This window comes from Hyaena hyaena, unplaced genomic scaffold (assembly GCF_003009895.1).
Source record: "Hyaena hyaena isolate Hyena2069 unplaced genomic scaffold, ASM300989v1 scaffold_14, whole genome shotgun sequence".
NCBI lineage: Eukaryota > Metazoa > Chordata > Mammalia > Carnivora > Hyaenidae > Hyaena > Hyaena hyaena.
The window spans coordinates 4,065,566-4,209,744 of record NW_024080646.1 but is presented as its reverse complement, the minus strand read 5'-3'; the positions used below and the strand labels follow the sequence as shown (position 1 = coordinate 4,209,744).

General features: G+C 36.5%; 1 protein-coding gene across 8 annotated transcripts; it reads left to right on the top strand.

Moving 5' to 3' along the window:
- Positions 1 to 45,968: 45,968 nt before the first annotated feature.
- Positions 45,969 to 143,859, top strand: RBBP8 (RB binding protein 8, endonuclease). 8 transcript variants are annotated; one of them, XM_039218094.1, is made up of 22 exons: positions 45,969 to 46,139; positions 47,108 to 47,181; positions 62,405 to 62,490; positions 64,778 to 64,917; positions 66,519 to 66,720; positions 81,268 to 81,310; positions 86,052 to 86,147; positions 94,173 to 94,285; positions 101,409 to 101,475; positions 112,320 to 112,495; positions 115,177 to 115,281; positions 119,705 to 119,802; positions 121,624 to 121,733; positions 123,316 to 124,207; positions 124,290 to 124,413; positions 127,225 to 127,313; positions 128,361 to 128,478; positions 129,861 to 130,004; positions 133,963 to 134,032; positions 138,612 to 138,708; positions 142,085 to 142,226; positions 143,677 to 143,859. In XM_039218094.1, the coding sequence occupies exons 5-22, from the start codon at positions 66,612 to 66,614 to the stop codon at positions 143,772 to 143,774; spliced, it is 2,691 nt and encodes an 896-aa protein (XP_039074025.1). In that variant the 5' UTR covers positions 45,969 to 46,139; positions 47,108 to 47,181; positions 62,405 to 62,490; positions 64,778 to 64,917; positions 66,519 to 66,611; the 3' UTR covers positions 143,775 to 143,859. The 8 variants fall into 8 exon arrangements, with proteins under 8 accessions (XP_039074025.1, XP_039074034.1, XP_039074064.1 ...); XM_039218103.1 differs by lacking the exon at positions 47,108 to 47,181; XM_039218133.1 differs by lacking the exon at positions 64,778 to 64,917.
- Positions 143,860 to 144,179: the final 320 nt, after the last annotated feature.

Here is a 144,179-nt window from a genome sequence, read left to right as displayed (position 1 = left end):
AAAACCTGACCCCAACCAATTTACTATTCAGTCCAAATTCCTACATCTCTCAATTTATTTCATTTATAATTATTATTATTTTATTACTGCTTCCATTTCATCTTAAAGAGTCTATTGTTGCCTGAAGTCCTTTAACATATATACAGGCAGATTGTGGATTGACTCCACATGATCCTCTCTGCTGGGGTTCATACTTTGTCTAATACTTTCCCCCTTGTGTGTGGATTTCTAACCAATACAATATAACAAAGATAATGGAATGTCCTGTGATTATGTTATGCTATGTACCACTCTGTCTTACTAGCAGACTCACTCTAAAGACTCTCCCTACTAGCTTTATGAATTAAATAAGTATGTTGGGAAAGCCTGTGTGGTAAGAAGCCTTAAGAACCTATAGAGAAGGACAAATATCATATGTTTGCACGTATAGGAGGATTAGGAGGAACTTGACGGAGGAACAAGGGGGAGAAGAAGGGCGGAAATGGTGGGGGAAAGGGAGAGAGGCAAACCATGAGAGACTCTTGAATGCTGACAAAAACTGAGGACTGATGGATGTGGGGGGGAGGGGGGGATGGGCATGGAGGAGGGCACTTTGGGGATGAGCACTGAGTGTTATGTGGAAACTAATTTGACAATAAACTATTTGTAAAAAAAAAAAAAAAAAAAAAAAAAGAACCTATAGACAGCTGCTGAGAGCTAAGAGTGGCTTCCATTTGACAGTCTACAATATGCCAGAGACCTTAGTCCTACAGTTACAAAGAAATTAATCCAGTCAACAACTTGATCAACTTGAAAACAGATTCTTCCCCAGTCAAGCCTCCAGATAAGAATGTAGCCCAGCCAACACCTTGGTGGGATACTGAGCAGAGAACTCAGCTAAGCCATGCCTGAATTCCTGACTACAGATACTGTGAGATGATAAATGTATGCTATTTTAAGCCAATAAGTTGGTGGTAATTTTACAAAGCAATAGAAAACTATTACGGAAGAATTTTTTTTTTTAATGTGTGTATTTATTATTGAGAGACAGAAAGACAGAGCATGAACATGGGAGGGGCAGAAAGAGGGTGAGACAAAGAGTCCGAAGGAGACTCCAGGCTCTGAGCTATCAGTTCTGAGCCCAACACAGGGCTCGAACTCACAAACCACGAGATCATGACCTGAGCCAAAGTCAGATGCTTACCGGACTGAGTCACCCAGGCGCCCCAACAGAAGAAATTTTAAGAGTTCACTTGAAACCTGCCATGCCTTGTTTAAAAAAAAAAATACAAAGCCAGATTTGCCTGACTAAACTGAGAATGTCTTTAAAAAGGACTTCTAGGAGCACCTGGGTGCCTCAGTCGGTTAAGCATCAGACCTCAGTTCAGGTCATGATCTTATGGTCTGTGGGTTTGAGTCCCACTTCGGGCTCTGTGCTGACAGCTCAGAGCCTGGAGCCTGCTTCATATTCTGTGTGTGTGTGACTCTCTCTGTTCCTCCCTGCTCCAACTCTGTCTCTCTCTCTCTTTTAAAAATAAATATTAAAAAACTTTTTAATAATAAAAAATAAATAAAAAGGACTTCTATTCTACCTTAAGAAGAACAGTTTTTTTCTGGTTTAGTCAGATTTTTAGGAAGACACAGTTATTCCAGAGGAAGCAATCTAGGAAAATTGGTGTGCGCTATATCAGAGTACAAAAGGAAAATGGACAGTATATATCCATTAATCTCAAATTTGAAAGCAACATTGTACTCCTGGGATACATAATCATTATTTATTAACCTTTTTATATATTATTGGATTCAATATGCTAAATCTTTGACAATTTTAGAATCTATGTCTATGAGGATTATTGGTCTACAGTTTTTTTAATAATGTCTTTGTGTGACTTTTGTATCTGATTAATTCTGGCCTCATATAATAAACTGGAAAATATTCCCTCTGCTTCAATTTTCAATTTTTCTATACTGTTACTGATATTTTTCTACCTTTTCCATCAATATGGAGAGACTGTTGAAATTTCTGGCTAAAATTATGGACTTGTCAGTTCTATCAGTTCTATCAGCTTTTGTTTCATGTGCTTTCAAGTGTTGTTAAATGTTTAAATATTTAGGATTTTTATCTATCCTTGGTAATAGCTCCCTTTATCTCTATGAAATGGCCCTCTTTATCCCTGGTAATATTCTCTTCTCTGAGATCTACTTTGATACCATTATAGCCGCTATATCTTGTTTCTGATTAGTGCTAGTATGTTACATCTTTTTCCATTCTCTCATTTTTTTTATCTAAAGTAGGCTTCTTGTTGACCATTTACATTTAATGTGACTATTAATTTGGTTGGGTTTAACTATTCGTTAACAAATACTTGTTTTATTTATATTTGCCCCACCTGCTATCAGTACCCCTTTTCTTCTTTTTCTGCCTTTTATAATTTTTGAATTGATTTTTATGATTTCACTATATCTCCTTGATGTCATATGTTATAACTCTTGTTCGTGTGTGTGTGTGTGTGTGTGTGTGTGTGTGTGAATTAATTACTTGGGATTTACTTATCACAGCCTACCATCAAGTAATATTATATCACTTCATATTAGTACAACACTGTTACAACAGTATCCTTCCATTTCTTCCCTCCTGGTCTTCATGCTATTGTTTTCATACATCTTATTTCTACAAATGTTATAAACCCCACAATATGTTATTATTATGTTTTAATAGTCAGTTATCGTTTAAAGAGATTTTTAAATTGGAAAAAAATGTCTTTAGCAGCACCTGGGTGGCTCAGTCTGTAAACATCCAACTCTTGATTTCAGCTTAGGTCATGGTTTCATGGTTCGTGAGTTCTAGCCCTGCATCAGGCTCTGCACTGATAGTGCAGAGCTTGCTTGGGATTCTGTCTCCCTCTCTCTCCTCCCCTCCCCTGCTCACTCTCTATCTCTCTCTCTTTCAAAATAAATAAATAAACATTAGAAAAAGTTTTTGAAAAAGAAAAAAAAGTCTTTAAAAATGTCTTTTTTTTAAATGTTTATTTATTTTTGAGAGAGAGTGTGTGAGCAGGGGAGAGTCAGAAAGAAGGGACAGAGAATCCCAAGCAGGCTCCACACTGACAGCAGTGATCTCAATGTGGGGCTTGAACTCACAAACTGTGAGATCATGACCTGAGCCAAAGTTGGACACTCAACCAATTAAGCCACACAGGCCCATCTTTAAAAATGTCTTCTATATTTACTCCTTTGTGTATATCCAGATTTCCATCTGGTATTATTATTATTTTTTTAACATTTTTTATAATGTAGGTCTGTCACTGATGAATTAATTATTTCAGCTTTTGTGTTTCTAAAATGTATTTTGCTTTCATTTCTGAAAACTTTTTTCACTTGGTATAGAATTATAAATTGACAGGACTTTTTCCAGCACTGCTGTGCAGTGCTGCTCCACTATGCTCTGGCTTACAATATTTCCAACAAGACGTCCTGTGTCACTTTCACAGGGACATAAAATGTCATTGACATTCCTTATGTCAATAAAGAATGACTTTTTTCTTCTGGACATAATGTGTCTTTTTTACTGGATGTTTTTATTATTTTTATCACATTTTAATATTTCCTCCTTATTACTGTGTTTTAAAACTTTCTTTTTCTTACTGTTTTTATTATGGTGAACATTTTTCATAATTCTTATGCTTAAAGTTTATTGAATTCTTGAATCTATAGGTTTATTATTTTCAGCTATTACTTCTTCAAATAGCTTTTTTTTTTTTTTAATTCCTCTCTCTTACTACTCTTCTTGGAGATTTCAAATACATATATATTCGGTTGCTTGAGATTTCTCACAGTTCACTGATGCACTGTTGTTTCTTTCCCCAGTCTTTTTTCTTGTGTGTATTCGTTTCCTAGGACTACCATAACAAACTACCACAAACTGGTGCTTAAACAACAAAAGTGTATCCTCTCATCATTCAAAAGGTCAGAAGTCCAAAATCAAGGTACTGGCATTATTGGTTCCATTTGGACACTTTGAGGGAGAAAGAAATCATGCCAATTGATTTTGGACTTCTGGCCTAGCTCTCCTAGCTTCCGGTGGTTTCTAGCAATCCTTGGCATTTCTTGGCTTGTAGATGCATCACTCCACTCTGCTTCAATCTTCACATGGCCTTCTTCCCTTCTTAGGGCTTTCCTCATTTGTTGCCTTTCTCTCAGGGATCACTGTGTTTCACTACTGGATGTCCATTGTCTGAAAACTATCTTTTCATATATTTTGTTGTTGTTGTTTTCATTGTGTCAGTCAGGAGAGTAAATACAGTCTCCTCTCAATCTTGTCCAGAGGCAGAAGTCTCCCACTAATCATAACTGGCATACTGTCTCCATGAAATTTGGCATTTCTCATTCTGAAAATTACATTTATGTCTCACAACTGCAATATCTCTCATAGAATTAAATCACTAAATAAATACCCAGGGTTGTTTATTTAATCTTTAATTAATAAATAACTATTGATTATAAATTCTAATATTAATAGATTATTGTTAATAATAATTAATGTGACACATACTTTGTATAATTATAGACTTACTCCTATTTTGAAGAGCTGAATGTTCAAGTCACTGAGCTGTGCATTTCAGAGTGTTGGGATGCACATCAACCTTGTTTAGGGATAGATACCTTCCTGTAGGACCCAACATATGTGACTTTTTAGGCCCTTTAAAAGATAGGAGAAACTGAGTTCAAACTGTTAAGTATATTTTATCTGAATTCTTCCATTATGGAAAAAAAATCATGTGTGGTTTGTTTAGTTTCTCAAAAGCCCTTATGCCAGAACAATGTGGAATCTAAATAGTAATAATACTATAAAGTCTATAAAGTAGGTATAGATTTCTGCTAATGCACATGGGCAATTGCTTACAAGACCCTTTAAAGTCTAGTAAATGACAGAAAATCATCTATTTAGGGTATACCCAAAGCCCATTTAATATAGTCTGTGTGCTCTCAAAGAGTACCACCCAAATGATCCTCTTCAGTGATTTATGAGGAAGGAATGGTATACCATTCACTTACCCTGATTTTTTCCCCTCAAAATACTTGTTAGGTGGTTTACCCAATGAGAAAGTAGATAATAAGTTTAAATGTTATGTTTCCTGTAGTGGAGCCCTGTCAAGGAATACAAGGAGAAAAGTTCTAGGTATAAGAAAGCAGATGATGTAACCAAGCACCAGCAACAGAGGGCTCACAAGTCTACCCACACATTGTAAGCCTCCTGAATATCTGTCCCTGCAAGCCCGGACTTTCCTTTAGCCTACAGCTGCTTTGGGTAGTGAGATTGCTTCACTTGCCATGGCAAGGTTCCGTCTATTATGAATATACAGTGATGAAAATTATTTGAATGGACCCAATTGTATATTATGCCATGTCCTGTTGGACTGGGCAGAATAAAGACAGGGACAAAGCCTGCAGTGCAGTCCATAACTGAATAGATTCTCTTCACTATGCTGGGAAAAGACTGTTAATTGGGACATGTAGCCTCTTCTAAGATTGGTGAGTTGGATGCCAAAAATGGAAATAGTGACATTCTGAGTCATCCTTATGTCAGGCATTAGATATTTATTCCTTCAGGAAATACATTTTTAACCAGAAATTACTTATAATTTCATAGCTATGTTTTAATCCTGTAGAAAAAGTTTCTTTTCAAACCCAGGATAATTCTACTTCCAGAAACAATTCTAGGTTATTCAAGGAAGAGAGACTCTGACTTTTTGTTGTTGTTTAGATGATATTTACCTGTTGCTGAGCTACAAATGACATACCCTATTTCTTATTTTGTTCTCAAGAAAAAAACTTTCCAAAGAAAGACATTTTTGATTTGTGTCTCTAGCTTTGGTCTTATGGCTTTAGTTGCCTCATGAAATAGAACAGCAACTCCTGCTAGACCCTGAAGTCTGCCTCTCAGTGTTTTCAACATAATCTTGAAGACTTTGTGTACTGGATCTCATTTGTTTCCTTATATGTCACATTTGATTAGAAATAGTAATACCGGTGATACTATTTTTCAGACTTTAAGAGAGACATACATGTTTAATACTGTGAGAGCAGGGGTTTAGCACCTTGCATGTAGAAACTACTATGAACAAAGCAATTATTAGTAGGTATAATAACACTAAGAATCAATACTACTTTTTCATACTACTCATACTTACGTGGTCATCTTGAACAAACATAATTATGGTAAAGGAAGAACCAACTTTCACAAAAGAGCACTGAACCAAGCACAAGCCCTTTTGAGGGCAGGGCCCTCTGTGACCGAATAAATTGTACACACATTGAGACAAAGTCATGGTTAAGACCCATTCACACTCTTCTGCTAAATTTTTTACCTTATTTGGGCAACTGAAGACATCATCTTGTGATGTCCTGATATCAGTGCAAAGTTCACAATAGTGCCATAGGAAGAAGAAAAATGCTATTTGTGACAAGGAAATTAAAGCACTCCACATTCTGGGGGGCAAATGAGTGGCTCAGTAGGTTAAGTGTTCGACTCTTGATTTCAGCTCACATCATGATCTCACAGTTCGTGGGATCAAGCCCCATGTTGGGCTCTATGCTGACAGCACAGAGCCTGCTTGAGATTCTCTTTCTCCCTCTCCTGCTTGATCTCTCACCCTCTCTCTCTCAAAAGAAATAAATAAACTTTTTTGAAAAGTACTACATTTTTGGGGGCACCTGGATGGCTTAGTTGGTTAAGCATCCAACTTCAGCTCAGGTCATGATCGTATGATTTGTGAGTTTGAGCCCTGTATCAGGCTCTGGGCTGACAGCTCAGCTTGGGATTCTGGAGCTACTGAAGCCTGCTTCAGATTCTGTGTCTCCCTTTCTCACTTCCCCTCCCCGGCTCATTCTCTCTCTCTCTCTCTCTCTCTCTCTCTCTCTCTTTCTCTCTCAAAAATAAACACTAAAAAAATTTTAAAGTTCTACATTTTTTAAAAGTCTACATTTTATAAATTAGATAATCATTATTTAACTATTGAGTTTAATGATATTTTGTGTCAAACCATTTAAAATGACTTTTGATGTTGAAATAGTAAGTGAATCCCAAACTTTTAAACTTCTCTCTATGATTCTGATAATTCCTCCATCTGAAATCAGTTAATCAATATAGAAATCAACTTTAATACTGGGAAGCCAAGGGGCAGAGGTAGAAAAGGTGAGGAAAAAAAAAAAAAGAAAAGAAAAGGTGAGAGAAAGCAATGGTGCTGAGGACATTAACATTTTTATATCTCAAGACTGCCTACAGTAAAGACACTGTAACACCTTTTGTCTTAGTCAATTCTGACTGCTATAACAAAATACCATAGACTGGGCTGCTTATAAGCAACAGAAATTTATTTCTCACAATTCTGAAGTCTGGAAGTCCAAGATCAAAGTGACAGCAAATTTGGTGTATGGTGAGGAAGGCTTCTTTCTGGTTTATGAATGACCATCTCATTGTGTCCTCACATGGCAGAAAGAGTAAGAAAGCTCTCTGGGGTCACTATTATAAGGGCACTGATCTCATTGTGGGAACTTCATCATCATCTAGTCACCTCCCAGAGGTTCCACCTCCAAATACCCTCACATTGGGGGATGAGGTTTCAACAAATGAATTGGGGAGGGGGGAGTATTCAGTCTATGGCATCTTTACAAAAAAAAACAACTACCATATATTGAAGGCCTATGAGCCAGGCACTGTGACTGCCAAGCACATTAATTTGTTAGCCCACCTAACAGCCTTATGAAGCAAATAAGGGAAGAGAAGGCATTCATGAATGTAAAGTGAGTCATTTAAATGTATGGCACACAAAAATTTGGCATTAGGAACTGTATCAGTCATGGTCCAGGAACCCTCAAACATTAAATAGGGTAATTGAAAAGAGTTTATTCAAAGGACTGTTTTTGAAAGCATGAGCAGATTTTAGAGAAGCTAATGAGGGATAAAGTAGCACCCTGTGAGGTTAGCAACACCAGAGCCCAAAGGGGAGGAGAGGTCACTATGATTTGCAAAAAAGGTAACACTCCAGAAGGCCTGGTGACAGGAACTGTGGCCTCCATGAGAGGAACATAGTCAGCTGGTAGTGAATTCACAGGGAGGGAGCTGGGAAAATAAATGCCCAGACCTCACTCTTCTTTCTTCCTTCCTCAGATTTCCTGCTGATGCTCCCCACAGACCAAACTCAACCAGCAGCCACAAGATATGAGAGCTTAACAGCAGTCTACTGGTTCTTAAACTTTAGTGGGCATTAGCATCACCTACAGGGCTGCCTTGTTAAGACAGATTTCTAGACCCACCTCAGGGTTTCTGATTCAGTAGGTCTGGGTAGGGACTGAAAATCTCCATTTCTATTAAGTCCAGAGGCAGTGTTAATGCTGCTGGACCTTAGGCCACACTTGGAAAACCACTAATTTCACCTAAACACGTCAACCTCTTCAAGCAGAAAGCAGGGTAGAGAAGAAGGATAGAGTGTGCAATTGGAAGATATCCAGTACAGGAACAGTGAAAGCTGGTTTGAAGACAACAGGCTTATTTGTTATCATGAAAACAGCTGCCTCTGATGTTAGTTATTTTTCCATTTTTTTTTCCTCTGAGTGAATACTAAAGATTTATTTTGCTGCCTTGCTGCAAGCAAAGACAAGCTTCTTTTGTTTTCAACGTACCTCCCTAATAGCCTCTTTAAAGCCCCCCAAAACTTCAGGCAATGTCTAGACTGCCTCTCACTGGCCCGAATTAGTGCCTACAAGGAGGGTGTTAACAAGCAGAATAGTAAGGAGCTTTAATTTTCCTTATACCAGTGTTCAAGAGCCTAGGATGCTCTCTGGAAATGAAAATCTAGAAAATTCACAGCTTTAATGCTAAATCTGTAACAGATGCTTCTGAATTTCCTATGTTTCCTATAAGAAAATATTAAGGGGCACCTGGGTGACTCAGTCAATTATGCATCTGACTTTTGATTTTAGCTCAGGTCATGATCTCACAGTCTGTGTGGTCGAGTCCTGTGTCAGGCTCCACACTGACATCACAGAGCCTGCTTGGGATTCCATATCTCTCTCCCTCCTTCCCTCCCTCTCTGTCTCTCTTTTTCTCTCTCTCTCACCCACACACACACACTCTCTCTCTCTCAAAATAAACTTTTAAAAATATATTAAATTTTGGTGAGTGGGATAATCAATCAAGACTTGTAGTAACTGCCATGTTGGGTACAAAGATTACTTTTTTAAAAAATGGGGGGGGGCTGGCTTGTTCATTTAGTAGAGTGTGCAACTCTCGATCTCGGGATTGTGAGTTTGAGTCCCACATGAGGTGTAGAGATTACTTAAAAATAGCTGAAGTGGATGGCCCAGTTTTAATACGGAATTGGCTATTACTAGTCCTTAATGTGTTTCCATTAAAGGCCAACAATGACATTATGCTGAAGACAATGTACTCTTTCCTAGCAAAGAGGAAACAATGTAAAACTAAGAGCTAAAATTTTACCCTCTATTATGTAAACAAAGTAGAGCATGTCAGATTAATGAATGACTTACTTAGGGAAATCTTATAGAAAATGGTTTAATCTGTATTTGATACTGAAAACCTTGTGTCCATTTCCAATAGAAATCTAATTTATATAAAAAATGAAAAGCTTTCCAGAAACCTGTCAAGCCATAGTTATCTTACATATCCTCTCAGGATATGTAACTTAACATTGGTTGTCTACTCAATAAACACAGTATTTGGGGTTTTTTTGAATTTTTATTAATTTAAAATTTTGATAATGTGTGCTTTTTTTTCTTTTTTTGATAACCTGGGGAAAAAACTGATGAGATGTCAGAAATAGGTTGAGAACAGTTATTGATATCAGAATCCTAGTTGCTGCATTACTAGGGGAAAAGGAAGTTGGAGTTGTTAACCTACATGTTCTCCTTTTATTTACTTATCATAGACAACTTTATAAATATGTTAATTCCAAATACTAGTTTAAGAATCAACCCAAAGAATTATTCTGCTCAGAATGTCATCAAGTTCATCAGCTTTCTTAATGGCCACAGTGTTCATCTATGAAATTTAGCTTAATACTGTATTCCTCAAAAGTGAGATTATGATACAGAGAAAATGATGCTGTATAAAAAGGGGAAAGAATGGATACACCAATAACCACTAAACAGCACACTAAGTTGGGTTATTTGGCCAAATAACAGGAATTAAGTCAGTCCAAAAATAACAATTATAATCTGTTCTGCCCACAACTTTATTTGCATATTCCTCAGAAAGTAACAGTTTTGCACTAACTGCACAGAAAGAGCACAGCCTTAGCCATTGCTTGGTCCACCATGATTCCTAGATATACTGGAGCTCCACAGAGGGATGGAATCCAAGACAGAACTGAGGCTAAGTGAATGCTGCGAGTCTAGTCAAGAGTCTATCTAAATCACAGCCTGGGATCAGGGGGCCAGCTTTGGATTATTATTTTTTTCTAAGAAGGCTGAATAAGTAGATTAGGTGTGAAATGAAAGCAAAACATCTGGAGGAAAATGGTGATCAGTTGGTTGAATAGCAGTATCATTTTTAAAAATAAAACTAATACCAATTGCCACAAAATTTTCAAACAGCAGAAAATGAAATGAACTGAAAAGTAGAAGTACTTTTATCCTTTATGAAAGGTAATTTTATCTATCAACCTCACTAGGTCACAGGGTGCCCAGATATTTGATTAAAATTATGGGTGCATCTGTGAAACTGTTTCTGGATAAGATTAACATTTGAAACAGAAGGTTGAGTAAAGCAGATTGCCCTCCCCATGTAGGTGGGCATCTTTACTCCACTGAGGGCCTAAATAGAATTGAAAGGCAGAGGAAGGGAGAAGTCTCCCTTTCTGCCAGAGAATTTGAGCTGGGATATCAGTCTCCTTTTGTCCTTGGACTGGGATTTACACATGGCTCCCCTGGTTCTCAGGTCTTCAAAATCGGACTGAATTATACCACTGGCTTTCCTGAATCTCCACCTTGAGGACAGCAAATCATGGGACTTCTCAGCCTCCATAACTACCTGGATGAATTCCTTATACCAAATATATATGCATATTTATATATATATGTGTGTGTGTATGTATGTATGTATGTGCATATATATAGTATATATATATACACACACACACATACATACACACACAATGAGATTATACTATATATGTCAATCTGCAAATTGTTTTTCATTTAATGTATCTATATGTTATATATGTTATGCATGTTATATATGTTGCTATAGTGGTACATACAGATCTACCTCATGGAATGTATTATCACATAAAATATAGTTACCATAATCAATTAACCAGTTACCTATTGATGGATATTCAGTTGTTTCTAGGTTTTTGCTATTAAAAATAATTTATAATTAAAACTATGCTGAAATACCATTTCTCAGTTATCACAGTGACAAACCAAAAGTTTGAAGGTATACTCCTATCAGCAAGGCAGAGGAAAAAATGGGCATTCTTATATATGGCTGGTAGGGATGCAAAATAATACAACTTCCATGGAGAAGAATCTGGCAATACCTAGCAAAATGATAAACATTTTCCCATTAACCCAGTGATTCCATTTTTAGGAATTTATTTCAAATATATAGTTGCAAAAATACTATAGTGGATGCTGTGGTAGATTATCCAGATGCCTTCTTTATGATATAAGCTATGGGTGATCCCATTCTTGTGAGTTTGGCAGCAGATGGTTCTCAGCTGAGATTCTCTCTAAAAATTATCTTTTGCTGAAGAGAGCCTCCTCCCTATTCTTATCCACTAAATAAGGACCCTGCCCCCTTGCTTCAAGGAAGAACACTTTTAAACAGTCATCTAGCCCCAGAGCTCCCCATGGGATTGGCTAAGGCCCTTTGTGCAACTCTATTGCAGTTCAACTCTTCCCAGTGCCCAATGCTACTTACTTAACTCCTTCAAAGGTTATGATCTCAAAAGCACTCACCAATAACTTCCTGTGTATAAATCTCTGTTTAGGATCTGTTTCCCAGGGAACTCAATTGGCTGGTGCCAGAAAGGTCCAAGGAAGCAGACTCAAAAATGGGAATTTAGAGTTGAGGGTCATATCACTGCTGGTAAATGGAGCACAGATAGTAATTAGCATGCTGTAGCAGTGCAATCGTTAAAACTGGTACACGTGGTAAACTGGAATAGGACAATAGTGGAAGGGAATTTACTAACAGTTGTAATAACTCAAGTTTTCGTGAAAGTATTAATTATAAGGACAATTGAATCAAATCACTGTTGTTGAGTGCAACTGATAAACTGCTAAAGGACAATCAAAGGCTAAGGATAAGTATTAATTTAAAGAGAAATGCAAAACTCAAAAGTCAGAAATCCTCCTGGGTAGCAGACAAAGAGACTCTTATCCTCTGCAGGCAAAGGACAGAAGAATTTGAGGCTCAGACTCAGCATTTAATTATGAGTTGCAGAATTCCAGAGAAAGGTGAATTCTCAGCTCTGCAAAGTCTGACATGTCAAAGTCCCTGGTGGAGAAAGATGGTACAGTCAGAGCCCTATTGAGGTCTGAGAATATGAGTTGATTCACGCAAAAACCTTGAAACCTCAAAATCCCCTTGAAGCCCCTGGGCCTAGATAAATGGCCTATTCCTCTAACTTAAAAGCTAATTACACCCCACCACCCTTGCTGGGGGACAAAGCATACCCTCCCTTCTCTTATCAAACCCCTCTTCTCTTCATAACCATCACCAAAAGGTAGGGTCAGCCTTGATATAACCCAGAAGAGGAAGTGTTAGGTCTGCCAAGGGAAAAATGGACCACATGATGAAGGAAGTGGAGGGTTTAGCTTGTTTGTACCAGTAGAAGTTGGGAAAGTATACCTAGGACTGGATTCTGAGGGTATTGGGTCAGTGGAAATGGAACATTAGGTTAGACAAGGGTCAGTTTCTCTACATAGGAGCACTCTCCTGGGATAAAGGATTTAGGAGCTTGGCTAAAACCCCAGGAGACACTCTTAGAGGCAGAAAATCAGGAACCTATACTAAGTGAAGTAGAAATGCCAGAACTGCTTTGCGAAATGTTGTAAGAAGTGGTCAAAAGATTCAGAAATAGGCCAGAATAGATATACTCTATAAAACCAGAAACTCAGAGCTAAGTATGTTCCATGTGAGAGCCTACAGGACACCTTGTTTTCCAAAGTGATAAAGAATGAGCACCAGAATCACTGACAAGCTCAGCATTGACTATCCTCTATAGGCCAAGGCTGAGAGCAAAAGAGAAAGTGTTATAGAACTAGTCTTATTGATGGCAATTGAGTCTTATTGATAGGCTTCCAAATTACAGAGGCTAGGTGGTGAAGCTAAGCTACTAGAAGCAAGGTGGGCACAATTACCACAAAGAACAAGTTCATTATGGAAGTTGGTGAGGAAGGGATGGTGGGGACATCTGAACCACAGAAAGATACATTTAATAGAGCAAAATACCCTTGGGGCTGGTTAAATAGGCAGCCAACAAAAGTACTGCTCAATTTAAATGATGAAAAGAGATCAAAGATGGATGCAACAAGAGGCTGTGGGTAACTACATACACCAATAAGAAGATACAAATTCCTTGCTTGTTTCCAAGACCTGAGCCAGGTCTCAGACCTAGAACTCTCTGACTGAAGAAGAAATCATTCCCAAGAAGGAATGATTCTAAAATACCACAGGAAGTATATGCAGGAATGATTCTCCTGTTCTTTACCAAAGAATAGAAACATCAAAAATAGTCATCAGTATGGAACTGGTTGGCTAAGCTGTGGTCCATCCAAACATGGAACACTATGCAGCTGTGAAAAGGAATGAGACATTTCTCTATATGCTTATATGTGGGAATCTCCAGAAGACATTATTAACTAAAAAAACAAAGCCTAGATCATTATACATAGTATGTTAGCTTTTATGTAAAAGGAAGGAATACTAAAATACACACACATTTCCTTTCATTTCCAATATGAATTAATGAAAAGCTAAACTGAAAACAAATATAAATCATATTCTGGGGGAAAGAGTGGGGACAGAGCAGAAGGAAAAGGCAAGAGAACCAAAGTACCTTATTTATAGAATCAAAAGAAATGGGAATTACCTTGGTTCTTCACTCGCAAAGGAGAACAATTTGAGCATGAAAAAGAATTGTCTTCAACTGCAAATAAATAGCAAATAAAACAACAAAACAAAACTCAATGAAATACATATAAATCCATAATTTTGTAATTAAATTTATTTAAAAAATTTTAACATTTATTTATTATTGAGAAACAGAAACAAAGCATGAGCAGGGGAGGGGCAGAGAGAAGGAGAGACACAGAATCCAAAGCAGGCTCCAGGCTCTGATCTGTCAGCACAGAGCCTGATACGGGGTTCGAACTCACAAACTGTGAGATCATGACCTGAGCCAAAATAGGATGCTTAACCAACTGAGCCACCCAGGCATCCTTGTAATTACATTTTTAAAAACTTCATCCATCACCATTAGAGGTTTGTTAAGGCATACAAACTTACTGTTCTGAAAAATTAACAAGTGAAGAGAAAGAATCAAGCATTTACCCTGCTTTTATATACAAAATATATTTGAAAGTAACCAAATACGTGATGAAGGCAAGTTCTTCCTTATAGAATTCCAGCTAATAATACATCACCATTTTGGAAACCCTAGTGAAATAAGAGATATAAGCAACAATCAATTGGTACTAAAACCTTAGATATAAGTTTAATGGAAGATTTCCAGTGGGTAGATCAGGCTAGCAGTACTAACTATGAGACAGACAACTGTAGTTATCTCCTGATGTGATATAATAGGAAGTATAAGGCATTGTCTATGAAATATCCCGTACCCCCAAATCAAATCTGATTATAAACAAGCTTGTATAACTTAATACCAATTTTTAGGAAACACGGGGTATAGAAGAACAAGTTAAATGACACCATGAGGTAAAAATGAGCCCAAGTTCAGAATGCAAAGATTCTATGCATGAATGAGCCAGTTTCTTCAACAAATCAGGAGAAAAAAAAAAAAAAAGTAGATTACAGATTGAAAAGAATTTAACATAGCAACCTAATTCAATATATACACTTTGGATCATGTATTTTCTAATTGCTACTATAACAAATTACCACAAACTTAGTGGTTTAAAACAACACAAATCTTAAAAATTTATTATCTTCTGAAGGTCAGAAGTCTAAAAATGGGCCTTACAGGGATAGAATCAAGGCATTCGGCCTGCATTTCTTCTGGAAGCTATTGGAGAGAATCAGTTCCTTGCCTTTTCCAGTTTCTGGAGGCTGTCTGCATTTCTTGGCTGGCAGCCCCCTTCCAGCAATGACATCACCCCAACATCTGCTTCTGCTATCGTCTTCTCTGACTCTGACTTTCCTACCTCTCTCATATAAGAACTCTTGTCATTACATTGAACATACCCAGATAATCCAGGATAACACTTCCATCTCAGGATTTTTAAGTTAATCATATCTTCAAAATCACTGTTGCCATGTAAGAGGATTTATGCATAGGTTCCAGGGATTAGGATATGGATGTTTAATGAAGGGAGAAGGCTGGTATTCTGTCTACCAAAGATACTGATTCAAACAAAGCAACTATAAAAGACATTCTTCACAGAACTGGGAAAATTTGATCATAGATTAGTTATCATATATAGGAATTGTCATTAATTTTTTAAGGTATGATCATGAAATTGTGGTTGTTTTCACTGTAGGCCACTGTTGGAGATGTTTACTAAGTTGTTTATAGGCTAAATCATATGATATCTGGTACTTACATTAAAATTTGTTTTAAAAGAGTAAGGGAAATAAATGAAAGGCAAAACACTAAAAACTGTTAAGAGCTGGACTATGGTCACATAAGGTTCAAATTAATTTTTCCTCTACTATTGTATACACTTGAAAATGTCTACAGTAAAAAGTTTTAAAAAATCAAAGATAATTTGTTTTCTTTAAAAAAAAAAAAATAGAGAGACTCTTGAGTGGCCAACTTCAGCTCAGGTCATGATCTTATGGTTTGTGAGTTTGAGCCACGCATCAGGCTCTGTGCTGACAGCTCAGAGCCTGAAGCCTGCTTCAGATTCTGTGTCTCCCTCTCTCACTGTCCATACCCCACTCACGTTCTGTCTGTCTCTCCTGGAAAAATAAACATTTAAAAAAATTTTTTAAGAATGGAAAGGAAAGAGAATTGTCCACATATCTTTGTATACCACTGTGAATGTATGATAGTAAAAATCTTAGACACAAAATTGTATCTGAAACATTATATATAACTGCTTTACACATATACTAAGGTTGGACGATTAAATGAACAGATGGTGGATGAGCCAAGTTTCTCACTATTGGAGATGAAAGTTGCAGATAAACAAGAGGAAGGATAGAATGAGCCCTGTGGTAATAGATTAGAGTTGGAGACATCAGTGTGAACTCATATTTAATATTTATACAAATAGATACTGATCAATTATAGATGTATGTGCATAAATATATACACATATATATTTATCTCACTCTGAACACTGAGAGGAAACTACACTCCAGCAGTAAAGAACAACCCCAGCACCCCCATCTTCGTTTCTAAATACCATTTTTCAATAAAAGAAACCAGGAATACCTGTGAAAATGGATAATCCTAGGATTGGGGAAGGGAAAGAAAATAAAAGATGTAGAGTATCTTGTAATATCATAAAGGAAGCTCACACAAACAACAACAACAAAAAAAGATGGAGCATATCGAGGAGACACAGAAACCAAACTGAAAGTATTCCCAATGGCCAAAGCTAGAACAATTTGAGCATGAAAATAAATAACATTGTATTGAATTATAGTCTCAAATTATAAAAGAAATATACATGAGTTCATTCTGACATGAATAAATGGTTGAATAAATTGGAAGAGACAAATTTTCCTTACTGTATGTAGATTATTCCTTAATAAAATTGAAAAGGAAAAAAAACTGGTAAGTCAATTTATCAGTGGTGCTTACAGTTTAAGTACACTCTTTAGAAATTTTTAATAACTTGTATTTGCAAAATGTAACTCTAGGATGCTGAGCAAATAAAGTTTTTACCTTTCTCAGTCTCAAGAATTTTCAGAGTACCATTTACTATTTCCCATATTTCTACTAGAAAGACCTTTCTTTAGCTGTCCCAAAGGGATAAGAATTAAGAGTTCTGAAATCAGCTGGCTCAAGTATAAATCATAGACTTATGTTCAAGCATAACTGTAAAAGGAGAGATTATACTTGAGTGTAGTTTCCATATTATGATCATGTTTTGCAAATTCGCTTCAGCCATTAATATAATATAAAAATCTGAAAACACTGAAATGTCTTAATACTTTCTTTAAGGACAGAAGCATAGCACCTCCTCATAAGTAAAATCATAGTATCTTCACATAATGTTGACTTCCATTCTATAGTCCATATTAACTCTAGACCACAATGTTTCAGAGAATCACTATATGTAATGTGAATACCAAACTGATCTAAAAATTTTCTACTGTATTATCAATCCCAAAATATAAAGAAAAATTGATTTTGAGATTGACTGCTAATTTCTACAAAACAGCTTTTTAAGATAACTGAAGAAATGTGTACTTTTAAAATGAAGTTGCAACCTTATACAAGAACTCTGCAGATACTTAGAAGAGAATAATGTATTTCACACTTAAATTCAGATCAGTTACATTTGATAAATTGGACAAAGCAGCAGTAATACACACTATAAGTGTGTTACAGTCTTCTCTTTAATCAACAAAGTAACCAGCACATTGTGTTAAGCAAAATACCACAATTAGTAAAAGCAAAGGAGATAGATTCTTTACTTATTATTCACTATGAAAATGAATAATTGTTCATTATTTTCATATAAACTTTCCAACATTTACAATGGAAGATGAAATTTTAAAAACTGTTAGCCATGAAAGCAATAGGAATAATGAACTGTTAAAATATGAACTATAGTTCATAGCAGCACTCTCAACAATAGCTAAAACATGGAAAGAGCCTAAATGTCCATCAACGGACGAATGGATCAAGAAGATGTGGTTTATCTATACCATGGAATACTACATGGCAATGAGAAACAATGAAATCTGGCCATGTGTAGCAACATGGATAGACCTTGAGGGTGTTATGCTGAACGAAATAAGTCAGGCAGACAAGGATACCATATGTTTGCATGTATAGGAGGATTAGGAGGAACTTAATGGAGGACCATGGGGGAGAAGAAGGGGGGAAATCATGGGGGAGAGGGAGAGAGGCAAACCGTGAGAGACTCTTGAATGCTGAGAAACAAACTGAGGACTGATGGATGTGGGGGGGAGGGAGAAGATGGGCATGGAGGAGGGCACTTCTGGGGATGAGCACTGGGTGTTATATGGAAACTAATCTGACAATAAACTATTTGTAAAATAAATAAATAAATAAAAATAAAAGAAAAAATAAATAAAATAAAATAAAATATGAACTATATTTTATTGAAGCACACTTGAGTTACAGAAAATGAGGATTATGCAAAAAATCTAGAGACCTGAATGAATGACAACAATAAATTGCTTAAAACTCCACGTCACACAGTTAGAAAATAGAAACTTTGATAAGTAATATCAATTACTATCTTTTGCACTGAAGAGATGAAGTCTTTAAGTAATTCTGTCTCCCATTTTCCCTTCTCAGCTATAGTTTATCCAGTGATCTGAGATTCATACCATCCTAATTCTCTAGGGAATAACATGAAAGTGATTGTTTGAAAATAAAAGGAGGGATTGAAATCCTATACTTCAGAAAACAGAACCAGTTAACTGACATTCAATACCAATCCTCGTCGTGTTAAGAATGTCAGTGTTTCACATGCCCCACTCAGGAAAAGAGTTGTTTCAATACACGCTTCTGTGGCTTTATTCAGTTTGGTTACATCTCAGGGAGTTTAATTTCATGCAAAGCTTTCAGATAGTTCTTTCCAGTGACAGGAACAAACCTGTACCATAAGGCAGCAGTCGGAAGTTCAGGGAAAATGAAAGCGACCTGAACTGATCAGAACTTTGGCCTTGCCCTGGAGTTAGCCTTTAAGAATTGAGCAAGATGTAGTTCTGGCAACTCCTGAGATAATTTTTAAAATGTAAACATAATGGAATAGAAGATGATCTGTTTGTATTTGGGGCTTATATTATGGCTATAAAGGGAAATGGCAATAAGAAGTGAATGTCAGAGGTTTAACTAAACTGAACTGATTTCATGAAAGGCTTAAGAATCAGCCTGACTGGGGAAAGAGAAGTAAAACACCTGCACAACTAGTCCACACATGAACAATGCATTTATTTTCAAACAAAGAGCAGATAATGCTCAAGCTTTGGAAGGGGAGATCTATTTTTCAGAGAAAGTATGGACACCTGAAAGAAACACAGGGGGCATTGTGTTTAGGAATGAAACATGTGATCTAGGGAAATGCCAGTTTATCCAAGCTTTGGCTGGGTTACTGCTTTGTTAACAGAGAGGACATATTTTTGAAACAACTGTGATTAACTGAGGTTTAATGTGTCTTCTTGTAATTACCTATAATTTTAAAAGATTACATTGTAGCTTGTAAGCCTGGTTAAAGAACAAATCAGGTGATTTTTAATAAAATACAACACCCACATGTGTTTTATTGTTTAGAATACAGAGGAACTCTATGTTTTGCTATTTACAAAGAGTCATTTTGTTGATTCATTTCAGCTTCTCTCTCCACCTTTTTTTAAGTTTATATATTTAAGTAATCTCTGCACCCAACATGGGGCTTCAACTCACCACATCAAGATCAAGAGTCACATGCTCTTCCAACTGAGCCAGCCAGGTATCCCTCCACCTTTGTTTCTTAACATGGTCATACTGTCGTCAATTATTTAGTATTTCTCAAAGTATGAAATCATGCAAAGTGACTGAAAAATCATTCTGTACAACTGCGCTTTCAAGTAAGATAAACTTTCACAATTTATCTTTAGTGGGTCTTTTTGCTCCGTGTTCTCCTTAATTCAAAGGATAGTACCTAAGTGAATTTTTCTTACACATTCTAGAACTCGTAGACACAAGAACTCTCTGAGTCACAAGCTAGCTCAAAGAATGAACACGGATTGCTAGTATTGCTTTTTTAGTCTCATAGCATTTCTGACAAAAGGGCATTCTCCTAGCACTAGTCTTGGTTAGCTGTGTGACTTCATGCAAGTTTGATACTTTGCTTCTCCACCCTTCTTTTCTCCATCTGTAAAAATGGGGAGCCAACTACAGATTATTCAGAGTATGAAATCTCATATTTAGGGCTTATAAAAATTTATCAATACATTTACCAGTCACTTTGATCAGCATTGTTTCTTACACCCTACTCCTTTCTTCTGCATAACTTTTCTTTTGACTAAAGTACATAACTTAGTGTTCTTTCATAAAGGATCTGTGAGTTTTGCTCCTGATATTTCAGGTGTTAGTGACCTGTAAATAAACAGTTTACCTTAGGCCTCAGAAGATATTATTTCATAGCTGTATTCCAATGCTGATAAGTCTTCCATCATACTGTCATTTATATATAAGCAATCTATTCTTTCTCTAAGATTGGAGGGGGATAACTGGAATTGAATTAATTTAAGGTTCCTATGTTGCTTACCCAGAGAGTAGATACTTAGTAGTTTTAGATTTGTTAAGATAATGTATACATTTTAAGAAAACCACTGAAATTATAGAACAAATAGTTATTAAACCAGTAGAGGGGCAGAGTATAAACAAAACTGATCACATCAACTAAAGGAAAGTGAGAAAGGGGAAAGTCAGGGGGAAAATGAAGCAAATGTAATTATAAAATAAAATGATAAAAATAAACCTAAATATGTCAATAATCACTAAGTGATTTGTACAAAATACAAAACAGACACTCCAAATCTGTGATTTCTTAAATCCAGCTATATGCTGTTAACAAGATATTTAAAACATTAGAGCACAGAAATGTTGTAAGTAATCTCATAGAAAAAAGATATAACAAAGGTTTTTGAAAAGATGGTAGAATAGAAAGCACCGGGAATCTGATTTCTCAACCTAGACAATAATTACACCGGCAGAATCTGTCTGGTATAACTATTTTGGAATTCTTAAGTCTATTGAAGGTTTGCAACTTCTAGGGAAAGATTTGGTAAACTGCAGTTAACATTGGCCACTCTCAATTCCCGGCATAGTAGTAGTTACCTATCTCACATGCCCAGCCATAGGATAGGCACTGTGCACATGTTCTTGGAGCAGTTTGCACACAGCTTATGCAAGCTATAGTGAGCAAAAATGACCCTGTTCTCCAAACATTGGAAATCTATGCTGTAATCACTGATTGCTACTTCTAAGCATGGAAGTGCAAAAGGTAGGAAGCCATTGTTCTGTACCTCCCCACATTGATGCAAGCCTTTTCACTTCTAGCTACAGTGACTTTCAGAGGACTTAAAAAGGGGCCTCCACCCTTCATTTTTCTCTTTCCCCTTTTGGAGTCAGATATTGAAGACTAAGACATGCAAAAACAACAGAAAACCCAAAGGAAGGGAAAAATCTGATTTCCAGAGTTGCCACAATATTAGATTCAAATGTCTAGTATTCAACAACAAAATAATTACAAAGCATAAAAAAACAGGAACATGTAACCTATTCAAAGGAAAACAAATTAATTAACAGAAACTGTCCCTGAAAAAAACCTGATGGCAGACATGACAAAGACATTAAAACAATTCTTTGGGGGTGCCTGGGTGGTTCAATCAGTCAGGCGTCCAACTCTTGATGTCAGCTCAGGACATGATTTCATGGTTTGTGAGATCAAGCCCTCTGTCAGCACAGAGTCTGCTTGGGATTCTCTCTCCTTCTCTCTCTGTCCCTCCCCTGCTTGCATGCATGCTCTCTCTCACTCAAATAAATAAATACACATTAAAAAATAAAAATAAAATAATTGTTTTAAAGCTGCTCAAAAAACTAAAGGAAAAGGATAAAGTCAAGAAAAATATTTATGGAAAAAAATCAGAATATCAAAAGATAGAAAGCCTAAAAAAGAGAGAGAGAGAGAGAGAGAGAGAGAGAGAGAAAATCTAGACCTGTAAAGTACAATAGTGAAGTTAAAAAAAATCACTAGAGGGATTCAAATACAAATCTGATCAGGCAGAAATAAGAATCAGTCAACTTGAAGATGGGACAATGAAACTATCAAGCCTGAGGAACAGAAACAAGTAAGATAAGAAAAGTGAGCAGAGCCTGAGGGACTTCTGTTACAAATCAAACAGACTAACATACACATTTTGGAAGTCCCAGAAGGAGAAGAGAGAGAGAGAGAAAGGGGCAAAGAGAATATCATGAAAAACATGAACATAAACATCCAAGAACCTCAACAACCTCCAAGGAAGATGAACTCAAAGATATACACACTGGGACACATTATAGTCAAACTTTCAAGGGGTACCTGGGTGGCTCAGTAGGTTAAGTGTCTGACGTTGGTCATAATCTCACAGTTCATGGGTTTGAGCCCCACATCAGGCTCTGTACTGACATCTCAGAGCCTGGAGCCTGCTTCAGATTCTGTGTCTCCCTCTCTCTCTTTCCCCTCCCCCGCTGGCACTCTGTCTCTGTCTCTCTCTCAAAAATGAATAAACATTTTAAAAAACCTTCAAAAGATAAAAATGAAGAGAGAATCATGAAAGCAGCAAAAGAGAAGTGAATCATCTCATATAAGGAATCCTCAAAAAGGTAATCAATCAGCTGATTTCTCATCAGAAACTTTGGAGGCCAGGAGATGGCAGGCTGCTATATTTAAAGTGCTAAAAGAAAAAACACTTGCCAACCAAAAATCCTATAACTGGCAAAACTGCCCTTCAAAAATGAGGGAGAAATTGGAGCACCTGGGTGGCTCAGCCGGTTAAGCACCTAACCCTTGGTTTTGGCTTAGGTCAGGTTTTAGCTCAGGTCATGATCTCCCGGTTTGCACGTTCAAGCCCTGTATTGGGCTCTGTGCCATCAGCACAGAGATTGGGATTCTCACTCTCCCTGTCTCTCTGCTCCTCCCCTGTTCACTCTCTCTCTCACTCAAAATAAATAAATAAGCTTAAAATTTTTTTTCAATTAAAAAAAAAAACCATAGGGAGAAATTAAGATATCTCCAGACAAACAAAAAATGAAGGAGTCAGTAAACTACTAGTCCTGCCCTGAAAGAAATGCTTAAGGGAATCCTGCAAGAAGAAATAAAAGGACACTAGACAGTAACTTGAAGCCACATGGAAAAATAAAGATTTCAATAAAGGTAAATGCATGAGCAAATATAAAAGGTAGTATTAGCTGTGCTGGCAGCACAGAGCCAGCCTGGGATTCTCTGTCTCCCTATCTCTCTACCCCTCCCTCCTTCCCTCCTTCTCTCTCTCTCTCTGTCAAAATTAAATAAATAAAATTTAAAGCAATTTTTTGAGTTATATGTGGAATTTAAAAATAAAACAGAAGAGCAAAGGAAACAGAGAGAGACAAACCAAGAAACAGAGTATTAACTATAGAGAACAAAGTGATGATTACCAGGTGGGGAATGAGTTAAATAGGTTATGGAGAATAATGAGGGCACTTGCTGTGATGAGCATCAGGTAATGTATGAAAATGTTTAATCACTATATAGTACACCTGAAACTAATATTATACTGTATGATAACTAATTGGAATTTAAATAAAAACTTAAAAGGGGGGGGTACCTGGGTGACTAAGAAGTTCAAGCTCTGCATCAGGCTCTGTGCTGACAGCTCAGAGCCTGGAGCCTGCTTCAGATTCTGTGTGTGTGTCTCTCCCACTGTCCCTCCCCTGCTCACTCTCTGTCTCTCTTTTTCTCTCTCTCAACAATAAATATTTTTTTTAAAAAAACCCACAATGAGATACCACTTCACACACACTAGGATGGCTCAAACCAAAAAGTCAGGTAATAAGAAATGTGAGTAAAAATGTGGAAACCCTCATACACTGCTAGTGGGAATGTAAAATGCCACTTCAGAAAACAATTAAACATAGAGTTACCATATGACCCAGTAGTTCCACTCCTAGGTATCTACCCAATAGAAATGAAAATGTATGTTTACACAAAAACTTGTACACAAATGTTTATAGCAGCAGTATTCAGAAGAGCCAAAAAGTAGAAACACCTCAAATGTCCATCCACAGACAAATGGGTACACAAAATGTAGTATATCCATGCAATGGAATGTTATTTGGTGATATAAAGAAATGGTACATACTACAACATGGATGAAACTTGATAACATTATACTAAGTAAAAAAATGCCAAAAACAAACAAAACCATACTATATGATTCCATTTATATAAAATATACAGAATAGGAAAACCTATAGAAACAGAAAATAGATTAGTGGCCTACAGTTTGGGGGATTGGTAATTAGGAGTGATAGCTAAAGGGTATAAGGGTTCTTTTTAAGAGGATGAAAATGTTCTAAAAATAAGTGTGGTTATTCTAAAAATAATTGTTGCACATATCTGTGAATATACTAAAATTCATTGAGTTGTACACTTTAAATAGGTGAGTTATTTTTATGTGAATTATTTCTCAGTAAAACTATTTTTTAATGTTTATTTATTTTTGAGAGAGAAAGAGAGCATGGGAGAGGGAGAGAGAGATATGAAGACAGAGGATCTAAAGCAGGTTCTGTGCTGACAGCAGAGACCCCGATGCAGAACTCAAACTCATGAACCATGGGATTATGACCTGAGCTGAAGTCAGCCACTTAACAATTGAGCCACCCAGGCACCCCTAAAGCTATTATTTAAAAAAAATGAATTAAATGAAAATCCCAAACTGAAAAGTATACAACTGAAATGAAAAATTACTAGATGAGCATAACAGCATATTGGAGATGGCAACTGAAAGAATCAGCGAACATGAAGACAGATCAATAAAAATCTATAAACTATGAAGAAAAAAGATATAAATATAAAAAAGATGTAAAGACACAAAATTATTGCAAGTGAAAGAACAGAAATATATATGCCAAGAAAACAGGAAATATAACAAAGCTGGTAGGGCTATATTAATATTTTGACAGTGAAGGATGCATGATAAATAATATTACAAAGGGTAAAGTGGGGAATTTCATAATGATAGAAGATGATAGTTCATCAGGAAGACCTAACAATTTAAACATATATGTATTTAGTAAGAACTTCAAAATTCAGTAAGCAAAAATTGGCAAACATAAAGAAATAGACAAATCCACAAATAATACTGGATGTTTTTAATAACCCTATCTCAGTAACTAATAAGACAAGTAGGTAAAAATTCATCAACGAAGTAGATGGTAAACCATCTTGACCTAATTAGTATTCATAAAACACTCTAGCAACAACTGCAGGATGCACATTCTACTCAAGTGTACATGGAAAGTTCACTAAAGCAAGATATATACAAGACTATAAATTCTCAATTTTTTTGAAAGTTTAAAATCTTACACAATGGAATTAATTAGAAATTAATTACAGGGGCACCTGGGTGGCTCAGTCAGTTAAGCATCCGACTTCAGTTCAGGTCATGATCTCACAGTTCATGGGTTCGAGTCCCACGTCGGGCTCTGTGCTGACAGCTAGCTCAGAGCCTGGAGCCTGTTTCAGATTCTGTATCTCCCTCTCTCTCTGACCCTCCCCTGCTCATGCTGTCTCTCTCTCTCTCAGAAATAATAAAACATTAAAAATTTTTTTAAGAAATTAATTACAATAAGGGGTATATGGGTGGTTCAGTAGGTTAAGCATCCAACTCTTGATTTCAGCTCAGGTCATGATCTCACAGTTTGTGAGTTTGAGCCCTATGTTGGGCTCACAGTGACAGCACAGAGTCTGTTTGGGATTCTTTCTCTCCCTCTATCTTTCTGTCCTACTCCCACTCATGTGCGCACTCACTCTCTCTCAAAAATAAATAAGTAAAAAAAAAAAAATAGAAACTAATTACAATAAGATATCTAGAAGTCAAATTATTTCTGGACATTTGTAAATTAAATAACACAACTCTACATAATTCTGAAATCAAAGAAAAAATCCATAAGATAAATTATAAAATATTCCTGGTGTGTACCTCTTAATATCCCACTGGTAGCCTTTTCAGGGTCAAGGAAAGAATGGAGACAAAGGCTGATGATGATCTAATCTAAATGTAGTCTCTTTCATTCTTTAAATTTTATATTTTGAAATAATTATAAATTCACAAAAAGTACAGAGATATCTTACATACTTCACTTCAGTTTCCTCCACCTTTAGTTACATCTCAGTAACTATCATTACTCAGAATCAGAAATCTCAGGGTGCCTGGCTGGCTCAGTTGGAAGAGCACACAATGCTTGATCTTAGGGTTGTGAGTTTGAGCCCCGTATTAGGTGTGGAGATTAAACAAAAACTTTTTTAAAAATCAAGAAATCTCAAAATCAAGATATTGACGTTGCCATTTTCTGTCCCTTTGGCCACATTTGTACATTCATGGAACCATCATCACAATTAAGATACAGAACCATCACCACAAAGATCTCCCTTGTGCTACTCTTCCCCCACCATCCCTAAACTCAGGCAACAACTAATTTGTCTCCATATCTATAATTCTGTCATTTCAGGAATATTATATAAATGAAATCATACAGTATTTGGCCTTTTAAGATAGATGTTTTTCCCCTTCCTCCCTCACCACTCCACGTGCATCCCTCCCGAAGCTGCGTCCTCGGTTGAAGAGGACAACCTTCCCTGATAGATGAGGACCGTTCTTCAGTCAAGGGTATATGAGTAGCTGTGCTCCCCTGCTAGAACCTCCAAACAAGCTCCCAAGATAATGTTTTTCACTCAGCATAATGTCCTTGAAATTTAACCAAATTAATATACGTATCAATAGTCAATTCCTTTTTATAGTTTAGTAGTACTCCCTGTATGGATATGCACCATTTGTTTAGCTAATCACCTATTGTAGGACATTTTGGTTGTTTATAGTTTGAAACTATTATAAAGCTATGAACATTTGTGTAAAGGTTTTTTGGTGAACATAAATTTTCTTTTCTCCAGGATAAATGCCAGGAGTCACTGTTGGATTATATGTTAAATATATGCTTAGTTTTTTAAGAAATTGCCAAACTATTTTCCAGAGTGGCCATACAATTTTATACTCCTACCTGCACTGTATGAGAGATACAGTTTCTCCCTCTCCTCACCAGAATTTGGTACTGGCACTATTTTTTTTAATTTTAGCTATTTTACTAGGTGTGTTAGGAATATCTCATTACAGTATTCATTTGCATTTCTCTAATGGCTAATGATGTTGAACATTTTTAATGCACTTACGCCATTTATATAACTTCTTCAGTGAATGAAGGGTGTCAAGGTCACCTTAGAAACAGATCTCATGAGATGGGAAATACTGTTGCCACCATTTTACAAAATAGAGTCTAGTACAGGGTAATGGAAAAAGTGGATCTTGAGCTGAGTAGGATTTGGATAGGCAAGTAGCAAAGGAAAAACATGTTGAGTGTGTAGTGTTATGTACATTCTGTAACTGCAAAATTACATTTCCCATATCTTTCTAACCTCTATTTTTCCTCTTCTTCTCTGCAGCCCTGCACATCAAACTATCTCCTTTCTCCTTTAAGAGGCAAAGTGTTACTTCCTTAATTTTTCCCAGTCTCTTCCAACATTAGTTCAGAAAAAAAAAAAAAAAGAATTATATTGTGACTGTTCATTCTTTGAATGTGGGGAGGATGTAAGTTCCATGTGATGTGCAAGGTTATATGAAGGAAAAGGAGTTTTACAAATCAGAAGAGATAAGAAAGGGGACCCTAATTTTTTAATGGATTTCAATATATAGAAATTTATTTCTGACTTTGCCCAAGTAAGTGTATTTATGAATTACTAACCTAACTTAGACATGATGGCTACAAAATGCAAAGAGGGGGTGCCTGGGTGACTCAGTTAAGTATCTGACTTCAGCCCAGATCATCTTACAGTTCATGAGTTTGAGCCCCGCATGGGGGTCTCTGGTGACAGTACAGAACCTGCTTCAGATTCTCTGTCCCCTTTTTGTTCTGCCCCAACCCTGTTCTCTCTCTCTCAAAAGTAAACATTTTCAAAAATTTGTCTTTAAATAAAATATAATAAAATGCAAAGAAAAGGCAAAACGAAGATAACACTGACAAAGCAAATGCAACACCAAACACTAAGCAAGCAGCCCAATCTTTTCATCAGACTATCTTCATTTAAAAACACTAACAGTATAATCAAACCTGCCAAGAAGCCAGTCAAAATAACTTTAAATTACTTCTTAAATTATTTAAAGTAATTGCAATTATCAATAATAATAAACGTTACTATGTGCTAATATGCTACTAGTAATAGAGATATACATAACTGATAAATACATAAAGATCAACAGTCAGAAAGGTTTGGACACTATTGGGCAAAAGCATTGTTAGCACAGTGCTCTGCACCTCTCTCCCCTTACCTAATCTCCAGGTTAGATGGCTGCTGGTCTGAGCTCCTACCCAGACTTCCTGAATTCCTAGTTTCTCTGTTCCATCTTTCCCCCAGGTACAGGTGCCTGAAGGACATATGGCCCTGAGTACCAACTGAATGACTTGAGCCTGTTTTTCTTTGCCTCAATTCTGGATAGACTGCTTAGGTTTACATCTAGTCCCTCATCTCCATCTCTAAAACTGGTACTAGAGCCAATCTTCTAAATTGAATATGCCTTTTTTTTTTAATCTTGATCTCTCCCTGGTACCTAAGAATGAGGCTGGCAGCCTGTGTGACTAGGACAGAACAAGGCAAAGAATGGCAACACCTACAGTTCTAGTGAGTCATTTACAACAATTTGCTCTGAGTATAATGTTCTTAAAATCCAAAGTTAAGAATAAACTTTATAGGTTATTAAAAAAATAATATAGTGCTTAATGAAAATATCAAGAACCAACTATCAAATACCAAGTGCCTCCCCAACATAAACATACATATACAATGATACTTTTTGAGTTCCATACTCTGTTGGTCTATGAGTTCCTTCAAGACAAGGACCATGCTTCAATGCACTGTTGTTTCCCCAGGCCTAGCACTGAAGATAATAATTAGTATTATTTTTAACCACTGCTACTACTTTTTAAACATATACTATGTGCCAAATTCTTGCTAAGCACATTGCAAATATTATCCCATTTAATCCTTGTAATGTTATTATACCTCTTTACAGATGAAGAAACTAAGCTCAGGAACCTATTAGCTTACCCAACTTAAAACTAGTACATGGTTGAACAGGGTTTTGAGTTCAGTCCTTTTGAAATCATTTTGAAATCCAAACTCCTAACAACTATACTATAATGCCAAGGAGGAAAGAACTGGAAAGAGAGGAAGAGAAGCTTGCCACTGTGCTCCAAGCCAAAAGTAAAGGCATGTTGCTACTTAGAAATTGTGACCTCCAGCCATGTTTCCAGCTAATTACACCTTCTCTGACATTAAAGACACTGGTCATGACACTCTCAGACACAGGAAATCTCCTTCTTAACATGGGTCGCAGAAAAAAAATAAATTGTAGTAACACAGGTATAAAGTGAAAAAAATGAATGTGAAATGAGTTTTTGTAAAGGTGGCTGAGGTTACTTTTCCTTGGTGAGTCTAGTTATTATTGCAGCACATAAAATGAAGCTATTTGCAAATTCATATCTCTTAATATCTCTTAATTTGGCACAAGGTAGCAATTTAAAGGAAAAAAGTATGGGTGGAAAAAAAAAATCACTGCTTACAGCAGCCCTCAGAACCAAAGAGTGATGCAATTTTCATTGCATGTCTCCTCAAGTTGGAGAATTCATTAGCACCTATATAGTACTTAGGTAATTTCAGACAAAGCAAGTTGTAATATTTAACCATAAGTTCATTTTGCTTTATAGTTCTATGACTTCATATTGGAAGTTTAAGCACACCAATTACTTCAACTTTAAATACAGATATAAAATACTCATTTCAAGTTCTTTTTCTTTTAAGTCTTTTTCAATCATAACATCTTCTAAGTAATAAACTTATTCTAAGTAATAAGCTCCCATGGGCTTATTTTGCCATTGAAGTTAGTTTTACACATAAAAATTGGAAAATATACTACATTGCTCTTTTCTGTTCAATTCTTTATAGTTTTTACACCAATATTCTAATGGTAAATAATGTTTGAGACAACTGACCAACTCCCATTCTCACTTCACTGGAAACTGTCTCTGGTCAACAACGATGGGCTCCATCAGCCTGATATGCACTAAATAACCTGACCATGGCCAAAACGGAGTACTCAAGTATGGATATATAATCTAACCTCTGGATATCTGATTCTCCCTCCTGGGCGGGGGGGGGGGGGGGGGGGGGGGGGGGGGGGGGGGGGGGGGGGAGGAGAAGGGGGAGGAATGGAAAATTCTACCACTGAACTACCAATGCTCCCTCTTGGGGATTAGAATTGAAACCCACTTCTAATCAGCCTAAAGCCGCATGCTTAAACTGAGTTGCTGCAGGGACTTTTTTTCTCCCCCATAAACACAAAGAAGCAAAAGTAACAAAGGTAAAAATTACATTATCTTAACAACAAATGTCAATGTTATAGGCTGAATTATAGGTATACCTCACAGATACTGGATGTTCAACTCCAGACCACCACAATAAAGCCAGTGTCACAATCAAGCTAGACAAATGAATTTTTTGGTTTCCCAGTGCATATAAAAGTTATGTTTACACTATACTGTAGTCTAAGTGTGCTACAGTATTCTATTTAAAAAAACAATATACATACCTTAATTTAAAAATACTTTATTAGGGGTGCCTGGGTGACTCAGTCGGTTAAGCATCCAACTTCAACTCAGGTCATGATCCCATGGCTTGTAAGTCTGAGCCCTACTTTGGGCTCTGTGCTGACAGCTCAGAGCCTGGAGTTGCTTTGGATTCTGGGTCTCCCTCTCATCTGCCCCTCCCCTGCTCACACTCTGTCTCTTTCTCAAAAGTAAATAAACATTTTAAAAAATTAATAAAAATAAAAATACTTTATTAACAAAAAAGCTAACCATCATCTGAGCTTTCACCAAGTTAACTTTTTGCTGATGGAGGGTCTTGCCTTCATGTTGATGGCTGCTGTGGTAGTTGCTGAAGGTTGGGATGGCTGTGGTAATTTCTTAAAATAAGACAACAATGAAGTTTGCCTCATTGATTGACTCTTCCTCTCATCACTAATATCTCCATAGCATGAATGTTGTTTGATAGCATTCTACCCACTGCAGAACTTTTCAGACTTTATTCCTCTTATAACTGAAAGTTTGTATTCTTTTACCAGCCTCTTCTATTTCCCTAATCACTGAGTTCCCCAGGAACTAACATTCTACTCTTTTTATGTGTTCAGTGTTTTCTGAGTCCACATATAAGTGATACCATGCAGTATTTGTCTTTGCCTGGCTTATTTCACTTAGCATACTGTTCTCCAAGTTCAACCATGCTGTCACAAATGGCAGAGTTTTCTTCTTTCTCATGGCTGAATAATACGTGTATACATAAACAATATATAATACATATATAATGGAATATTATATATATCTATCATTTATATGTTTATTAATAATATATATCACATTTATATATAATCCATCCATGTACACTTTGTTGTATCCATCCATGGACACTTTGGTTGTTGCCCTATCTTGGCTATGTGAATATGTTGCAATGAACACAGCAATACTGATATCTCTTTAAGATATGATCTCCTTTCCTTTGAATGCATACACAGAAGTGAGATTGCTGGATCATACAGTAGTTCTAATTCAAGTTTCTTGAGGAACTTCCATACTATTTTTCATAGTGGTTGTACCAGTTTACATTCCCACTAACAGTGTACAAGGGTTTCCTGTCGGAGGCCAGCTCTGGCCGGGGTCCAGGGGTCCCTGAAGGATGGACGGTGTTGGCTAAGGAGGGATGAGAGGGCCGCGAGAATCTTTCTGATCACCAGGCAGGCATCTCCACTCTAACTGGGGCTCAACTTTATTTTATAAGTAAGTGTTTGGGGGCCAGCACAGAAGTGGCATTTGCCTTAGACAATGATTTCTAATGACAAACTTCTTTGATATGTAAGAATTTCCTGGAACATAGATTTGTAGAAGATTCCTGCATAACCTTTATCAAGTGATTGAGGTAGATGATTTAGATGCTTTTCACATGGGGAAGGAAGGTATCTTTAGCCTACAAGACAATGTTTTTAGCATAAAAAGGGTGAAGTTAGTTCTTTGTGAGCAGGGGTCAAACAAGTCTTTTAGGAAACACCTCTGCTCCCATAATCACAAAAGAAGTTCCTCAATAGGTTCCTTCACAGGGAGCAATCAGCATATTCAAGGCCAGAATAAGTCACTGCCTTGGGGGGCTGGTGCTCCAAGCAAAAACAATTGGGTGGGAGTAGATATCTGTCCTTAACTCTAAATTAGGCTCTTTGTCTTAGGGCCAGACTCAATTGTAACTCATGTTCTTAGCCCCCTTTATTATGTAAGTCTTGGATCTGAAAGGCCCATAGGAAGAGCCTTTTAACAATCATCCACAATGTTTTCATCTTTTCAAAAGTCTCTTTTGAAAAGGCAGGGAAATGCTTTTCCTTATGAGCAATCTGTGTAGGGAATATCGGTGTGATATGGAATACTGTGAGGCCTGGTCAATACCAGCAGCCTCATTTCCAACACGAGCCAGTAGTAGCAGAAGAAGATACCAGTTTTCGTTTCTCACTCCAGGAGCTGTACAAACGCTACCATTTCCTCGCTGTAACTGTCATCCAGCAAGGCCAGTGCGGCTCCCAACAGTTTCCTTTTCTCTATATCCACGTAAGTTTTCATTATCTCTTGTCTTTTTTTACCTTAATAAGTTGTGATGTGAAATGACATCATGGTTTTGATTTGTATTACCCTGATAATTAGTGATGATGAGCACCCTTTCATGTATTTACCATTTGTATCTTCTTTGGGGAAAATGTCTATTCAGGCCCTTTGTCCCTATTATATTTGGGTTTTATATTTTTGGTTTTGCTGCAAGTTGTATGAAATCCTTGTATATTTTGGATATTAATCACTTATCAGATACATGGTTTGCAAATATTTTCTCTCATTTAGTAGGTTGCCTTTTCATTTTGTTGATGGTTTCCTTTGCTGCACAGAAGCTTTTTAGTTTGATGTAGTCCCACTTGTTTATTTTTGCTTTTGTTTCAGTTGTTTTTGTTGTCAAATCCAGAAAAATCATTGTCAAGACCAATGTCCATGAGCTTATCCTCTATTTTTATATCCAGGAACTCTACAGTTTCAGACCTTACATTCTCCAATCCATTTCGAGTTAATTTTTGTGTTTGGTGTAAGATAGTGGTCCAGTTCCATTCTTTTGCATGGGGCTGTCCAGTTTTCCCAACACCATTTATTGAAAAGACTGTGCTTTTCCCATTGTATGTTCTTGGCTCCTATGTCATAAATTAATTGACCATATATGTATAGATTTATTTCTGGGCTTTCTAATCTGTTCTATTGATCTATGTGACTGTTTTTATGCCAATACCATACTGTTTTGATTACTATAGTTCGTACTATTGTTTGAAATCTGGGAGCATGATGTCTCCACTATCAGAGATAGTGGCTTATAATCTTTTCTTGTAGTGTCTTTTCTGTTTGGGTATCAGGGTAATTTTGGCCTCAGAAAATGAGTTTGGAAGTATTCCTTCCACTTCAATCTTTTAGAAGAGTTGAAGAAGAATTGATACTAATTTTCTTTCAATGTTTGGTGAAATCATTTGGTCATGGGTTTTTTTTATTGTTGTTGAGAGGTTCAATTTTCTTACTATTGATTAGTCTGTTTGATTTTCTTTTTCTTTGTCCTTCAATATATATAGGTTGTATAAGAACCTACCCATTTCTTCTAGGTTATCTGTCATTTAGATTTTAATTGTTCACGTTAGCTTCTTATGATCCTTAGTATTTGTGTTATTAGTTTTAGTGTCTCTTTTATCTTGATTTTCTTAATTTGAGTCTTCTCTTTTTTTCTTTGTCCAACTAAAGGTTTGTCAATATTTTTTTATCTTAAAAAAAAAAACTGGCTCATAGTTTCATTGATATCTTCTACTGTCTTTTCAGTTTCTATTTCATTTATTTCTGCTCCAATTATTATTTCTTTCCTTCTATTAATTGTGGACATAGTTTGTTCTTTTTCTAGTTGCTTAAGATGTAAAGTTATGTTATTTACTTTTTTAATTTTTTAAATTTACATCCAAGTTAATTAGCATACAGTGCAACAATGATTTCAAGAACAGATTGCTTAATGCTCCTTCCAAATTTAGCCCATCCCTCCTCCCACAATCTCTCCAGTAACCCTCTGTTTGCTTTCCATATTTAAGAGTCTCTTATGTTTTTGTCCCCCTCCCTGTTTTTATATTATTTTTGCTTCCCTTCCCTTATGTTCATCTGTTTTGTATCTTAAAGTCCTCATATGAATGAAGTCATATGATATTTGTCTTTCTCTGACTGATTAATTTCACTTTGCATGATACCCTCTAGTTCCACCCATGTAGTTGCAAATGGCAATATTTCATTCTTTTTGATTGTCGAGTAATACTCCATTATATATATATATACCACATCTTCTTGATCCATTCATCCATTGATGGACATTTGGGCTCTTTACATACTCTGGCTATTGTTGATAGTGCTGCTATAAACATTGGGTTACATGTGCCCCTTCAAAACAGCATACCTGTATCCCTTCAATAAATACCTGTTGTTTATTTAACATCTTTCTTTTTCTTGGGGTGCCTTGCTGGCTCAGTCAGTAAAGCATCTGACTCTTGATCTCAGGGTCCAAGCCTCTCTTTGCATGTGGAGCCTACTTAAAAAAAAAAAAAAAAATCTTTCTTTTTTTTTTTTTTTACAAATAGTTTATTGTCAAATTAGTTTCCACATAACACCCAGTGCTCATCCCCACAAATGTCCTCCTCCATGCCCATCCCCCCCCTTTCTTTTTTTCTTAATGTAGGCATTTATCATTGTACTTTCCCCCTTAGAACTGCTTTTGCTGCATCCTATAAGTTTTGATATTCTGTGCTTCTGTTTTCATTTGTTTCATGACTTTTGAATTTCCCTTTTGATTTCCTTTTTGACACACTGTTCAGGAGTGTGTTATTAAATTTCCACGTATTTGTGAATTATTTAGTTTTCCTCTTGTTATTGGTAATTAGTGGCACACCATACTCATCAGAAAAAATACTTGGTATGAAATCAGTCTTACATTTGCTAAGGCTTCTTGTAGAATGTTCTATGTGCACTTAAGAATAAAGTATACTCTGCTGCTCAGTGGAATGTCCTATGTATGTCTGCTAGGTCCATCTAGTCTATGTGGATTGAATGTTCTGTATATGTCTGTTATTTCCATCTGTATAGCTTTAGCCCAATGTTCCTTATTAATTTTCTGTCCAGATGACCATTGTTAAATGCAAGGCATAGAAGTCCCCCTATTTTTTTTCAACAATGAGAAATGTTGCTAGGAGTGGGACTGAGGTTTAAGGAAAGTAAACCATAAAATGACAAATCTCGAAAGAACCTTAGACAGTGTCGAGCCCATAGCACTCATTTTACAGACAGGGAAAATAATGCTTAGAGAAAAGAAGAAATTTTTTCAGATCACCAAGTCAAAAAGAGTTTGGCTCAAATTCATGTAACATGTATTTATTGAATGCCCACTCTATGTCCATCAGACCCTATGTTAGGTATTGGAGATACAAGGTAAAAGAAGGGAAACATAGCCTCTGATTCGCTGAGTTTGTTTTTTTAATTGAAATATGTGACATATTATATCTTATGAGTTTCAGGTTAAAAAAACATAATGGTTTGATATATGTAAATATTGCAAAGCGATCATTACAATAAGTCTAGATAACATCCATCACTACACATAGTTACAATTTTCTTTTCTTTTTTTTCTTTTTACTTATTTCTGAGAGAGAGAGAGAGAGAGAGAGAGAGAGAGGGAGAGGGAGAGACAGTGTAAGCAGGGGAGGATCAGAGAGAGAGGGAGACACAGAATCTGAAATAGTTTCCAGGCTCTGAGCTAGCTGTCAGCACAGAGCCTGACACAGGGCTTAAACCCACAAACTGTGAGATCTTGACCGAAGCCAGATGAGCCCAAGTCAGATGCTTAACCTACTGAGCCACCCAGGGGCCCCACAATTTTCTTTTCTTGAGATGAGAACTTTTTTTTTTTTTTTAAAGAATGGCAGGTCTTTTTTTTATGTTTATTTATTTATTTATTTTTAATTTAATTTTCTTTTTATTTATTTCTAGGAGAGAGAGAGAGAGAGAGAGAGAGAGAGACAGCGTGAGCAGGGGAGGGTCAGAGACAGAGAGGGAATCACAGACTGAAACAGGCTCCAGGCTCTGAGCTGGCAGTCAGCACAGAGCCGACGCGGGGCTTGAACTCACGAACCGCGAGGTCATGACCCAAGAGAAAGTCGGACGCTTAACCGACTAAGCCACCCAGGCGCCCCATATGTTTATTTATTTTTGAGAGAGAGACAGACCAAGCACATGCAGGTGGAGGGGGGCAGAGAGAGGGAAACACAGAATCCTAAGCAGGCTCCAGGCTCTGAGCTGTCAGCACAGAGCCTGATGAGGAACTCAAACTCACAGACCCAAGATCATGACCTGAGCTGAAGCTAGACGCCTAACCAACCAAACTACCCAGATGTCCCAAGATGAGATGAGACTTTTAAGATCTACTCTCTAACACTTTTTTTTTAATGTTTTATTTATTTCTGAGAGAGAGAGAGAGAGAGACAGCATGAGCAGGAAGGGTCAGAGAGAGAAGGAGGCACAGAATCTGAAACAGTCACCAGGCTCTGAGCTAGCTGTCAACACAGAGACCGATGTGGGGCTTGAACCCACGAACCATGAGATTATGACCTGAGCCGAAGTCGGATGCTTAACTGACTGAGCCACCCAGGCACCCCTCTAACATTTTTTTTTAATGTTTATTTTTGAGAGGGAGAGAGACAGAGAACAAGGGAGGGGCAGACAGAAGAGAACAGAGGATCTGAAGAAGGCTCTGCACTGACATCAGAGAGCCTGATGAGGGGCTTGAACTTATGAACCATCAGATCATGACCTGAGCTGAAGCTGGACGCTTAATAAACTGAGCCACCCAGGCGCCCCGACTAACACTTTTAAACTTTCAAATATATAATACAGCATACAGTATATAGCTTGTAAATAAACATTCAAAAATAAAGTAATTATTGATAAAAGTAGACTCATTTTGCCATTTTGTTCATTGTTTCCTGGCTGTCTTGTAATTCCTCTGTTCCTTTCTTCTTTTCTTGCTCCCTTCCTTTGTATTTTGGTGAATAACTGTAACGTTATGCTTAGATTCCTTTATCTTTTGTGTATGTATGTATCATAGGTCTTTTGCTTTGTGGTTACCACAAGGCTTACATAAAACATGTTATAGGGGCACCTGAGTGCCTCAGTCAGTTAAGTGCCAGACTATGGCCCAGGTCATGATCTCACAGTTTTTGAGTTCGAGCCCCACATAGGGCTCTGCTGACAGCTCAGAGCCTGGAGCCTGCTTTGGGTTCTGTGTCTCCCTTTCTCTCTGCTCCTCCCCTGCCCCCGCTTTTGCTCTCTCTCAAAAATAAACATTTTTTAAAAATTAAAAAAAAACATATTATAGATATAACAGTCTATATTAACTTGGTAACAATCTGACTAAAACATACTAAACACATACTAAAGCTCTGCATTTTTACTCTATCTCCCACCAACATTGTTTTTGATGTCACGATTTACATCCTTTCTCTTTCTGAATCCAGTAACAGGTTACTATAATTATAGTTATCTTTATTTTTTTTATTTTTTTACAAATAGTTTATTGTCAAATTAGTTTCCACATAACACTCAGTGCTCATCCCCACAAGTGTCCTCCTCCATGCCCATCCCTCCTCCCCCCCACATCCATCAGTCCTCAGTTTTTGTCAGCATTCAAGAGTCTCTCATGGTTTGCCTCTCTCCCTTTCCCCCACCATTTCCCCCCTTCTTCTCCCCCTTGTTCCTCCGTCAAGTTCCTCCTAATCCTCCTATACGTGCAAACATATGATATTTGTCCTTCTCTGCCTGACTTATTTCGCTCAGCATAACACCCTCAAGGTCCATCCATGTTGCCACACATGGCCAGATTTCATTGTTTCTCATTGCCATGTAGTATTCCATGGTATAGATAAACCACATCTTCTTGATCCATTCATCTGTTGATGGACACTTAGGCTCTTTCCATGTTTTAGCTATTGTGGAGAGTGCTGCTATGAACATTGGGGTACATGTGCTCCTATGCATCAGCATTTCTGTATCCCTTGGGTAAATTCCTAGCAGTGCTATTGCTGGGTCATAGGGGAGTTCTATTGTTAGTTTCCTGAGGAACCTCCACACTGTTTTCCAGAGGGGCTGTACCAGTTTACATTCCCACCAACAGTGTAGGAGGGTGCCCGTTTCTCCACATCCTCGCCAGCATCTAGAGTTCTCTGATTTGCTCATTTTAGCCACTCTGACTGGCGTGAGGTGGTATCTCAGTGTGGTTTTGATTTGTATTTCCCTGATGAGGAGGGATGCTGAGCATCGTTATAGTTATCTTTAATACTTTTTTGTATTTTAATCTTTTTACTAGATGTAAAGTGATTTACATACCACCATTACAGTATTAGAGCATTCTGCAGTCAAATGCTCTTCCACTGAGCTACACCCCCAACAGTATTAGAGCATTCTGAATTTAAATATATATTTACCTCACAGACTTTAATATTTTGCATTTTTAGTATCATTTATTTCAAAATACTTCTGAATTTCTTATTTTATTTCATCAGGGACCCATGGTTATTTAGGAGTGTGTTATTTAGTTTACAAATATTTGGGGATTTACTACACATCATTCCTTTATTGACTTTTTAAGTTTATTTTTTGAGAGAGAATATGTATGATCATGATCAGGGAAAGAGCAGAGAGAGAGGAGGAGAGAGAATCTCAAGGAGGCTCCACTGCCAAAGCAGAGCCCAACACAAGGCTCAATCTCATTAACTTGTGAGATCATGACCTCAGCCTAAACCAAGAGTTGGACACTAAACCAATTGCTACCCAGGCACCCCTCTTTTATTGATTTCTAATTTAGTTCCACTGTGGACAGAAAACATACTTTGTATGACTCTAATCTGTTTAAATTTAAGACTTATTTTAGGAACTAGAATATGATCTAACTTGGTAAATGTTCCATATACCCTTGAAGATAATGGGTATTCAGTTGTTTTTAGGCTGAGTGATTTATATATAAACATATATGTCAACTATATCAAATAGGTTGGTAGTGTTAAGTCTGATTTCCTTTCTTATTCTATCAATTAATGATAAATGGAATGAAATGCAATCTCCAGATACAATTAAATATAATTATGAATTTGTGATCTATGTAGATTATTTCCTTGATGAACTAACCCCTTTATTTTGAAATGATCCTTTTCTTATCCTTGATAATATTCTCTGACTTATTTTTAAGTAATCTCTACATCTAATGGGGAGCTCAAATTTACAACCCCAAGATTAGAGTCACACACTCTGAGCCAGCCAGGCACCCAGTAATACGCTCTGATCTAAAACTTATTTTGTCTGATACTAATTTAACCACTCCAGATGTCATTTGACTAATATTAGCATGGTATATCTTTTTCAGTCCATTTATTTTTAACCTATCTGGGTTTCCAGACCTAAAGTATGCTTACTGAGGGCAGTAGGACGTTGGGCTTTCCATTTTTCATCCAACTTGACAGAACTCGACTTGTTCATTTACTCTCTCTTAGAGATAACTATTCTTTGTTGATTGGCATACGATGTTTTGAAAACCTTTGTTTTATACATTTTGTCCTCTTTTTTTTTTTCAGGTAGTAGGATAAATATGATTCCTATAACTACCATAGTGGGTGGAAGCAGTAGTCTTAATGCTTTACTCTTAACGTAACAGTACCTGCAACTTTCTTCAAAGGAATGTTCTTGGGTTACTAGAGACACTTCTCATTGAGAGGTGGAAGTACCTGGGAGTTTACAAATCAGTTTACTGGGGTAGACAGTAGATGGTAACTTGTTCAGGGTATGAAAACCTAATTCCTTTGCCTCCAAGTGGGATACTCTTTCTTTGTAATTTATGCTTTGAAGCTCCCTGAAATCAGGCTGATGCTGAAATAATATCCTTGCTTTTTTATTCTCCTTTCTTGTCTTGCCTTCCTGACTCCCTTACTGACTTCATATTAGAGTACATTTCTAATTACTTACTTGCACCTGAATCCATATCTCAGTGCCACCTTTTGGAGAACACAACCTAAAATTAGCTTGCATTTTAAAATTGCTTTTCTGTAAAATGTCTCTTTGATTGGCTTATTTTGCTTTCGCTCCCACATTTTTTTGAACTGTTCATTTGCTCAAAAGAACTTTAGAATAAAAGTGTTGAGCTGAATAGATATTTAGAATATACCCAATCTAACTCCTTTATTTAATAAATGAAGCAACCAAGGTTCCAGATGGTAACTAACTAACTAACTCATGTTTACATAAGAGTAACTAACAGGATCTGAGAGTAACTGAGGCAAGCTTAAAATCAGGTTTCCTAATTTGGGCTTATTCAGGTAAAACATGCTTTTAACTTTACAGTGATCAGGTTTTACTAGGTCTTGGATAGTATGTTGCAAACCCTTACTTATGAACACTGCCAGATATAAATGTTTGTGCAAACTTTTTCTGCAGGTGCAAGTTTGTACTTGTACAGTTTGATTGCCTTCCTCATTTTATGATCTTTGAACATTAACCCTTGGTTAATTGTGAGACAAGTGAATATGTATATTAAAAAAAATCTTTTAAATTTCAATCTTATACCAAAAAGTCAGTCATATTCATATCTTCTCCCTCCCTCCTTCCCTCTTATCCTCTTTCTCATTCTCTCCCCACTCCCATCCTCCCCCTTCCAGTAAAAAACAGAGTCTTCAATACCTTATTACTATGTAGCAACTTTACATGGTGCTGTGGCCTTGGAACTGGTATCTCCATTTCCATACTTCTAGATTCCGTGTTTTCATCTTTATTAATTACTCTTATTTACAGGACATCTCTCAGTAGCTTCTCAATTTTCCTTTCTGGTAGGATGCCTCAACATGATCTTTTAACTCCTATAGACTTTATTTCTGCTATCAAATTTTTACTTTGCAATATCTCTTTTTTATTCTCCCAGAGTTCTATTCTTAGATAGCCTTCTGTTCTTATTTTATGTAATCAGTATCTTCTCATTTCCTTGAAGACATTAATATAATAGTTTTCAAAAAATTATTCTGCTTCCTACGTTAACTATTTTTCGTAAGTTTATTTTATCTATTGGTTTCTTTTTGTCTCTTTCATGCTACATGCTCGCTATATCTTAGAATGAGAAATAAAAATGCTGATTTGCAACTCTGTGTGCCTAGGTGGGGTTTATTTATTTCTATTAGAATGATGTTGACTGGTTTCTCATCTTTGGCACTATTGACATTTTGGATCAAATCGTTATTTGGGGGGGTAGGTACAAGGAAGGATGTATTACAGTGGACTGTTAGATAGTATCCTTAGCACCTGTGGCCCCTACTCACTAGATGCTAGAAGCACACCTCCTCCCCACTTCACCCAGTTGTTTACAACAGGAAATTTCTCCAGACATTGCCAAATGTCCTCTGGGAGCAAAATCATCCCTAGTTAATAACCACTGTATTATAGTAATGAGAGTTTTGAGAGTTTCTTGAGATAAACTCTCCCGTTTTCTGCTTTCTGAGTGAGAAGTATAAACCTGGTTACTAGCACTCAAAAGCCTAGCAAAGGAATGGACCTCAGTATCTTACCACTCAATATAGAGACCTTGACTTAATCTCTGCCATAGGCAGAATAATGATCTCTCAAAGACATCCACATCCTAATCCCAGGAACCTGTGAATATTTTATGTTACATAGCAGAAGAAAATTAAAGTTGCAGATGAAATTAAAGTTGATAATCAGCTGACCTTAAAATGGGGAGATTACCCTGGATTATATAGTTGAATTTAAAGGTAGAAGAGGAAGGGAGCAGAGTCAGTGTCAGAATGATGCAACATGAGTAACTAGCCATTTGCTGGCTTTAAAGAGGAAGGGGGCCAGAAGCCAAGATATGCAAGTAGCCTCTTGAAGCTAGAAAAGACAAGAAAACAGGTTCTTCCCTATAGCCTGCAAAATGGAGACTGACATTAGTCCATTGAGATCTATTTTGGACTTCCCACCTCCAGAACCATAAGATAATAAATCTGTGTACTTTTAAACCACTAACTTTGTGGTAATTTGTTATAGCAACCACAGGAAACTAATACAATCTAACTGTTTACCACTCACCCACACCTCTGCTTGATATCCTTGAGATCAGAACCAGCCTGGGATAATCTCTTCGGCATGAATCAATAACTCCTACCCTGATCTTCTCTCAAGGTTGAAGAAGGGGCTGTCTCCAGGCATTTAGATTGGGGGAGGGATCTAGGGAGCAAACTGCTCCTTAAGAAGATTTTAAAGTGGTTTGTTGTTGTTGCTGTTTTTGTTGTTTTATTTTTTTAAATTTTTTTTAACGTTTATTTATTTTTGAGACAGAGAGAGACAGAGCACGAGCTGGGGAGGGGCAGAAAGAGAGGGAGACACAGAATCTGAAACAGGATCCAGGCTCTGAGCTGTCAGCACAGAGACTGATGCAGGGCTCAAACCCACTGATGGCAAGATCATGACCTGAGCCGAAGTTGGACGCTTAACCAACTGAGCCATCTAGGTGCCCCTGTTTTTGTCGTTTTAGAGAAAGAGCATGAATAGAGGAAAGGAAAAGAGAGAGTATCTCAAACAGGCTCCATTCTCAGCAGGGAGCACACACAGGACTTGATCCCATGACCCTGGGATCATGACCTGAGCTGAAATCAATGTCAGACACTCACCCAACTTAACCACCAAGACACCATCTTTAAGCAGATTTTTAACTAATCCTCTTATGTCAAGCTCGGCCCCCAGATTCCCATTTAGAGGTATCTCCTACTTCCAGTTTCCAATGTTTCCTAGAATTCTGCAGTGGAGATATACTTGTTGTTATTATTGTAACAACATTTCCTCTTTCTCTACTCCACTAAATCAATCACCACTCATCTTCAATCTTTCTTCCAAAATTTATGGACACCTCTTGCCTGCTATCTCTCATTCTTTTCGATCCTTAAGAGTTCATGCTATTAGTTCTTCAATGCCATCTGAGTATGATTTTATTTTATTAATGTTTTTTTGAGAGAGAGCATGAGCAGGGAGGGGTAACATGAGAGGGAGAGAGAATCCCAAGCAGGCTTTGCACAGATTCCAAAAACCGTGAGATCATGACCTGAGCTGAAATCAAGAGTCAGACACTTAACTGACTGAGCCACTGGGAGTGCCCCTTGAGTAGGACTTTAAAAAATAAAAATTATGTAAATGAACACCCATATGTTTAACTATCATATTTAAGGAGGTTGTTTTTAGCTGACATGTTACGGGGTCCTTACTGATTTTTGGATAAAACCTCATGTGAATTACAGTATTTGAAATTTATAATAACATTAACAATAAGTACTATTATTTTCATCTATATTTTATAAATAAAACAGATGCAGGGGTGCCTGGGTGCCTCAGTCAGTTAAAAGTCTGACTTCAGCTCAGATCATGATCTCGCAGTTTGTGAGTTCGAGCCCCACATTGGGCTTTGTGCTGACAGTTCAGAGCCTGGAGCTTGCTTCAGATTCTGTGTGTTTCTCTCTCTGCCTCTCCCCTGCTTATGCTGTCTCTCTCTCTCAAAAATAAAAAATAAATATTTAAAAAATAATAATAAAATATAAATAAAACAGATGCTTAATTCAGGTGAAAAAGCTAATATGGAACAAAACTGTGATGGAACTCAAATGTTTTAGACTACCAAAGCCCATTTTTCCTAAGCAATTATGCAATCTTATTAATTTCTACATTTCACTCTAGAGCACGGGTTAGGAAACTGTAGCCCATTCATCAAATCCAGCCTGTCACTTGTTTTTATAAAGTTTTATTGGAATATAACCACACCCATTCTTTGACTACAGCTTATGTCTGCTCTTGAGCACAAAGTTAGAGGTAAATAGTTGAAACAGAGATAATCTGGTCCACAAACCCTAAAATATTTACTCTTTGATCATTTGTAGAAAATTCTGCTAACCCCTGCTCTAGAAAATAACTTTATTACTAAGTTTTGAGGTCGTGGTATACTCAAGTACTTTTAAAGCTTTTATTACTGAGTCAAATCAAAGACATTCTTTTTATTGTTCCTTCAAATTTTTGTTACCCTGCAGATAGCAATCTTTGGTCATGGTTTAAAAAAAAGTCTTTAAACAATCTCCTTTGTGAAGTCTTTCCCATACTCAATCATACTTGCTCCCTTTTCTGTGCTCCTACCTCAATAATTATAATTACAGTACTTATTGCCGCTTGATTCTCATAATAGTTACTAGTTGTGATTCCCCTAGGATCTAACAAGTGCTAGGCCTGAGTAGATATTTACTTAATAAGCATTTACTGAATACTTTCTAAGTGTCAGTGTTCTAGACACTGGAGCTGTAAAAGTAAATATGGCAACTTTTAATTAATATGTATTGTATATAATTAGGTACAAATATAGAAGAGAAACTGAGTGTGAAGTCTGGGCCTACAGTCCCTGCAGCAGCTGCAGCAGATTCACCAGAAGAGCTGGGGTACATCCAGATTTACCGAATCAGAATCTATGGAGGTGAGGCCTAGTAATTTGTTTATAATCAGCACTTCAGATGATGCTTCAGCAGTGAAGTTTGAGAATCACTGCATCAGCAGACAGGAAAGGCTGTTTCTAAATGTGCAAATATTATGAGAAGATATAATCTCTTAATAAAAGCAATTTCTGTCAAAATATGATCTTCTGTTGTTTACTTCTTTTTTCCAAAACATTATTAGACATATTTAACTGGGAACTTGGACATTGCTCCCATCTCTTACTAAACTTTTATACCATTGCAACCCTGTACCTGGCATAGTTCCTGACACATAGTAGGTGTCAATAATTTGTGTTCAACTGTTGGATATCCAACATAAAACCCTTCATGTTGTCCTAGTATGTAGAAATAGGGGCTTTTCCAACTTTAGAGTGGAATGGTATGAGGATCATTTGAGTACAAAGAAGATCAACACATCCAGGCAAAAGTTTGGTCAAACTACACCTTGTTTTCCTCCCTCTAAGAATGCTTCCTTCAGCTCTCAAGGCCACTATCCTTGTAGGGAATATCAACCTCCCTCTCAAGGCTTAGTTAAACCAAGCAGAGCCAAGTGGCCTAGTGGAAAAGGTCAGGCATTATGGATTCTTCTTCATTGTAGATAATCTCTTTCTAGAGGCTTTAATCTGCAGAAAGCCCTGGAGTACATTTTTAAAAGGATTACCTACCTAGAGGATGATAGATACTCAAGTATCTACAATGAGAGGTTTATAACAATAGACTCTTGCTATGCCTGACATAGATCTATCCCTCCCACTAGAACTCTGAATTATTTTGCTGGAGGCTACAACATTCTGAGCAGTTTGTTGGGAGTGGATGGGAGGTGGGGATAACTCACCCATACAAGCTTAGCAGAGGTGAGCTGCAACTTGTTGGGCTAGCCTTTGATGCAGACTGGTTGGACAGGTTCTGGATCTACAGAAGAACCGGTCTGACTGGACTGTTATGCCAACATATTCTGGTTTGATTCCATGTTCCACAGACGGTAGAAACCTGCCCAGCCAGTTAAATGAAAGGCATATTAGGTTATCCATTGCACACTGTATATAGCTTAGATGCAGCAGGACTCTTCCACATAGCAGTGGTGTCTAGCAAACTCTAGCATGGTCCAGAGTGGTGGCTTCCTCTCATCTACAGTTTAAGTTTATAGCTTCAGAAGCAGAAGTGAAATACCTTGTGCTTTTGACCCAGAGCAGAGGTTTTCTAAATAAATTGAAGGGTAAGTTAATATATTTTTTCTATTTCTCAATTTTCTATGCATCTTAATTTAAGGTTAAATTAAGAAATGATGTTTAAACAGGTATCTATTTTTTAACATGGTAATACCTAGATTATACCATTTATGTAAAGTTGGTTAGATATTATTTTATAATACTTATATATATTAATTGATTTGTTTAGATAAAAGGTATTTAGTATATAATACACTATACTTTTGCTATACTTTTTTGTAGGTTGGGCATGGCTATAGTCATGAAGAAAGCTGGATTGAAAAATTTTGCTAAATCTATTTCACCTATTAATGATTCATCTTAAGCCATCTACTTCTTTGATAATATACTATTATGTTTTATAGGCTGTTGCTATATGGTAACAATTTTACATGGTAAATCTAATTGTGGATACAACAATAATTGCCTTTTTAAGGCATAAAAAATTAGTGTTGGCCTGCTTGGTGATCCTAAGTACATTAGAGGAACAATTCACAGGAGGAATTGAGGAGTGTGGAAAACAAAGATTGTGGAATCTGGTAACTGATTAACTATTGGAGCTCAAAAGCACTTGCTGAGCTGAATAGAAAGGAATGAAGACAGGTTTTGTCATGCCTATTGGGTCTGAAAAACTTAAGTTAAAGAATATTTTGATCTTCCTTTATATTATATTATAAAATAATTCTTCTACCTCTCTCTTTTGATGTAATTAATTTATTTTAAGTTGTTTGTGTCATCTAAAATTAAAGTTACCAATCCCTTTATATTTATTTTGGCATACCAAACTACCCCCTTAGTTATTAATATTGGATTGAATTGAATGCACATATCTTCTGGGCATTCAGTTAACATAGCAGCTGATACATGAATTTATCTAGGAATTAAAACTGAATACTTTCCTGTCAAGAGCTGTCTGTAGGTCACTTTAATATAAACTGAGCAAGACTGATGCATCTTTTTTTTTCATTGTTCCTAGGATCCTCACTGTGTCATTATATCAAACTCAAAGACTCTAAGAGTTTCTTTAGGATATTAATAAAGAATTTTAAGGTGAGAAATAATGTTCAGATGAGATATCATTTTTTGCAGGGAAAGTCTTGGATGCTTTTCAGTCCTACTCCAAGGCAATTCTGCATAATACTTCTGCAAGGCAATTTTGCATAATACTTCTGCAAATTCAGCTAAACTTCTAAAAACCTATGCAATGTTGAATCTGCATAAGGAATATGCTGATTCAGCAAACCCAAATTAATTTTATTCATTATAAACTGTATTCTGACAATTTTTTGTGGGGGAGAATATGGATCAAAATTTTTAGTTCGTTGAATGTTTCTCTTTTCAATCAGTTTTCAGGCAAGATATACATACATGTCAATAGAGTTATACTTTTAGTGTTTCTGGTAAGTATATTCTATATAGTGATTTAAAATTCTTAAACTATACTGTGTTTAAAATACAGGGCTTACTGCTTTTTGTTTTGTTTTTTGTGTTTTTAAGTAATCTTTGTACCCAATTTGGGGCTGGAACTCAAGACCCTTGAGATTAAGAGTCACATGCTCTACTGACTGAGCCAGCCAGGTGCCCCCAGGGCTTACTGTTTAAAGATAAGCTTAAGTGGGGATTCCAATTTATTTAGTGAGCATTTTTTATGTTTATGGTTTTGAGAAAAGCTATTCAGAAACTAGATATATATTTCATATAAAATCTATGGGTAAAATTTCAAGCCTAACTACACTTTGGAAAAGGATTCTACAGCTTTCATACAATGGAATTTACAGTTTCAAATATATGAAAGTCCTATGACCTTTATGTATTTCTGTAAATTGATTCCTTTAAAATACTGATACAGTGTGATGTTTTGGTTAAAATTAAGGACATATGGATTCATAAATCAAATTAGGGAACTGTGTATGTGTGTGTGTGTGTATTCTATACAGTCCTACATTATTTCAGGGCCTACATCAAAAAGTGTTCTACTCCTTTAAAAACATCTATTCTTTAAATTTAGTCAGGGATGCATTCCTTTGTCCTTATTTCTAGCTGCTCAGTTTCACACAATGGCTCTTTTTGTCAATACTAGCTATTCTTAACAACTGCAACCTCTTTCCTTCTTGAATATCTTCATATGTTTCTTACCAAAACCACTTAGAATCATGACATTTTTAAGTTTGAAGAACTTTTAAAGAATAACCAATGCATCCAAATCCTCATTTTTCAGTTGAATGAAAAGCCCAAAAATGTAGCTAAATCACTACTACAAAATCTAAAGGTAGAGCTGGGACCAGAACATCCCAGTTTTCTGAATACCAGCCCAGACTAATATTTTTCACTATCTTTCACTGACTCATCTGAATACTACATGAAATCTAATCTGTTTTCTAAAAGAATTATAAGAAGGTAAAATTGTGTTGTATAGTTACACTAATGAGTCTTTGCTGATTCATTTTATAAATGATAAAAATGTTAATTTTCTTAGTACATATGCATATATACATATATATTTTGTGTTGTTTTAAGAACTCTCATATAGATATAATTTAAGATTTATCTAAGAAGTTAGTATGTCTAAAATTTGATTTGAACTGATGGGAAAATTTCAATAAACTTATAAAGATCAGAATTGCAGAATTCAAAACCCATTTAGAGGTGACAGAATCTGCTTTTGTAAAGGGTGAGTTCTTAAGACAGTGTTTTGTATGCAAGTGCTCAAAAACTGTTTTAAATGTTTTTAACTTGAGGAATTCCAAGGAAATGGGGCCAGAGAAAGCTTTAGAACCAAAGGCTCAAAAATTCCAATTCTGATTTCTAGAACTAAATGTTAATTCTCCTAATCCCCTTGTTTTTTCACAGGTAAAATCTTACCTGAGGGATGCTTCTCAACTTTGGTAAATTTAGTTTAGTCCAAGTGAACTCTGAAAAATATTCACTTCCATTTGTTTCTCTTTTTTACAATCAGGAGATAAGGTAGTATACCAAAAAACATGTGGGCTTCTGAGCCAAACTAAGATGGATTTGAATACTGGCTGCTACAAACGCATTTACACTTGGTAATTATTTAACTCTGACTTCCCTTTTCTCCCTCTGTAAGTTAAGGAAGTAATACCATTCTCTCAGTTGTTGGGAGGATTAAATGAGATATGGTACGTAAAATATCTAGCATAGTCCCTAGAATATAGTAGATGCAACAAATGTCAAAACCCTTCCCACCTCTTTAATAAAATATATAATAAATTTCAACAAACAACTTATTGAAGAGAAGTAAAAGCTTAGCTTAGAATATACTTTTTATGTTTGGCAGAGAGATAAAAACTAAATTAGCAACTATGGAAAGTGTCAGGGAGGAAGCCCTTCCTCTGTCCTATGCTCCTTCTATATATATATATATATTTTTTTAATGTTTTATTTATTTCTAGGAGAGAGAGAAAGAGGGAGAGACAGCATGAGCAGGGGAGGGTCAGAGAGAGAGGGAGTCACAGACTGAAACAGGCTCCAGGCTCTGAGCTGGTAGTCAGCACAGAGCCCGACGCGGGGCTCGAACCCACGAACCGCGAGATCGTGACCTAAGCGAAAGTCGGACGCTTAACAGACTAAGCCACCCAGGCGCCCCTGTCCTATGCTCCTTCTAGGTGGACTTAGAATCAAATTGACGTAAGACAGATTAATAGGAGAAAATCAAATTTAATAGGCATTTGGGGAAGCCACACGGACTTGAAGATCCTAGGGAAATGAGGCAACAAGAAGCTTTTAAGAGCAAGGAGATGCTTAAGGTTTGAGAATACAAAGGGGAGGAAGGCCAATAACAAGGTTTAAGGAGATGTTTAGAAAAACAAAGATTGCCTTATTACGCAGATAGGTCCCTTAGGTAAAAGAGAGTCTCGGTTAAGAGATCAAAAGTTGCATGCTCTATGGACTGAGCCAGCCAGACACCCTAAAATTTCAAATTTCAATCATCTATACCAAAGGAAGTAACTGGCAGGGATAGTACAAATTATACCTTACTTGTGCCTCATACAGGTTTTTTCAAAGACATTTCATATGTATTTATATCTATTATTTTATATGACATCAAATTAGTTGGATAAAGATTTCCATATGCTCTAAGGATTGTGTTGTTTCTACTACCAATTAAATTATTTCTTCAGGGCTATAGAATATGTTTGTTCTTCCAAAAGATTCTCTTCCAAATTAAATTTATTAGAAGTCAATATTAAATTATATTTCATCTTCTTGATAGTAAATAATAATACAGAGATTGAGTGCAAAATGTGGTGGGTATAAGACATAAGATGGAATAGGATTTAATATTTTCTAAAAGTAATATTAAATTAACGATAAATCGATTATAAGGTGAAGCCAGTGAGCAAAGTTCACACGTGAGATATTTATGAAATCGATATCATGGGTCAGAAGGGAGTTCAGAATAGTGTGACAAAACATTGTAAGAGCTTGCCTAACTAAAGTTGGGTGGATTGACACATCCAGTGTGTAAATAAAGAGGAGGAAATAGGTTATGACTTGATCTTCAAGCCAACAAATAGACCCACTTATAACACAAATGATCTTAGTAAGCTCTTACAACTAATTTTAATTTCCTGAAAGATGTTTAATTGCTATACAAATAATCTTTAATAAGCTAGCTATACTATAATTTGAATTTATATCCATGGTAAATGAATTTTGTTTTCTCTTAAAGTTAAAAGTTTGTATGTAGATGGTATACCTAACGACAAAAATCTCACTTCATCAATTTAGCCCACTAAGTGTATAATATTCATATTAAAACTATTTTATTAGATTAAAAATTAGCTTTGACTTCTCATTAAATTATTTAATTTGCATATTTATTTTCATATACTTAGAGTGGATATAACTGTAAACAACTAAAAAGAAGGCAAGGAGTAATATAAATTTAAAATATATTTTAGAGGCACCTGGGTGGTTCAGCCAGTTGAGTGATGGACTCTTGATCTCAGGTCAGCTCATGATCTCATGGTTATTGGGACTGAGACCCACATCAGACTGCACTGACAGCATGGAGCCTACTTGGGATTTTCTCTTTCCCTCTCTCTCTCTCTGCCCCTCCCTCGCATGCATGCACACGTTCTCTCTCTCAAAATAAATAAAATTAAATAAATAAATATATATAAATATACATATATGTTTTTATATGTATATTTATATTTCTGTATGGGATCGCCTGGCTGGTTCAGTTGGCAGAGCATGAGACTCTTGATCTTGGGGTCATGAGTTAAAGCCCCACATTGGACATAGAACTTACTTTAAAAAAAAAAAAAAGAATTTGGCGGCGGGGGGCGCCTGGGTAGCTCAGTTGGTTAAGTATCCAACTTCAGCTCAGGTTATGATCTCACAGCTCATAGGTTCAAGCCTCACATCAGGCTCTGTGCTAACAGCTCAGAGCCTGGAGCCTGCTTCAGATTCTGTGTCTCCCTCTCTCTGTGCCCCTATCTTGCTTATACTCTGTCTCTCTCTCTCAAAATAAAAAAATAAAATTCGAAAAATTTCTGTATAAAATAGTTCATTTGGATAAATCAGCACAACAACCAAACTTGCTATGCATCAAAGACTAATTGGGAAACAGAAAATGTTATAACTCATCTTTAAACACATACAGCCTTCTGCACTGAGAGCCTGGAGCCTCCCTTGGATTCTCTCCCTCCACTCCCTCCCCTGCTTATACATATATCCTTGCTCTCTCTCTCTCTCTTAAAATAAATAAACTTAAAACAAAATGACATACAGCCTTAAAAGTAATCAGAAAATTACTGCCTTAGAAGTTCTATATTACTGACAAAGTGAAAATATAACTTGTGTGGCAGATTTTTAGTTTCAAAGTTCTATCTTAAGCCTGTTCCCCTGAAGGTTCTTTGCCTGTTGTTGCTACAATGTTTAGATTAGGATTGAGAAATACTTCCCTCCAACATGAAAACATTTTAAATCTAAAGAATTTCTAAATGCATCTTGAAACATTAAGAAAATTTATGTAATCAGTAATTTTATGTAGCTCACAGTACATTTATGGACATGGAACAGTATTACAGAATTGTGTGATAAGGTTCTTTATAAAAAAATTTACATTTAACATATACAGGTCTAAATTTGAAGGGTAAGGTCTCCTAACTGAAAGTAGATGGCAGAATCAGTCATATTTCTAAAATATTAATATAATAACCAATTTTCAATAATATAGTAATTACTGAATGGTAAATACCATCTACATAGCATTTTAGAGAGTAGTTAAATTCTTCTCTAGTCAGCTTCCAAGCAATTGTTTTACAAAACTTAAAATAAACATATATTGCTCAGGAATAAGTATATGATTTTTTAACTATAATATCAGACTAACCACTGGAACCTGGCCACAGGCCACTGGGACCTGGCCACAGGCCATTCAGCAAGAAAGGTTGTTTAGTCTATTCCAGTACAATATCAAGTCTCTTTTCCCACAGCTTGACTTAAGATGTGAGTGTTTATATCTTTGAGATGAGTGACATGTTGTTCTAGTTCTACCAGTAAGTGTAAATTAAACACATCTAGCATAAATTAAATTCTCAGCAGTTCATTGGTACCATAACAAACCACATGTTTGTACTAATGTTGAAGCCAATTAAGTAATATCAAATCAAATTTCTTTTTTTTTTTTAAACTAATACCCACTCTTTTTTTTAAATTTTTTTTTTTTAATGTTTTATTTATTTCTAGGAGAGAGAGAGACAGCGTGAGCAGGGGAGGGTCAGAGAGAGAGGGAGACACAGACTCTGAAACAGGCTCCAGGCTCCGAGCTGGCAGTCAGCACAGAGCCCGACGCGGGGCTCGAACCCACGAACCGCGAGATCATGACCTAAGCGAAAGTCGGACGCTTAACCGACTAAGCCACCCAGGCGCCCCGTCAAATCAAATTTCTATAGAGGAGTCTGAAATTAAAATTAGGTTCTTTTTAATCTGACTGGCCAATCTGTGGTTTGTTAGCTTGGTTTATTAGAACATGTGATTAATGATATCATGATACTAATTCAGTCCCTGTGGAGTAAATTTGTTTTCATTTATTTCTTGGTCACAGATTATCCTCAGCAGTATTATTACTATAATAACATATCAATGCTTCTCAAAGTGTAATCTGTGGACCATCTGACTCACCTGGAGGATGCCTATTAAAAATGCAGATCGCTAAACTCCGTTCTAGACATATCACATTAGAATCTTTAATGGATAGATCTTATGAATCTACATATTTACTGATTTTCCAGATTATTCTAATTTCCAATAAAGTTTGAAAAGTGGCAAGAAAATATTCTCTTGCCTATAAAAGACTGAGCAAGAGTGTATAAATTCCTTTAAATCAAACTGTTATTACTATCAGAAAAATAGCCTTGAATGCACAAGTTCCATCAGTCTTGGGTCATTATTAACATCCTTACAAATTACTACATACAGTTAATCTGACTGTCCCATCGACACATGCAAACTTTCAAAAGTTAATTTTTTTTTCTTTTTTAACTAATCTCTACATCCAACATGCGGCTTGAACTCATAATCCTGAGATCAAGAATAACATATTTTACTGACTCAGTCAGCGAGGCACCCCTGAAATGGAAATCATATGTTTAACCTTTATCTCTTAATTTGGGTTCTCCATGGAAAATGGAGCCTTAGTCCTCCAGATAATGTACAAATTGTCTATGTGAGAAGTTTTCCCAGGGAATAAGGGCTGGGGATTAGAAGAAAATGGGGAGAGAGGGAAAGCCAAAACAAGAGTGCATCCTGGAGAGCTTCCTTCAGTAAGGGCAAAATGGGCCTCAATCTCAGGGCTCTTGTTAGGAGCCATGAAGTCCTAGGATTGCCTGCCAGAAGACTGGAGAGAAGCATTTATCCACCAGTTCTGACTTAGGTCAGTTATCCGTTGCCTCATAGGTTGTTGATTTCTTCACACTTTCAGGCTATGCTTCTACTTCCAAAGGCTTCAGAGAAGCCCTCCAGGCAGAAAGTCAGGTGAAAGCTATCGGGTTTCACCTTTATGAATCTGATTAACAATGGAATGCCATTGGACTGGCTAAAGCACGCAGGGCCCAAGAGGAGTCCAGCACATCACTATTATGGACAAATATGACCAAACTCCTTTTCCTTAATTTACCAATACAATTTTAACTAATACACTATTCAAGTAAAATAGATTTTCTGAAAAATGAGTACGGCAATTTCAAATCGCAAGTGAGGAACTTTAGCCTATGTATTAGTCTGATGTATTTGATCCATTCCCACAAAACCTGAGATGCATTGAAACTTGATCTTTTGTGAGAAAGGTATTTTCTAATAAAGTACATTTCATTTCCTGAATTTGGCCACCAATTTTTAAAGGGCCAAGCAGCAGTACAATTAATACGTACTCTGTAAATACTTTTATGTCCAGTATTGATCCAAAGGCTTTATCATTTAGTTTACATTGGTAAGATTATAATAAAAACAGACTGACTACATTGGACCCTCAAGTAACACCTCTTAATATAGTGAAATACAGAATTTTGAATAGTACAAGCTTGTGTTGGACTATGTCCAAGAGGGTCTGGTTACAAGAATTAATTCATTATAACCTTTATGTGATCCTGGAGCATGGCTCTGAAGAATACATTAGAGGAAAGCTCTAGTCAAGTAGATTAAAAACAGGAAGCTAAAATAGCCAGTTATGTGCTTTAATTAAGTAAATATCATAATTGTTGCATAATTATAAAAATTTAGTTTTGTGAAAATGAGGAATAGGTTTAAATTAAAAATAAATATGATTAAAAACATCATATTTTCATTTAACTTCAATTATGTTAAAATCAAGTATCTGAGTTTTTAAAAATAACTCTCTCTCTTAGCCAGTGGTTAAGTTAGCTAATAAATTGATATGGGTGAAATATAGAAATCAGACTGAAGGGCCCAGAAATAAAAGTGAGGACATACACTACGGAACAAAGGCCATTAAGAAGAAACACTTGTCAGAAGGAGTTATCAAATATACTCAGATCTTCACTAAATTAGCTCAGATCACAATCAACTTTTATCAACTCCCCCTTTCTTGCACCTGAAGCTCAATAGATTATAAATTTCTATTAGGTAAATAATTTCTTAAAACCACAAATTTCTGAAATACAGGAATAAATTAGTTTCTCCTTTCTATACAGTTTTGCATTTGGGCTAGAAGATTTTTAAAGTCCCTTGGAATATAATGGAAATGACAACAATGTAATAATTCTACCTGACTTATTTAACCTTATTTATGTGAATCAAATAAGATACATAAAAGCACTCAAGTTGTAATGTAATCCCTTCTATAATTATAAATCTGTCACAATCTGCATAGCAATTCAGCAGTTTCACTACAATTATATAACTTTAGCAATTGAAGTTATCTCTCTGATTAGCTGTAGTTCTTAAATCTATCTACTACTACCAACAGTTTCTTTTACTGTTTGGATACATTTATAATCATTTAATGCTGTCAACAATCTTGTATGTAAAACACCCAAGGTATGTATTATCTTCATATCACTGATGAACAACTGAGGTGTAGAGAAGTTAAATTACTTGCTCGGTAGGATTATTATTAAAAATTAGAATTCATTCAACAAACTAGATGGGGCTGCTGCTCATTTCTCACTGTCAACCTATACAAATACATTACTATATACTTACGGTTTCCAGAATTCACAGTGATTTCCCATAGCAGAATCTTTGCACATGCCTTCTGCCTAGAAAGGCTTCTACCATGCTGCTCCCAACAGGCAAGTTGCTTCAAACTTCTAGAAGTCTTCCTTAAGAAATTACACATATATTATTTCATTCTTATAATAATCCCTTTGGACGCAGTAAGTAGGAGTATTCTCATTTTTTGGTTGGGGAAATAAGACTTGTCTAGGCAACATGCAGATTATCAGAGGCAGGGCTAGAGCTTAAATCTTAATTCGTAGGTCCTATCTCCAGCTCAGGACTTGCATAGTCCCATATGCCAGGAATATGTCTATAAACCGTCACTGATTATACAACCCGGTGAGCTTTTTGGAGCATTTTCTGCTCTGGTCCCTTTGGAGATAACAACATAATTCAAGGTCCTTCAATCTATTTAGTTTTAAACTTATTACATGAAAGAATTTAAAATGCAGGGCTGGGAAAGCTAAGTAAGAACACTTTTGCTAACTCCATTAGAAGTCAATTTATATTCACCTCTCAAATGTCCACTATTTTTAAAAACTTTATTTTTGAGAGAGAGAGAGTGGGCAAGCAGGGAGGGGCAGAGAGGGAGAGGGAGAGAGAATCCCAAGCAGCCTCCATGCTTGACAACACAGAGCCCAAGCCAGGGCTGGAACCTACAAACCATGAGATCATGACGTAAGCTAAAATCAAGAGCCAGACGTTTAACTGGTTGAGCCATTCAGGCACCCCTCAAATGTCCACTATTATAAGCCATGTAAAAGAACATGTGTGCCATGATTTCTAGTAAGTACAATTATTAATGCAAAAAAATCTAAAAAATGAGATTGGTCCATATAATAGGTGCTTCACTCCAACCCTGACCGAGAGAGCCCAGTTTATTTTTCTTTTCTAAATTATGAGACTCAAATCGCTGTCATATTTTAAAGCCCTTTTAGTAACCTTGTAAGTTTTCTGAAATAAACAGAAAAATGTATTGGGACTGTAAATTAGCCTTTAGGTAATAATTATTGATCAAAATTCGGAAACTTTGGTTATTTTCTCAAAAATAGTTTCTAAATTAAAAAAAAGAGAGGAAAGCACAGAATAAACTTTAGATTGATTTTATTATTCAAAAATAGTATGGTGGGGCCCCTGGATGGCTCATTTAAGTGTCCAGCTCTTTATTTCAGCTCACATCATGATCTCATGGTTCATGAGATCAAGCCTGGTGTTGGGCACTGCACAGTGTGGAGCCTGCTTGGGATTCTGTCTCTCTGCCCCCACCCGATTCACTCTTGCTCTCTCAAAATAAATAAATATAGTATTATAGGAAGTTTTCTTTTTTTATGTTTATTCATTTTTGAGAGAGAGAGAGACAGAGCATGAGCAGGGCAGGGGCAGAGAGACAGGGATACACAGAAACCAAAGAAGGCTCCAGGCTCCAAGCTGTCAGCACAGAGCCTGACGTAGATGGAGAGAGAGAAAGGGGGAGAGAGAGAGAGAGAGAGAGAGAGAATCTTAAGCAGGCTCCATGCTCAGCACAGAACCTGACAAATGTCTCTATCCCATAATCCTAGGATCATGACCTGAGCCAAAATCAAGAGCTGGGAATTCAACTGAGTTGAATGTAAATTCCATTTACATTACTGTAAATAAATATTGTTCCCACAGCTTCCATCATGGTAGCATTATCCATATGTAGATAGAATAATACTATATTTACTGGATAAAAAGGTAAATATTAGTTTCACAAGATTCTCAAAATAAAATCCACTTTTCTATTCTCCTGTCTTAGTGATTAATCAATCTTATATTCTTTTATCATCTTCACAGAAGTTAAATGCCAGTGTTAACAGACAAGACCTCAGGGCTAGCTAACAAAATTCCTGAGCTCTATAAACCCATATGAATAGGTATGAAATATTGCCAAGCAGTCATTGTATTATAAAATGGCTGACCTGGAAGAAAAAGAAGCTCCTTTTCATTCATAATAAATCATTTTGCAGTAATAGATCATTAACATTCTTGATCAGCCTGCCATTATTTAAACCTAGGCAACTAAGCAAGCAAGACAATACAGTATATCGTATAGTGTATAGGAATCTTTGTCAAGTATAAAGAGTTCCTAAATCGGGCAAATTATATAAATAACAAAACTTTGCCCATTACTGATGTAAAATGAAGTAAATAAGTGAATGATATTTAAGAACACAAATATCATAAACTACTAACTAGTTTATAAAAAGAAATGAAGAAGGAATATGTAGCCATAGTAAAAATAAAAATAAAGTTTCTTATATCGAAGTTGGAAGTTGGCCAGACTATATAAGGCTAATTTTTCTAATTGGAAAGCAATGTATAATTTTTAATGTTCGTTATAAGAACATTCATTTTAAGACCACTTAGACTGTCAAAATAAAAACTGTAAAACTGACATCCTCCGAGAATGTTAAATACATTTTTTTAAAACAATTATAAAACTGCTCAACCCAATTGGAATCTTGCCACCATCAATTCAAATCATAAACAAAACATTTTGTCACTTGGGGCAAGATCATCAATGGATGTATACTCTCACCACTAAACAATACTTGGTAATTACTGTAAACAACTTAATTAAATCAAGTGTTCAAGTTGACACAAATGCTGACAGTGAACATAATTTTCTTTTGTCCCAAAAGTTCCTTTCCCACTTATCTCTCAAACAGCCTTTTGTCTTGTTCTTAATTATTCTAAATAGTTAATAATTCTAAATAGTTCCAAAATAATTCTGGCTGTAGGTAGACAGCTCACCCCCAGTTTATTAGTATTATGTGCTCATATTAGAGGTGCTATTTAAGCAATGGAGAGCCACATAAGAGTTTAAGCAAGGAAATGCTAGGCTCAGAAATAATGGTTTAGATCTCTGGCAGCTGTGTAGAGACTATTAAGAAGAAGACTAGAAACAAGGAGGTTGTATAGTCTAGGTAAGAAATAACAGGACCTAAATGAGGGTAAAAGGGAATGGAAAGGAAAGCACTAATTCAAAACTATTTGGGAGATAACACCAGTATAATGTGGTGATTCACTTGTCCTGACTCCATGGAAAAGGGCTTGACTTTATTCTAAGGTGACAGAAAGACACTGCAATGTTTATGGCAAAGACAGCATCTTGTTCTGACTAAATCTGCTTGATCTGTTTAAAGGAATACTCTAATTGCTGTACACTACACTAAGGGGGAAACAGTAAAAGTAGAAAGGCAGTTGATCTAAAAAAAAAAAGAGGCTATTGCTGCAGAAGAGGTTTGAGATGCTGATGGCTCCACTCCAAGGTGGATGCAGAAGAGGTGGGGAGAAGCAGCTGGATATGAGTCACATTGTATCTGCAAAATGGTATTGCCTAATTCACAGGGTTGAAAAAGGAAAAGTGAAATTTAAAGAGACCACACCTGTAGACCCCAATTGTTCTGCTTAACCTGGAGACTAGGGTGTCTGCTGAGAGTGAGAATACTGTACAGAGGCTTGAAGAAAATAGTAAAGGTTTGGAAGTCAGCAAAGAAAAAAAGCAGCTGAACAAAGTCTATTTTAAGAATTAATTGACACCCTATATGAGGTTTGAAACCATGCCATTTTAGTGACATCAGTATAACCTGTTGTGTGATTTTTCCTTTGCAACCCTCAGCCATTCAACTGTATGAGTTAGGCAGAAAATAGAATCAACAAAAGGTTTGTTTTAAAATGATTTGAGTTAGACAGTTTTAAAATCACATTTCAAAAATTGTACAGTTCTAAGAGTCCTAGAGTTTTTACTGATACCACACATTTTTTCTTATTGTGGTTAAATGTATAGATGTATATATTGTAAAATTTACCGTTTTAGTCATTTCACCACACAATTTTTAAGTCGAGCATCCTAACGAGAGGCCTACAATGGATGGATAATAGGTGTGCTAAGACATTAAAATCCCAGCCCTCAAAGGAGCATCATTGGCCCTGGGGGCTAAAGTTCTAACTTCTGCTGCCTCTGGATGGAAGCAGCCTCATCTTTTTATCACAATATGTAACACAATTATTCATTTTCTAAGTATTGAAAATATTTGGGAAACATTGTTCAAAGCCATAAAGTTTTCTCACATATATTTAGAACTTCATAATTTATTCCACCATATGGAGCTTAAAGCTCTTATTGGGAGAGAATATGAATATACCAACCATTTCCATTAAGGTGATCATCATAAAATCTCACACAGATAATCTAAGAATTTTGAATGGATTCAAAGACTTTCTCCACTTACATATAAAATAGTCTATCCCTAAAATTTATTCATTTATCCACACAGTACTGACTTTATGGCAGGCAGTGGGTTAGTTTCTGGAGGCCAAAAGGTGAACAAGACATGGTTTTGACCTCAAGAAATTTAGTCTAATGGGAAGAGAAAATTATTCAAATATTTAAAACTGTAAAAAGTGTAAGATGGGAACGTACATAGTGCTATAAGAGGATTTAATAGAAAAGACTATTAAAACAAGATAAAATGATTAGTAAATAGCTAGGCAAAGGGCAGGGGTAAGTTTGGTTGATAATTCCAGAGGCAACAGCATGCAAAGACCTCTGAGAGACACTAAAAGATCAAGGCCAGATGGCAGAAAATGATAGGAAATGAACCTGCAGAGGTAGTAGAGGCAGTTCAAAGGGGCTTTGAGGAGTAACAGTAGGGCCACTGAAGGGTAAGCAGCCATTATCAGATTTATTTTTTGCGAAGATCATAGTAGCTATAAAGTCTCAAAGTGAGTAAAATTTAAAGTGGGAGGAGGAAAACATAGATTCCCATTTTTTTCTCACCCTTTTCAAAAATGTCTTTATTTTAAAAATTTTTTAAATGTTTTATTTATTTTTGAGAGAGAGATAGAGACAGTGTGAGCAGGGGAGGGTCAGAGAGAGAGGGAGACACAGAATCTGAAGCAGGCTCCAGGCTCTGAGCTGTCAGCATAGAGCCTGACACAGGGCCCAAACCCACAAACCATGAAATGACCTGAGCCGAAGTCGGACACGTAACTGACTGAGCCACCCAGTTGCCCCTAAAAATGTCTTTAAAAATATGTTATAATAGTTATGAGTTAGCTCAGAAGTGCTAATAAGGGCTAGCTTTTTTCCAAGCACATACTGTGTCTCTGAACACAGTACTAAGCAGTGTACTACTTCATTTTACATGTACTACTTCATTTACTCTTCAAAACCTAACCCCGTATGGTTGGTACTATCCATATTATTATTATATTAATATATTATTATTATCCTCAGTTTATATGTAAGAAAAATGAGACAGAGGTTAAGAAACTAGTCCAAGGTCACTTGGTAAGGAAGTATCAGAGCAAGATTCAAACCCAGGGAGCCTGTCTCCAGAGCCTGTGACATACCCATTAGACTATATATCATTTTTCTGCAATACATAAATACAATTTATCTTTTTTTAAAAAAAGTAATCTCTACACCCAGCATGGGGCTTCAACTCACACCTGAAGATCAAGAGTTGCTTGCTCTACAGACTGAGCCAGCCAGGTTTATAAAAAAATTTTATAAAAAAAAATATATTTTTTAACATATATATATAAACATGTATCTAATTTAAAATTTAAATATATACATGAATTGAAAATATATACTCTTTTTTTTTCTGAACACCAGTAAACAGAAAGGTTTAGTTAGATAGGGTTGTTGGTTGGATGGATATGGAAAGCAGACTAGCAGACCAGGTAAGGGAAAATGGTATTTTGGAATATGGTGGAAGTGATGGAAAGAAGGGGATTGATTTGAGATATATGTGGTAAGTAAAACTGACAGGACTTGGTAGTAGTTTCGCTATGGGGGTTAAAGGGGGGAAAGGTGTCAAGGATGATTCTTTGGATTTATATAAATGCAATGGGTGGTGAAGCTATTGGCAGAGGCCAGAGGAACAAGTTTTATCATTTTGTTCTGACGGTTTTTCTTCAGACCACAAGTAAACTGTTCTTTCAATGCACAGTTAAGTGACAAACTGCTTACAGGTTCTTCCCATTTATAACAGAACTCTGTTTCCATTATAAACATTTATACAAACAAGTATGTTTCCTGTGTTGTGTTAGAAATGGCAGTCAATTTTTCACCCATTTTCTTCAAAAGTGTTATGAAGTCTTATAAAATATGGAAGTAAATGATGGTTACTATAACAGAGTTACGAAGGTTTAGCAATCCTCTTGCCTGAAGATACTAACGTTCCTATAGCATTGCTAGAATGGCACAGAAACACCCTATTGGGTGAAATTCCAAGGACTAAGCTATGATGTCCATCCCTTAACATCGGGGGTGAGTGGAAAAAAATAGCTTTACAGCTTGTATTTATGATTTCCTAAATACTACTTAACTTCTAAAGTGTATAATACTATGCTTTATCTTCCTCCTACGTCTCATAAGCATTAATCCTAGAAGTCAAATAGGAAAACAGACTAACAGGTTGACCATTATAAACAAACAGCCACAGAAGGTGTTGATTAAAAAAATTAAATTACCTAGCAGCTGTTATCCCAACAAATAATGCTGGTCACTTCTGATTCCGTCTCATTTCAGGGTCCTCGGCAACTTTCCATTTATACATCGTTTTTGCTACATGGCCTCATCACCCAGTCCTGTCAGGTCACATCACTAAACTGCAGGTAATGGCTACAAGGCAGAACGCTATGTTAAACTGATCCGTGTCCATTGCCTCATCACTTGGTTTTAACTGTCCATGGTAGTGACCCTTACACAGGCTTTCCTGAAATAGGCTAACGTCAGGCACACTGTAACACCAACGGCTTGCGTTTCCCAGACGGAAATGCCTGAGCTTTCTCCGGCGCATCTCAAAAGGGCTGTGGCGGCCTCCAGCTCCGGGAGCCGCCCTGTACACAAGCAGAGGCTGGCGCTCGACTCCTTAGTGTTGGGACACCCGGGCCACCCAGCTCTTCCGCGAGAAGCGTGCGGGGCGCCGGCCTCGCTGGGCGGCCGGAGGAGGAGCATGACGTGAGGGGAACTCCTCCGTGACGTCGAGCGGGCTCCGATGGGGGCGGGCCCCGGCGCCAACCAGCCGGGCCGGCGGCCCTCGGGCCCTCCCCCACCCGCGGAAAGCGCGGGCCGCCCCGAGGGGCCGGCTTTCCCGGAGGGGGTTTGGTGGATTCGTGGGGGAAAGAGAAGAAAAGCGAGTGATCGTTGCTTCGCAGCCCCGGAGTCGTGTCTGCTTCCGTGCTGGAGGGCTTTCCAAAGTCTTGAAGAAGTCTTGTAAGCCGTGAGTAAAAAGACATCTCTTTCCTCAGACCCGGAGCGCTGGGTCTTAGCGGCTACTTCCGGTCGGGAACTGCAGGCCGAACGTAGGCGTTCGGCCGCTGGGGTAAGGGGTGGCGGTACGGTTTAGGGGCTGCCTGAGGAAGGAGCCTGGGGCCCGGCTAAACTCCGCTGAAGGGAAACCTGAAGAAGCACGAGCCCGCGCTTCCTGTGGTTCTTTGATCTCCCGCGTAGGCTGAGGATTCGCTTACCCTTTACGAGCCCGCCCCCGCGCATGCGCCGGCGGGGGAGCGGACGGGGGCGCGCTGTGTTCGCTTCCCGCGCCAGTCCGACTGCTGGGTTTTGGAGCGTTTGGTTGGCGGCCGCGCGTGGGGAGAGGCTGGTGGCTACCGGTGCTGGGATGCGCTTGGGAGCCTCTGGACCTCTGTTTTGCTCGTAAGAGGACCAGTCCTGTTCCTATTCGTTTGTCTCTGGCACCTTTGTGACTCCAGGCGCGTCTCTTGCCCTACCTGTGTGAGAATATGTGTGATGGGTGCAACTGGAAAGAAATAGTGTACTGAGCACCTTCCCTCTGGTTGGTGGTTTACAGTGCTACAGGGTGCATAGAAATGTATTAAATTATTACAGACCTTTGAGCCCGGAATGCACCTTTCTGCGAAAGAAAGGCGCATCCTCGTGCAACCATAACGGTTCAAACCAAAAGAGGTTCTGACAAAAGTGCTTGCCGTGCAGGATAGGTTTGAGATGGTTTTTCGAGCCAGAATTTGCGAGTTTAGTGTTGGTAAACTGTTTTTATGTGGTAAAAAGACACTTTTTTTTTTTTTTGCTATCCTCAGGATATATTAAAGAATGCTTATTTTATTTACACTGTTTTAAGCAATTGAATACCATGTAATTTTAAGTTATTCATTGAAGTAATTAAAATTTTGTTTTAAACTATTACTTAATAGAAATAATTACTTTTGGGGGCTCCTTTATTTTTTAAGATATTTATTTATTTTGGGGAGAGCACAAGCGGGGGTGGGGAGGGCCAGAGAGAGAGGGGGACAGAGGATGGGAAGCGGCTCACGCTGACAGCCGTGAGCCCAGTGCTGGGCTTGAACTCATGAACCGTATGATCATGACCTGACCCTCACTTGACTGAGCCACCCAGGCTACTGTCTTGGGCTACTGTAAGGTATTTTGTAGTTAATTAGCCTCACTAGAGTCTGAGAGCCACCCCTACCCCCACTTCGCTGTGTTGGATCTAACAGTGACTTTGGGCAAGTCGTGAGACAGGGAGGGGCAGAGAGACAGGAAGGTACAGAATCCGGAGCAGGCTCCAGGCTCTGAGCTGTCGGCACAGAGCCCAACGCAGGGCTCGAACCCAGGAACGTGAGATCATGACCAGAGCCGAAGTCGGAGGCTCAAGCAACTGAGCCATCCAGGCGCCCCATCTTAAACCTGTTTTTCCAACTCAAAAATGAAATTAGTAACAGTAGCTGTTTTTTAGAGTGCTCAAGATTAAGTTAAATGACTATGAAACAGCACGGTATCTGGTATATAGTAAACAAATGGTGGCTTTTACTGACAGTTTACAGGTCTATTGATCTTTTAAGATTAAGAAATAGAATTTAGGCCTCTTTGGAAATAAAGCTGTGTCACTTAATGCACCCAATCCCTCTTTTAAAACCTCTGTTGTAGAAATAATATACACAAGAGAGAGACCCATCCATTACTCAGCTTCGATAATTGTCACAGCAGGCCTACTGGTTTCATCTCCCTACCCAGCATTCAGTTATTGTTTGTTTTAGCTGGAGCATTTGAAAGCAAATCCAGAACAGGTGAGTTTACCTGTAAGTATATCAGTATAGATCTCTTAACAGCTAAGGACTTTTCTTTTTTTTAAATTTTTTTTTAATGTTTTATTTATTTCTAGGAGAGAGAGAGAGACAGCGTGAGCAGGGGAGGGTCAGAGAGAGAGGGAGTCACAGACTGAAACAGGCTCCAGGCTCTGAGCTGGCAGTCAGCACAGAGCCCAACGCGGGGCTCGAACCCACGAACCGCGAGACCATGACCTAAGCGAAAGTCGGACGCTTAACCGACTAAGCCACCCGGGCGCCCCAGGACTTTTCTTTTTTAATATGAGCAAATTATACCCAAGACAATAAAAAATAATGCCCTAATATTATCTAAAATCTAGTACATGTTCAGTGTTCACTGTCTCAAAAAAGCCTAATCACAGTTGATTTTTGTTTTTAAATTAAGTAGGCTTCACACCCAGCATGGGGCTTGAATTCATGACCCTGAGATCAAGGGATACTGCTCTACCTAGTAAACCAGCCAGGTGCCCCCTAATCACAACATTTAAAAAGTTTAATACGAGTTTATTTTTTTCAGTCTTGCTCTTTTAGAAGTGTCATGGTTTCTTTTAACTTCTTCATCAGAGACCTTGAGAAATCATTGAGACAATGAGAGACAATTCAATTTGGGCATGTTAGTAATGGTAAGGCATCGGCTAAGGAGCCATATGTGAGGGTTAGTAAACTAATTATCATTTTACTTTTTTAGTGGTAGCTAGTTAATGGTTTCAGCTTAAGGACACATTAAAATGTTTATGAATCCACTTGTACTTCTCGGTATCCTGTTGCTTCCTTCAGGGGGCTACACAAGTAAAAACCATTCACCTCTACTCTGAGAGGGGCACAAAATAGCCACTCTTATGTATTCATAGATCTCTGCTGTTTCTGTATCTTGCTCACTGATTTCTCTTGTAATGATAAAGGTATCCAGATGTTCATGTGTACTAATCACGAACATCTTTCTTGCTCTTTTATAAGGTATTGCTTCTATGTATATGTAGATGTGTATATATGAATGTTTTTTCTTTTATTTATTTTTTATAGTTTATTGTCATGTTGGTTTCCATATAACACCCAGTGCTCATGCCAACAAGTGCCCTCCTCCATGCCCATCACCCATTTTCCCTTCTCCCCCACCCCCATTAACCCTCATGTGAATACGGTTTAAGTCAAGGGTATTCAGAATGTTTTCCAGTTGTTGGTTTAATACATCGTTGTACTTCATATCAACTTAAAAGTTTAACAAAAAATAAATTATTTTAGAACGTTAAATCATTCAATGCTGATCATGAATGACTATAAATCTCTCAGTATCAGAATCATCTCAACTTAATCTAAGTAATTCTTCCTAGGAGAAGTAAGAGAAAGTTTGCCTGAAAATTTAGCTTAACTAAAGACCAAATAACTGAAATCAGGGTTCTCAGAATAATCGGCTTCTCTTTCCATCCCCCAATTCTCAAAGTGATTGATTGTAGGTAAATAAGGAAAACTTGAGAACAGCTAGATAAGCTTGGAGGCATTCTGACTTCAAGTTACATACAGATAAATGAAAAATTCATTTCTGTTGCAATCTGTTGTTTCAGGTATTTCAACTGCCCAAGACAACTTCATACCTATATAATGTAACAGAAAAAGAGAACATTAGGCAAACAGAAGTGTGGAGCATATTAAGCAAGATGAACATCTCTGGAAGCAATTGTGGAAGCCCTAGTTCTGTAGATATATCTAATGACTTTAAGGAACTTTGGACAAAACTAAAGGAGTATCATGATAAAGAAGTACAAGGTAAAAATCTTTTTTTTTTTTAAATACTTATAGTAGTATTCTATTGAGACTAATAATTATAACTTTGTGTGACAGTTCAGAGATCTCATTTTTAGGGGACCAAATAAGGGTAATTTTTTGTGAGTCATTTATGATTGAATTGTTGCTTTATAACTATAGACAGCTACTGTGGGGTGTAATTCCCATAGTAATTTATAGTAATTTACTATGCTAATACGTGTGGTGTGGTGGAAAGGGCATAGAAATTGTTGACTGACTACCTGGATGTGAATTCTGAATTCATTTATCTACTTGCTCTGTGATCTCAGTCAAGTTATAGAAAACCTCCAAACTTTTTTGTCCTATAAAATTATTTGCAGGATTCTTTACAGCCATTAAAATACTACTTAAGTGGGGCGCCAGGGTGGCTCAGTCGGTTAAGCATCCGACTTTGGCTCAGGTCATGATCTCACTGACCCTGAGTTGAGTCCCACATCAGGCTCTGTGCTGACAGCTCAGAGCCTGGAGCCTGCTTCAGATTCTGTGTCTCCCTCTCTCTCTACCCCTCCCCCGCTCATGCTCTGTCTCTCAAAAATGAATAAATGTTAAAAATAATTTTAAAAAAATACTACTTAAGTTATTCTTCAAGCTTTTGGGAATCTGTTTGCTACCAAGCACTAAGATATAAAAGTGAATACAGTTTGCTTTCAAAGAGCCTGCAGTCTACTAGAGATAGAGCCATGTAAACAGATAATTACAGTATAATGAAATAAGCACTAAAAGGTTTATGTGAAATGCAATGAGTGTACAGAGAATTGAGCAGTTGTGGTTGGGATGAGTATATAGATATTTGTGATTATGTTAAAACCTACTCCAGATAAAAGAATTTTCTCTTAAAGGTAAACTCCAGATTTGGTATTAATGTCTGTCTAATTCTGTGACTTTAACATAATACATTTTTCCCATGTGTGGAAATTGCTTGGTATTATGTTTGTTTCTTGCTGCAACTACAGTGCTTGACAGCTTTCACATTACACAGGAGAGCCATTAAAACATGATCCACCTAGTATATGGGTCTGTGTTAGAACCTTTCTGTGGTAAATGTGGCTTCTGGCAGAACCTCATGATAATGGACTCATCATGAATTAGTGAAACATGAACTCCAGAAGTATTCTTGCAGACCCCAGTGTACTGGCAGACATTTGTTCAAGAGAAGTTTTGGGGTACACTTACATATGCCACAACTTGTGAATAAGAATGAATCATGTATAGTTACAGTTCTAAAGGATTTTGTAGTGTACCGTGTTATCTGGGAACACAAAGGAAGAACAGGGTGTGTGTGTTTGTGTGTGTGTGTGAGTGTGTGTGTGTGACAGAGAAAGAGATATATTGTCAGATCAGGCTTTACAATTGAAATGAGTCTAATTAGCCAGACAAAGAAGATCATAGGAGGAGGGGAGGGAACATTTTAAGTAAAAAGAATAGCATAAGCAAAGGTTGGGCAGTAAGAGCCTGAATTTTAATCAAAGAACTGTAGACAAGTTGGTATATAGCTCACAGAGAAAATGAGGTAGGCAATGGGGATTTATTGCGCAGGTGGAAAGCAGATGGTGCTAGAAAGTTAAACAAGTGGTTCAGTCGGTTAAGCGTCCGACTTCATCTTAGGTCATGATCTCCTGGTCAGTGGGTTAGAGTCCTGCGTCAGGCTCTGTGCTGACAGCTTGGAACTTGGAGCCTGCTTCAGGTTCTGTGTCTCCCCCTCTCTCTGCCCCTCCCTCATTCACCCTCTGTCTCTCTTTTTCTCTCAAAAATAAACATTAAAAAAATTAAAAAAGAAGAAAGATAGGTTCAAATTATGTAAAACATTAGGTACTATGCTGAAGAGATTGTTATGTCTTTATTTTGAGAGAGAGAGTAGAGGCGGGGAGGGGCAGAGAGAGAGACACACACAGAATCTGAAGCAAACTCCAGGCTCTGAGCTATCAGCACAGAGCCGGACACGGGGCTCAAACCCATGGACTGTGGGATCATGACCTGCCCAAACTCAGACACTTAACCAACCGAGCTACCCAGGCGCCCCTACCATGCCTTATCTTTAGGATTAAGTCTAAATTTTTCATTTTGAGTGCCTACTTCTATTACTTGTAGGTAGTACTGTGTTGAGAAAAAGGCCATGTGATGTACTTGTTAAATCTGTGAGCTCTGGATTTAGGCTGCCACTATTTGAAAACTGTCTCATCACTTGAAGGTGGTAACCTTGTGCAAGTTATTTAACTTTCTAGTGCACCAGATTCCTTATCTGTAAAATAGAGATACTAATAATAACTACTTCATATTGTATTAAATATTTTTTTAATTTTTTTTTTATTTCTGAGAGAGAGAGAGAGAGAGACAGCATGAGCAGGGGAGGGTCAGAGAGAGGGAGATACAGAATCTGAAACAGGCTCCAGGCTCTGAGCTAGCTGTCAGCACAGAGCCCGATGCAGGGCTCCAATCCACGAACCGAACCGTGAGATCATGACCTGAGCTGAAGTTGGACGCTCAAATATTTTAATATATGTAAAGCATTTGGGAGAGTCTCTGGCACACAGTAAGCAACATATGTGCTAGCCGTATGTGTTTAGATATTAGAATGCTGTCCTTCTGAAGCAGCACCATTATATAATTATCAGTGCCTGCTGTGGACTGTCCTGGCCAGATACAGTGAGATACTATAAAAAAGTTGTAACAGAGATTTCACATATTGATTACTCTTATGTTCCTTTTTATGATTTTTGAAACTGCTGATTTCTAGAAACAGAAAAAGAATGGCCAAAAAAATAAACATGAGAAAATTTAGTTGGTTAAGAAATCTTAGAAAATTCTTACTTTTATCTCTTCTTGGCGAGGGGGAATTGTGGGGATACTTTTTAAAAGTTGCCATAAAATTTACATAAAAGTTTTCATCTTAACCGTTTTTAACTGTACAGTTCAGTGGTGTTAATTACATTCATAATGTTGTGCGACCATCATTACCATCCATCCCCAGAGCTCTTCATCTTGTAAAACTGACATTTTATACCTTTTAAACAATAACTCCCATTTACCCCTGCCTCCAGCCCCTGGCAGCCACTATTCCACTTTCCATATCTGTGATTGTGACCATTCTAAGTACCTTATAAAAGTGGTGTCATGCAGTATTTGTCTTTTTGTGACTAGGTCGTTTCACTTAGCATAATGACTTCAAGATTCATCCATATTGTAGCATATTACAGATTTTTTCTTTTTTAAGGGTGAATAATATTCTACTGTATAAACCACATTTTGCTTATTCACTTCATCCATCATTGGACATTTGAGTTACTTCCATCTTTTGGCTGTTGAGAATAATGTTGCTCTGAACATGGGTGTAAAAGTAATCTTTAAGACCCTGCTTTCAACTCTTTGGGATGTATATCTAGAAGTGGGATTGCTGAATTATATGATAATTGTATTTTTAATTTTTTGAGGAATTACCATACTTTTTTCCATGGCAGCATTTAACATTTCCACCGGCAGTGTGCACATATTATAGTTTCTCCACATTCTCACCAATACTCGATATATTCTGTTTTTTTTTTCTTTCTTTTCTTTTCTCTTCTTTTCTTTTCTTTTCTTTTGATAATAGTAGCCATCTTAGTAAGGTGATACTGTGATTTTGATTTGCATTACCTAATGATTAGTGATGTTGACTATTTTTTCATGTACTTACTGGCCATTTGTGTATCATTGGAGAAATGTCTATTCAAGTCCTGTGTCTACTTTTTAATCAGGTTTGGTTTTTTGTTGTTGAGTTGTATAAGTTTTTTATATGTTCTGGATATTACTGTTTTATCAGATATATAGTTTTCAGATATTTTCTCCCATTCCATGGGTTCCTTTTCACTTCTGTTCATTATGTCCTTCGATGTACAGAAGTTTAAAATTTTGATATAGTCCAGTTTATCTATATTTTTCTTTTGTTACCTGCACTTTTTGTGTCTTACCCAAGAAATCATTGCCAGTTCTAGTATCATTTAGCTTTCACCCTGTTTTATAGTTTTAGCTCTTATGTTTAGATCTTTCATCCACTTTGATGAAAGTATATAAGAGCCAATTTCCTTCTTTTGCATGTGGATATCTAATATTCCCAGCACCATTTGTTGAAAAGACTGTTTCCCCAAAGAATGGTCAAGAGACAAAGACAGAGCTTAAGTGGGGTTGGGGCAGAGAGAGAGGGAGACACAGAATTCGAAGCAGGCTCCAGACTCTGTGTTGGAAGTACAGAGCCCAATGTGGGGCTTCATCCCATTAACCATGAGATCATGACCTAAGCCAAAGTCAGATGATTAATCGACTGAGCCACCCAGTCTCTCCCTAAGTATTCTTTTTGATGCTATGAATGGAAATGTTTTCATTTCCTTTATTGGAATTTTTTTTTTTTTTTTTTTTTTTTTTTTTTTTTTTTTGGTTTTATTTTTTTTTTTAGTAATCTACACACCCAATATCAGGCTTGAACTCAAGGCCCGAATATCAAGAGTTGAATGCTCTTGTGTTTGACCCAACCAGGCACCCCTCATTTCCTTTTCAGATTATTTGTTATTAGTGTGCAGAAACACAGCTGACTTCTGTGGATTTATTTTGTATCTTGCAACTTTGCTGGAAGTCTTATTAACTGTAGTTTTTTAAATTCCTAGCTGAAGTAAACATTAGAAACTCTTTAATTTTTTTCATTATGAAAAGTTGGAGTTCAGCTACATCTACTATACACACATCCTTTATGCTCTGTTATGCTTATTTGACAGATTATTCTGTTTCATGTTTTCATATAAGCCCTCTTTCAGTGTGTAGAATTTCTGATGTAATTGAGGTACAGTAGTGTTCATTTAGAAATCAAGGTATCTGTTGCTTTATTTTTTTAACTTAAGCTTTTTCCTAAAACCGTTAAAACACAAACTAAAAAAACTTATTCCCCCCGACACAAACTGGTAACCGCTTTTGTCATCTTTTGTGTTTATATTCTTCAATGTTCATTTCTAATTGAAAGCTTAAGTGGTTTTTGTGGGTTTTTTTTTTTTTAGGAAATATTATGTATATACAAAAGTAAAGAAAATCATATTATGAACTATATACTCATCACTCAGCTTGAACCATCATCAATAAATGGAGAGTCTTATTTTACTCGTATTGCATGTACTTCTCTATCCCTCTTTCGCTCAGTTATTTTGGAGTTTCTGACATAATTTATTTATAAATATTTTAGTATGTGTTTCTAGTAGGCTTTTTAAAGAGCCATTATCACACTAACGAAACAAATAATTAACATCTAATACTTATTAGATGATAATGTTCAAATTTCCACAATTACCTAAAATATCATTACAGTTTGTTCAAATCTGTATCTAAAAGACATCTGTGTGCTATTTGATTGCTCTATTAATTTTTTTCAATGTAGTTTTATTTTGTATTTCTCTTATGAAATTAAGTATTTTTGCTTATTTTTAAGAGTGATCTTTTTAATGAACTGTTGCATTATTGCTTCTTTTCTTTTTTTAAGTTTATTTATTTTGAGAGTGAGAGAACGAGCAGGGGAGGGACAGAGAGAGAGGGGAGGAGAGAGAGAGAATCCCAAGCAGGCTCCACACTGTCAATGTGGAGCCTGATACAGAGCTCGAACCCACAAACACTGAGTTTGTGACCGGAGCTGAAGTCAAGAGTCGGATGCTTAACTGACTGAACTACCCTTATTGCTTATTTTCTAGGACTGTTGGGCCTTTCTCCTCTCAATTTCTACAACCTGTTAAGTTGACTTCAAATATTTGGAAAATTGGGAGTTCAAATTTGTTGTTAGTGGTAAAGATCTGATTTTAGAGTTAACGATACTCATGGTCATATGTCTAAGGATAAATATGAATATTTTATATAAATTCTGCTCTTCATTTGTTGTACTGTTTTCCCCAGAAAAGCTGTTGTAAAACACTGAGGAACAATTCTGAGTTTTAGTACTAACCTGCTCTTCATTCAGTGAGAGGCAATTAGATTATATGCTAGGAATGATAGCAATTGCTGAGAATACAACAGTGAAGAAGACACAGTGAGTTTTGGGGGCTTTGTATTCGTTTTCTTAGGAAAATACGTAATATAACTGTATAATGAAATGGTAGCAAAAATAAGCCACATACAAGAGAATCTGTCTTGGTAACCCTAACAACAGCATTGTAATCAGTTACCTGCACTACTTGTAGAACTGGGAAGGAATAAACAGTCTTCCAATTTCTGTTGAAGAGCAGCAGTATCTTCTTTTTGGTTATCATATTGTGTATCACGTTGGTTTACCAATAAGAACAGCTTCAAGTTTAAACTATCATGGTAGTGTCACTGCGCCATATTATTAAACTTATTTTAGGTGACCTAGAAGTGAAATGAATACAATATCTTGAAATAATTTAAATAGAATCAGACATACTTGAGTTGTTAATAAACATTTGATAGGAAACTAGAATTCTGACATCTTCAAGCATAAGGTTAGGTTCTTTATCCTTTAAATAATTACTTTCTGCTTTTTTATAACTGGTTTTAAGAAGATCATTAAGTTTTTATTAGGCAGAGTCCCTACCTTACTCATCTTTATATCCCTGTAGGTAAAAGTACTTGGCACATACTAAAAAATTAATAAGTGGTATCTGAATGACTTGCATAGTTTATAGCTTGGTCAATGGAATATTTTCTTGAACATAGTATTTTAAAGACCATAATACATGAAAGTACCAACTTTAAAAATTTTTTTTTGACATATATCTATTTTTGAAAGAGACAGAGCACTAGTGGGGGAGGAGCAGAGAGAGAGGGGGAGACAGAATCTGAAGCAGGTTCTAGGCTCTGAGTTGGCTGCACAGAGCCGGATGCAGGGCTCAAACACAAACTGTGAGATCATGATCTGAGCCGAAGTCAGACACTTAATAGACTGAGCCACCCAGGCGCCCTGAACATATCAACATTTTATACCTGTTTAAATCCTGAAATATTTTACTACCCATTTACTTTAAAATTTCTGTTTTTAGACAATACTATAGAAAGTTGGCAAAGGAAAAGTCCCCATTCTACAAGAACATCTGTGCTTTTTGTTTATTCTTTTCCTACTTTTAAAAGAAATGTGTGTAGCTTATTATATTGTTGTGATTGGTATTATAGTGTTTTGTATGTGGCTTTTTTTTTAAGGTTTATTTATTTTTTCAGAGGGAGGGAGAGGGAGAGCACAAGTTGAGGTAGCGACAGAGAGAGACGGAGACACAGAATCTGAAGAAGGCTCCAGGCTCTGAGCTGTCAGCACAGCCTGATGCGGGGCTCCAACTCAAGGACCATGAGATTATGACCTTAGCCGAAGTCGGTGGCTCAACTGACTAAGCCACCCAGGTGCCCCATATATGGCTTATTTTTAATTATTTCGTTATTTAAACTGTACTTGCTTTTTTGTGTTATACATAATCATTTTAGAATTTTTATATATGCCCATTTAAAATTGGGTCAAGGGTACCTGCGTGACTCAGTCAGCTGAGTGTTGGACTTCAGCTTGGGTCATGATCTCACGGTTTGTGTGTTTGAGCCCTGTGTCAGGCTTACTCCTATCCATGCAAAGCCTGCCTTAAATCCTCTGCCCCCTCTCTCTGCCCCGCCCCTGCTCATGTGGTCTCTCTCTCAAAGACAAACATTTTTTAAAAATAAAAAAATAAATAAAATTGGGTCAGTTTTGTTTTTGGACTCTTAATTTTTTTTTTTTTTAATTTTATTTATTTCTAGAGGAGAGAGAGAGAGACAGCGCGAGCAGGGGAGGGTCAGAGAGAGAGGGAGTGACAGACTCTGAAACAGTCTCCAGGCTCTGAGCTGGCAGTCAGCACAGAGCCCGACGCGGGGCTCGAACCCACGAACCGCGAGACCATGACCTAAGCGAAAGTCGGACGCTTAACCGACTAAGCCACCCAGGCGCCCCTTTGGGCTCTTAATTTAACCTCGATAAAATATTTGGCAGATTTTTCTCATGTTCCTTAGTGTTTCTCTTCAGGAAACCCCTATTTTATGATGAGGAAGAGTCAAGAAAATAATATACTTTTTAAAAAATGTTTATTTATTTATTTTGAGAGAGAGTGTGAGCACACATGTGCGCATGAGTGGAAGTAGGAGCAGAGAGAGAGAAAAGAATCCCAAGCAGGCTCCATGCTGCCAGTGCTTAGCCTGATGTGGGGCTTGATCTCCTGAATCATGAGATCATGACCTAACTCAAAGTCAACAGTTAGATGCTTAACTAACCAAGCCACCCAGGTGCCCTAATATATACTTTTTAATAAGAAACAACATGCCAGACTCATCAGATTATAGAACATAAAACAAATATTACATGGTGGATAATTCTTCTAAATTGTTGACTCCTCATAGCTGTGCTCCAGTACTCATCACACTGTCAGGAGAGTCAGTTTACATACACTGAAAATGTTAAAAGGAATACAGCAAGTTGCAGTATATTTAGCTAATAACCGTGTGCCTTATGAATGAAGTATTGGGTATATATGTGAACTGATGAGAGAAGATAATTTCTAGTACATTATAATACTAGATTGATCAGAGTATCTTTTCTAATTTTACAATCACTTATGGATTCTTAAAGGTATTAAATCACTTATGGGTTCATAAAGGTATTAAAAGAGCACTATTTTTTTAAATTAATATGTTATTTAAAAACATTTGGGTTCAGATGAGGCATATTTGCTGAAAGCAGACTTGTTATATATTCCACATAGTTCCATATAAAATTAGATCCTCCAACTGTATGATAACATCAAAGACATGCCTGAAGGGTACATAATTTTTTTGAAAGTAGGGGATCCACTTGGAGAAACCCGTGTAAGAGGCTATTTGAAAGACATCAAACATGGACTTGTCTGGACTTTGCAGGTTTTGAAGTATATATAGGAATCAAAATTGACTCATTACTTTTAAACCTTTATGTCAGTTTAAAAGAGAGAGAAATGTTTTGAATGGTAGTACTTGAAATATATAATTTTTACTTAGATATCCAAGGAAGTCTTCCCATAGGAACTTACATACATCTGAATACCCCCACTGTATCTTGATTCTTTTTTTGCTTCCTTTGACCAAAACATAATAAAATGATAGCTAAACATGACATACAAGACAGTTTGTATACTGATCACAAGAATAAAATTAAGCTATATGCATTTTTTTTTTAATCTGAGAAAGAAGTGATAGTCTCTCAACTTCTATTAAATAACAGTATGTGAAGGCCATTTTTGTTGGAAAATTCTGGAGATGTTTGTGCCTGAGTTTTTATATATTTTTTATCTTCAGCATAATTGTATCCCTTCATGATTGTTCACTTTAGTGTCTTATGTTCCTTTTGTGACAGATGCTGTTAGTATCAGGGTCAGAAACAAATTGTTACTGATAAATGTTACAATTTATAATAATAATTTATTAGAGCATGTTTTATGTTTTAATAGAATTTAATAGAAACTTCAGAATTCTTTAAATTTCAGAAGTTTGAATAATCAAAGCATTCATTGGATACAATTTTTGTTTTTTTGCCTTTTCAAATCTCTATCAATATTGTTTATTACTTGATTACTTTTATTACTTAAAAGCACAAGTAATAAAATAGAATTTAGGATGTTTATTTTTCAAAACACAGTTTTATTTTTTAAAGGTGTTTATTTTTAAGTAATTTCTAAGCCCAATGTGGGGCTTAAACTCACAACCCCAAGATCAAGAGTCATACGCTATACCAACTGAGCCAGCTAGGCTCCCCAGAATGTCACCATTTTAGTAAATGGTCTCTTGTTCATGCCAGGTTCTATTATCAGCATCTCGTCTAATAATATTTTCTGTATCTGATAAATATGACAACCAGTTTCTTAAAAAACTAGACAGATTTTTCTAGACAAAATTAGGACCTCTTTGAAGAAACACAATAAATACTTCTTGATTCAGTTTAGGGTTGTTTATTTTCTCAGATGTTTCATCAAAATTCCTAAATGATAACATTCATATTAAGACTACATAATTAACTGAGAGGAATTGCATGTCATTTTGGTCCATGACATCAGAGTCATACTCATTGTTAATACTATCAGTAACTCTCCTATCTATTATTTTTCCATTTGTATTAACATCTATAAGTTCAGCTGAGTCCACAAAAATTAATTTACCCATTTTGAGATAATTAAAATTTAAGAGCAAACTAAGCATCTTTTTTTGAAAACATTTATTACTGAGAAACAGAAAGAGCGTGAGCAAGGGAGGGTCATAGAGAAGGGGAGACACAGAATTCGAAGCAGGCTCAAGCAGGGCTTGAACCCACAAACTGAGAGATCATGATCTGAGCTGAAGTCAGACGCTTAACTGACTGAGCCACCCAGGTGCCCTGCAAACTAAGCATCTTATAAAAGACAAGAGTTTTCACTTTGGAATTAAAGTAATTTATTAGGTCCTTACAGAAATACCAGTGGTAATATTTCGGTAGAAGTTAAGTTACTTGAGCTGTATACATAAAGCCACTATTTGTCAAGAAAGGTGTTACTAGGCTTACTCAAAACCATAGATAACTTGTTTTAAAATGACAGTACATACACTACATATATGGTCTGTTCTGGGTAGAGAACTAAAATAAGTAAAAACATAGCAGTGATTTTTATTTTATTTATAATGAATTATTGCCTCATTTCTGAATTCTTATTTAAACTTGTTTCATGTGGGTGGTTCACTGGGTGGCTCAGTCATTTGAGCATCCGACTTCGGCTCAGGTCATGATCTCTCAGGTCATGAGTTCAAGTCCCACATAGGTCTCTGAGCTCTGTGCTGATAGCTCAGAGCCTGGAGCCTTCTTCAGGTTCTGTGTCTCCCTCTCTGTCCCTGCCCTGCTAGTTCTCTCTCTCTCTCTCAAACAAATAAATAAAAAACATTTTAAAAATGACATAAAAAATAAATTTGTTTCATGTGTTATAACTACACATAAGGGTCCTTAATTGTTTCATTTCCTCCAGTATTCATATGTTAGCCAGAATAGGGTTAATTTGTAGTACAGCCCTTAGTCTTGTGAATGCTGTTTCCTCAATAGATATCTCAGGTTGCCAATGTTACAATCCCAAATACTTTGTTGAACAGACTACCTGTTCATACAGGAGCTACATTGTTGTATAGCCTCATTCCTTCCGATGGGTGTGGAGCAGGATTAAAGCACACTTTATAGGGGTTCTAATTGTAGATGCCTAATTGACTTGATGAATAGCAAACGCTAAAATTTAAACACGCACACATAGACATACACACATAAACCTGTTTCGGGGCTGATCTGCGTGACAGAACAAATGCCTCACAGGTGTTGAATGCTTACAAGATAAAAGAGTACCCTTTCCATATTTCCCAAGAATTTTCTTTTGATGTTTATATGGATTTTCTATCATTGTTTCTTTTCTTAAAATGGTCATAGCGATAATCCATTTCATCTTTGGCTGCATTGAGTTTTAGAAGTCAAGTAAAATTAAAAACAAAATCTATCAATAAGTAAATTTTCACACACTTTGGGAAGAGAGTAAAAAACTGCTGACTCTAGTCTTTGGCCTCATCAGGTCATAACATTTTCTTAATTTTTCAAGAATGATTTGATGCTTTACTAAGTACTTTCAAGTTTTCATGAATTTGTCATTACCTGAAAAAGAAGGCAACTTCTCAGCCTAGAACTCGATAGTTGGAAAAGATTTTTTTTTTTTAAAAAAAGAGCATACCAGTTATTATTCTTGACATTAAAATATTTTCCTTTTATGTTTTATATTTTAATGATTTTCCAACTATTAGGGCAGATCTTTTTCCATAATTTTTTTAGGTTCTTATTTGGAGCTTATTGTAGATTGACATGAAATTACATATTAAGAAATATACGAAGAACTGTCCTATACTCTTTACCCAGTTTCACACAGTGGGAGCATCTTTTACAACTCTAGTACAATAGCAGGAACAAGAAATTGACATTGATACAGTTTACCAAACTTATTCAGATACCCCCAATTTTATATGCACTCACTTCCACGGGGTTTATTTTAGATGGCTATGACTACCACCAAAGATCGCACACGCCACTTTTTTAAGCCCTCAGCCCGTTTTCCCATCCCAACCCGTCCAATTTGCGGCTACCCGTAATATGTTCTTTATAATTTTTTTCCTTTCAAGAATGTTAGTTATGTAAGTAGAATCACATAGGATGTACCCTTTGTGATTGGCTTTTTTCAGTCAGCATAATTTCCTTCGGAACCATCCAAGTTGTTACATGTATCAATAGTTCATTTCTTTTTATTGATGAAAAGTACATATGCTACAAGTACGTACCAGGTTTTTTTGGTTTGTTTTTGTTTTGTGTTTTAACAGTTCACTTGTTAAAGGATGTTTGGGTTGTTTCTCATTTGGGGCAATTATGAATAAAGCTGCTTTGAGTATTTGAAAAATGATCTTTTTTTATAAATTTTTTATTTATTTCTAGGAGAGAGAGAGACAGCGTGAGCAGGGGAGGGTCAGAGAGAGAGGGAGTCACAGACTCTGAAACAGGCTCCAGGCTCTGAGCTGGCAGTCAGCACAGAGCCCGACGCGGGGCTCGAACCCACGAACCGCGAGATCATGACCTAAGCGAAAGTCGGACGCTTAACCGACTAAGCCACCCAGGCGCCCCATGCTTTGAGTATTTGATTATTTATAACATTTTTTCACAATTCATAATATTTGTTTATTCACATTTTGGCCTCTATATCAGTTGGACATTTCCAGAGTGAAATTTGAGAAATGGGGCAAAAGTCTAATGCAAAACAGTTGTCCAAGGCCTTTCTTTTTTTATGGTATCTGGATTTCCTGGCAGCAAGTCATTACTACTTCGGATAATAAGAAGAGGTGGCTTTCCTGTCAGTATTTATATCATCCTATCAACCTCATCCCTAGTCAGCAGCATGGAGGGGGTTGGTGGGGAAATGTACATGTTTTCTAAAACTCTTATTTGTTTAAATTCTGTGGTTTTGAATCTTGTCCTAAATTAAACTGATAATAAAAAGTCCTGTTCTTAGAAATAACAAATGTATTAATGTTTCTATGTACATTATATGGAAAGTTTTTCTAAATGTGTAACTTATTAGAATCCATAGATAAACTACTGAAGGCAAAGAGTAAATCTTTGATTTTTCAAAAATTAGTCAACTAATACCTACTTACTGGGGACTAACCCTACCCCAAATAAGAGAAATTTTTGAGTAGATACAGAACTTCTAAACTTGGTAAACATTATTTTAAAAAATAAGTAAAATATCCACAATTCGGAAAACTGTAGAATAGTAAAAAGATTGATCTATGGATCAGAAATATTAAACAGAGAATCATTTTCCTCCCTTTATGATAATCATACTGCAGCAAATAGAGGTCATAGAGAAAATAGAAAACCAAATAGTTTAGTGTTGCTAAATTGACAATTTTTTTCACTTAATGATTTTAATAACTATTGTTCCATCAAGTGATTATATCATACTTTACTTAAACATCCCTATTTTAAGCAGTTTATATTGCTATAAACTGTTCAATATCCTTTGTGACAATGACTTTCTCTATAGTTTGGAGTATATTTTTAGGTTAGAATCCAGGAAATGAGATATTGATGAAAGAGCCCTATTACATATTACTAAATTGTTTCCAAAAGAATTTTATTCATTTATAATATCTCCAGCAAGTATGGGAGTATAGTTTTACAGCACTTTTATCAACATATTGGGTATCACAGCCTTCATAATTTTGCTAAGTAATTGTTTTGGTTTGAATTTATATTTAGTTGCTAGTAATTTTGAATAGATTTTTGTATTTGTTAAATGACTGTTTTTCTCCTTTTGTTAATTATTGTTTACAAAAGTTGGAAATGTCACTCTATTTTGTCCATATCTTTCCTTGCAGTTTCAGTGCCCTTCAGCCTGCTTTCTTCACGATAACTACCTGCGTCCCATAGGCAGGGGTCTTTTCTTAATGTTTTGTGTCAGACCCAGTTAAAATAAGAAATACATATAACAGCTATCTTGAGTGTCCTTCATTAAGTACTTTAGTGTAAGAAATTTTGCTCCTCATCCAGGACTTCCTGCCATAATCTATTTTAATCCCAGAAGATTTGAGCCTACATAAGCACGATTGCTGTTAGCAAATGCATAGGCTATGTCAGAACATAGACCTTCGTTTATAGTGAACCTCTAATTATATGCTTGCCCCTGCTATTATGAAGGAAGTAACTCACTTTAGGTGGAGAAAATTTCATTCTACTTAGCTGTCATGTAATAGACTAAAAGCAGTAATGTTGCAGATATACTTTTGTGACCTCAGGGTACAAGTAAGGGAAATACACTCTCCAAGCTAATGGGACCTGGCTTATTATTCAGAGCCCAGTCAAGTAACTTAATAGTGAAGCATTAGACTCATAAGGATACTCAGATCAGCTGCTTTAGAAATGGAAAATGTATAAATAAAATACTGTGGGTTTTTTTTATTTTTCAGGTTTACAAGTAAAAGTAACAAAACTGAAAAAGGAACGAATTTTGTAAGTACCAGTGTATAACACTGATTTCTTGTTTTTAAATTAATTGATACTAATGTCCTATTTGACCTCAGTATCTTATTTATGAAAAAATTAGTTTTATAGTATGGACCTTTAATAGTTGACCATGAGTTTTTCAAATTTTTAGGTAAAAAGAATAACTTAATTTTTAGTATATTCTTAGTTAATATTCACATGTATTTATATGTTAATATAACTTTTTATATATGCACACATACATGTGGATATATACACATATAATCTTTTTCCATAAAGTACTTATTAAGACAGGAACTCGTCTATGAATTCATTTTGATCTGTCATTGTTTCTCTTTTCTCATCTCTGATTAACACCTGGATTTAAGATACTGCAAGAGGGGAAGAGAATAATTCCGGGATTTCTGAACTGATAAATGGGACTAGGGGGTCCTGGCAGGCTCATTCGGTGGACCATGTGACTCTTTGTGTAGGGGTTGTAAGTCCAAGTCCCACGTTGGGGGTAGGGATTACTTAAAATCTTAGGGGAAAAAAAAAGAAATGGGAGGAAATGAGACCCCTTTTAACTAGTTTGAAATTAACAGAAATTCCCCTGAATTGTTTGTTATTAAGCCCAGAATCAGATCTGATTTTCTAAGTCTGAAGCAAATTTTGTTCATGGTTCTTTAGGGCTTCCACATTCAGGAATCTGAAACAGATGGCATCATAGAAAATTATTGTTTTTATTATAGAATATTATTGCACGCAGTTACGCAAATGGGGGCAGGGCAGAAAGAAGAGAGAGAGAATCCCAAGCAACCTCCATCCTGACACAAGGCTCCGTACCACGACTGTGACCATGACCTATGCCAAAATCAAGAGGCGGATGCTTAACCAACTGAGCCACCCAGGCACCCCTGTGTCATTGTGACTAATATTGCATTTCCTTTATGGTATAAGCCAATGGGCCTCAGTTATTTCATATTCCTAGAGTTTCCAAGGCTCTAACCAAAAGCTGGAGTTAACAGTCACCCGTCAAGACACACCCAGTTGTTTTCTCAATTATGATCTAAAAATAAAAATTAGAAAGTTCCTTTCACACCTAGAAAATCATGTTTGGGAGATTAGATTAAGAAATAAAAACCCATAAATTTATAAAACAGGGTTGGTTTTTATTGAAGAATGGTTTTATGATCCTATTTAATTAGTGATACATAAAGCTTTGCATTATTGAGAGTGTATAGATTCCTGCCTTACAGATGTCATTTTAAGTATCCTAAGCATAGAATCCATTTCTCTGTTTCTTGTGTTTAGTTCTCACAATTGAGAGATGTTCCTATAGAGGAAATTAAATAAGGCTTTTCTGAGTAGTAAATTTAAGGTGTGAATCATATTAGGATGCTAGTAACAATTTCACTCCCTATAGTGTTTCTCTACCTCTCCAGTATATGGCATTGATTTTAAACTAATGGAAAGACTGACGTATGTATTATATGGGAGGGTTTGTTATCTGTCATTTTATAGTCACGTTTTCATATACAAGATTTATCCACTTTTACACACCAGCTATTATTTACATGCCATTTATCTAAGATGTTCATTTATCTCAGAAAGACAGAATGCTACCTGTCAGGTCAATGATACTGAGTATCTAGTAAGAAGCTGCCTATGGGGTAGATACATTGAGCTTACCTTAGATTGGGTGAGGTTGGTTATTTGTACCATAGTTACTAACCTCCTTTAGATGAGGTCCAAGGTAAATGTAGCTTACAATGCAGTTCATTCTTAATTTTTATTTGAAATTATGTGATTCTGGGGCGCCTGGGTGGCTTAGTCGGTTAAGCGTCCGACTTTCGCTTAGGTCATGATCTCGCGGTTCGTGGGTTCGAGCCCCGCATCGGGGTCTGTGCTGACTGCCAGCTCAGAGCCTGGAGCCTGTTTCAGTCTGTGACTCCCTCTCTCTCTGACCCTCCCCTGCTCACGCTGTCTCTCTTTCTCTCTCTCCTATAAATAAATAAATAAAAATATAAAAAAAAAAATTTATGAAATTATGTGATTCTTTTTTGTACCATTTAGAATTTATCAATTTGCTTTCTTAAGGAATTTGTTAAATTGTTCCTGCAATTAGTACAACCCTGTTATGTTTACCACTGAGTTGACATGCATATTTTGTAAGTAATTGAGGCTAGTTTTAATTTTAACATAGGCCATCAGTCTATTTAGTTTTATGTTCTGAATCATTCTAAATAGACAGGAATAGAATATGTAGATGTAGGAAAATCAGACATCACGTTATTTTTACAAAGTTTTCTCTTATGGAGCACCTGGGAGGCTCAGTCAGTTAAGCATATGACTTGGGCTTGGGTCATGATCTCATGGTTCATGAGTTCAAACCTTGCATTAGGCTCTGTGTGGACAGCTCAGAGTCTGAGCCTACTTTGGATTCGGCGTCTCCTTCTCTCTCCCCTCCCCTGCTCGCTCGTGTGTGTGCGCGCACCCTCTCTCTCTCTGTCTCTCTCTCTCAAAAATAATTATACATTAAAAAAATTTTTTTAATAAAATGTTTTCTGTTCATAATTTAAGAAAAAAGCCTTTTTCTATGAACTTTTCCTTCTGTGTGTGTGTGTGTGTGTGTGTGTGTGTGTGTGTGTAATTCTTCAATATGTGAATCTGGAATATAATATTTGGCTGTATTTTTATGATATAGATCATTTAGATTAAATGCTACATTTAAATAGGTATTGGCAGCTAATCAGTTAACTTAGAAAATGTCTTTAATTATTCCCCCAAACTTTCACAAGTTTTTAATTTGGTTATATTTTTTGTATACTTTCAAAGCAGGATTAATGAAAGATTGGTACTGCTTCTGAATTAAATACATTTTCTAGAAATATTAGAAAATCATTTTTAATTAAGAAACAGCCAAATTAATGAGTTTCAGCTGTCACTTATTATTTCCAAAATTTCAGATGTCTACAAATGCTACCAGAATTCTGTGCAGTAGGCTGTTACTTTGGGGTGTGTTGATTTTTCATTTTTTATTCAATATCAATTACTCAACCAGTATCTATGCAGTACCCTCTATATTGGGTATCTGACATTTTTACTTAGTTGTGTGACTTATCTGTTTTGCTGCCAGTGATACTACATTCTAGCCGTTTTGACATCTCCTTTTTGTAGTGGACTGGTTTGTCATAATTTGTTATGTTAGACCCTTGAGGGGATTTCGGGAGATGTTTCAATCACAAGTATTTTTTTCAGCTTCAAGACCATATAGAAAATCCCAATCAAATTTCTAATGGGTTTTCTTAGAATTAATTTATATGCATAATTTATATAATAATTTGATTTTTAAAAATATGATGGAAGGGTGGACTATGACACTACTTTGGAAAGTAATCAGGTAATCTACTAGAAAACCATTTTAGGGGTGCCTGAGTGGCTCAGTCAGTTGAGTGCCCACCTCTTGATTTTGGCTCAAGTCACGATCCCAGGGTCATGGGACCGAACTCCATGTTGGGCTCCATGCCCAGCATGAAGCCTGTTTTAAGATTCTCTTTCTCCCTCCTCTGTCCCTCTCCCCCACTAACTCGTTCTCCCCCGCCCCTCTAAAATACATTTAAAAAAATAAAATAATAGGGGCGCCTGGGTGCCTCATTCAGTTAGGCATCCGACTTCGGCTCAGGTCATGATCTCACGGTTCATGGATTCGAGCTTTGCGTCAGGCTCTGTGCTGACAGCCAGCTCAGAGCCTGGAGCCTGTTTCAGATTTGACACATGTGTCTCCCTCTCTCCCTGACCCTCCCCTGCTCATGTGGTCTCTCTCTCTCAGGGAAAAAAAATTTTTTTAAATAAATAAAATAATAAAATAATTTAAATTTTTTTTGTTTTTTCCTGATTATAAAATCACAATGGCAAACACTTAAATAGAACCTACTATGTGATTGTACTTTTCTGGATACTATACATATATTAATGCTTAGTCCTTGCATGCCTTATTGGATACATACTATTTCTTTTAGTATCACTTTTACTTGCACTAAGTCACACAGCTGACAAATGAGACCTGAGACTCAAACCTAGTCATTAGGATCTAGGGTTTGTGTGTTTCCACTCTGCTATAAGCCCTGACTTAAAAGTAATACCAAATAAGAAGTTTAGGCAACAAAGAAATTAAGAAGGTAGAAAGTATAAATCTCCTGTAATTGAAATATAGATGAGAGGAGATATCTGTTACTTACATTAACAAATGTAGACAAAGTAATAAAAAACAGTAAATGTACATTTTAATAGCATTTTTGACAACATTGAGTCAATGATAGCATCAGAATCCACTCCTTCTCTGTGTTTCATCACTGTATAATGAATGTCTGGTACTTAGGACACTACTTTTATAGTACATAAAAATACTACAGAGCACATTCTAGTATAATGTGAAGTCTGATTAACAAGATTCTTTTTGAGAAAGTGCATGCACAGGTTGGGGAGGGGAAGGGGCAAAGGTAGAATCTTAAGCAGGCTCCACACCCAGCGTGGAGCCTAACACAGGGCTCAGTCTCACAACTGTGAGCCAAAATCAGGAGTTGGACGCTTAACCTACTGAGCCACTCAGGCACCCCAACAAAATATTTAAACTTTGCCCTTGAAGTTGTTTATTTTGATACACGAAATACATGTTACATAAGTGTGAGGCCATACTTTGGAATTCTTACAATAAATTATCCTGTTAGGATTTAAAAAAAAAAAAAACTTATTTCTTGACTTTTAGAGATGCACAGAGACTGGAAGAATTCTTCACCAAAAATCAACAGCTGAGAGAGCAACAAAAAGTCCTTCATGAAACCATTAAAGTTTTAGAAGACCGGTGAGTCTGGTTCTTTGGTATTCTTAAATAAGCGGTGATTTCCCTCCTTAATAGAACATTGGTTTTAACTTATAAAACGGTTCTGGGGCTGAAAGAGCTCTTTTTCCAAACTTTGGATAAATACTATATACTCTTACAGATTTGTTTTTTTTATTGATTACAGCAATCTCCTCATTTACCCTTCAAATAATATTTCTTGTGAGTTTTTTAAAATGTTATTTTTGTGTGTGAGAGAGAGAGAGCACGAACAGGGGAGGTGTGGAGAACGAGGGTGACACAGGATCCCAACCGGGCACTGCGCCAACAGCAGAGAGTCTGATGTGGGGCTCGAACTCACGAACCATAAGATCATGACCTGAGCTGTAGTCAGATGCTTAACTGAGTAAGCCACCCAGGTGCCCCTAAACAATATTTATCTGGTGTTGATATAAGACGAGCTTAAGAATAGTAATGTTCTAGGGTGCCTGGGTGGTTCAGTTGGTTAAGCATCTGACTCTTGATTTTGGCTCAGGTCATGACCTCCCGGTTCAAGAGATCAAGCCATACATCGAGCTATGTGCTATCAGTACAGAGCCTCCTTGGGATTCTTTCTCTCCCTTTTTCTGCCCATCCCCTGCTTGTGCTCTCTCTCTCTCTCTCTCTCTCTCAAATAAATAAATAAAAATGAAAAAAAGAAAGAGTAGTAACGTTTTAATTCATTTGATGCTTTAATTCCATTTTTACATTAAAGTAGGTGGAAACTGCTTCACAATTCTCTTTGTCTTTGTATTTCTGCGATTCTTTTTCCCCCTACCTATTTCCTTAGGCAGTCTAGGATTCTTCTTTCTGAATATTTCCAAGATAATGCCTGTCACTTACTTTACTTCCACATACATCTTTGTTTCTCACTCCTATGAGATTACCACCCTAAGTTAGAAAAGACTTCCAGATTTTGCTGTATTCCCTTTTATGAACTGCAAGTGCTATGTAAGACTTTGACCTACCTGTAACAAACGATGTTTCTTGCATTTATAGTTAATAATTTTCCTTTATTATTATTTTGTATATGTTACAGAAGGGCCGGTGGCTTGTGTTTTCCACTGTACCTTTAGTGGTGGGATAATCTAACACCATGCATCTGTGCAAACTGCAGTTGTATACTTTTCTTCCACAACTGCTGTCCCAGAGGATGCCCATTTACTGGAATAGGCAGCCTGTTGTGGAATAAAGTTCCTTGCCCTCTGGAATCATAGATGTGAATTTGAATTTCAAGTTTATACTCTGCCCTTAGTTCAGATTCATAAATAAATAATTGAATTCTTGCTTTGATCTCTAGGTGCTAGGGATAACACTATCCCTAGTATGTCATGGAGCTTATATTTAATTTTCAAAGGGTTGGAGTGAGTCATACATGTAAGATGATTTCAGATTATAAGTGCTATGAAGAAAATAAAATTGAGTGATATAATTAAATGACCATAGACATTGGAAAGTGAAGGGTTAGGTGTCAGGAATGGCTTTTCTGAAGAGGTACCGTTTGAACTAAGACCTAAAATATATACATAAGAGCTACTCACATGAAGAACTGAAGATCAAAAGAGAACAGACCAATGCAAAAGCTTTAGGTGGAAAAAAGTTTTGAAATATTTGAAGAATAGAAAGCCTACTGTGGTTCTAACTTGAGTAGGAGGATGAATGATAGGAGATAAGATTGGGAAGGTGAGAGTAACTACGTTATGTAGGATCATAGGCAAAAAGTTTGGATTTTATTGTAATCAGAAGCAATTGGAGGGCTTAAGCAGGGAAATCACAAAGGAATACGAGCAGGTATTGACAGTATCTATTGTGTCCAAACAGACATGTCAAGTAGATAGTTGTATATGTGAATTTGAAAGAAAGTAGGGAGATTAGAGCTAGAGAAACTAATTTGAAAGTAATCACCTGCTTATAAATGCCATTTAAAACTTAGAGACTGGATAAGAGATCTAGGGACATCTTAAAGAGTGTGGGAAGAGAATAGAAGAGGTATCAAACTCGGACATACTAATTAAGGTTTAATGAAGAATAAGGACCCAGCCAACAACAACAACAAAAAAATTAAGAATGAAAAATGATGAGAGTAGAAGAAAAGCCAAGAACATATGTCATGACACCAACCATACTTCCTCCACAGGGCTATTTTAAAGATTAAATGAGATTAATGGAAGTAAATTATGTCATAGAAATGTTTAAGAACTTACAGTGTCCCTCCTAATTGGTGATGATGATTTCAGCCTTTAGTATTCCAGTCCAGGTCCAATCTCCAGAAAGTCATTTGTCCCCCCCTTTTCTCTCCCAGTCCAGGATCAAAAAGGAAATCATTAGCTACTTTTCTGTTAGTGAGGTGAGGCATCTTGTTTCCTCTGGATATGTAAGAGAGTGTTTGGGAGGAATGGGGGAGGGCATATCTTTCTCAGGCTTTAACTCTTCAGCTATTGATAATGCGTTGAGGGCTTACTTTGTACCCAGGCATCTCGTTCTTAATCTTCACATTAATGTTGATATTGTAAATCCATTTTACATGTGAGGAAATTGAGCTGGCAAAGAGTTAAGAAGCCGTACCAAGATCACAGTTAATAGAAAAGTAGGTTAAATTTGACCCTACAAAGCCCCCAGTTTCTATGGTTTTCCTGAAGCCTTGTTTGTCTGTATGCTGTCTTAATTTTATAAATGTTATGTAAATGAATTATACCATAACTGATCATCTCAAAGTATTTGTGCTTGACCTAAAGTTAACAAAACAGGTACTCTGAAATATTAACTCCCCAATATTTTCTAGTCTGGTTTTTTGGAAGTTTTTTTTTTTTTAATTGCTACTAATTATATACTACCTTTAAATGTCTAAGTAGGTATAAAGTTTTGCTTTCTTTAAAATTTCATTTCATATAGTTTTATGTCATGTAAGAATGATATCCAGAGCAAGCTTTAAAAATTGGTCAAAATTGATGTTTTGCTAAGACCTTTAAAAAGCAAAATGTGTTCTAAAATTTCTTTCTTTCCTTCTTTGGTTTTCTTTTTTTTTTTAACTAGGCTTCATGTCCAGTGCCGAGCCCTGTGCAGGGCTTGAACTCACGACTGTGAGATCAAGACCTGGGCTCAGATCAACACTTAACCGACTGAGCCATCCAGGCACCCTGTGTTTTGTTAAAATTTCTAAGCAGTAATTCTGAAACTTGCTACTTACTCTTTCTAAGATGAAGCAATTTTTATTTTTTATGCTAATGTTGTGAAAACATTGTTAGGTGTCTAGATGAAAAGAATTATCTGGTAAAGGTAAATTAGATAATAAAAAGTTCTAATTTTATGTGGCTTGTTTATGCTTTACTACTACTATTATTGTAACAGACTTTCCTTGAAGGAAGCAAAGTATTTCACTAAATCTAAGAACTAGTCACTGTGAAGTAGATGGAATGCATTAAAAAAAAAATCAGAGCAAAGCAGTTAAAACACGTTTGTCTAATAGAATTAATATTTTTAAAAGCATTTTTGGCAGTCATAGGAAACTCATATTTCTTCTGTCATTGAAAGGGAAAATTAGTATTCATAATCAGGGGATTTGTGGTTGTGCAACTATTTTTCAAATACTAGACCAAATGTCCTCTTTTTGTCTTACTCATGATTTGAATTTAAATATTCTTCAGGAGACCTCTGACTTTCTAAACTAGCTTTAGTTCTGTTATGTGCTTTAATAGTACCCTGTATTTCCAGTGTTGTGATGTGAATCATGCTTTGCCTTAATTACTTTTTTACTACCTGTCTTATTTTTAGTGCACTCTAGCCTCTTTAAAAGAAATTACATTATCTTGGCTACTGTTACATTTCAGCACCTACAGTATTCATTGTAGGTAATTAGTGAAACCCTTTTGAATGCAAATGAATAGTTTTTAAGTTTATTTATTATTTATTTATTTAGAAAGAGAAAGAGAATGAGTGGGGGAGAGGCAGAAGAGAGAGAATGAGAATCCCAAGTAGGCTCCAAGCTGTCAGCATGGAGCTCAATGCAGGACTTGATCTCCCAAATCATGAGATCATGAACTGAGCTGAAATCAAGAGTCGGACACCGACTGAGCCACCCAAGTGCCCTGAAAATGAATAAATTTGAGGACGTCTTTTGGAGTATAGCAAGCAATTGAGTATACTTGTTAATCTGGTAAATTTTAATTGCAAGATGAAAGCATTTATTTCTTCATATCTATGAACAAACGGGAATATAACTCAGAAAGCATGTTGCCTTCTGCTTTTAAGAGTGGAATTACTCTTTTTCCCCTGCTACCTGTATAAAGCTACTGAAATTGCATTCATCCTCCTTTGAAATTGAGGGTTTTTCTTTCTCCGATAGCAGCAATGGAACCTTGATGATGGAAATAGGAGCTAGTATATTTTCTCACATCAATTTAAATTTAAACTAGGGTCAGTGAGCAATCAAGAGTTGACTGTCGGGGTGCCTGGGTGGCTCAGTCGGTTGAGCGTCCGACTTCGGCTTAGGTCATGATCTCACGGTTCGTGGGTTTGAGCCCCATGTCGGGCTCTGTGCTGACAGCTTAGAGCCTGGAGCCGGTTTCAGATTCTGTGTCCCTCTCTCGCCCTGCTCCTTCCCTGCTCATTCTCTGTCTCTCTCACTCTCTCAAGGATAAATAAACATTAAAAAATTAAAAAAAAAAAAAGAGTTGACTGTCTTTCACACAGATACTGTTATCAAGAATGGCAGTTGACTGGAGAAAACTGGAAGTAAAAAACAAGCTAGGAAATGTCATTTTATAACTGTCTATTCCAGTGGCATTTTTAAAGTTGGAAACTAGGTGTCCCAAGGAGTTCTTTTTGATCATATGTCATAATATTTTAACATACCAGATCTTGTTTCTTTTTTAAAAAATTTTTAATGTTTTATTTATTTCTGAGAAAGAGAGAAAGAGAACAGCGTGAGCAGGGGAGGGTCAGAGAGAGAGGGAGACAGAATCTGAAACAGGCTCCAGGCTCTGAGCTGGCATTGAGCACAGAGCCCAACACGGGGCTCGAACCCACAAACCACGAGATCATGACCTGAGCCGAAGTTGGATGCTTAACTGAGCCACCCAGGTGCCCCAGATCTTGTTTCTTAGAAAGAATAAAATGTTCATTTTTTACTGAAAAACTGACTAGAAGAATGACCTCTAACTAATCCATTAGAATTGTTCAATGCCATTTACCTCCTTCAGGGTTTTCCAGTGACTTTTCTTTTTCTTTTTTACTTTTAATTTTTATTTATTTTTAAAGTAAGCTCTATGCCCAACATGGGACTTGAACTCACAACACTGAGATCAAGAGTCATATGTCCTATCGACTAAGCCAGCCAGGTGCCCCTTTGATGACTTTTGTATGTCATGTGCTCTTTGACCTCTATGGCTTAATAATTCTGTGTATAAATTCACCTTAGGTCAACTATTTGAATGTTTATTGCATGGACCCTAAGCTATTATTCTGAACAAATCTTAAAACTGTAAATATGAAATGTCAGGTACTTTAAGCAAATAGTTAAAATTGAGTTTTCTCTTATAACAGTTCAATAGTCTCTTGGTTTTGGGATATTTGGGGTTGTTGTTGTTTTAATATATTATTTGAGAGAGAAAGAGCAAGCACATGAGCAGGGGAAGAGAGAGAGAGAGAGAGAGAGAGAGAGAATCCCAAGCAGGCTCTACACTGCCAGTGTGGAACCCAGCGCATAGCTAGATCTCATGAACTGTGAGATCATGACCTGAGCTGAAATCAAGAGTCAGATGCTTAACCAACTGAGCCAACTAGGCATCCCTTAGAATAGTTTAGAGACTTATTTCTTTTGGAATTTTAAAGGCATAAATAGACTTTTCTATTAGCTTTAGAAATGCTTAAGAATCTGAAAATATGTTATAGCAGAAAGACAAGAAGAAGGTATATGTCCTTTCTAGAACCTTAAATTCTCGGGGCACCTGGGTGGCTTAGTCAGTTAAGCATCCAACTTCGGCTCAGGTCATGATCTCACGGTTCATGGATTCGAGCCCCGCGTCGGGCTGTGTGCTGACAGCTCAGAGCCTGGAGCCTGTTTCAGATTCTGTCTCCCTCTCTCTCTACCCCTCCCCCATTCATGCTCTGTCTCAAAAATAAATAAACTATAAAAAATTATAGAACCTTAAATTCTCAAAAAGATGTCACACAGTTCATTAGAATATAATATTACTAAATTAAATACTTATTAACTTATTTTATCTTTTTCCCTTTTCAGTTTTTATTCAAGTAATACATATACATTTCCTACCCCTGTTAGTCCATTTTTAGTGCTCCAGAGTTCTAAATGATGTATTTTCACTTTAATCCTTGTTTTATCAATTTGAGACCATCTTATTTCTTACTTTGAAGATGAGGCTATTCTTTTGCCCTTTCGGATTTTTGTTTGTATTTTTTATTCATTTTATTTTTTACTGTAGAGGGAGCACAAGCAGGAGAGAGGAGCTCCACACGGAGCTCCACAGTGCTCAATCCCATGATCCTGCGATCATGTCCTGAGCCGAAATCAAGAGTCAGCCACTTAACTAGCTGAGCCACCTAAGCACTTCTCTCTCACATATTTTCTAATAGTTACTATTTTAGTTCTTCTATTTTGCCCTAAAACTTAATGCATACATTTTTGTAAAAATATATCTTTATAGGAATATATTTTAGAAAAATGTCTAAACAGTCTCCCTGAGCTCACCACTGTATACCTGGAAAACAGTAAACGGTGTTTATTTATTGACTCTAAATATTCTCTGTTAAGACAGAATAGCATTTCCTTCTCTGTAGATCCAATGTCATGACCTCTGTGCCACTCCAGGAGACTTTTTTTTTAAGTTTATTTATTTATTTGGAGAGAGAGCTAGGGAGAGGCAGAGTGAGAGAGAGAATCCCAAGCAGGCGTCGCACTGTCAACATGGAGCCTGATAAAGGGCTTGAACCGATGAACCGTAAGATCATGACCTGAGTCAAAGTGAAGAGTTGGACACTTAACCATCTGAACCACCACGTGCCCCAGGAGACTTTCTAATGTCCAAGTCACATACGTTCTTTTCTACTCTGTTTCAAATCAGTTGGTCAAATCAGCCCATAATTATAATATGTCAAGGACATATTTATATGAGTTTCCTGTGTTTTTCCCAGAAGTTCTAACTACTTTTTTTTTTTCATATTGAATAAGAAACATGTCTTCCTTACCATGTCATTAATACTATGTAAAGTGTTATTCTATTTATTGATTATCATCTTTTTTGTTCTTATTCTTGAAGGTATATTTATTGGGATGAAAACCTTTCTGTACTAATTTGGACCATTTACTTTCTCGGTTTTTCTATAGCTCCATTCTGGAATTTCTCTTCACTGGATCCCTATTACATTAATTCCATTATGTCTTTCATGTTAGTCTGCAAATCATTATGCTTCCTGCTTCCTGCCAGGCACTATTTTAGACCCTAAAGATATATCAGTGAACATGGTTGATAAAATGTGGGCCTATTTTTCCTTTTTATTGGTTTTTCATGCTCATTTTGTTATAGCTCACCCTCAAGTAACTGCTGAAAAGTGCACTTCACAAAACAAATTTTCAAAGAGTCATTGCATGTCTAAAATTCCACTCAGAATTGCAGTCTGTTGTAGAAAGTGATGTTGTGGCATGATTTCAGCCTATTCGAGAATATGTTAAAGGTATAATACACTATTAAACTAGTTAATTTTCTCTATATTTGCCAAGTCAGATATTTACATCTTATAAAGTATAAAAGTCTTGGAGTTCAAATATAAGGAAATATGTTTTAGTAGTTGAAAAAAATTGAATTTCAGCTTTATGGAGGTACAATTGACAAATAAAATTGTAAAATAAAGTGTACATAATGGTGAATTGGTAAATGTACATACATCATGAAAGAATTCCCACCATCCGATTAATTAACATAGTGGTTGTCTCATATATTTTTTAGAGAGAACATTTAAGTTCTACTCTAAAAATATTTTGTTTTTGTTTCCTAGATTAAGAGCAGGATTATGTGATCGCTGTGCAGTAACTGAAGAGCATATGCGAAAAAAGCAGCAAGAGTTTGAAAATATCCGGCAGCAGAATCTTAAACTTATCACAGAGCTTAGTAAGTTTCCTTTCTTTATTAAGTATTTAAAGCATAATGTACTGTTGTTAAAACCTATTATTAAATTGGTTGCAATTGAATGGATGGTTTACATACATTTTTCCTTATGTAGGCAAAAGTTCAAATGTCTGTAGGTTTAATTTCAAACCTATTTTAGTAAAAATTAGGGTACAAAAAAGTGATCTAAACACTGTCCACATTGGCCCTCAACTCTCACTATAAGACAAGAAGGTAATTTTCTTTGCTTATGTCCACATTTGCTTCTTTAGTTTTATCTTTATTTCATGTAATTTGGCTAATATTTAGTAAGTTAAATACAAAAAGTATAATTTAGTGTTTTGCAAAAGTGTATACTTTCTTTGGTTTTCATGACATACATTACAGGTATATCATTTTCAGTTTAGTCTCCTTACACATTTAATGTGGGGTTCCTTATATTGTTAGCCTTCTCTTAACCTTCTCTTCTAATACCTCCCTTAACCTTATTCTCTTCTAACTATTTATATACTCTCTTAGTGATCTTTACCTTGATTCTCTATAAACAACTCACAGTGACCACATCCAAAATCTAATTAATTTATCTTCTTTTCTGTATTCTATTTTCTTTCTATTAATTATCTAGCTATCCTCTGGTTACTCAAGCAAGAATAAATGAATATATCCTCACTGTTTCGATTAGAGAACACAGTTTTATTCTTTTCCTGGGGGTAACAACTATTAACAATCTGATAATGTGTTTTTCTAGGTCTAGGTTTATCTTTGTGTCTCTTTCCCTTGTTTTTTCCCCTTCTCTCTTTTTTATTTTCATTTTTAAGTACTCTCTACACCCAACATGGGGCTCAGCTTACGACGCCAAGATCAAGAGACATGTGCTCTACCAACTGAGTCAGCCAGGCACCCACAACCTTGAAATTTTGCCATGCATTCCTAATATAAAGTTTATATCTTGCCCATCTTCTGAATAATATACAGGCCTTAAAACACCTTAACTCTGCTCACCTCCTTCTCCACTTACATACTGTTTATGCCTAGCATTTATTTCCTTTTTTTTAGCCTTATAAGCTAGAAACTTTTCTTTTTTAAAAATTTTGTTTAATGTTTATTTATTTATTTTAAAAAAATTTTAATGTTTTGTTTATTTCTGAGAGAGAAAGACACAGTATGAGCATGGGAGGGTCAGAGAGAGAGGAAGATAAAGAATCTGAAGCAGGCCTCAGGCTCTGAGCTAGCTGTCAGCACAGAGCCCGCCCCGGGGCTTGAACCCGCGAACTGTGAGATCATGACCTGAGCTGAAGTTGGATGCTTAACTGACTGAGCCACCCAGGCGCCCCTAATGTTTATTTATTTTTGAGAGAGGGAGAGAGACAACATGAGTCGTGGAGGGAAAGAGAGAGAGGGAGACAGAATCTGAAGCAGGCTCTAGGCTCTGAGCTGTCAGTACAGAGCCCAAAGCGGGACTCAAACCCATGAACTGTGAGGTCATGATCTAAGCTGAAGTTGGATGCTTAACCTACTGAGCCACCCAGGCGCCCTAGTTAGAAACTTTTCTAAAAATTACTAAGACAGTTTTAAAAGACTTAACTACATGTTTATCAGTTTCTTTGCTTATTATTGCTTTTTGCACTTCCATTTCCTTCTAGGATTATTATCCTTTCTGAGATACATAATGAGGGTATTTGCTGATTCTGAACTCTCAGTTTTTATCCAAAAATGTTTTTATTTTACTTATACTTTTGTAAGGCTATTTTACAGGGCAACAATCATTTTTCTCTGGTTGCTACTAAGATTTTTTTCCTTCTTTTTTGGTGTTCTATAATATTAGTACAGTTTTAACCAGTTTTTTTTTTCAAAACCAATTCTGTTTAGTATATATTATAAAATCTATGGAACCACGTTTCTTTTTTTTTTTTTTTTTTAGATTTTATTTTGAGGTAATCTCTACCAGCCAGTGTGCAGCTTAAACTCATGACCCAAGATCAAGAGTTGCATGTTCTACCAGCTAAGCCAGCCAGGTGTCCCTGTGGAATCACATCTTTAATCATACAGGAAAACTGTCAGCTACTAGCTTTTCAAATATTGTGTCTTCTTCATTCTCTGTTCTGGGATTCTGATGAGACCTCATCATTCTGTCCTTTGTACACTTGATATCCCTTCCCTGTTTTTCATCGTCTTTGGTTCTCTCTGCTACATTCTGAACAATTTCTTTAGCTCTCTTATTTATTATACCAAGCACTCCAGTAGTTCTCTTGTGCTGAGTTGTTTTATTTTGGTAACCAAATTTTTCATTCCTAAAAATTCTATTTGGTTCATTTTCAAGTCTGCCTAGTTGTCTTTTTTCCTTTTTGTAAGTAGACTCAATGTGGTGTTCAAACTCATGACCCCAAGATCAAGAGTTGCACACTCTACCAACTGAGCCAGCCAGGTACCCCTGGCTCTAAGGTGTCAGGTTCCAGGCCCTAAGCTGTCAGCATAGAGCCTGCGTGGGGCTCAGACTCACAAACTGCAAGATCATGACCTGAGCCAAAGTCGGACACTTAGCCAGCTGAGCCACCCAGGCGCACCCCCCTCCCGTTCTTCTTTTTTTTAATGAAATGTTTTAAAAAATGCAGAGAGATAGGGAGAATACTAAAGAACTCTCATATACATTCCATTTAATCTGGAATAGCTCCCTTTCCTGTTTGTTTGTTTTTTTTCTTTCATGACATTAGCTTCTTGAAGTAGGGTCATTTTCCAAAATTTTGCCACCTTTTGGATTTTTTAAAACATTTTATCTTTTCCTTTCTTTCCTATAAAGTAGATATTCGATCTGAAAGCTTGATTAGGTCTATATTAAGCATTTTTGACCGCAATACTTCATAACTAAAACTGTCTGCTTCGTATTGCATCGTATCAGGAGACCGGTATTGTCAAGTTATTCTGCTCTTAGGGATTCTAAGATTGATCACTGGGTTAAGGTGATGGCCATGTTTCTTTATTATAGAGCTATATTTTCTCCTTATACCACCAAATAACCTGAATAGGGTGGTAGATGTTTGATACTATGAAATCTTGCAAAAATACAGTTCTCCCTCAGTCTTTCTTTAATGGTCTTAGCATCCATTGGTGAGCCTTGCCTGAATTAGTTAATTAGAGATTATAAAATGCTAAATTTTCATTTCTGTTATTCTTTCCACATTTATTAGCTGGAATTTTTCTGTAATAAGATTTCACCCTTATCAATTGGGACTGTTGGTTAGCTTGGAATATAGTTCCTACTAGAAAGACGTGATACATCTTAATTTTTTCCCTTTAACTGCTAGTTTCAGGGTAAGATCTTGTGTAACAGTTACCTGCAGTGGTGGCAAATAGGGTGTGTGTGTGTGTGATGTTTCCTTTTATTTTTGATGAGAGTGGGGGTTTCTTTTTTATATGTAAAATAGACATATAGGATGGAAATCTCAGGTTCAATCCCCCTACCAGTACTGGTACCAACATCTACTTATCTATATTGTCTGTGTATTAGCTCATAGTTTTGTTTTGTTTATGTTGATGATTAAAGCAGTGACATGGAAGTCCCCTGGATTTCTCTTCCTGTGAGTTCAGCAGTCTACTAAAAATTACGTTTTTGTGCAGGATCTAGTTGTCTTTGTAGTAAGATTACTGTTAGTATATCTAATTCACTTATCGACCCTAAAGTGTTCACTTAGCCCAAGAAAATTTTTTTCTGTTTTTTTGTGTGTTTGTTTGTAATGTTTGTTCCTTTCCATTCTCTCTGTTTCTTCTCCTGGAACTCAGATTAGCAAGATGCTGTGGTCTTCCCATGCTGCCTAATTTTTCTTTATACTTTGTGACTTTATTCTCTTGTGCTGAATTCTGGGAGAATCACCTAGATGGATATTAATTCTGTCTTCAGTCACATTCTACTTTCATCCCACTTATTATGCTTTTAATTTTTATAACCTTTGTTTCTTTCATGTCAGCCTCTTTCTTGTTTTTAATGAACCTATCACCCTTTGAAATCTGAAGATGTTGGGGCGCCTGGGTGGCTTAGTCGGTTAAGCGTCCGACTTTCGCTTAGGTCATGATCTCGCGGTTCGTGGGTTCGGGCCCCGCATCGGGCTCTGTGCTGACTGCCAGCTCAGAGCCTGGAGCCTGTTTCGGTCTGTGACTCCCTCTCTCTCTGACCCTCCCCTGCTCACGCTGTCTCTCTCTCTCTCTCCTAGAAATAAATAAAACATTTAAAAAAAAAAAAAATCTGAAGATGTTATCAGATCTTCTGTTTCCTATTAAAACTACTTATCCAGAATTTTTGTACTGTTATTTTGCCTTGTTTTGTCTTGTTTTGTTTTGTTTTAGAGCCTGGGCAGGAAAGGGGCAGAGAGTGAAACAGTGGGTGACAGGATCTGAAGTGGGCTCTATGCTGACAGCAGCAAGCCTGATGCGGGCTAGAACTCACGAACCCTGAGATCATGATCTGACCCTAAGTCAGAAGCTCAACCCGCTTAGCCACCCAGGCATCCCTTGACTGGTTTTTAATTCTTTTAAAAATTACGGTGTTTTGTTTGTTTGTTTGTTTGCGTTGTTTTGTTTTTTTATGTGTTTGTCAACTTTTGATTATCTGTAATTGTAGATGTCCCTAAATTGATGATTTTGTTAAATGCAGTCTCATTTCCTTAACCGGAGGAAGAATCCCTACTTTGCTAATAGTAAACGCAGTCTGATTTACAGAAGCCCTACCCCAATGACATAGTGTGGGAAAGAAGGAAACTTTACTAGAGAGATTTTCTGTAGGGTATACGAATAGATAGTCTTCTAGGTATGGGAATGCCCTCTCTAGTGATTACTATATAAGTTAATTGAGAGCACTGCCCTGATCTCCTTGTCTCAGGAGACAATAGACTCTCCAGTGTTAAAACTTGTAGAAATTTATCCTCCTGGCTTTACTTTAAGGGCAACTGTTTGTTTTTATTATTTTTTAATTTATTATTTATTTATTTGCTTGTTCGGCAACTTCTGGGCTTTGCTGCCTAGACTGGAATAAACATGAGGTTCTACTGAAAAAGCTCACTTTTTTTTAATTTAAAGGCCCTTTATTTGGTTGGATTTTACGTCAATCTGAGACCATCTATTTTTAAATCATTTGTGAATTTTTTCAAAGTTCTGATCTGCTAGTGCCACCCATTCTGGCTTTTCAGTATTGCAGTTGACTTATTTTTAGAGTTGTTTTATCATTTCATTGGGATTTGGAGAGGAAGAGTCAGGTAAACCATCTTAATTAGAAATGTAGGGTCATTTTTGACTTCTTCGTCATACACAGGATGAGTTGCCAAATAACTACTGATTCTGCTTCTGTCAAAGCTCTTCTACCTGTCTTCACTTCTTATTTCTATACCTTTCACAATAGTCCAGATACTAATTTCTTATTTCAGTGATCACCTGACTTACTAGTGCTTTTTTTCTCACTTTGGTATGTGCTATACATACTAACAGATCAATCTTCCCATCATCCATGTATGAAAAATGACACCTGGTAATCTTTTAAAATGAAGTTCAGGGGAGAAGAAGGGGGGAAATGGTGGGGGAAAGGGAGAGAGGCAAACCATGAGAGACTCTTGAATGCTGAGAGACAAACTGAGGAATGATGGATGTGGGGGGGAGGGGGGAGATGGGCATGGAGGAGGGCACTTGTGGGGATGAGCACTGGGTGTTATATGGAAACCAATTTGAGAATAAACTATTTGTAAAAAATAAAAATAAAAATAAAATAAAATAAAATGAAGTTGAGGAGCGCCTATGTGACCCAGTTGGCTAAGCGTCCAATTCTTGGTTTCAGCTCAGGTCATGATCTCATGGTTTTGTGAGTTCAAGCCCCATATCAGATTCTGTGCTAGCAGCATGGAGCCTGCTTAGGATTCTCTGCCTCCCTCTCTCTCTGCCCCTCCCACTCACACTGCCTCTGTCTCTCTCAAAATAAATAAATAAACTTCAAAAAAAATATTAAAATGAAGTTCAGAATTCTTAACCTGGCTTTGAAGGTTTCCTATCATTTATTATACCCAATCTTTCTTTCTAATAACTTTGTTTCCTTAATTCTCTGCATAGAACTCTGTCCAGCTCATTTGTCCTCTCCATGATGAATCCATTCCTCATCTTCTCAAGAGCCCAAAGTAACCTTTTTCCTCCTTGGAATTTCCTTTAGTCTTTTATCTGTACCTCTGTAATACCCTTCTCACTTTCAGTTGCATAGAACATGCTTATGTAATATCTAGTCTCTCATTAGACTGCACTTTTGTTTAGATCACTGTATCTTTTTTTTTTTAGATCCTTCACAGGAAGTAGTTCAGTAACCTCATGTATTACGGATAGCCAAACAAATTTTATTTACTCAGTAACAAAGGAAAATATGTTTAACTTTGTAAACCACTAAATTATTAATAAATTTTTGGAATATGATTAACTTTGTTTTGTAGAGATTAGTTCTATTTACTGTGATCTTTTAGATATTCCTCCTAGTGGAGTACATGCTTAAGCAGTGACATCACACTCTGTGTTTATAAATAATTTTGTGCTGACTGCAATAGAAATTATAACCTAAAATTGAATTTCTGCTTTCTAAATTAAGTAAGTATGGACAAGAAAATTTAGTCAGGGTAGATTGAAACAAATACTATTTCAATGGATATATTTAAATTACTGATACCATAATTAACTAAGGAAGAAATTGCTTATGCTATAAAATTACACTGCTATTCAGTGTTAGTCTTTTATTATCAGATTTATTTCAAGATAAATGTCTTTTACTAAAATGGTATTCGAAATTAGTAAGACTGACTAACAGATGGAATGCTCTCTTGACCTTAGTATGAACAATTAAACTATATTCCCCAGTACATGAGGTACTTTTTCTTTTTGCCCACAAGCATAAAATAAAATTATCAGTTAATCAGTTACATGGAACTGGCACAATATGAGATGTAGTAATCACTACCTAGTAACATTAGTCTTGCACAATAATGTGAACTCTAACATTACGACTTAGAATTAGAAATCCTGATTTCTCTGTATTTACTGGTACTATAGAAAAAGCCTGACATACATGTTAATATAGCTATAATGTGTGCTTCTTTTTCATATTATGTTTAAGTGAATGAAAAGAATACTCTCCAGGAAGAAAATAAAAAGCTTTCTGAACAGCTACAGCAGAAAATTGAGTAAGTATTTTTCCTTTATTGCAGCAGCAAATTGAATATTTTCCCTCAACTATTCTTCCTTTATTATACTTAGCTATACAAACTGTAAAGGCATTAAGGTTGCAGATTTCATTTTAAAAAGTTGTAAAGTTTTCTACAATAATATAAAGAAAATCAGTTTTTGTGTTTTAGGGGTATATATGAAGAGTATATATGCATCTCTTAGGTTAGTGTATATATAAAGAAAGTATCAGAACATTTTAATTTAAAGCATTTTAATTTTTATAATTCTCTATTTGAAATATTTGTATTTCTCTTATTTTTATTCTGTGTACTTGTTATTCTTCTTTGTATTTTATGTTTTTTATATCCAATCCTCACTATGATTCTTCAAGTTAATTTCATTATCTCTGCTTTATAGACAAGGAAACTGAAGTTCACAAAAGTCAAATAACTTGCCGTGGTCTCACAGCTAGTAGATAATAAGCCTACCACTCAGACCCCTATCTTTTTTTTTTTAATGTTTTATTTATTTCTGAGAGAGAGAGAGAGATAGACAGCATGAACAGGGGAGGGTCAGAGACAGAGGGAGATACAGAATCTGAAACAGGCTCCAGGCTCTGAGCTAGCTGTCGAAGTCAGATGCTTAACCGACTGAGCCACCCAGGCGCCCCTCAGACCCCTATATTTTGACTTAAAGGCCACTCACCATTCTTCCTACTATTCAGTAGTATCATAAAAAAGAATCTTTTTCTGAGTATGGTCTGACTGTCACAGAGCTGAGACATGGCCAGTTCTTAGTTACCATGTATATAAAACTTATGAAATATTTTAAGAGTTAGGATTCAGTATAGTCTTAATGGTTGTATAGAGCTCTTAAAGATTCTATTGCATTTGAGTGGACATCTCTAAAAACTTTGGTAAACTATGCAAATTAATGGAATTTGCATACCATATTAATTTGCTTAGAGTAGTTATTGTCTCATGTATAAACACATTTCACAAATGGAATTAACATTCTTATCAGTATACTTTTAAGTAGTGGATATCCAATAGGATTTTGATATTCCTCCTATGTTATCAGTTCACTAAATATTGGTAGCAGAGGGAATTTTGAGGGGAGATAATAGATGAGAAAAGAAGGCTATAGGATAAGACTGAGATTATTAAACATGTATGTATGAAAATGTGAACACTTTCCAGTTTTACTCATGATGCATGTTGAGGCTAGAACATCCACAATCTTTTATATATGATTCTAAAACCCAAAAGTTTTTTTTCATCCTATTCTCAACTTAACCTCACTGTATTTCACAGAATGCTATTTATAGTCCTTATTTATTCCACTTCACATGCACATTCCTATGCTTTGCTGTGAAAATATCAGTGTGCTTGACTACAGGATGATGCCTCAGGCACCACTGGAGGTATTATGTAATAAACTGTATGTGCTCTGTATTACCCTTTGTGATTAAAAAAAAATCTGAATTTCAGATCACATCTGGTTCCAAAGATTTCAGATAAGTGATTGTTGACTTACATTAATTAATGCTTTGTGAAATAGCTTATGGTATTTTGAATACCTCAGCCTTGATATTTATGAATATCAAAGATAAACAAGATAATGAGTGTATAAAGGTTAACACAGAATTAAAGAAGTGAATGCTTCCAAAACCAAGGTGTATAAAGTGAATTGAAACTGGATAATGTCATTAACCTCGTGAAATACAAATTTTTATTCGCTCAGAATTTCTTTTTTGGTGTTCTGAAAATCACAAATTTGTCTGTTGAAGCTCACTGGCATTTTAGAAAAGAAATAAAAGCTAAAGTTTGAAATTATAGTAAAGATTAAGCATAGAGATGAACAAAGGTATGCATGTTTTATTTTGGACATGGTTTAATCAGAACAGTGAAGGGGGTTATCTAGTATGTTTTTCAGTTCTCATCTAAAATTTAAGATAGTTCTCATTAGCCAAATTCTTTTCAAAGTAGCTTGCTCTCCTTAAATTTAATTTTGCTTGGCAGTTTAAAAAAATAGCAAGTGTTTTCTTTCTTTGACTACCTAAACCACTGTAACAATATGCTATTAGTGCCTGAAATATGTCTGAACTTTAGAAAAACCGTGTGACTTATACCTCTGCTTGTTAACTGCAGTAATTCTGACTCACCTAAGCTGATTTTGATGTTACAGATGTCTTATATGGTAAGACAGCTATTTGGTGACACTGTAGTAAGAAATTAGGAAAAATTTACCGTGATAAAGTTAAGTGTGTGTGTGTGTGTGCATGTGTGTGTGCGTGTGTGTGTGTGTGTGTGTATGCACACATTCAACTCTACCAATCACAGACAGCAAATATTTAAATATGTTAAATGTTAAGGTCATAGTTCGTTTTGTTTTGGGAAACGGATATGAAGGTCAAAGGAGTCTATACACTTAAGGACTATAGAATTCATTTCATTCAACACTTTTCTAAATTGAATTCCTTATATAACTTCTTTAACAAATAGCCATTGTTTGAACACCTCTACTATAAGCTTAATCTCTCAAGCCTGTTTAATTTTAGTTAGGTTTTAGAAAGTTCTTTCTAAGTTTGTATAGAAATCACTCTACTTACAGGTTATTTGCTGATTCTCATTTTGCCTTCTGGAAGCATCTGGAACAACTTTTACCCCCTCTTCTATTTTGCATTCATAAAGAGAACTGTCAGGGCCCTCCTGACTCTTTTCTTTAGAGTAAATATCCTCTGTTCATTAACTATTCCTCAGGCGTCATTACTTCACAACTTCAAAGTACTGTTTCTTTTTAATGTTTTAGTAAAATTCAGTATTCTAGGTATAGTCTGACCAGTAGGACAGTACTGCCCTCTCTGTTTTTCTGTGTCTTTTTTACTTAATTAATATGGTCAGTGCACAAAAATATTCCTGGTTCTTCCTTATTGGGTTACTGCCAACTAGAACCATAAAGTCAAAGTCTTCCCTATCCTTGTAGAAGTGTTGTTTTAAATAAAAATGCAGAATTTCAGAGTCATGGCTTCATAGTAGGTTGTTGAAGGAACCTTATAGCATTTAGCCTACTCCTTCATTTTTAGTTTTTAAATCCTTACTTTTTTTTTAAGTTTATTGATTGATTTTGAGAGAGAGTGTGTGTGTACACGTGAGTGAGGGAGGATCATAGAGGGATAGAGAGAGAGAGAGAATCCTAAGCAGACTCTGCACTGTCAGTGCAGAGCCCAATGTGAGGCTCAAACACACAAACCTCGAGATCATGACCTGAGCCAAAATCAAGAGTTGGATCCTTAACCAACTGAGCCACCCAGGCACCCTTAGCCTACTACTTTATTTTAAAAGAAGAGCACCATTGGGGCACCTGGGTGTCTCATTCGGTTGAGCAACTGACCCTTGGTTAAACTTAGGTCATGATCTCACGGTGTGTCAGTTAAAGCCCTGTGTTGGGCTCTGTGCTGACAGTGCAGGGCCTGCTTGGGATCCTCTCTCTCTCTCTCTCTCTCTCTCTCTGCTTCTCCTCCATTCATGTATGCGCTCGTTCACTCTCTCTCAAATAAATAAACTTAGTTTTATTTTATTTTTATTCTTTAATTTTATTTAAATACAAGTTAGTTAACATATAGTGTAATAATGGTTTCAGGAGTAGAATTTAGTGATTCATCACTTACATACAACACCAGTGCCCTCCTTAATGTCCATTACCCATTTAGCCCACCCCCCACCCAACACCACTCCAGCAACCCTCAGTTTGTTCTCTGTATTTAAGAGTCTCTTACGGTTTGCCTCTCTCTCAGTTTTTATCTTATTTTTCCTTCCCTCCCCTGTGTTCATCTTTTGTGTTAAATTCCACTAATGAGTGAAATCATATGATATTTATCTTTCTCTGACTGACTTATTTTGCTTAGTACATTCCAGTTACATCCACGTTGTTGCTAATGGCAAGATTTCATTCTTTTTGATGGCTAACTAATATTCCTCTGTGTGTGTGTGTGTGTGTGTGTGTGTGTGTGTGTACACGTGTACATCTATCAATTTGTCAGTCGATGGATGTTTGGGTTCTTTCCATAATTTGGCTGTTGTTGATAATATAGCTATAAACATTGGGGACATATGCCCCTTTGAATCAACATTTTTATATGCTTTGAATAAATACCTGGTAAGTGCAATTGATGAGTCATAGAGTAGTTCTATTTTTAATTTTTTGAGGCACCTTCATACTGTTTTCCAGAGTGGCTGCACCCATTTTCATTCCCTCCAGCAATGCAAAAATATTCCCCTTTCTCTACATCCTTGCCAACATCTGTTGTTTCCAGAGGTGTTAATTTTAGCCATTCTGACAGGTGTGAGGTGGTATCTCATTGTGGCTTTGATTTCTATTTCCCTGATGAGGAGCGATGTTGAGCACCTTTTCATGGGTCTGTTAGCTATCTGAATGTCTTATTTGGAAAAGTGTTATGTCTTCTGCCACTGGATTGTTTTTTGGTGTTCAGTTTGATAAGGTCTTTGTAGATTTTGGATAATAACCCTTTATCTGATATGTCATTTACAAATATCTTCTCCCATAGTATCAGTTGCCTTTTAGTTTTATTGATTGTTTCCTTCACTGTGCAGAAGCTTTCTATCTTGATGAGGTCCTAGCAGTTCATTCTTTTGCTTTTGTTTCCCTTCCATCTAGAGACATGTCTAATGAGAAGTTGCTGCAACCTAGGTCAAAGAGGTTGTTGCCTGTTTTCTCCTGTAGGATTTTGATGGTTTCCTGTCTTACATTTAGGTCTTTCATCCATTCTGAGTTACTTTTTGTGTATTTGGTGTAAGACAGTGGTTCAGGTTCATTCTTCTGCGTGTCACTGTCCAGTTTTCCCAACACCATTTGCTAAACTGTCATTTTTCCATTGGATATTCTTTCCTGCTTTGTTGAAGATTAGTTGGCTATACGTTTATGGGTCCATTTCTGGCTTCTCTATTCTGTTGCATTGATCTATGTGTCTGTTTTTGTGCCAGCACCATACTGTCTTGATGATTACAGCTTGGTAAAACAGTTTGAAGTCCAGAATTGTGATGCCTCCAGCTTTAATATTCTTTTTATTTTAAAAAAACATTTTTTTTTTTTTTTTGAGAAAGAGAGAGACCGCGTAAGTGAGCAGGGGAGGGTCAGAGAAAGAGGGAGACACAGAATCTGAAGATAGGCTCCAGGCTCTGAGCTGTCAGCACAGACATGGGGCTCGAACCCACAAACCCTGAGACCATGACCTGAGCTGAAGTCGGATGCTCAACCGAATGAGCCATCCAGGAACCCCTAGTTTTCTTTTTCAACATTACTTGCTATTTGGGGTCTTCTCTGGTTCCATACAAATTTTAGAATTGTTTGTTCTAGCTCTGTGAAGAATGCTGGTGTTATTTTTTTTCAACTTTTCTCTTTCTTTCTTTTTTTAATTTATTGATTTTGAGAGAGAGAGAGAGAACAAGTGGGGAAGGGGCAGAGCGAGAAGGAGAGAGAACAAGAATCCCAAGCAGGCTCCACACCAGTGCAGTCCAATGAAGAGCTGGAACTCATATACCCTGCAGTCACGATCTGAGCTGAAGTTGGACACCCAACTGACTGAGCCACCCAGGCACCCTTGCTGGTGTTATTTTGATAGGGATTGCATTGAATGTATAGATTGTTTTGGGTCGTATCAATATTTTAACAATATCTATTCTTCCAATCCATGAGCATGGAATATTTTTCCATTTCTTTGTATCTTCAATTTCTTTCATAAGCTTTCTATAGTTTTGAGTTTACAAACCTTTTATCTCTTTGGGTAGGTTTATTCCTAGATATTTTAAGGATTTTGGTGCAATTGTAAATGGGATCAATTCCTTGATTTCTCTTTCTGCTGCTTCATTATTGGTGTATAGTAATGCATTCAATTTCTGTCATTGATTTTATATCCTGTGACTTTGCTGAATTCATGTATCCGTTCTAGCAGTATTTTGATGGAGTCTTTCAGGTATTCCACATAGAGTATTATGTCATTTGCAAAGAGAAAAAGTTTGACTTCTTCCTTGCCAATTTGGAATAATTTGTTGTCTGATTGCTTAGGCTAGGACTTCCAACACTGTGTTCAACAACAGTGGTGAGAGTGGACATCCCTGTTGTGTTCCTGATCTCCGAGGGAAAGGCTCTCACTTTTTCCCCATTGAGAATGATATTAGCTATGGGTCTTTCATATATGGTTTTTATGATACTGAGGTATGTTCCTTCTACCCCTACTTTCTTGAGAGTTTTTATCAAGAAAGGATGCTATACTTTGTCAAATGCTTTCTCTGCATCTATTGAGAGGATCATGTGGTGCTTTTTCTTTCTTTTATTAATGTGATGTAGCACACTGATTGATTTGCAGATATTGAACCAGCACTGCAGCCCAGGAATAAATCCCACTTGTTCGTGGCAAATAATTCTTTTAATGTATCGTTGGATCCAGTTTGCTAGTATCTGGTTGAGAATTTTTGCATCCATGTTCATCAGGGAAATTGGTGTATATTTCCCAAAGTGGGATCTTTGGTTTTGGCATCAAGGTAATGCTAGCCTCATAGAATGAGTTTAGAACTTTAACTTCCATTTCTTTTTTTGGAATAGCTTCTAAAGAATAGGTATTAACTCTTCTTTAAATGTTTGGTAGAATTCCCCTGGGAAGCCATCCAGCCCTGGACTCTTGTTTGTTGGGAGATTTTTGATAATTGATTCAATTTCTTTGCTGTTTATAGGTCTGTTAAAATTTTCCATTTCTTCCTGTTTCAGTTTTGGTAGATTATATGTTTCTAGCAATTTATCCCATTTCTTACAGATTGCCCAATTTGTTGGCATATAATTGCGTAAACTTTTTTTTAAGCTTTAAAAAATAAATAAGTAAAAGAACTCTATTGATTAAATACTATTATCTAGGCATTGGATTATGTCTTTACATATATTACTTCCTTCTCACAGCCTTCCTGCAAAAAGGAAGCAGGAGAGTACAGTACCATATTTTATAGATAAGGTAACTAAGGCCCAGATAGGTTAATTGACTTACCCAATGTGACTAGTAAGTGTCAGACCCAGCATTTGAACCCAGATGTACCTCACTTCAGAGTTTATATACTCCTTCTATAATTTTGTGCTAAAACAGCTTTAGAAGCTTATCTACCTGTGTAGGTGGCAAGCCTGCCTTCTGATTCAGTTCATTAAGGTTTATAATCTCACATTTCTCCTGCTCTATTTTGTTTTGTTAGATTTGGCCCATTATTCCACTCTTTTGGGGTCTTTCATATGTTGATTTTTTTCCTGCCATCTATTAGGTTAGCTTTCATTGTCAGCTTTATGTCTTCTACAAATGTGAATATTCCATTAAAGTACCCTGCATCAAAATCATTAATAAAATGTTAAATAAAATCTATGGGACTATAGAACCCTGAGGTGTATTACTATAGATTTTCTTCATTATCATTCTTCGTGAGATGGTATCAAGAGTCAGTGTCACATGCCTTCCAGAAAACACTAGATATTCAGTAAAGCACGTCCTCAGAACAACTGGTTTAACAGCTCTACTTTTTAAAATTAGTCTTACTTGAATTCCTATTATAAACTTATACTAGTTGTAAAAGGTCAGGGTATTGGACTCAGTAGTTTGTATTTTATGGATCTTTTTCTTTTTTTCAAAAATCAAAATATTTAAGTGAACTTGATGGCTATAACTGTTTAATTAAGTTTAAATTATATTTTAACTCACTGTAAGTTCTTTAGAGGAAAAAAGCTGAATGTTAAAAACTTTTGTATACTCTTTACAGAGGGAGACCCTGCATCTTTATAGGTCTTTAGAAAAAAAGAACAGCTAAAGTTGTTGTGACAGGAATTTAAGGGGAGGCCAACAAATAAAACAGATAATCAAAAATAATTCACTCTTGAGCTGTTAGAAAAGTGAAAGAAGAAAGATGACCAGTGTATATAATTAACTAAAACTATGGCATGAACTTTTTAGCGTTTTTCAGAAAATCAGAGTGTGATCTAATGCTTTAAAGAAGAGACTTTGTTAATATATGGAAGTTGTTTGGGGTTTTTTTTCCCCCTTTTTATGATGAAGGAGGATAAAGCCAGCACTTGTTTGTTAGTTTGCACATCTAATTAGATCTAGGTTTTTTGGGGGTTTGTTTTGGTTTCCTTTTGTGATCCCAACTACTTATAGATTGACTCTGCCAGGAAATCAATTTCTTGTGACTCATTGATGTTCCAGGTTGAATTTTCATGACTAATAGGCAGATAGCCTATGACGTGATTAGTTAAAAGCAAGGTCAGGTAGATTTCACACACCATTAATTTATAAGGCTTTCTCATATGGCCTTAGCTTACTCTGTTTTTCCAGAATAAGAGTTAAAAATGAGATACTAGCTCTAAAGATTTTCCTCAGTATAGAATATAGAATTATAGACCACAAGTAAAACTGGTATTACCCAGGAAATTAAGATATAAATCTATATTAGGGATAATTAATCTTACACTTTTTTTAAAATCTCTGTTGGTCATAGCTTATAAAATTTTCATTGCTTTTCTTTGCGAATAGTATTACAAATTGATAATGAGTATAACAGACAGACTGATTTTGTCGCATAAAGCCTAAATGCCTGGTAAGAATTGGTTAATAAGGTCAGTAATGAGAAACTCAGTTGAGTAAAAATTAATTAACCATTTACTCAATAACCACAATTAAGTCCAAACACAGTCTTTAGGTACCATTGGTCCTGAATTGAGTTGGGCCAAAACATATGCCTAAATCAACACAAATTTATTTTTGTTGATGAAATCTGGGAATCTGTCATATTCATTCATTCAACAAATATTTACTGAGCACATACCAAGTGCCTACTCATGTTCACTAGATGTAACTAACAGTGAACCAAAGGTTCTTTATCCTCTTAGAGCTTACATTCTGGCAGGTGAGCAATAGATAACTCAATTATATACTATGTTTGAAAGCCATAAATACTGTGGATAAAGTAAACAGCAAAATAACAAGCAACAGGAGTATCTAAGGTATAGGAAGGAGGTTACAATTTTTTTAAGACTCCCTTTTTTGAGAGAGAGAGAGAAAAAGCATGAGCAGGGGAGGGCAGGGAAAGGATTCCCAAACAGGCTCTGCACTGAGCCCAATGTGGGCTTGAACCCAAGAACTGTGAGATCATGACCTCCTGAGCTGAAACCAAGACTCAGATACTCCACCAGATGAGGCACCCAGGCATCCCAGGAGGGTACAGTTGTAAATAGCATGTTTAAGGTGGGCACTGATGTGAAAGTAAAACTTCAGCAAAGACTTGAGGGAAATGAGATCACTAACTAAGTGGTGTCTAGGGATAAGCATTCCAAGCTGAAAGAAGAGCTAAAGTGAAGAACTTAAAGTGGGTATGTTGAGGAACCTTGAGGAAGTGAGGGTGATTCGAGTGAGAGTATAGTATAAAAAGAGATCACAGGTAATGGGGGAGGGGGACAATCAGTTAATGTAGGACTTTGTGAATCATTTAAAGGACCTTTGCTTATGTTTCCAGTGAAATGGGGAGATATGGCAGGTTTTAATTAGGAGTGACATGATATGACTAAGTATTAATAAGACTTTTCTGATATGTTGAGAGTAGACTCTACGGGAGTCTGGATAGAAGTAGTGGTAGAAACTCAAGTTTGAATCCTACTTGTAATCAGTCATGACTCTCAGAGTCTGTACTTAGGACAACATATTGAATGTTTATCAGTACTGTCCTGGGAATCTGGCTGCTAGGATTTAGATCCTGCTTCTGCTACTTACTATTTTAGTAAATGACTGAACTTCTGTGTATTCATTTTCTCATTTGTAAAATGAGAGTAATAGTAATAGCCCTACAATTGTGGTAATTAAACTGATACATGTAGCACTTTGAACATCACCCAACAGTATAAACCTCCAACAATCATATTACCAGTGTTAGTATTATTCATCACTCTTAATTTGTCATTTGCCAAGTCATGTTAATTCTACTGCCACAGTGTTTAATATCGGTCCCTTCCTTTCCATAGCTATTTTCAACATTCTGCTTCAAACCCACAGAAACTCTTGCCTGGACCATTATAGACACTGCCTAACTGATTCCTTGCATCCTTTCTTTCTGTTCCAGTCAGTGTTGCAGTCTTGCTACTAGATTGTCACATTCCATGCTGTGAAACCTTTATCACCACTTTTGCTCTCACTTTCTGAAATCAAAGCTCTTTTTCATGTACTTTCAACTTGTCCTTCTCTAACACCAAGTACACCATATTGCATGCCTTTCCTCAGATATGTGCTTCCTCTGCTCATTTTCTCTGCCATTTGAGATTCTTTTAATTTTACCTCAAGGTACCACCAACCAGACTTTGTACTTCACTTCTCACAATAATATGGGGCGCCTGGGTGGCTTAGTCGGTTGAGCATCCGACTTTCGCTTAGGTCATGATCTCGCGGTTCGTGGGTTCGAGCCCCGCGTCGGGCTCTGTGCTGACTGCCAGCTCAGAGCCTGGAGCCTGTTTCAGTCTGTGACTCCCTCTCTCTCTGACCCTCCCCTGCTCACGCTGTCTTTCTCTCTCTCTCCTAGAAATAAATAAAACATTAAAAAAAAAAATTTTTTTTTTAAATAAAAAAACAATAATATTCCCCACTTGGTACTCTGATCATTTGAGTACTTTTCTAATCCTTGTACTTAGATTTGGAACATTAAATGCAAGGAACTGCATCTCTCCTAACTGCATACCTATGTTCTTTTGTTAGCTCCATACTAGATAGAGAGATGTTTTAGTAAATATTTGTTGAACTGATTTTTTTTCAATTGCCATTTTTTTCCTCTAGGACCGACCAACAGCATCAAGCAGCAGATCTTGAATCTGAGGAAAATTTTATTCCGGATTCACCAATAACAGCCTTTTCCTTTTCTGGCATTAATCGGCTACGAAGAAAGGAGAACCTCCATGTCCGATACATAGAACACACACACACTGAGCTGGGGCAGTCTGTGTGTACAAACGGTAGGGACTGGAGTTTTGTTTTAGTTATCTGGTTTTGTGTGAAAAAATATACTGCTATGGTGAGTTTTCTTGTTATTCCATCTAGTGGAAGGAAGATAGTCATCAGTCAGGGAACTCATGTTACAACTGTAAGTTTAACTTCCATTAATGAAGTGACTGGGAAGGCATTTTCTATTTAGATTATGTACAGGCCTTCATTGCTTACCTGAATATGTAAATGTCCAGCATTTTATAATGTAGTACTTGGTTTTTTTTTCCTTTTTTCTTTTTATTTAAAAAATATTCCTAGGTATATATATCTGAGTGGGATGAGAAGGAAAGGGGAAAGGAATTGAACGTTAATTTTCACCTACTGTGTGCCAGGTAATACACTGAGTGATTTGAATGCATTATTACTATATTTTAATTCTTATGACAAGCTTGGAAGGTAGCTGTCAACATCTTCATTTTATAATGAGGAATTGATTCTCGGCCTTTTGGCTAAGATGAAGTGCATTTTATAATAGGGAAAGTTATGTTCTTTGGAGGGGTTAAATAATTCACTCAGGGTCACCTGTCAAGTTAGTAGATGAGTCAGAATTCATATAAAGATTCTCTTGGCTCTAAGTTTTTGTACTTTCCATGTCTTACCCATAGCTACTCCCACCAATAGCTGTAGCTGGCTATTTTTGTTATAATTTGTAGCAATTGATGGTGACCAAGAAATGGCCTTATAAAGGATCAACTTTATGGCTTACCAGTGGCATATTTCTAATTCCAGGCCCATTTACAGTTTCTGCTAAATACTTTGGAACTACCTTTGCATGTAACCCTGAAATTTATCATGTGATATGATTATTTCTTTTAACGTTGTTCTGAAGTAAATGGCAGAGACTTTCATTTTTAACCTAAAGTGTTTATAACAAAGAAAGCATTTGGAGGGAAGGGGTGTACATACTTCTAGAGATATTTTCATAATACCAATAAACTTTATAGTAGCTGTGCTTTTAAAATAATAAGCAGGTCTTTTTCTTTGATACCGGAAAATAGACACGATTTTTTTTCCATTTTATATGAGCTTGTATCACCATCTAGTGGAAGACAATAGAACTGTTAAAAATCTTACATGTAATTAGGAACTAAAATAAAATGTAAGGTCTTAGATCTAAAATGAACATTCAGGGGCACCTGGGTGTCTGAGTTAGTTAAGCATCTGACTCTAGATTTTGGCTCAGGTCATGATTTCACGGTTTGTGAGATTGAGCCCACATCAGATTCTGCACTGACTGCGTGGAGCCTGCTTGGGATTTACTCTCTCCCTCTCTCTACCCCTCCCCTACTCATACTTTCTCCCCCTCCCCCCTCCCCTCCCCCTGTCCCCTTCTCCTCTCCTCCTCCCCCTCTCTCAAAATTAACATTTGAATAAAATGAACATTCATTGTCCTATTAGTCTGCTATCAGACAGAATCACTGTAGATAAGCTTTTACATAATTTAGATCATGTTTAAATCCATCTGTAAGAATACCTAGAAAAATAAATCATAGTTTTCTTTATTAGGATATTCTTCTATATCTTGTATAATTGCTTCTGGTTTATTTCTTCCTCATATTAGAACAACTTATAACCTATTTTAAAAGTTTGTTTTAATCTGCTCTGATCATTTTTACTTGGAATCTAAAATTTTGGTATTAAAATATAAGATCAGGGTGCCTGGGTGGCTCATTCAGTTGAGCATTGAACTCTTGATTTCAGCTTCGGTAGTGATCTCACACTGAGTGTGGAACCTACTTGAGATTCTCTGTCTCCCTCTCCCTGGCTTCCACATTCTCCCTCTCTCTTACTGATATTAGTCAGTAGGATTTAAATGTGTGTGCATGTGTGTGTGTATATAAATATATATGATCATTTTTGATCCATGCAAATTATTTTAAAACTGATTTAGTGACTAGTTGGCCTTCTTCTCTTTCTAAGCACCCTTGCTTATTTCATTTTATTTTCTTTTTTTCAAGTTTATTTTGAGAGAGAGAGTGGGTGAGGGGCAGAGCAAGAGGCAGAAAGAATCCCAAGCAGGTGATGCCTTGTCACCACATAGCCCAATACTGGGCTCAAACTTACAAACTGTGAGATCACGATCTTAGTGGAAATCAAGAGTCAGATGTTTAACCAACTGAGCCACTCAGGTGGCCCCTCTCCTTGCTATTTTAAAGTTTATAGTGCGTTATAATACTATTTTCTAGTTATAATTAATAAAAGTCTATTTCACTTTGCTTTGTGCTTCTTTTGGTTTTCTTTGAATTAAATCCTTAAATATTGGAATGATTTCTAATAAAGAATGTTTCAGGATTTCCTTCCAAAAAATAAAAACTCTAAGAACAAAGATTGTAGAGATATATCATGCAGTATTCAAATGAACATACTGATTTGCAACAAATGCACAAGGAAAAGATGCATTAAAACATTACAACTCTAGGAAACTTAGGTTGAAAGAAGCTTATCTCTTCTAGTCGTTTCTGTCCCACTGTCCTAACTTCCAGCTTTATTTTTTAGTGAAACTAAAGGAATGCACTTTTTATTATATGAAACTTTTATCAATACTTCTAATGCATTTAAAGATAGATTTGTATTGGCTTATCAAAATAATATTTTGATATTTTGTATCATAATTGTTTATTTATATATAATCTCTTTTTTTTCCCCTTAGAACTGAGAAAACCTCCAAAGTCTTCAATTCATCCACAACATAAACCTAATGAAAGTGAAATTCTAGTGGCTGACACTTGTGATCAGAGTCAATCCACAGTGTCTAGTAAGCATACTGAGATTTACTTCATAAGTTTAAAATTTGTGGTTACTGGTGGTCAAGAGTGGCCGGCAGTCTGAATTCCATATGATTTTATTTTTATTATTGGTTGTGTAGCAGTCTTTTTTCATATTGGAAAATAATGTTATCCTATTATTCATACTAATATCCCTATCCATGTTAATACAGATTGCTAATAGTTTTAAGTAAACAGGCTTTAATGTGGATCATTCATTCATTCAACAAATACTTGAGTGCCTACTGTATACCAGGTACTGATCAAAACAAAGCCCTTAACTTCATAGAGCTTACAATGCAGTTGAGGGAGAAAGAAAATGAATACATATTAGGTAGGAGAAAGTGTTCTGAAGCTGGGTAAGAACAGAGATTAGAAAGCCTCACTTTAAAAAGTAACACTTGCGGGGCGCCTGGGTGGCTCAGTCAGTTAAGTGTCCAACTTCAGCTCAGGTCATGATCTCATGGTTCGTGGGTTTGAGCCCCGTGTAGGGCTCTGTGCTGACATCTAGTTCAGAGCCTACAACCTGCTTCAGATTCTGTGTCTCCCTCTCTCTCCGACCCTCCCCTGCTCACACTGTCTCTCTCTCTCAGAAATAAGTAAAACATTAAAAAAATTTTTAAAGAAAAAAAAAGTAACACTTTAGGAGATACTTACGGAAGCAAAGAAATCATATGGACATAGGGGGAAAGGGCATCCCAAGTAGAGAAGTCAGAGCACAAAGACCGTGGGATGAGGGTGCTATTTGGTTCTTTATGAAGAACATTAAGGACGCCTTCATGACTAGGGCAGAGCAGTGTGAGTGAAGGGGAGATTGGTTTGTTCAACTCTGTTCTTAAGAGCTGCTGTTTACTAAGAGAAAAGAGATTTGGAGCATCAGGTTCAAGGATGGGGATGGGGTGGTTAGAAATCAGAAGTTTGGTTTTGATCATATTCTGAGATACTGGAGAGGCATTCAGGTAAGACTTTGGATGAGTAGTTGGATCTGAGTTTAGAAAGGTCTAAGACAGAGATATGAATGGAACTTGTTAGCATGTAGGTAGTATCCAAAGCCATTAAAGTGGTTGAGATTACCAAGCAAGTGAATATATAGGGAAGAGAGGTTCAAGTACTAAGCTCTGGGGTGCTTCATTATGAAGTAGTGGATCTTAGGGGTACCTCGGTGGCTTATTCAGTTAAGTTTCCAATTATTGGACCTCAGCTCAGGTCTTGATCTCAGGGTCATGAGTTTGAACCCTATGTTAGACTCCACACTGGGTGTAGAGCCTACTTAGTAAATAATAAAATAAGAGGTGCCTGGATGGCTCAGTAGGTGAGGCGTCTGACTCTGGTGGTTTTTTTTTTTTAATGTTTATTTTGAGGGAGAGACAGACAGACACAGTGCAAACAGGGGAGGGGCAGAGAGAGAGGGAGATACAGAATCCAAAGAAGGCTCCAGGCTCCGAGCTGTCAGCACAGAGCCTACTGTGGGGCTTGAACTCACGAACTGCAGGATCATGACCTGAGCTGAAGTCGGACACTTAACCGACTGAGCCACCCAGGCTCCCCAGGCATTTGACTCTTGATTTCAACTAGGTCATGATCTTATAGTTGATGAGATCAACCCTTGCATTGAGCTCTGCCTGATGTTATGGAACTTGCTTGGGATTCTCGATCTTTCTCTCTCTCTCTCTCTGTCCCTGTTCAACACTCGCTCGCACTCTGTCTCTCTCTCTCTCAAATAACATTTGACAGCATTTTTTAAAAATTAAAATAAAGTAGTGATTCTCAGCTATTTTTCTCACCCCTACACTAAACTTTTTAGATGTTTTTTCCCCCTAATCATTTTTCCATCAAATTTCAATACTGCAGATACACTGTATGAGTGTATGTATGGAAGTGCTTTTTTTAAAAAAAAATTTTTAATGTTTTTTTAAATTTATTTCTGAGAGAGAGAGAGAGAGAGAGACAGCATGAGCAAGGGAGGGTCAGAGAGAGGGAAACGCAAAATCCAAAACAGGCTCCAGGCTTTGAGCCAGCTGTCAGCACAGAGCCCGACGCAGGGCTCGAACCAACGAACCATGAGATCATGACCTGAGCTGAAGTTGGACACTTAACTGACTGAGCCACCCAGGCGCCCCTGTATGTAAGTGCTTAATGTATAAAAAGATTCTTTTGCCTTCAAAGAACCATTTTTCACCTCTTTAGAGGCAATATTGCAGCTGTCTAGATGGTGATTTAGAGGTTGTGAAAATGAGGAGGAACCAATAAAGTAAGTAGCCAGAGAAGGAGCTGCCAGGGAGATAGAAGAACTGAGATAAAGTAGTGTCCTTTAAGCCAAGTGGAAAGAGGAAAGAGTGGTCAACTATGGCAGACCGTGCTAATAGGTCAGGCAAGATGAATACTGAAAATTCACCATTGGATCTGGTCACATGCAGATCTTTGAGTGTTAAAACCCATAATGTGAACTGTTAAAGTGTAATGGTATTCAGCTAGTCTCTTGCATTTTCAAGAGAAGCTAGCAGAGAGAGCACTTGTAAACAAGTCCTTCAAGATGTTTTGTGGTAAAGGGGAGGGGAAAATGGGACAGTAGCTAGAGAGAAAATGGGTCAAGTGAGGATGTTAGAAGATAGGATATTACAGCATATGCAGCATATTTTTATGCTGATGGAAAGAGAAAGAAATGAGTCATTCTAAGGAAAGGAAATTGTTACTACATCTGTGAAAAGGTGAGAGGAGATGGGATCCAGAACCCAATTTAAAGTGTTGGTCAAGATTAATCACTTACTCATTTAATGAGTATAAAACTTATTCTCTAAAAGCTAAGAAATCATTTCGTATTAGTGTGTGTGTGTGTGAGAGAGAGAGAGAGAGAGAGAAAGAGAGAGAGTAGGACAGACTATGGCAAAGGGTGCTGGGAACATACGACTGAGTGTGATAGATCCTTGCTTGCCTGCACTCTGGAGCACATTCTCTGCTGCTGCTGCCAGGACTTTGCTCCCTCAGTTACCCTATTATATCTCCAGCTTCTGCGCAGGTTCATTCTTTTCAAAATATGCATATGTTATCTTCCATCTCTTAGAGCAGCTGGGTGGCTCAGTCAGTTAATTGTCCAACTCTTGGTTTTGGCTCAGGTCATGATCTCATGGTTTTGTGAGTTTGAGCCTCGCTTTGGGCTCCATGCTGACTGTGCAGATCCTGCTTGGGATTCTCTGTCTCCCTCTACCACTGCCCCTCTCCCACTCACACTATCTCTTTCTCTTCCAAATAAATAAATAAATTAAAAAAATTTTTTTAAATAAATGAGTAAATATAAATAAAAATAACCCCTCTTTTAATTGTCTCCTTTCTTAGCTACAGCTTCTCTTCAAAGCTGAAAAAGTTGTCTGTGTTCAGTAGCACTTCTCCATTATCTCCCATTCCCTTTAGTTGAACCCAGTAAGGAATAGATTCCAATCTTCACCTCTCCACACCCCTGTGGGAGAGAGAGAGAGAAATCCCTCACTGACCTTCTGGACTCCTATCCTACTACTGTTAACATTTTTTGCACTTTGATTCCTGGCAATTAAAACACCTACAGTACCCTAAACATGCAATTTTATTTGACATATCTGAACCCTTACATGTCTTTCTGTCCCCGGTCCATCTGACCTATCAAATTCCTCTTTTTCTCAAGGTTCAGGTTAGGCATCACTTGGTGTATCTTTCCGTGATATTCCCAAGGCAGATTTAGGAATCCTTTCTCTATGTTTAAATAATCACTTATATGTACCTTTAATGTTTATCACATTTTATTGCAATTCTCTTTTTACCTTTCTGTTTCACCTGTATAAGCCCTTAATCTCCTTGAGGACAAGAACCTTTTTTCTTCTCATCTAGTGCCTAACACAATGCCTAGGACATAGTATATGCTCCATAAATACTTGTTGACTTATTGAAACTCTGTATATATAAAACTTTGTAAAATACTTGAACATCGGTGATTTCTGTATTTAGCTTAAATCTTGAAAATAATGCAGAGTTGAAAATCTCTTCTACAAAGTATGTTGTCATAAAAGGCACTATAAATATGGTTTTAAATTCATGCTGTAACTTAGGGCACGAGAAATCCAGCATAGTTATATAGGACTTGGGGGTTTTATTTTCCAATGGCAATAAGAAAAATAATCTGCCCATTGCATTCAGTCCATTTAGGAAAAATAGAAAATCTAAGCTAAAAAAGCTTGGCAGATATAGATGCTAGATATCTGCAATTTATTGCCCTTTGTAATAGATATTTTGGACTTCTTTGCACAGATGTTTTGCACAAAATTTTAAAAGTATTCAGTGCTATCGTGTAAAGTGGTTCTTTGAGCCTCTTATTTTCCTTTTTTTGTAGTTTTCAATATATCTCATTTCTACAGTTGTATAATTGGGTATTTTTTTCTTACTTAGAAACACATGGAACAAACCGTTGTCCTACTGATAAGGCATCTTTTAATTTGGCTACAGTTGTTGCTGAAACACTTGGACTTAGTGTTCAAGAAGAATCTGTAAGTAATTGTTTCGTTTGGTGATAATATGAACTAATTGGTATTCTTTTAAGTCAGTTTTTAGAGTATTAAGCAAAAGAAAAATTATCGTATCCCAGGGTCATCGGATAAAGGCCTAGAACAAAATTGATTTGATTAGAAAGACCTGTTCATATTATCTACCGGGCAGTCCCAGATATCTGAAGCCTTTAGAATTCTTGGCATAAAGTTTGTGGGTTGAGTCACAATTTAGAGAAATGATGTTGGTGTAGAGGGTTTGGGCAATCCTTCCCTGCTTCCTCTATCCTCCATACTCCTATCGGAGTACCTTAAACCTTAAGGTTGATTTCAGAATTTATTGGAATTTTTCAATGTCCTTTAAACTAGCGTTTGATTTGGAAAACAGTCTGAATTCTTGTGACTGCTATAGATGCTTTGGTTCTTGTCCTTATATGTGCCATTTGATTCTTAGGGATTGGATCCGAAATTGATCTCATGAATTTATTTTCATTGTTTTAGTACTTCTTTACATCAGACACATTCACTATGTTTCTTAATTGTTTCCTAAAAATAGAAAACTTAAATTCTTCAATTTTAAGTTTTATTTATTTAAGTTTTATTTTGATACCACTTTAAAAATAGTATTCCTTTGCTTTAGTCAGTAAATGCATATGTACTTCTATAAAATTGTCTTGCTGTTAAATTTTTAAAAGTTGAATTGAGGAGCACCTGGGTGGCTCAGTCAGTGGAGTGTCTGACTTCAGCTCAGGTCATGATCTTGCAGTTCATGAGTTTGAGCCCCACATTGGTCTCTGTGCTGACAGCTCAGAGCCTGGAACCTGCTTTGGATTCTATGTCTTCCCCTCTCTCTACCCCTCCCCCACTCGCACTCTGTCTCTCTCTCAAAAATAAACAAACATTAAAAAACAAAATAAAATAAAAATTGAATTGATTTTTCATTATTTTAGAATTTTTTTCTTTCTAGTTTTAAATCCCTCTTCAAGTGGTAATGGGTAATTTTTAACCTTTGAACTTCAAATGTGTTTTAACGGTTTCTAATTCCTTCCTACTCATAAGTCTAACAAGTAAGTAGTTTAAACACCAAATATATTAAGGGAGCTGATCTCTAAAGACATGTTTCTCAAGGTGTGACCCACAGGCCAACAGCATCTGTATCACCTTACAGTTTTATTAGAGATAGAGAGTATCAGACCCCCATCCAAGACCTAACTGCAAGAGAACTTGTGTTTTAACAAGATCCCAAATTGACCTGAATGCATGTTAAAGTTTGAGAAGGACCACTCTCTAAAGGACTCTTTTAAATTCATCTTCTGTCAGTATAAATAATTATCTTTATTCCTTTCCCCTCATCTTAATGTTTTTTGGAGTTGGAGTTTATAGAGTTTTACATACCAGTAATAGAACATACTTATGTAGAATATTGATGCTTTTCTCTCTAAACTTAAAAGTGCTTCATAATTTTTTATTGTGGTGAAGTGCACATAACAATTCAGTCATTTAGTACTTCACAATATTATCCTGCTACCACATCTCTGGTTGCAAAGACTTCTCATCCCCCCCAAAATAAACCCTTTACCTGTTAAACATTCAGTCCTCATTCCTGACTACGCACAGCTGCTGACAACCACCAGGCTGCTTTTTGTCCTTATGGATTTACCTATTCGGGATAATTGTGCATTATGTGGCTTTTGAGTCTGGCTTCTTTCACTTATCCTATTTTTGAAGTTCATCCACATCACAGAATATATCAACATTTCATTCCTTATTAAGAATGAATAATCTTTTACTGTATTTCATGTAATTTATATTTTACTATTGAAGGAATCTCAGGGTCCCACAAGCCCTCTTGGTGATGAACTCTATCACTGTCTAGAAGATCACAAGAAACAACCTTTTGAGGAATCTGTAAGAAACAATGAAGATACTTTAAGGTAATTTGGGGCCCTTTGGTAAAAACTTACAGACTATTGGTGAGACCTCATTACAGTTGAGTTCCATATAATATAATGATTTTTCATTGTTAGCATATAGTTTGTCATTCTGATTGTATTAATTTTTATTTTAAAAAATGTTTTCCCCAGTTCATGGTCAATTGAGGGCTTTTTGCTTTACTGTAGAGAGAAGAACATTATGTTGGGGGTTCTTTTTATACTTCTATCAAGCAGTATTTCAGAGTCCAGCCTGTTACTCTGCCTCTATAAAGATCCAGTCATCCCTTCTGTGTTTGTATTTCCAAAAACTGGATGTTATATAAAATGGATTTATAAACTTAAATGAATTTTCAAGATTGTGTTGCATCTCGTATGGGCTAATTTCAGAACATCCACTAAATAATCTTACCTATATATGTTTAGTATTTTGCTTTTTAAACATGCTTTGGTCAGAAGCTACGTGGCTTGATTGAGCATTGGACTCTTGATTTTGGCTCAGGTTGTGATCTGGCAGTTTGTGAGTTTGAGCCCTGCATCTGGCTCTGTGCTGACAGTGCAGAGCCTGCTTGAGATCCTGTCTCTCCCCGACTCTCTCTCTCTCTCTCTCTCTTTCTCTGCCGCTTCTTCTCATTCTCTCTCTCTCTCATTTATTTATTTTTGAGAGAGCGAGAAAGACAGAGCAAGCAGATAGAGAGGGAGCGAGAAAGAATCCTAAGCAGGCTCTGCACTATCAGTGCCAAGCCTGATGCAGGGCTTGAAACCCCCAAACCACAATTTATGACCTGAGCTGAAATCAGCAGTTGGATGCTTAACTGACGAAGCCACCCAGGTGCCCCTAAATAAATAAACTTTAAAAAGAAACAGAGAGAGAGAGAGAGAAAAGAAAGAAAGAAAGAAACAAAGAAGAAAGAAAGGCAACTTTACAAAAAGTGCTTTCAGTTTTAGATACATGTATCACATTTAACTTGTCATCAAAGTAATTCATTAAAGTAAGTTTTTGATTACTCCCATTTTTAGTCAACAAAAACGCAGCTCCACAGAGGTTAAATATCTTATTTAATGCCACATAGCTATTAATAACTAGAGCCAGAGCTCTTACCCGTTCCATATCTTCAAACTTACCTAATACTCTTTCTACTACCATAGCTGTCTCTTCTGCTAGAGACAGGCTGGGTCTTAAGTTATGTTCAATTCTGTAGTATACGGTTTTTATTTTTTGAAGTTACTTATAAAATTTCATGACAACAAAAGAATTTAGGTCCCCAGTGGAATTTATTAAAATATGATTTTTTTATATAGTGAAATTTCTTAAATTACTTGGGAAAAATATTTGTGGAGAAGAATATCAAGGTATTGAGATAGATTTACTGTATTATTTTCCTCTGCTTTTTGTCAGCCACATGGAGAGAAGCTGACAACTCTACCCTATTTCAAATGTTGGTTAATTACATCCGAGTCTAATACATGGCTAAGATCTTACTATTAATATTCTATATCAGTGTAAATTTTCTCATGTGCTTGTCTTTTAACTTTTACCCTGTTTCTTTAGTAGGAAGAAAGTTTTACCACTCTATTGTTTCAGATTTTCAGATTCTAATTCAAAGACTCCTCAAGAAGAATTGACTACTCGGGTATCATCTCCTGTATTTGGAGCTACCTCTAACGTGAAACGTAGTTTAGGTTTGAATACAAGTTTGTCCCCTTCTCTCTTAGAGACTGGGAAAAAAAACCTTCTGAAAACAGCACCCTTCAACAACACTTCTAATTCCAGACCAGAGAAAACTAGATCAAAATCTGAAGAAAATAGTGCCTTTTACACACAGCATAATCTTGGATCTGAAGTGAACAAGATCATTAGCCTGTCATCTTCAAATAAACAGATGCTTCTAAATAAAAATATAAGTGATTCCAAAAGTGAACAGAATAGTTTTGATCACATTAAAGATGCTGTCACAGATAAACATGTGGTACCACTGAAATCATTGGGAGGCAGAACATCCAAAAGGAAGAAAATTGAGGAAGAAAGTGAGGATGAAAGAAACTGCCCCCAGGCCTCTTTTGATAAAGAAAATGCCTTTCCTTTTTTACTGGATAGTCATTCTTCCGTGAATGGAGACTATGTGATGGATAAACCTCTCGATCTGTCTGATCGATTTTCAGCTCTTCAGCGTCAAGAGAAAAGCCAAGGAAGTGAGACCTCTAAAGTCAGACTTAGGCAAGTGACTCTCTGTGAGGCCTTGAAGCCCATTCCAAAGGGCTGTTCCTCAAGCCAAAAGACCTTGAGCGGGAGCTGTATATTAACCAAAGATTCCCCAGGGGAGCCCTGTTTACAGGAGTGTGTCTTCCAGTCCTCGGGTAAATCATCTCCAGATAATAAAACACCAGTACAAATCAAGGAAGAAAAGCCCATCTTTAAAATCCCTCTACGTCCACGGGAAAGCCTAGAGACAGAGAATCTTTTCGATGATGTGAAGGTTTGTGTCAAATTTTCAGGTATTTTTATTAAAATGGTTGCTTGTGATTTCATCTAGATGCTAATAATTCTCTCTGTTTTAGGGAGCTGATTCTCATGAGCCAGTAAGAATAGCCAGGTCAATCCATGGAGCATGTGAACTTACATCCGTTCTCCAGTTAAATCCATGTAGAGTTGCTAAAACAAAGCCTGTACAAAATAATCAAGGTATATATACTATATATAGTATTTTTAAAAAGTATTTATATTCTTTTTTAATGACTTTGAGTTTATACTATATACATTCTTTGGATATATTGAATTGTTTGGGGGGGAATGTTATTTCTTCCTGCATATTTGTGTTTATGGGATGATTCTCATTGGTTTCATTTTACATGTGGTTTTCCTGCTCCCATGCTTTTTGAAAACATGAATTGAGCAGTTGTCTTTAGCACCTACTTTTATATGTAATTTCGTGCATTTACCTCTCCTATGTAATTTCTTATTTTCCTTACAAAAGCTTTAAGAATGTTAAACTATATGGAATTTCAAAATACATAATGTAGAATTTTCATCATTCAAACTTTGTTCTTCACTCTACAGGTAGCCTGTCCATATGAATATATCCATTAATGTGGGGTTTTTTAAGCTTCTTGTTTGAAAATCTTTTTTGCTCTTAATTATCATGCATGTTAATCTTTTCATAATTTTGATGTGTTTAAAAGGAGTCTTTTTGTTTTTTGGCTACCAAATTTTTCTGTACTTCATATGCAGTATTTTTTCTTTTATTATTTGTTGCAAAGTGTTTTCCTTCATTCTGGGTTTATTTTCCTTTTTTCCTGAAGCACATTCTTTAGTTCTTCTACCAACTAAAACTCTTTTTTTTTCCCAAAGATTTTCAGTCTGTATGAAAACCATTTTTTCACTCTCACTTCTGATTTTTTTTTACATTTTTGGTTTGGGGTTTTTTTCATGGTTGCTCTAGAGATTATAGTATACCTATGTAATCTTTCACAGTCTACTTGAAGTTAATATTGTGCCACTTAATGTTCTGTGGCTGTGCTTTCTGTACTTGCCATGTATGTCCACGTACATTGAAAACGCCACAAACAGTGTTACAGTTTTAACTTTTAGAACAATTTTTATATAAAAACCACTCGTTAAAGTGTACAATTTAGTTGTGCTTATTCACAGAGTTGTGCAGCTGTCATTGTAGTGTAAGTTTAGAACATTTTCATCACCTCAAAAGAACACTACCCATTAAGTTAATATCCAAAATATGTGAAGAACTTACACAACTCAACACCAAAAAAACCCCCAAATAATTCAGTTTAAAAATGGACAGAGAGGGGCACCTGGGTGTCTCAGTCGGTTGAGCATCCAACTCTTGATTTCAGCTCAGGTCATGATCCCAGGGTTGGGGAATTGAGCCTTGTGTTGGGCTCTGCACTGAACATGGAGACTGTTTGAGATTCTCATTCTCTCTCAAATAAAAGATTGGGGCCAAAGGACCTGAATAGACCTTTTTTCAAAGGATCACCAACAGACACCTGAAAAGATGTTCAATATCACTAACCATCAGGGAAATGCAAATTAAAACCACAAAAAGGTATCACTTTATACCTGTTAGAATGGCTCAAATAAAAACCATAAGAAATAACAAGTATTGGCAAAGATATGGAGCAAAAGGAATCCTCCTGCACTATTGGTAGGAATGCAAATTGGTGCAGCTACTTTGAAAAATGGTATGGAAGTTCCTCAAAAAATTAAAAATAGAATTACCATATGATCCAGTATTCCCACTACTGGGTATCTATTTACTCACAAGAAAAAAAAAATACTAGTTCTAAAAGATATATACACCCCTATGTTTATTATATTATTTACCATAGCCAATATGAAATCAACCCAAGTGTCCAAAGATAATGAATGGATAAAAAAAGATGTGGTTATGTATGTACAGCGGAATATTATTCAGCCATAAAAAAAGAACAGATTTTGCCATTTGCAACAACATGGATGGACTTAGAGGGTATAATGCTAAGTGAAATAAGTCAGAGAAAGACAAATACCATATGATTTCTCTTATATGTGGCATTTAAGAAGTAAAACAAACAAAAGAAGCAAAACCAAAAGACTCTTAAATACAAATCAAATTGGCGGTTGCCAGAGGGGAGAAAGGGGGTGGGGAATGAATGAAATAGATAAATAAGATTAAGAGTACGCTTATCTTAGGAGCACTGAGAAGTGTATAGAATTATTAATCCTATTGCATACTTGAAACTAAGATAACAGTGTATGTTAATTATACTTGAGTTAACATTTTTTTTCTAAATAAAAAACAATACCCATTACCAATCATTAATATTCCTCCCCTCTTCCCCAATCCTAGGCAACCACTACTCTACCCTCTGTCTCTAGCTTTGCCTACTCTGGAGTTTTCATATAAATAGAATCATACTATTTATGATCTTTTGTGACTTATTTTACTTTCACTTTTTTTCATTGCAAATAATGCTACTATGAACATTGACATAGTTTTATGTAGATGTATATTTTCATTTTTCTTGAGTTACATAGAAGTAGAATTATTGGGCAATATGCTAACTATATGTAAACTTTTGAGGAACTGTCAGCTTTCCAGAGTGTCTACACAGTACATGAGGTTCTCACCAATACTTGTTATTACCTGTCTTTTTGATTCTAGCCATCGCCATCCTGTTGGATGTGAAGTGGTATCTCATAGTGGTTATGATTTGCCTTTCCCTGCTGTCTAATGCTGTTGAAAATCTTCTCATGTGCTTTTTGCCATTTGTATATCTTATTTGAAGGACTGTCTATTCAGATTCTTTGCCCATTTGCATTTGGAGTATTTTTCTTATTTTTGAGTTATGAGAGTTCTTTATATTCTGTATGTCCTAGAGAGTCTCTTTAGCAGGTATACGATTTTCAAATCCTTTCTCCTATTAGTGGATCCCATAAATGTTTTAAGAATTTTTAAAATGCATTTTTAATTGCATTTTTTTCTCCTTATTGAAGATGTATCCTTTGAAAATAACCAGTGGAGCATAGATCCAGGAGCAGACCTTTCTCAATATAAAATGGATATTACTGTAATAGATACAAAGGTAAGTGATTAAGTAAAACCAAGGCCCATGTTGTTATTCTAGTAAGTTGTTAGTTACCCTCCTCTCCCAACTCACTCTATGACTTAAGATAATTGATTACATCCCTCTTAAAACCTGCCTTTCCTTATTCAGAAAACTAAGAAATAAAAATGCTTTTTCTTCTAAATTTATTACTCTTGAAAGGGCATTAATACCTTCTGATTTAAATTTTTTTAAAAATTATTTCTATGAGAGAGAGAGAGCGAGTGTGTGAGCAGGGAAGGGTCAGAGAGAGAGGGAGACACAGAATGTGAATCAGGTTCCAGGCTCTGAGCTGTCAGCACAGAGCCCAAAGTGGGGCTTGAACTCATGAACCATGAGATCATGACCTGAGCCGAAGTCAGACGCTTACCCTACTGAGCCACCCAGGCGCCCCAGTACCTTCTGATTTTAAAGGCCTTTGCTGAAAAATGTTTTAGTTTTAAAATAATGAAAAAATGCTAGTTACATATTTTAATTATTTTTATCAAAATAATTCATCATATGCCTTGATTAATTTTTGAAATGTACCATCAAGAAAAAAAAGTAATTTCCCAGTTGGCTTTTTAAAATATTGTATATTTTTTCAAAAATTAAAATTCCTAATGGAAATAACTCATTTGGCTTGTATTTAGGTTCTGTATAGTTTAAGAAATTCTTTTTCACTTGGTAGCATTATTCCTGAAGTATTTCACTGTTGCTGCAGTATGAAATTGTTCTTTGTACACGCTGATGTTCAACTATGTGGCAGACTGGAGGGAGACTCAGGGAATTCAGTGGACTGTACCTCTCCCTTCCCTTGGCAGCAGGCTTCCTTTTCATAGGCTTGAGAGAAGATGCTTGTATATTGAAGCTAAAAGCTAAAATGTTTTATAGCCATTTATGTATATTCCTAAAAGGTAAAAATAAATAGAGCTTAATGCCACTGTAGTATACACTTAAAATATGGTTAAAATGGTAAATTTTAAAAGCATAAATATAAGGCCATACAGGATAATTGTTAAAATTTTTGAATTTTTAAATATTTAGGATGGCAGTCAGTCACGATTAGCAGGAGGAGAGACAGTGGACATGGACTGCACATTGGTTAGTGAAACTGTGCTTTTAAAAATGAAGAAGCAAGAACAAAAGGGAGAGAAAAGTCCAGGTAAGATTTGATTTTTTTACTAATTTAATGAAAATGTGGAGGGAAGTTTATTGTCATACCATTGCATTGATGACCACAAGTGACCTCTCACCATAAACAAGGTTTTTTTCCTGTTTTGATAATATTAGATGTTTTTTAGTGAAGCTCACTTTCAATATTTCAAGGGAAAAAATCTTTAGCCAGGATCTTTTTTTTTCCCCAGAAAGAATTCAAATTGTTTCCAAGGTGAAGCAAACCATAGCCAGCTGCCTGTTTTATACATAAAGTTTTATTGGAACACAGCCTCACTTACTTGTTTATGTATTGCCTATGGCTGCCTATGGCTGCTTGCATTGTACCAAAGCAGAGTTGGGTAGTAGTTGCAGACCTTATTGGGCCCTCAGGCCTAAAATATTTCCTGTCTGACCCTTTAAGAAAAAGTCTGTGGATCCCTGGTAATTATCCCTAGATACTTTTTTATAAAAGGGAATCTTGAGAGTCCTGTTTTAGAAATATGAATTTCCAGAGCAATTTTTAGGGTAAAAAGGGGAGAGTCTACTGAGAAATGTTAGTATAGATTTGCCAATTAGCAATTAAATAAGAATAATGGTGTATATGCTGAGTTGCTCTGCCATTTTCTGCTTCTACAGAAAAGGAGATTTGGCCAAATTAGGGGTTGACAGCCTTTTGTGAGGACTGTTAAGTCTTCATCTAAAGCCTTGATTTTCCAAAAGGGGCAGGAACCATGGAAGGACCTTAGCAACACTCCTAACTACAGATGCATATAGCATGAGATCAACTAGACCAGGAATAGTGTCACTTACACCTTTATGTATCGAGGGGTTAGGACCTGCCACTGCGGATGCAGGGCCAAAAGCAAGGATATTCTCCAGTGATGATCTGTTAGAAACTGAGGACATTCAGACAGGAATTGGATTCGTTCCTTATATTAATACTAAACTATCAAGCGTTAATGGTAATGTAAGAAAATTAAGCAGATGAGCAAGATTCTATAGATTTGAATGTCCACTATTTATACACATCTTATTTATTAAACTTGGTATTTTTTATCATTATGATGCATTTCTATTCCTCACAGTTTTTTGATAGGGCTCATTTCAGTGTAGTATGAATTATACATGGGCCAAAAAGGAGGAAAAGACTTTTAATGTTTGTGATGACAACAACAAAAAGTAGCATTCTCTGCACATGAGTAAAGGACATTTAAAGCGCTAACATAAAGTCTTTGTAAATACAGTAACTACCTAGTCTCGGGGGTTTATTATTGCCTCATGTACATTTGAGACCAGTTTATCTTGAGGCAGTTACTACAAGTTTGATATTGGTCTATATAGAAAGCAAAAAACTTGCCTGTTGCCCTAAGCCAATGCTCTTTTACATAGATGGAGAAAGAAAAATGAATGATAGCTTAGAAGATATGTTTGATCGGACAACACATGAAGAATATGAATCCTGTTTGGCAGATAGCTTCCCCCAGGCAGCAGCTGAAGAAGAGGAATTGTCAACTACCACTAAAAAATCAAACAGTAAGGCCATTTTCTTTCTAATTATGGCTTCTCAATTATACAGAGTTCAGTAAATTAAGTCACCAAGCTAGTTAACAGAGGCTTGATGAGGTATGTATTAACAATTAAAATTTCATATTTCTTTTTTTTTTTTAATGGTTATTTTTTGAGAGAGAGAGAGAGAGAGACAGAGGGCAAGCTGGGGAGAGGCAAAGAGGAGACAGATTCTGAAGGAGGCTCCAGGCTCTGAGCTGTCGCCCCAGAGCCCAACATGAGCCTCGAACCCATGAACCGCAAGATCATGACCTGAACCACAGCTGGACGCTTAACTGACTGAGCCACTCAGGCGCCCCTAAAATTTCATATTTCTTGTAATAATTTCTTTTAGATAGTTTTCTTTTGAGATAATTGCAGACCAATAAAAGTGTTAAAAAAAAAAGTTCAGAGGATTCCCTGTACCTTTCATTTGGTTTCCCCTTATGTTAACATATGACCATAAAGTATTCATCAAAACTAAGAAATTAAATTAATTGATTGAATATTTTGAATTTCTTTATAATTTCTGCATAATGTTTGTAAAAGTTTTGAAAAGGTTCTTTGTTAAATAATAAATTAATCATTGTAATAGAGCAGAAGGAGAAAGTTTTGCAGAAAATTCAGATTAATTTTGTTTGAATGCTTTACCTTCCCAGACAAAATAATGTAGCTACATTATCAGTGTCTTTTTTTTAATTCTTCTTTTTTTAATGTTTATATAGTTTTGAGAGAGACAAAGAATGAGCGGGGGCAGGCAGAGAGAGAGGGGGAGACACAGAATCTGAAGCAGACTCTAGGCTCTGAGCTGTCAGCACAGAGGCTGACGTGGGGCTTGAACTCACAGATCACAAGATCAAGACCTGAGCTGAAGTCGGACGCTTAACTGACTGAGCCACCCAGTCACCCCTAATAAAAAGAATTTTAAGGGGTGCCTGGTTGGCTTAGTTGGTTGAGTTTCTGATTGCTGAATTCATCTCAGGTCATGATCCCAGGTCATGAGATTGAGCCCTGCATTGGGCTCTATGTTAAGCATGGAGCCTGCTTAAGATTCTTTTTCCCTCTGCCCCCTCCCCCACTCATGCTCTCACTCTCTCTCTTAAAAAAGGCAAAGAAATTCTTTTCATAATAAACAGTAGTCTATAACACAGGTTAGTGTTCAAAGGAAAAATAAGTGAAACTCTTAAGCAGATAATCTGAATTGAAAGTTAGTTAAAATTCTTGCTAAATGTCTCATTTTCTGTTGTGAGTAAAAAAGAATTTTTAGTCTAGTACAGAGGTTATAAATGAGGAGGACACCTTCTGCTGTGGTAGTCTGTCTTGATTATGTTCTCTTTGTGCTTCCATCAGGTACTAAAAAACACAGCCTACCGGCACCGGGGTGGCTCAATCGGTTAGGCATCCTACTTTGGCTCAGGTCATGATCTCATGGTTCATGTGAGTTCAAGCCCTGCTTCAGGCTCTCTGCTGTCAGCGCAGAGCCTCTGTCCCACCCCTGCTTGCATTCACTCTCTCAGAAATAAACATTTTTTTAAAAAGGAAGAAAAGAAGCTTTTCAAGCTCTGACCTCTGGGGTTCACAACCTTAAAAGATCTTTCTTTCACAGATTGAAAGTTGAGTCTTGAGAAACTTAACTGAAGACCATGGGGAAGGGGAAGGGGTGAAAAAAAGTTACAGAGGCAGAGGGAGGCAAACCATAAGAGGCTCTTGAATACTGAGAACAAACTGAGGGTTGATGGGGGTTGGGGAGAGGGGAAAGCGGGTGATGGATATTGAGCACTTGTTGGGATCAGCACTGGGTGTTGTATGAAAACCAATTTGACAATAAATTGTATTTTAAAGAAAAGAAAGTTAATTTGTTTTACGAAACACAAAGTGACTGCCAAGGATCACTTGAATTGAGAAGAAGCAGAATCTTTGGATCACTACAGAATGCCCCACAGGAAGCCCCTAGCATCTCTGTATCATAAAGAATTCAGAATTGACAAAGACTCACTTATTTTAAATGTAAACTGGATTGCATTATCTTCTCACTTTTAAAAACCTACAATCAATGGATATTTGGATGGCCAGTAAGCACATGTAAATGTGCTCAACATTATTGAACATGTGGGTCTAAGATACCACTTCATACCCACTGAAATGGTTTAAAAGTCTGGTAATAACCAGGATTAGCAGAGGTGAAGAACTGGAATTCTCACTTTGCTGGTGGGAATAGAAAATTGTACTTTGAAAAAGAGTTCAGCAAGATTTTTTTTTAACAGCTTTATTGAGGTTTGTCAGTTTTTTATAAAGTTATATATACACCCACCCTATGATCCAGCAATTCCACTCCCAGGTATATAAACAAAGAAAATGAAAACACATTCACAAAACATTTTGTTCAGAAATGTTGATAGCAGTGCTGTTTGTAGTAGCTCAAAACTGGAGACAACTCAGATGTCCATCAACAGACAACTATGAATTATGGTAAATTCATATAATGGAATACTAGTCGTCAACAAAAAGGAGGGTCCTAGACTCAACAATGAATTGCCAAAACCTGTTTGAGTTAGGAAAGTCCAAAAGATGGACAAGAATACGTACTATATAATTCCATTCATGCAAACATAAAACTGAGCTGTGGTGGTAAGAAATCATCCCACCATAGGGGGAGAGGAGAAACATCAGAGAACATTCTTATGCTCGTGAAGCAAAGGAATAGAAGGAAACTTCCAGGGGTGATGGAAGTTCCATGCTTTGGTTTGGATGGTAGTTGCTACTAGAGTATATATTTGTCAGAATTAATCCTAGTATACTTAAAGTCAGTGTGTTTCCTGTAATAAATTATACCTCAATAAAATAGATTCTTTTCAAAAGTCTTCAGTGACGTTCTATTGCATTCACAACAAATTTCAAATGCCTTTTGGCCTCCAGGGCCCATCATGATCTGGTACTTGCCCACCTCTTCAATCTCCTCTTTCTTAACACTTCCCTTTCTTTGCTAAGTCTCAACCACACTGGCTTTTTCTTAGTTCTTATAACATACCATACTTTTTCCCATCTCAGGAGCTTTACCTAGAATATTCTCCACTCCTTCTTGTGGCTGGCTTCTATTTATTCATCAATTGCCATTTTCTTTGTCCTTCTTCAGATAAGCTGTAACTGTCTACTTGCTCAGTGTCTGTTTCCCTCGCTGTGGTTTAAACTCCATGAGGACAGGAGACCTGGTTTCTCTTGTTGGACATTGCATGTCCTGAACTTAGCACAATGCTTGATATTTGAGTAGACAATAGCAGTTGGCTGTTTTGGTTGTCTGAATCCCAGACAACTTGGGATTCAGGTCCAGGAGCTTTAGTTCTTATCACCAGTTTCTGGATAAAATTCTTTTATCTGTTTCCTAGTTAATCTACCTCAAAGACACATTATAAAAATCAGGACTGGGGCACTTCTTTGGCTCAGTTGGTGGAGCATGCAACTTTTGATCTGAGGGTCATGATTTCGAGCCCCATGTTGGGCAAAGAGCTTACTTTAAAAAAAAGTCAGCAGCACTAATAAGTGAAACATGAAGATCTGTCTTGTTACTGTGCTTGGTGCCAAATGAAAATGAGCATCAGAGTAGTTCTTTTGAAGCCTAAAATACTTTCATATTCAATCTATATGTGTACAGGTACTTATATATGTAGTTTTTAAGTCTAAAATAGTTTTATAGGTATGGTTTTTGTAGTAATTCTGAGGTAAACAAGATAATCAGCACCTCATCGTTAGTCAGATAAAAAAAAATTATAGTTACAGAAATTTAAACAAATTCCCCACAGCCTAGAGTAGGAAATCCGGTTAGAATGGAAGTTTTGATATAGGTTATTTTTGTTCCAAAAAAAGCTATTCCTCGGTTCTGCTTTCAGTTTGTGTTATAATTAAATGCTTAATTCTTTTTTTTTTTCCTTTATGTATGTTTTGTGTACAGCTCATAGTGATAAACAAGATAAAGTCAAACAGAAAGCATTTGTGGAGCCATATTTTAAAGATGATGAAAGGTAAGTTGGTCTTGATTAATACCAGCAACATGATTGGAAGTACAACAGAGCTATCTTGGTCATGTACCTCTGAACTATTAGGTGGCTACTTTGGTTAAAATAGACTGCATCTTACCTACGCGTAAAAATGACAAATATTACAAATTTATGTCACTGCTACTTTTTTTGACAATGTTAATAGTTATTTTCTCTCTTTTATAACAGATATTTTTATTCTTATTCTGTTTTGTTGTGGACTTTATTTGAACTCCAGGAATTTGTTAAATTATATAACTGTTACATAGTATATATAGGACTTTAGGTAAGGCCTTAGGTTGTGCTTGAAAATTATTTCATGAGGATTTTTTTTTTTAATTTGTAACATTTATTTATTTTTGAGAGACAGAAAGAGTCGGGAAGGTGCAGAGACAGAATCTGAAGCAGGCTCCAGGCTCCAGGCTGTCAGCACAGAGCCGTGAGATCATGAACTGAGCCGAAGTCAGTTCCTTAACCGACTGAGCCACCCAGGCACCCGAAGAGTTTTAAACCTTAAAAGAAAAACAAAGCATCTTGATTTTGAACCAGAATGCTACTTTGTCCCTTTTATTCAAATATGGCGAATTCTGTAACTTTTAATCATGTATTGTTTATTTTAGAAGTGAAGTTAAGCGTAATAATTCAATTCAAAAGAATTTTTATGCTTTTTTCCCTTCAAGTTATGATGTTGACAAATTGAGTCCCTCAATAAGCAAAGTATATTTTATACTTTCATTTTTAATGATGTTTTTCAGTGTTTATTCATTTATTTTGAGAGCAAGAGTGAGCATAAGCAGGGGAGCAACAGAGAGAGGGAAAGAGAGAATCCTAAGCAGGATCCGTGCTGCCAGCGCAGAGCCCGAATGGGGCTTGACCTCCTGAACCAGGAGACCATTACCTCAGCCAAAATCAAGAGTGAGATGCTCAACCAACTGAGCCATTCAGGCACCCCATACTTTTTTTTTTTTTTTTAACTTTATACACTTTTTTTTAGTAATCTCTACATCTAATGTGAGGCTCAGTTGAACTTGTGATCCCAAGATCAAGAGTTGCATGCTCCGCTAACTGAGCCAGCCAGGCGCCCCTATACTTTGATTTCTGTTGAGAATTTTAGAGATCTGACATACCAAGATAAATCTTTATTGATACCTATAAGACTGTAATAGATAAGAGCTATTTTTTTAAATTACTATATGTTTAATTCTTTTCCTTTTATTTACCAGTTATCCAAAGAAATAGTACTCTAGCTTCCCAAATGTGACTAGGGAGTTGTTATTTGTGATGTCATTATGAACTCATGGATTTAAATGTTTCATGTATTTCAGTCTCTTTCACTTATTCTTTTTTTCTTAAATTTTCAGTGTTTATTTTTGAGAGAGAAAGAGAAAAGGAGAGACAGAGCACAAGTGGGGAAAGGACAAGAGAGGGAGACACAGAATTTGAGGCAGGATCTGGATTCTGAGCTGTCAGAGCCTGATGTGGGGCTCTAACTCTCAAACTGTGAGATCATGACCTGAGTCGAAGTCAGACGCTCCACCAACTGAGCCACCCAGGCACCTCGCACTTATTCTTATTTATACTCAAATTGTCACATCTTGCCTCCAGTCTCTTTGAATGGGCACTACCCAAGTCTTTCCTAGCTTTCTTGCTTCTGGCATCATATATCATGTTCTAGGCTCTCTTGTACACTTCCTGCCAGAGGCCTGGAATCTGCCATTTTTTCAGGAGCCCTAGTTTCTTTTAGTGAAAAACAAATTTAGTTTAACCAGTAGTGTCGCTCATTGCTACAGTTAGTCATTGTTTCTAGAACTTTTAGGTAGTCATTGTAAATCTTTTAGGTGGACAGAGTTAGGAATAAGGTTTTTGTTTCATTTTTGTTTTTCAAGATAACTGTACTTTTTCATACCAATAGCTCCAACTCAGGTTCAAAACTACAGGATTTTTATGTAACCTCTTCTGTCTCACATCTGTATCTACTTTCCCCCTACTGAAAATTTTACTTTTGAGTTCTACAAACAGTAGTTCAGTACTACAAACTACACACTTTATTCTTTAGTTAAATGAGAAATTATGTTTGTAGTACTGAAAAGTAAAATTTTCAGTAGGGGGAAAGTAGATACAGATGTATATATAGAGCAGTCTCAGAATAATGTAAATTATCATTGATAATATGATTTATGAAAATGGCTTAACATGTCTTTTTGGGGGTTTTTGTTCTTAAGCTGTATCGTGTTATCTGCATCTTTTCATATAAATTCTAAAAATGAAAAAAAGAAATGTCTATTATAAATGTATAGTCTAGTCACCGTATTTTATTTATGTATTTATTTCTGAGAGAGAGAGAGAGACAGTGTAAGGGTCAGGGACAGGGGAAGTTCAGAGAGAGAGAGGAAGACACAGAATCTGAAGCAGGCTCCAGGTTCTGAGCTGTCAGCCCAGAGCCTGATGTGGGGCTCAAACCCACGAACCATGAGATCATGATCTGAGCCGAAGTCAGATGGTTAACCGACTGAGCCACCCAGACGTCCCTAGTCACTATATTTTAAAGCCATTTGGAACAATTATTTTTCATGTAGGTATACCACCAACTCAGTCCCTAGGTTTGTTTTATTTTGCTTTTGAACTTTTTAGGTTTTTCTTTTTATCTTTAATTCTTTTTTTAAGTTACATACACTATATACACAGTATCAGAGGCTACAAAACAAGGTATATTCAGATAAGTCTGGCTTCTAACATTGTCCCCTTTACCTCTTAGCTCCCTATCCCTAAAGGTAACCATTTGTTAAAATTTATGGGTTTCAATCCATTTTAAAAAATAAAAGTTAATATCTATACAGAAATATATTGTCAGTCTCTCTCCCCTTAGACAAATGGTAGAGTGCTATATATACTTTATTCTGCTTTTGCTTTCTTCGCTTAAGTATATATCCTGGAAATCACTCATAATAGCATATAGTGATATTCCTCACTTCTTTTTTTTAGTTATATAGTACTTTATTGATGGTACCATCAATAAATTAATGGTTAAATAAAAACCAATAAATTTATTGGTTAATTCCTTAGTAATGGGTTTTTGGGGTATTTACAGTTATGCTAACAGAATGCTGCATTGAATAATATTTTACATTCTTTTTTCATAATTTTATATATCTTTGGTATAGACTTCTTGAAATAAGATTGCAAGGGAAGAACTGTCATTTCAAATAAATGAGTAGTTTTATTTATTCTGAAACCATTAGATAGCTGGAGATTCAGGAGGTGGGTCTGACGCATGGGCATTGTAAAAGTCTCAGAGTTCGCATTGTTTCTTTCCCCACAGACAACAATAGCAAACCCTGGGAAGATGGGTCGTGTTATAAGAGGGAAAGAAGCTTTAAAGTTTGCTACAGATGCCAGTCTACTAGTAGATTCCCTGCAACCTTATAACGCACTATAGTAGCAGAATAGATAGTACTCAGAGGAGAGGATATGATATGGCCAGAATGTATTCTACATAAGCTTTTAAAATTCCATAAACGATTTGAAAGAAAGCAATTTTTATCTGTCCTTTTAATTTACAGATTGCTCTAAGGCTGAGAGTTGTTGGGTTTAAGAACCCAAAAGACCTATAACCTCATATACTTTGACACAGAGGGATTGGAGCTTTCTTTTGAGGGAAAGTGCTTGTCAAGTAGAGAGGCATACAATCAAAATACCTCAGAGGATTGGATATGTTACCAATAAGTTGTTTTAGAAATCAGTTTTTGTGAGTCAGACTGTTTAAGCCCACTGGGGATGTTTCTATTATAAACAAATATGTATACCAACACTTAAGGTGTCATTTACCTATTTTGTAAGTTTGGATTTTTCTATATTGGGCTTTAAAACTTAAAGCAGGATACAAGTATATTAAAAGTTCTGTGCCTTTTTTTTTTTTCCCAGAACACTCCATACCTCATTAATACCTCAGTGGCTTTGACCTTTCCTGGGTTTCCAGGAGTTCTCAATAGGATCTGATCCATATAAGGATAAATGCAAATAATTGTTCCTAACATTTTGAAGAATCCAGGGTGAATAGAGGCAGCAAAATAAATTTTTAGAGAAAATGAAGATGACATACAAACAGATGAATCTCTTTTTCAAGGGGAATAGGTTAGCCCAGAAATACAGGTTCTTAAAGAAAACTGAGTTAACAGAGGTAGTTATTCTTTTTTTGGTTATGTTATACCAATTCCTGACTTTAATAATACAATATTCCTTTTTAAATTAGGTTATTTTATATATTATTTTCAGCCAACCAGGTAAATTTTCAGGCAAAAATAGGAAATAATAGTTATCTTTTTTCAGTTAGAGAACAATATACATAAAAATACCTGACATATAGTAGGCACCTAATAAGTATTTAATGAAGAATGCATAAAAAAATTGTTTTCTAACATACTGAATAAACATTTCAAATAAAATGAGTGAATGTTTTGGGATTATTTCTTCTCTGGGTCCTCACCTTTGTTAATTAAAAATCTAAACCAAAGATCTTTATAGTAACAAATGGATTAATTTTTAAATTTAATTCATTTTTTTCCAGAGAGACTAGCTTACAAAATTTTCCTCATATTGAGGTAGTTCGGAAAAAAGAAGAGAGAAGGAAATTGCTTGGACACACATGTAAAGAATGTGAAATTGTAAGTACTAATGTAAATACTGTCCAGTGACTGTTTTTAAATGGCTTTAAGATTATAAATGCATTTTTTAAAAATCATAGATACAAATCTAGAAACCTAGTTCAGGCCAGGAATAGCAGGATGAATAATGAAAGAGCACACCAGTTGTGACCTGAGAGATATAAATAGATGAAAATGAAAGCCCTCAACTTCTCTCAAATTTTCAATAAGTGAACCTGGAACCTAAGCCCTAGTTCTTTTTACCAGCCTAAGACATTTTGCCATTTTTCTTTTCTGTGTTTATTTTTATTTGTTTTAATGTTTTCCCCTGATGTTATGTTACAGCAAAGCTCTTCTATATAAAGTATTTGGGGAAATTTTTGATATTTTATTTTAAAAAATTTATTTTTACATTTATTTATTTTTGAGAGACAGAGACAGAGCACAAGTGGGGAGTGGGGAGCAGAGAGAGAGAGAGAGAGAGAGAGAGAAAATCCAAAGCAGGCTCTAGGCTCTGAGCTGTCACCACAGAGCTGTCAGCACAGAGCCTGACACAGGGCTCGAACTCACAAACCACGAAATCATGACCTGTGCTGAAGTCAGACACCCAATGGACTGAGCCATCCAGGTGCCCCTTGATATTTTAGTAGGAAACTTTAACCAGCACTCTCAGGAAGTGAGATGTATTCATATTTTTTTTCTGAATAAGTGGTATGACCATAAGCTCTTAACTTTTTCCCCAAACATTCCTTCCTAAACAAATTGTGATGAACAGGCTCTATTTCACCCTTAGAGCACAAGTACATCTTCCTCTTATACATTGTCCATCTTGAACTATTGAAGTAGGTAGTACTCCTCCCGTCTACCAGATATCTCTCAGGTAGGTTCTGTGTTTTCCTGAAACATGCTTCTTTATTTTTTTTCCTTGCTATCTGTTAGCTATTAGATGCCTGCCTCTAGCAATTTAGTTCCCCGTTTAAATTTTCTTTTTAATAGCTGTGGGCTAGAAAACCTGATAACCAAGCAGATTAAAGTTCTGTATGGATAGTTTGTAGTGCAGGTAAGCATTTGGTGAGAAATAGCCTCTAACAGTGGCAATATAAATTGAGATTGCTATTTTGGAAAGCAGTTTGGCATTGCAAGCAAAATCTGTATCATGAATTTCCTAACACAAATTGAGCATACCATGATTTCTTAACTAAAGAACATGGTCTATCCTATGCAGACCTCCGATTTTTAGTTATAACCATGACTCTTACACTACCAGTTAGAAAAAAAGCTCTTGTGCTAGAAACACTTAATTTGCTTTCCTTCTCTCAGGAATCATTGCCTGTGCTGTTTTTCAGTCTCTAAAAACTATTATCTCATACATTTAATTCCAATGTTTTTGTTGTTTAAGATAGGAGATAAATCTGTTCCTGTTACTCTCTCATGACTGACCAGGAGTCAAATTGCCAGTCCTACATGTTTAAATATCTGTATGCTTACCATTCCTAAATGTATTCCCAATGTCTCTTCCACCTGTGGAATATGTAATACACATGTGGAAGTGTAATAATCATCTCAAGTTTTCACCGCTGATTCCCAAGCCTCTTGAGTCTCCTGTATGTCCATTCTTCTAGCTGCTTAAACCAAAGCTCTTATAGTTGTCCTCTGTTCTGTTCTTTCATTTCTCACTAACCGATCTATCAGCAAATCCCATCAATTCTGCTTTCAAAGTGTATCCCATTTCCACCCACTTACTATCACCACCACTAACCCCCTGGACCAAGGTACCATTTCATCTTGCCGGGACTATTGAAATAACTTCTAAGTGCTTTCCTTGTGTTGTTTTGCTTTAATTAACCGACGGTTTCTAGAAAGCAGTGTTAGATTCACAGCAAACTAGAGCATAAAGTACAGAGAATTACCATATACTTCTGTCCCCATTTTTCTTTTTTGTCTGTTCACAATATTTCTTTCTTTTTGAGAAAAGTATTTCTGAGATGTTAATGATTTTATTGCCCCCAGTTGGGAAATTGCCTAGGATTAAAGGTCTTCTTTATATCAGCAATGGGTGCTTCAGTTCCTGGCCTACATGCCAGAGGGGAGAGAGAGTCAGAAATGTGGGCTGGCAGGACAGGGCCTGAGAGCATCAGCACAAGGTGGCTTGGAGAGGACAGGCATCTACTTAATTTCTGTCTTCCCAGTGTACTTTTAGCACAGCATTGAATGGTCTTTTTTTTTCCTAATGACCTTTTTAGAATAAAAATTAAATCTTGTCATTTCTCTACGTGAAACCCTTAAATATCTTCCCATCTCACAAAGAAATAGAATCTAAGAGTTCTTATCAGAACAGCAAACTCTGGCACCCCACTTCCTCTCTGATGTTGGTCACCACCCTCCCAGGTTCTCACTGTGTTACAGCTACACCAACCTACTGGTGCTTTTGTGTATGTTGTAATTTGGTGGCAGCATTTCTCTAAATAGATTGATAACCATGATTCTCTAAGGTCATCCCACCCCAGTGTCCAGGCTCAAGTAACAAAGTCTTGTCAGTGAGAAAAATGAAGAAGTCCCCAAAATAGTTGTTTCAGAAGTACCCAGAAGCCTTTAACTAATTTGTGTAAAAGAAAAATGTATTTAAAACCTTTACTTCAACCTTAAGTTATAGTCCTAATTCTGCCACTTTCAATAGATGATATCGCCAGTAAATTATCAATTTGCTTTTTAGTTTCTCAAGTATGAAGTGGGATTGGCTGGATTGTGTGGTCCTGTGGTGTGTTCTATTACACTTCACACAACTGCCTTGTTTTCAAAAGACCTATACATTTTTTACATACAGGTTAAAACCTTGTTTTCATGAAATTCAAGTTGTTTGGGTTGCAGTTGCAAGAAATATGTCTTTGATCTTAATTAAAAAATATTTAAATGGGATCCTGAAGCCTGCAACATTCAAAACTAAACTTTTATTTGTAAAAACCTAAATTAAAAAATTACTTCAAAACACACGTGTTATATCCAAATAACAACTGAGAAAAGTGCCAAAGTGCAGTTTTGTTACTGGCCTGACAAAGTTGACTCTGCACCCTATAGACCAGCTCTGCCACTAAGCATGTTATAAAGTTAAGCTGGCAGGTTTGGGGTTTGTATTGTAAGACTTTATTGATGAAAAAAAGAATCATATTGATTTACATTGTGACACAAGCTACAAGCTCCTTTTACTCATTTGTGGAGCAAACATTTTACAGACCAGCACCGGTGTTATTAGTAGTAATTACTGATATTGTCTTCAGCGAGTGTTGTTCCCTAACATGCTGAATACTTTGACAACTTCCTTAGCTTCTGGTTTTAATCAATAAGCATAATAGTCCATGTATTATTTCTAAATGAAAAACTTACCAGTTTTTATTATCAGTATTATGCAGATATTCCAGCGGAAGAAAGAGAAAAGAAGCTGGCTTCCTGTTCAAGACACCGATTCCGCTACATTCCACCCAACACACCAGAGAATTTCTGGGAAGTTGGTTTTCCTTCCACTCAGACGTGTATGGAAAGAGGTGAGAATATAAGTTATAATATTTTGGAATTAATTTTTTTGAAATAGTGTATATACCCAAGTCTAAACATTAGAGTTTTTTCCCATGGTTCTCCTTATTTTTTTGTTGTTGTTGTTTATTTATTTTTGAAAGAGAGACAGACTGAGTGGGGCAGGAGCAGAGAGAGAGGGAGACACAGAATCTAAAGCAGCCTCCATCCAGGGCTCAAACTCATAAGCTATGAGATCATGACCAGAGTCAAAGTCGGACACTTAACCGACTAAGCCACCCAAGTGCCCCTCTCCCATGGTTCTCTTTACCTTCTGCTCAGGGGCTAGTTCTATGACATAAAAAACAAATTCCTAAAGATAAAAGGCTTAACTTTAACTTTGAGTAATGCCATTGGAATCAGAGATTGTATATAATCACTTTAGTTATATATTCATTATCCTGGTTTGTCATTCAAATTTCAGAAAGTAAATGTCTCTTTTATCCTATCATCAAAATGACTTTTAATAAAATAACAACATTATAAAAGTTGCCAGCAATGTGTTGTTAAAAAGAGAGAATCTTTTTAAAGCAATGAGTCTGAATTTTAGATATGGGTCTTTATAAACCATATCTGAGTAAAAAGGACCTTTGTTTGTTTGGCAGCTGTTGTAACTAGCTCCTTCAAGTATATATAGCACTTATATTTTATATGATTTCAGAATGTATACAGCTTTGAAGCTAAGTCTCTTGTAGCTATTACAATATATTTTCATTTTCCCCATTAATAAGCCAAATTAAGTTCCCTTTGACAAATGCTGCTGCCTGGTCTTCAGATAGAATTACACAATCCGGATAGAGCCTGTTTTTCTGCGCCTACCATGGCCTAAGGGGGTATAGCAGAGTGCACAGCATATGACTCAAGACACCGTAGGAGAATCGGGTGGTTGAAGAGTACAGGGCCATGGGCACATCTTCTAAAGTAGCTGCTGCAGAAAGTCTTTTTGATAATCACCTGGAATTATAATAGCAAACCATTCTTGTTTAGCTGTTTGTCCCCATTTGCAACCTGTAGGAGGCAGAATAGGAAAGTACTTAAGAGCTCTGGTTCTGGGAGTTAGACAGATCTTGGGCAAGGTCCCATCTCTCCCCCTTCATAGCTTTGTGAACTTGAGTAAGTTATTTAACTTCCTTGGGTCTCCATTACCTCTTCTGTGAAGTAGGTATAGTAGAAGCTACTTCAAAAGAATGTGAGCATTAGCTGAGGTCATATATATAACATTTGATAAATGTTTGCTGTTACTGTTAGTATCAGTGAGGAGACTGATGCTAAGTAGGGAAATCATGCATTAACATCGCACAGCTAATAATCACAGGATCATGTAAACTTAGAAGGCATTAAATAAGACAGTTTTGCTGGGTACATGCTGAAAGAAATGCATGTTGCAAATACAGTCTTCTAAATTTGTCATTTGTTTTTAAGGTTACATTAAGGAAGATCTTGATCCTTGTCCTCGTCCCAAAAGACGGCAGCCTTACAATGCAATGTTTTCTCCAAAAGGCAAGGAACAGAAGACATAGATGTTGACACAAAAACAGGATGGAGGACAGTGTTTCTTTTTAGTTATTTATAGTTAAAGTTGGTATTAAACACTGATTTTTCTGATCTTCTGTACTCTGACTTTATTAATCATTTTTCTATTGCAAGTGTTTTTAAATGGCATTAACCTACCACACAAACAACTATTTAAAATGTGGATACACTTATGTTATATTTTCTTGCTTTTGCACCTTTAAAATAATAAGATGTTTTCATTTTGCACTCTAACTTAAGAGTTGTTTATTTACTTTATTTGGTAATACCTAATTACAGTTTTGAAAATATGATAGTTGTAGTCTCTGATTTGTTGCCTTTTAGGTCTTTTCACTTGACTTTCCCTTGGTATTTACATTCCGTAATGGCTTTGTGTTAATCACTACAAATTT

Excerpts from the sequence above, each read along its gene's own strand:
- RBBP8 (XM_039218103.1), top strand. The coding sequence starts at position 66,612 with ATGAACATCTCTGGAAGCAATTGTGGAAGCCCTAGTTCTGTAGATATA. Across the intron at positions 124,414-127,224 it reads GCCTGTACAAAATAATCAAG|ATGTATCCTTTGAAAATAAC; the intron begins GTATATATACTA and ends TCCTTATTGAAG. Across the intron at positions 130,005-133,962 it reads TACCACTAAAAAATCAAACA|CTCATAGTGATAAACAAGAT; the intron begins GTAAGGCCATTT and ends TTTTGTGTACAG.